Source organism: Melanostigma gelatinosum (genome assembly GCF_949748355.1).
Source record: "Melanostigma gelatinosum genome assembly, chromosome: 3".
Lineage (NCBI taxonomy): Eukaryota > Metazoa > Chordata > Actinopteri > Perciformes > Zoarcidae > Melanostigma > Melanostigma gelatinosum.
Window position 1 is genome coordinate 5,437,909 of NC_136636.1, and position 134,791 is coordinate 5,572,699.

At 44.7% G+C, this 134,791-nt stretch overlaps 1 protein-coding gene across 2 annotated transcripts; it reads right to left on the bottom strand.

Moving 5' to 3' along the window:
- Positions 1-10,849: 10,849 nt before the first annotated feature.
- Positions 10,850-71,469, bottom strand: chl1b (cell adhesion molecule L1-like b). 2 transcript variants are annotated; one of them, XM_079297172.1, is made up of 26 exons: positions 71,347-71,469; positions 38,429-38,618; positions 35,579-35,687; positions 35,189-35,379; positions 34,545-34,667; positions 33,828-33,998; positions 33,562-33,588; positions 33,300-33,411; positions 32,977-33,158; positions 32,038-32,169; positions 31,311-31,451; positions 30,337-30,448; positions 29,870-30,036; positions 29,603-29,768; positions 29,358-29,482; positions 28,888-28,989; positions 28,382-28,579; positions 28,092-28,162; positions 27,155-27,377; positions 26,217-26,332; positions 25,871-26,075; positions 25,620-25,742; positions 21,992-22,171; positions 15,714-15,845; positions 14,834-14,906; positions 10,850-12,793 (listed from the first exon to the last, which is right to left on the bottom strand). In XM_079297172.1, the coding sequence occupies exons 2-26, from the start codon at positions 38,520-38,522 to the stop codon at positions 12,589-12,591; spliced, it is 3,480 nt and encodes a 1,159-aa protein (XP_079153298.1). In that variant the 5' UTR covers positions 38,523-38,618; positions 71,347-71,469; the 3' UTR covers positions 10,850-12,588. The 2 variants fall into 2 exon arrangements, with proteins under 2 accessions (XP_079153298.1, XP_079153299.1); XM_079297173.1 differs by lacking the exons at positions 10,850-12,793; positions 14,834-14,906; positions 15,714-15,845 and adding an exon at positions 19,881-20,084.
- Positions 71,470-134,791: the final 63,322 nt, after the last annotated feature.

Consider the following 134,791-nt stretch of genomic DNA (forward strand, 5'->3'; position numbering starts at 1 on the left):
CACTTTTAAGGAATATAATACAACACATCTTTGTAGTGTCATGGTTCCACATTATAACGCTCATCAACACACTAAAGACGGTAGGACGGCGTCCCATCGATGGAAATGGGACCATCCCAGGAGCGCACTCTCCGTCTCGAGTACTCTTTCAAGACTATTCCTGCCCAATCATTGGTTGTCCCCAGTTCTATGGTCTGAGCGACTGTAGCAGGCAGCCAGAACACTAAAGAGTCTTAAAAAAAGATTTGTTTGTAAATTTTTGACCATCACTATTTGCATTGTTTTAATATGCTGGGAGGGTTCTAGCAGAGCTTGAGGGTGTAGTTGCCCTTTTTTAAGGCCTCTGATCAGGATCAGGGACAAAAAGCCTTGATCGGAACATCCCTCATACGGACCAATCACATGCTGTCAGTGACTGTCAGTCTGCATGTCACGTTAACAGAATCCACTTTAAAAAAGGGAATGTGAAAAATCATACAGGAGGTAATTGAGGGCTGGTCTTCATGTTCAACCCACCGTCCTTCAAACCATTGACTGACTCAGCCTTGTAAAGACTGCAGTGTACCAGCGATGGCTCGGTAATGATGAGCACTGGTCAAGAAGCCAGCAGAACATGAAGGCCTCCCTTTTTAAAACAGACTTTGATGAAAAGCATTTGTATTGGGTCGTAATGAAATACTCCTTTTCTTTTTATATTTCCTCCACGGCCATAAAATGCTCTTTGCTGGCTCAGCAAACGAGATGATAAAAGGACGGCGGATGCACATTTCATTGTGAAATCTCCGCCATAAAAGCGAGGATAAAGTGATTCTAAATCAACCATAAAATTGCAGATGGTAATCCAGTGCACGCCAGTAAATATGTTAAATGACTATCATCATTATCGCCTCTCCCTGCCTGACCCATGGCATACATCATTAACTCATCAATGAGATGGAACTTCATCTTTCTTGGAGGAAAGTGTTTTATTTGATTATCACAAAAACATAAGCAGTCAGTGTAATGTTGTTTGTTTGTGTTACAAATACAAAATCTAATATTCCATAAATTGTTGGGCCGAGAAAGCAAGAAAGTCTGTAGGCGGAATCCTCCCTCGGTTCGCTGCAGATTTATTACGGCCGTATGTGTCAGCAAAAGTAAAGACTTGTTTATTATTTCTTTGCTCTCTATTTCATCCACTCTCCCCCCCCCCCGAAGGTCAGAAGCAACAGAGACTAAATTGCTGTGACTGTGGCGCATCGAGGCTGATCCTCGGCTCAGAGCTTATCCCACGAGTAACCGGTGTGAAAAATGTGGACCTCTTCTTTTTGAAAGACCTCTTCTTGCCTCTGCGCTCCCGTGCAGGTGGTTGGCGGCACGAAGGAACTCACAGCAGAAGATAACACAAGCCCTCACCTGATTGGATCAAAGTGGAGGAGCCTTCCCCAGCGTCTTGCAGAACTGCAATACAACTTTCATTTTGAGGCAGAGTTGCTGACGCATGTATTAGAACCCCACATACTCTAATCCGGCTATCTGCATTACACTTCGCCAGATGGCCTTTAAATTATACAGCTAATGCCCTGAGCATCTCATGACAGCAGATACAAGGTACTAACATATGTATTGCCAAACACTTACATTAAGAAGTCCATTTGTCCTTTGCAGAGGACGTTGTCTCCAGTGTACTAATTGTCAAACCAACAACAGTGAACCGGGATTTCTTTAATCGTCCACTAATGCAGCTATTACATGTATTAAGGGATGTGCCTGTGTTTTTATGATTTTGTATGGATATATCGCATTTCCAGGGTTTTAAGCACAAAGACCATACTGACAAAACAAGTTGTGATTGACGTTTCACCTTTACCGCCAGCTTTGTGTCTCTGATGGTAGTTTGGTTGGGGTTTGTACTGCGGGTTTTGCCTTCTGCGACTGAAAATGACACTTTCAAGGCGTGAACCAGAGCTATACGATGAACTGAAACTCACTACAAAGCTCCATAAAGCTGAGAGGAGCCGTACATAATCCTCTGTAGGCGCATCACTACGACAACCCCTTTCACGTTGCTCAGACTGTACTCGTGTAATTCTCACATACAATATAATCTCATTGTAATCGTGAGGATGTGCAGGACTGCCGCTGAGGAAGTCGGGTGACGTGATGTATGGAACAGCATAATCTGCATTAGGAGGTTGGATTGATTTGGTCAAACTAACACAGGACTTTAACGCAGGAGACTGCTGTTCATGTCACATATGAAGCCAATACTGACGTATTTTACATTCCTTGCCAACGTGCTCACAGCTTATTGCTGTTGGAGTTGTGCAGAACGAGGCGCGACCACGTGACTGCATGGAGAAGTGAGGTCAGTCATGGAGCCACCTTAATCTGACGAGGCCGATGCCTCACTCCCTGACCCGACAGTGTTGGGCTGTGTCCAGGGAGGGGCTATCTGAGATGTCTAATATAGGCCCATCTGCCATCCTCCCCGGGGTCCCCCGCTACCTTTGCCCCACCATGTGTTCCCCCGTAGCCTACCGGTACATTCCCAAATCGGTGGCAGCCCACATTCAGCATCTGTCTGTGCTAGATACGTTTGTCTCCCCCCCCCCCCCCCGCTCGCAGCCCCTCCACAAACACTGGAAAGCTTATTCTCGCATATTCCCAAACCTCTCCAGTAAATGATCACCTCCCCAGAAAGAGAGCGCTGGGTTGAGTTTGGACTGCGCATCATCGAGTGCTGGGCCCAGGCGCTTGACATTGCTGTGCAATCATCATTACCCTCACAACTGCCTCTCAGAGTAGGGTCACAAGGGAGTCGGCGCTCGAGTATCATACGATAACAGCGATGTAAATGCTTGGATGTTCAAACTGCCCCTCGTCTGCAGAAGTGTATTTTAGTGGCTGTTTAGCTGAGCGAGCTCTAAAGAAGCTGTGGTCTGCGTATAACCGGTTTTATTTTTATGGCTTGTAATCTCTTAAGCAAACATACAGTGCTGTGTCTTTTGAAATGGTGTATACTTTCTGCCACAGGATGAAGATACTGAATATCTACATATGCTTTGTGTTTGCATAATTTGACTTTGCAATTAGAAATTGTGTCTCCTCATCAAGTCATTTACAACAATGTAAACAATTTCCTGGAATCAAATGTATTTTTTCTTATGTTTTGCCTGATTCTAGAGCCTTTCAAGAAACTGAATAGTTTCTATTCAATCCTTGAAACAAGATGGTTTGTAATGTAAATCATCGTACCTTTTCCCCTGGAGAAGATGAGGCTGATCCTTTCAGAAGACTTCATAGAGGCTCAATTCACGAGTGTTTTTCAGTGCAAGTTCTACAAGTGCCTGCATCGGAAATCATGTGGTTCAGCAAGCCAATCAGATTTGGCTCCCCTTCCTGTATCACCTGCAGGCTCCATTAGAATATACCTTTTGAATGTCTTTTTTTGGAACATTAAAGCATGTGAACATGGTCCAGTATAAAACCAAAGTAGAAGTATGAACCTAAAAAGGAGCATGTCTCCTTTAACTCATGTTCTGTCTCCTTTAACTCATCATGTTCTGTCTCCTTTAACTCATCATGTTCTGTCTCCATTAACTCATCATGTTCTGTCTCCATTAACTCATCATGTTCTGCCTCCTTTAACTCATCATGTTCTGTCTCCTTTAACTCATCATGTTCTGTCTCCTTTAACTCATCATGTTCTGTCTCCTTTAACTCATCATGTTCTGTCTCCATTAACTCATCATGTTCTGTCTCCATTAACTCATCATGTTCTGTCACCATTAACTCATCATGTTCTGCCTCCTTTAACTCATCATGTTCTGCCTCCTTTAACTCATCATGTTCTGTCTCCTTTAACTCATCATGTTCTGCCGCTGCCAAGAAGTTTCCAGACAAGAAACTTGGTTCTTTTTTAAATCACGAACACAAGATACTTTTTTTTTATTCCGTGCACAGCAGATCAGCTGACTATTCAGCATATATTGAGCTGAGAATTGACTATCCATTTTTATTGGAGACTTCATTCTCGATATAAACTGAATGAAGATGTACTTGGTTTTCAATGGTGCTTGTCCATCAGTGAAATTATTATTATATCCCTTTTTATAATTATTACTGAATGTTTCCAGGGAACTCCCTAGTAGATTAAGGAAATACATAAAGCCCAAATGCATCCTTCCTCTTCAACTAGACAGACTTCTAAACTGTCAAATGTTCCACAATGCCACATGGATGTTCAGCCACATTTCTTTCCTACTTTTCAAAAGTTGCTGCTCACAGGGCAAAAAAATGTTGTTGCTGAATGAAGCTCTCATACAAAGTGAGTTGCTGACAGTTCCGGAGGACCCGGGAGACCAATTCACGGTGCGATCGGCCCCTCAGATGTCCCAGACGCCTGAGCACTTTGAAAGAGTCACAGGACTGTGCTGGCACTGGGGATTCTGTGAATCTGTGCTTTGGAGCGCAGAGCCCCCCCGCTGCCACTGCTGGGCAGGATTTCTCATTACCCGACTGTATGAATCAAACGTCCACTGGTTTGATTTGCACTTATAATTTCCGACGCAGACTGCAATCGGCCGGTAAGTGGCTTGACGTGTGTGTCTGTTTAAGAAACGGATTGTAATATGTGCGGCTTCATCAAGGAATATGAAGTCATCTGGTACGAGGCAACAGCATGCAGGCGTTTCAATACCCCGACACTGCGAAATGATAATTGGATCCACTGTTTCCTTTTGCTTTTGTGATGTCGGCCTCGCGGCGTTTTTTTCTCTCTTTTTTTGGCAACATGGGAATAAATTTCTACGGCAGGGGAAAGGGTCCATTTTCCCTCTTTACTTAATGCAGCGATTCCTTTCCAGTCTAAGACCTTCGAGGCAATTGTGACGAGCCGCGTATTATTTATAACTCTGATTTCAGTGAACCGCTGTCGGAGCGCTCAGCCTGGCAAAGGAAAAACGGCTCTTGCACGTCATTGGAGCTCTTAAAAGTCCACCTTGTGCTTTAACTCATTGACCCTCACTCTCCTCTATTCATCACCAGACAAATGGCGATGCCCGTAGAGAGACGCTCGCCTCTATTACCCGCTGTGAATCCCATTAGCGGTACGGACACACAATACAGCATTTCTTTAAGCCTTTGACTTTGCCATTGTAATGGACTGGGGGTGACGGGCTGATATGTTGGGTACAGTGCATGAAAGTCTGGTTAAATATGATACTGTGGACTACTCTATGGCTTTCACGTTACAGGCTATTCCTCTCACCTCGATGCCAAGTGCTGCTCCGGGGTTGTTTACCTGAATACAAATTAATCATGTGACCCCCGCGGCCCGGACGCTCGCAAACACAATGCATGTGTTGGTTTGATAGTGGCAGTCATATAAGTCAGCAGACCCACGGTTCACCTGGGGGCTGTTTCGCGAAAACCTATATGGCGGATTAAGATTTCAGAGTGTTCCTGGCTGACTTTTAGTTTTATTAGCCCACCCAGCTCCCACCGGACAGTGCTGAAACAAACAGTCAATAACACGACACTGTAACCAAGCACATTTTTCACTTTGAAGCCATTGATGCCTGTGCTTTATCTTGTTTTATCTTGTATGTATTTATTTTATTGAATGTCTTGTTTTTAAATTGTCTTGTCTTAATGTTTTTATCCACTTTTTAACTGTTGCTGCTGTACTGATGAGTCGCCAACTCAATTTGGTTGTATGTTCGTACGATGACGATGAACATCCTTATCCTTTTATGAAAGCAGTGGCACATGAGTTGTGGTGATCTGTTCCGTGCAGCTAGGCTGCTCCACACCAGGCTCACAGCCAGCGTGGACTCATCTTGGTGCCTTTTCTGTTCAGTCAGCAGTCACTGCCATGTGTTTTTACAGTTATTCCATGTTATGCATGTATTTAGCCTGCATTTAACATACCACTGGTACATAATGCATTACAATGAAGTACTATTATTAGTGAGCGATATTATTTATTGATATTATATTTTTCCATCTAACAATTGTCATTAGCGATATAAATATATTGTTGGAGGTTTGATGAACATATTAGGCTATTGGTTTATAAATAGCCATTTTTTAAATTGGTAATATTGCCTTTTAAAGGCTGAGTTGCAAAGGAGTTTTCAATGAAGTAATAATAAGAGCATATATACTCCTTTACAAGAGTTTCTTCCTTTTGATGGCGTTCCCTTGTTTTACTGGACGTCCTAGACGATGAAGCGCTCACCTCAGAGGGGCTTTTGCGACGGGATATAGTGTCTCCAGTTGGCTTTTATTAACTCCCACCTGCAGGAGCGATACAGATTTTCTTGGGACGGCGTACCAGTGCAGACTGCTGGGCCCCGAGATTCAGCATTTACATTTCTGTGCTCTCGGGTGAATTTTCCGGCGTGTTCCTGGGAGACGAGGGGTTATGCCTGTCAGCCATTTCTACTCGCTCTACCTTTGCAGATCCCCAGCCAGCAGCGCAGCACACACACAATCTTGCCCAAGAATATTGGCCTGAATAGAAATGGCATTCGGCCTTTTCAAGTCACCCGAGAGTCACCCTGGACAAGGCCTGGACGTCATTGTTGACTGCATAACATTGAGTATCTCGGGAACCAAAAGTTTCCCACAGTAGCATGAAGATGCTGTGACGATATTAAATGCAATATCAAAATATGCTGATAACATCAATGGCAGACTGGTCAGAGACAATACGTTGTTTTTAGTTCATGTATTGCCCTTAAATGCATTATGTATTATAAATGATTATGTGTGTGTATATGTATGTTACTCTTCCATGTGTATTTATCCCAATTTGTGGTTATATTTGTGGTTCATAATTGTATCCATTCCGTATATTTATTTATGTTTTTGAGGAAATTGGAGTTGGAAGATAAATAAGTCTCTTTTTATCTCAATGTGTGAGTCCAAGTCCTGCCATTTTCAGTTGTAATAGTTTTAGATTTTCTCCTCTGACAGCTCTATTAGTTGTGTGTGTGTGTGTGTGTGCTGCACAGGCATCCGACAGTTTCTGCCTCAGATAGCAGCAGGAATGGTGCACGGTGTGGATGTCCTTCAGGCGATACTAACTGCGTTGTCAGACTGGCTCTCAGGCTCCGTCAGAAATATGATATTTTCCTTTGAGCGCCGCATCCCCGACATCTAATGCATTAAGGACTAAATGAGCATATCCACGAGACACGATACGTGCATCCTTCTGGAGTCCTCCCCCACCGTCTCCGCAGCGCGTGCAGAAGTGCCTTCACGCTGCCACATTCAATAGAACTCAGTGTTGACCTCGTGCTGACGGGTGCTTAAGCCTTTTTAATGAACAATACTCACTGGATCAAGGTCATTGTCTGGTGACGCCACAATAGAAAGTGTGTTGCCAGACACTGCAAGACAACATCAGACTGCCACTGCACACAATCATGGAACAATGTCGGCGGCCTTGAATGAAGAGGAGTTTGAGTCAAAGCGTGATTGGTAACCGTCAGATGGCTGAGAGTAGATTCTTATCGTCTATGTATTTCGTGCTTCCTTTATGTGTATTTTGTATGAAGTCATGTTTGCTACATGAAGAACAAAACTCTGTACAAAGGTTCAGAGAGGCAGAAAAAGACAACACTAAGAATACAGGAACTCTCCAGCATTGAAATGTGTGCAGATTAAAACAGGAAGAGGTTCCTGCTTCAGTGTCAAGTGCACAACAATGCAAATAATAAGCTGGAATATTAACAGGAATATTTTGAGCCAAAATGCGAGCAGAGCTGTGTTTTCAATAATGATCGAGAATCACTTCTGCTTTTCTGGACTGGAAACAGAATGGAAGAGTATTCGGGGGTTAAAAAAGTCGTCCAAACACTGTGGGCACATAGACTAAACTTAAGGTTTAATCACTGAATTATTGTTCCTTTGGGGCCAAAACTCATTCAAATGTAAAAACACATTTGGTGTCTGAATTATACTCACTTTGTCTGACTATAAAATTGTCATTATTGAAGGAAAGTGTGAATACTGGTTCTGTCCCAGGATCACAGACCGTAGCGTCCTCCTGACCCCGCCTCCATCGAATGCAAGAAAGTGGACGTAAAAAGAGGCACAGAAAATGTCACTTTAAAACTGATACAGCGATGGGACCCAGAGGAAGTATTTAAGACCTCACGCAAGGGAGACTGTCCCCGTTGTCCTCGTATCAATAATTGAAGCTTATTGTTGCAGGTAGTGCTGCACGGCGGTGTGGTGGCGAGCACTGTCGCCTCACAGCAAGATGGGGTTCGACGAAAGATGGATGGATGTTGCAAGTGGCTGAACTGTCAGATGGAGTGTTTGCTTTTCTCTATCGGCTGTTGAGTAAATGTTGGTGTCAAAGCTCAATGAGCAAAGCTAGCCAACATTGCTCATGTGAATCCCTGAGATCCATCAGTCACACCCAGTTACAGCAACACCAGCTGTTGCTGATGTGGTGTAGAAACCTGTCATACTGTAACAAACAATAACCGAGTAAATCAATAATCAGAGCTCACATCTATCGGAGTAGTTTAACATTTTGTGAAATACACTTTTGCTCTGAGAATGAGATGATTAGATTGATGTCGGTTTTCATTTCTGCATGTTAGAGTTGGCGCGTGCTTAGCTTAGCTTAGCATAGCTTAGCATAAAGACTGGGGGCGGAGGGAAACGGCTAGCCTTTCTACCAGTCTTTATGCTAAGCTAACCCAAACAAACTTGAGCTCAGTCGTTAAACTGCAGATATTGATATCGATCTTTGTTGTCGATAAAAAAAGCGAATTAACTGGTCACCGTATTTTGATTGGCAGAAGAAATCACGCTTAATCCTAACTTCTCCCAAAAAAGAGCCAGTTTAGCGTTAGTCGACTATTTTCCCATTAAAATTTCTTGTATCATCGATCTTCATTTATTCACTGTTCATTCTTATAAAACAGCAAACCCAGGAATACGTACAAACACATTTAGGAGCAGGAGGTGAATATTAAAAGAAGTGCGCTTGTGGCACCTTTCTTCATAACTTCATTGTGAATATTTTATTGTAAAAAACAAAAACAAAGTTGCAAAGTGTCAATTCTTTAGTCAATGAGTTAAAAGAAAAAATATGTAGATTTGAAAACTATTAGTAACATATGTAGCACCAGTACAGAGGCCTTTCCAATGTAAAGGGAGTGTGCGCACACACACACACACATTAAGCTAAATGCTATGATAAAGGCAGGGTAAGTTATGAGCGTCAAAGACACATTATTGCAAAGCAGATGGTACCGTGTCCCTTGAGAGGGTGTTTGTCTATACACGGATTATTAACTCCTAATGCTGAACCAAATTGTGAGAGGTAGAGGCTCCACTCTGTGCGGCTCCGAGCAGCTTTACGTCATGTATTTAGAAAAGTCTGTCCAGAAACGAGCAGCAAGGGAACATTACATGACATTATCTTCTAGCCGCCCGCTACTCCTCATTTATGGATATCTCATTTAGCACGGTGGATGTCTGCATCCACCGTGCTAAATGAGATATCCATTTTTTTTTGTTGTCATTTCGAAGGTTTCTGTTCGACGAGCAACACAGTGAAGGATCGGAACTCAATCGGAACATGGATGGATTACCACGGGCACAGACCCACGTGCACAAGGTAAGGGCTTCCATGAGACACAAATCAACCAGGTGGAGATTTAAAATGACCCCAAAGAAACATAAAATGACTAAAAAGAGGGACAAGAAAGGGACGACAAAGAGACCACAAACTACACAGAGACACACAATGAACACGAAGAGACGCAAAACTACAAAGATGCACGATGACCGTAAAGGGACTCGCAATGACCAGGAAACAAAGCAATGTTTTGTTTTTGCTCAAGTTGAAACAATACTCAACTCCTCGGACAACCGCAGGAATATAATCACGAATATGTACGCAATCGCACACTCTGGAATTCACTTTGCGTTCTGCCTGGACAATGTAAAACGCCACTGACGAGTCCGTACTGTTGAAGGCTTTTTGCTTGCTTCAGACAAAGTCCGCAATTCTTGATGATATTGTCGCGACTTCATTTCAGCCCGCTCATTTCCGTTCATCTTCAGAATCGATTTCCACACAGAGTAAGGCCTGTGGATTTCTCCCCACAGGAAGGAATTATCACTAAAACTATATTTTTTTTAAAAGTATTTTTCAAAGCGTTTCCTCTAAGAGGCTTTGTCCAAACTCTGTTTCTCAAGCTGTGATGTAACTCAGCATCTCCACGGAGAGCAGTAATTGTAATATTGCAGAATTAGCTGCTCCCCCGCAACGCGCGTCCAGCTGTTCACATTGTCGCCCAAAGAGCGGAGGACCTTCAGAATGGCAGTCAGAGAGGGTCCATTATCAACACCTCAAGGTTGCACATGTGAAAGCTGTCATCACTCAGCAACGGCTCGCATTAGCAGCAGCGGCTGCGGTTAGAGGCAGATGTGACCCACGCGGTGAGAGCCCTCACAGTGACACTCGACGCTCCCTACCATCAACCATCAGACATGATTACAGCCCTCGCTCCATGATGCAGTGCCGGTCTGAGCCCAGTCCTTTGCTTTCTCACGATTCTCTTTTGCCGCCGAAGCAATCAAACCGACACGTGACATCTGTAAAAGTCACACCACGAACGGGAAACGGTTTGTCCGACATCTTCTGTTTTATTCACAGGGAATGAGGACGTTTCACGAGCAACCGGTGTCATATTTGTTTTCCCGCTAACTGGAGGTGGAGGCAGAGATTTATTCACCCCGTGTATTCATACGAACAGACCTGCATGGAGAACATCAATAGTCTTCCATCAGTGACGGCTGGGACCAAACAGGCAGTCACACCATCACCAGGATGTAAGAAAGTAAAGCAACTTTAATGACATCAAAAAAAACAAAACACCAATCGACACTGTTAACATGCAATGGCTGAATTTTTACAAAACATTGCAATTGTTCTTTTTCTGATCATGGCGCTAATGTTAATGCTGAGCGACATGGTGACCGTGTTTTGCGTGGCAGTGTATTGGAAGCAACAGAGTGAGGCTTGTTAAGACTGATGTAACAGTGACGAGTCTATTTCATCTCAGCACGCAAACAGATGACAGTAATCTGATTACATTACAAAAACAGAAAGTGTATCCCATTACAGGTGCTGTGCGCTTTCTTCTTAAAGGGGCACTCCACCAATATTCACATGAAGGTCTGTACTCTATACTCTATACGATCTCATACGGTCGTATAATGTTCTGTGGCTCCGGAGACTGATGATGATGTCACAGTGATGTCACTGGCAAGTGACTTGCGTTACAAACTGGGGGTGTGGAATTGAAAGGATTTGGGTGTTTATAGAGCAAGATGAATGATGGGGAGTGTAGGATCTGGTATGTTTGGAGCTTGACACAAACTAGGGGCCGCTTCCACGTTAACCATTAAAAAAAAAAAAAAAACATATCTCAGCTCCATTATTGGAGTACAATATGAAATCACTGGAGAAGTGCTTTAGAGGAATAGTTTGATGTTTTATGATTTATTATCATGCTTTGTAGACAGATTTTGTTACCTTTTGGACGACCTTTTTTAGTCTTTCTGCTAAGATAAGCCGTGACTTCATATTTACCGTAAAAAAGCGAATACGCATATTTCCCAAAATGTCAAACTATTCCTCTGAACACCACAGTATGAGGCTACTGCTTCAACAACTTCATTTGAAATACCGGCTGTCGGCAACAGTGGCATTGTAAAACAGTCCGTCTATGAACTGGATTCAACTGTAATGCTGCTTTTAATACAAATTCGGGTATAAAAGTGATTGACTGGACTACACAACAATTTCTAATAATCAGATGAATAACAATGTATCATGTCATTGAATACCGTGTGTATCTGGTACGGCAGTGTACGGGTTGTTTATAGCGAGCACAGACTGAGGCCTGTCATTTATTCTGTCCAATTGATCTAAATGTGAAACAAGACACATTGCAGCTACATTTCGCTTCTCTTCTAACATCACAGGGAGATTGATGACTCGCTGTTGGTGATATGTAAATTTTCCTTGTTATTTTGTCAGGTACAAAACCACTGGATAGAATAAGTTAATAAGCTTCCTTCTATATACATCTTCCATCATCTTTAATGAATCCATTTCAAATATAAAAGGTCAGTAGCAGTCAGCTGCAATTGAAAAATATCAACTTGATATTCCCACTTATCTGAGAGGCAAAGCTGCATCTAATGATGTGCAGTGGAGAGTGAAACGTTCCGAACATTTGTACAAAATGCACAGCAGCTGACGTGATGGAGATAAAAAAGAGAAAAGACAATCCAAGCCCTCTACGTATTTTTTGTGGAATAATAATTATAAAAAAAAGACACTCGGCACATACAATATACACTATATATACACAGTATTTAGTAACGGTCACCCTGTTGCGACTTGACAAAAGAAACGCTGTATAGCATGAGGGTGGCAGTGTGCAGTCGGCAATGACGCATTACATTTGACACCAAACGTGTGTGCTCGATATGGACCGTGTCTGTTTCGCACTTTTCACGCGTTCCTCCCGGCGGGGGGGGGGGGTCGATGGATGGCGCTCCTCACGCCGGGGTCTGAATGGCAGCCTTGACCTCGGCGGACGCCCTCTTGGCCTTCCGCCCCGCGTACTCGCCGATGAAGGAGCCGTCCTCGTTGAACTGGACGTCCTCGTCGCCGTAGTCCACCAGGCTGTCCCCGCTGTCCCCGGCTTTGATCTCTCTGCTCAGTGAGTGCTGGCTGCCCTTCAGAGGCTTCTCATCGTTGTCACTGCGAGAGAGGGCGCAGTGGATTTAGAATGGCCTCGTGTCACCCATGGCTTCACTCTATGGTATATTGGGGGGGGGGGGGGGGGCACAGGCTGCAGCTCTACGATGAGCTTCTGTGACTGACATTGACCTATCTCGAGCTGACCGATGGGGAAATCATCACACGGACCCACATGTTGTGACGCTGTTAATCCTCACACTATACGTGCATCAATGCATTTGACGAAGTGATGGTGAAGAGGAGGGGAGATTCAACGAACATTATAGCCTTTGACATGAATTTAGCGCCGCTCGCTCCAGCTTTTAGTCAAATCACAAGTATCTGCCGAGTGGAAATGTCGGCGCATATTAGCGCTCATGTATTCCCCTTCATATATTTATTAAGAGCACCACTGATGAAGTTTCAGATGCTCAGTAATATCCTGTGCTCTCGTGTTTCACCCAGATTTAGGCTCTCCAAACATGGAACAGAGGCCAGACAGCTGAAGTGAAGCTAACCGGTTACTAACATGTTTGGTAGGTGTCGACACGCTGACGGATTCACTGTTTGTATGTGTTTGATGTGGAGGCAGCGCTGCGCCAGACTGTGTTTGAAATGAACAGCTTTTTAAATGCTGCATTGCTCGTCAGCAACCGGTCACAACCGGTAATTGAATGAACAGTTTGGCCTTTGTCTTTTCTGATTCCTTCAGCATGCAGTTAATAGGCGACACCAGTCGTGATTTTACTTTGAATGAAAACTGGTGACACATTCTTCTTTTAAATAGGTTCTGTGGTGGATCTGAATTATGACGATGTGAAGAGGGTTTCATGTGGATTTGGAAAGTAACTGATCGATATTCAAAGTAACTTCAGTGTTAAATTTGTGAACAGAACTGGGTGTGGTCGTGGACGTGCACATGCAGCCTGTATATCCTGTTTGCTACCAAATTGTGAAAGCAGGTTGTCGTTTCACTGAGGGACCGAATGACGCGACTAAGCACACACGTTGCTCTACATATGCAGACAGTATATAAATGAAACAAAACCATTATTTGTTTCCCTTAAAGCAAAATATTTTGGAAATACACTTTAATTTGCGCTCTTGCTCAGAGTTAGACGAGAAGGTCGATGCCGCTGATGTCTGTACGGTCGTTATGAAGCTACCGTCCCTCCTGTTCTGCCTCTAGAACCTTCTCTGCAAAGGCCTTGGTTTGGACTGTGGCGCCTCCGGCTTGTTTCATAAATATTATTCTTTTACAAGTCTTGTTCTTGATTTTCCGCCCTGTAATTTTGGATTATATATGAAAGTATTCATGACAAACACTTCGAAGAAATATATCGACGTGCAAATGAATCAAAAACCCCAAACCCGGCCCCGCTGCCTTTAGGCGGGAAGTATAAAGGCAGCGGGGCCTCCTTGCCCAAACAATGTACAGACATTAGATTGATGGATTTTCTCATCTAACTCTCGCAAGACAGCCGATAAGCACATATTCCAAAATGTTGAACTGTTCCTTTTGAGTTTAAAGGACCACTACCACAGTACACCGCTAGTCTGAAACTAGCTCGTAGTTAAGAGAGAGCTTAGGGACTTTACACACACAAAACCGACAGGAGTCGACATGACGGAGTATGAATCCCGTCACACTGAGCCGCGTTTGACTTCACCGCGACACTGATTGGTTCTAGCCTCCTGTTGTTGCGTTGCCGCGGCTCCGATCACGACCCAACGTGCATCACTAGCAACAACACAACGCCGTACCTAAGAGCACCTACAAAGGGATGCTACCACTCGGACAACACCGATGTGTAAACAGCTCAGGGACGCTACCTGCTGTTTATCACATACTTTCCGGGTACTCTGGGGGGGGGGGGGCCATCAAATGTCTCGAGCAGCGGAAGCGAAAGGCTCCGCCTGCACCTCGTGCATGCTGGGTAGTCATATCCGCGAGAGGAGAGAGAATACCGGAGAGAAGAGGACAGCAGAGGAGGATTTCATACACTGTTGCACGTGAATTGCAGCGAGGTGGTGAAATGGCGCTGCGGGGGCTCCGCTTACCTGTATTCACAGAATGTGTCGTCATTCATGCCCTGGGACTCCACGTCTGGGTGAAGGTCCTCTTTTTCTTTCACTGCTCACAAAATGAAAAGAAGATATCAGCGATTTCCCCCGAGAGACGGCTGCCGATGAAGTTTCAGCCTCGGTCCCCGAGTCCCTGCACTTATTCACTGGATGGAAGAGCACTGCAAGCCTTGGGAAACGATTGCGACATTTCAATCAACTCAAAAACACCTTTTACATCTAATTTCTGTAATTATAAAGTTTTTAAATATAAATTCAAAAATTCAGAAAGTATACTTCTGTGTGTGATGTAACAGGGAAAAGCTTGCCGGAGCTGCGGATGATAATGAGAAGTTAATGAGAAAACAAAGGACAGGGCTGCGTCTCGCGCTTTCTTAGTTTTTTCTGCTGACGAGCGGAGCGATCGCTGCCCGGGCGACAACCTGATGGCCATTAGTCGTGAACAATAAAGCCCATAAGGACCCTCATGTCCCCAACAGGATGAATAACATTGAGGTAGCGCGGAGCTTATGTCATCATTGCTCGGCCCGTGTGCAGCATTTGCATGTTGTCTCGCTGTGGGCTTTGTTTAGATTGCTGCTCGGAAAACAACAACACCAACAACAAGCTGCGTGTCTTAATAATGCCAAATTCAAATGATGGACAGACAGTAGAAAGGCTTATTTTCATATCTGTACACAAGCCTATTTCATGTGTGAATGTGCATGAAAGAATCATTTTGTGGCTGGAAGTTTGATTGATCATTTCGCTCTTGGCAACAAACAGCTGAATAGAAATATAATGATGCTCCCAGCAGCATTTACTATTCAAGCAAGGTGATGTGTGTGTGTGTGTGTGTGTGATAGCGAGCACCTACCGGAATACTTCCCTCCTTTATTTCTGTTGACAAAGCATGCGATCAGCACAACGAGAGTGAGGAGAGCGATGGCGCACATCAGGCCGATAAACCAGCCCCGGGTGGATATTCCTCCGTGGACGCTGGCCAGACCTGAGGAGGACAAAAGCCGGTGACTTTGACACGCCGTGGCGTTTTCATCGTGGACACTTGATTGAATGTTTACATCGACAGAGCCGATCTGATGCAAAAGGCAGAGGGTGGCAGGGCCCGCCGCTGACGAACGGTCCAACATTAATATTAAACGGCTAATCCCGCTTGTCTAATTAATCAAGGAAGGGACGCTGTACAAATGTAATTCCTCTCGGCGGGCCCGCGCGGCTGAATTAAGATCCGAGTGACAACGCCGAGGACCACATGCCGAGGCTCGAGTCACTGCTCAAGGACGCGGAGGGGTGCGCCACGAGAGGTCATTTAGTTTTGCCCGCTTTTCCTTTATTGTCTTCCTTTGCTGTTTGGAATCGCCCTCCTCACCTGTTGACCCGGTCGTGATAACGTCTTCAAATATGCTAGAATTATCAAGCCGGCTGTTAGGAACAAGGCGCACAGTGTACTCTGTCCCGGGGTCGAGCCCGTCGATGACGTGGAAGGTCTTAGAGGTGTTTAAGGCCTCTGATATCTTCCAGACACCCTCACCTGTGCAGAGGGCGAACGGTCAGGACGGGTTAGTACCGGTGACGACAACACACAACCATTGAATGCAACAGGGTATGAATGGAGAGACGATTACAGGCACAACACTGTCACTAAAACTCACTCGTCACAAACTACCAGAGACGAATAAAAAGAGAAGAGTAATATGAGCTTACGGTTGTTCATATGCGCAATATAAAACTCTGTGTGCTCTCCTCCAGATATCCAGCTGATATTTGCAAAGCTGTCGCCAACTGCTGAGCTAAAGCTCAACAGGGCCGGGGCTGGAGGTGAGACGAGAGAAGACGAGAGAAGAGAAATGGTTAAAGAGTGGCGAGTGAAGGACGCAGCAGATCGACGCCGTCGTGGAGCGGTTGTTATGAGATGATGAGGAAGTTGCTCTTCACCTTCTATTAAAGAACGGCAGAGAGCTCTTTTGTTTCCTAACACTATTGTCAGGAGGTATCATTACGTCTGAGAGGGGCACATTGGGCGAGTCCCTCGGGACAAGAGATACTGAAGGAGATGCACAAACATCTCCTGGGAGATTTGCCATCCAAACTCTTATTATTAAATGGTCAATATAGTTTGAAAGAATTGTTTTTTTTTACAAAAGGCTTCACAGTTCAAGTTATAATATTTCAGATTATAAATGTATAACAGTTAACAGATTACGTTCTTATCTTTCATATCTGCAGATATGTGTGATGCACGTCGAATATCTTTCTATTTCATTCTATCCTGTCGTTCTATAGACGTGCAAAAAAGTAATGTGTCAATTTATTTCAAGACACATGCAGATTACGACAATTTGTTTTACTTGCCAAAAAACATAAAATGTACTTTTATATTTAATATTTAATATTTAATATTTATATTTCATGGAATGTCTGGTAGTGAAATATGTGTATTATATTCCTTTGGGTTTATTTATTGTATAAAAACAGTCAAATTTATTTTCATGACCTATTAATCGACTGATCATTTCCCCACTGACTGATGAATCATTTAGTCAGTGAATATGGTGAAGAATGCCCAGCAGCTGTTCCCAGGCCCCGAGGTCACGCCTGCACATCTCAATGCGTCCAACTCAGCCCCAAACACAAATACACTTTCACCCATGTGTGATATCAAATCGATGGGAGCAACAAATCTTCACATTTGAAAAGCTGGAGAAGAGAAAAGAACAACTTAACAATGAATCTGCGATCAATGTTGTTTCTGTCGATTGACGAATCGAATAACAAGTTTCAGCTCCGAATCTCAGCTTAAAAATATATAAATCTGAATCCGCCTTTGAAGCCAACCATGTGTAATTTAATACCCATTCAGAACAGTGAGGACATGAGCCTGACAGCCCTGGTATTCTCCTTTTCTTTGAAGATCCAATTACAAGCAGGCTTTAATAATTACATTTGATGTTATTTGCTTTGAAAGCAAGATCAAACTCCCTCTGCTTTAAGCTTTGTCTGCCTCGCACATATCATGTGATGTAGCCTTTTGATACCCAACTGCGAAGACAAACAATCTAATAATGGAGTGAATGATGTGCATCATTAGTATGGGGGAAGTGTGCTTTGACAGCAGCTGCCAGAGCCAGTCAACAAAGCACAGTCCACTTCATTTCCCCACGGCAAACATGCAAAATCCTCCGCCGTGTCTCCAGCTCAGGTGCGTTATTTGCTCAGGTGATAATTCTCCACCTGCGCCGCCCGTCCCAACCGCCGCAGATGACACTCTGGAGCTGATGTTGATGGATTAGTCTGCGATCTGTGGTAATTCCAATCAGCGGAACTACCCCGATGACTTGGACTGACAAAGGCCGTGTTTTGTCACTGCGCCCCTCGGCTTGCTATTAAATGCTGCAGGAAGCAGCTGCTCGCCCAGCAGGGAGCTGGTGCTTCAAAGTCAGACGGCTTTTTTATTTATTTAAGTTTTTATAGGAGAGGCCAGAAAATAGGAGCTTCCAACAGCTCCCACTTATCCACTTATCTCAGTGTCCCGTAAATATCACCCTCCCAGTTTGAGCCCCCCCGGCCCAGGAGGACGTTCATCCTCGCTGTTCTTTCCTCTCGGCTCGGTTGGTGCCCCGGACGACTTCTTGTCCCCGAGCGATGTTGCTGTTTACCCAGTTGAAGATTACATGGAAATGTCAGGTGGCTGTTGGGTCAATACTCTGCAGGGGGGGGGGGGGGGGGGCCGAGGCCCAACAAATCAATCACTGATAATTAGACATATCTGTCCCCTTCAAGTGACTGCAATCTAGCGCTTCACTGTCGGGCTGGCCAATATAGATCTTGTATCTTTTCAGGAAAACAGCCAGGAAATTAAAACCAGCTTTTTCATCAGCATGCGACCTACGGAAGCCCTGTGAGGTCACAAAAAAAGATCTGGTGACCAATTGTTTGAGTCTGATCGCATTAGTTTTGCCAGTGTGATCATTCTAAGTTTTTCTTCTCAGGATCATTTTACTAAAGGCTTAAACGCACTGAAAGCATCTGACCTGCGGCTGTTGAAGTGACCGAACGTGCACCCGGTATTATGAGTATTAAGCATTATGAGGTCAAACCGCCTCTACTCCGGCCTTGCTAAAATTTGAGGACCCAGCCACCAAAGCTGTTATTTCTGCAGCCGCTGTTACTGTTTGGAGAAAGCTAAATGCTCTGAAAAGATGAGGATATTCCCCCGGAGGACCATGTGTTATTACAGAAATCAATTATTGATTGATAATGCTGCTGTTGCTTTTACTGGTTAAAATGACTGACGACGCTGGCGTTAGGTCACATTTCACTGAACGTAAACTCCGTTTGTAGCTCGATGGTCTGTTTCCGTGCTCCTCTCTGACTGTACTTATGAGGAAAGAGAAGCTTCATTCAGTAACACCGCTGTGCAAACAAGTGCAGTGTTTTCATCGTCCTAAGACTCTCGACAGTGATACATCTTCAGTTTAGCGAATCGCATGATTTCCCATGATCTAGTGCACTTATTTATATCATATCGATAATTTAAAATATTAAGAGTTTCGGGTTATTTCAATAATACACACATTTTGCCAAAATACTAATTCTGTGGCCTCAAATCAGATGCCTGCAGTGCGCCATAGGAGCATCAGTTGACACGTGTCAAATTGAGGCATGTCATTCATCCCTCAGTGAGTTTGGGCCTGAGGTGTTTGTCATAACACACAGAATATATGCACCTGGTGTTAAGAGTGCATGGAGACACCTTACAAAAATGACCCCAGCACAACTTTTTAAAATACAAAAGAATAAGAAGGAACTTGAAAAGATTATCCTGGCACCACATCACCTGTTCCTAAGTCATGCACACAGGTGGGAAAAAGATCACCAGAATGTTTTCTCCTTCTTTTCTCTTCGGGCTTCCGTACGATGCACTTGTCTTTTTTACAAACAATAAAATGGAGCTGTGTCTTTACAATCCTTATTTCCACTGGAGATAACACCGACTTAAAAAAAAAAAGAAGAAGAGAGAATCTGAAATAGCTAATCAGCCTTTATTCGTTTATTTTATTTTCTTTAGTTTCCTGCTGTTCTATCTTTTACTCCACAGTTTAGGTTTGTCTCGGCGGAGGGATGCTCGTTGTGTCGGAATGTGCTGGCGCTCTACCTATGGTGGAGCGAGTGGGCTCGGTCACTGGGGACTTTGGAGTGCTTGGAGGTGAGGGGGAAGCTGACTTGCCTGAAAAGAAAGACAGACCTCGTGGTTATCAATCGGGACAGAGCTCGGGCCGCTACGTTCTACTGTTAGCGCGCATGCTGTTTTCAGCTACACTCTAAAATTAGTAACTGGTCACGTCTACTGTGAAACAAAAAAACATTTTACAGATTTTACACACAAGGTGAGATGTTTTTATTTGACTGGATCTATCCTTCTTAAAGTCGACACATTTTCTTTGTGCACATCACTGAGAGGGAGAAGAATGGATGTCAGACGCTCTTCCTCTTAAAGCATCATTTATTTGCTCAGCTTGAGCTCGACGCGTCGCACTGAATCTGCTGTTGTTAGGATACAAGTCAATATTCGTTTATAGTCACTAATGAGCCCAGATTAATATGAATTTATAATTGGGTTACTCATTACCATTGCTATTAGAGAGGAAGCCACAAACTTCATTGAAGAAGTTGACGATGTTCTAATGAAAGGAGGCATCGGAGTGCTCGCCGCTGATGGCAAGGGCAAACAGCCGACAACGTCAATTATCTGCGGAGGAGCCGAGTGTTCGGCGCTTTTTAATTCGGCACAGGAGGAGAAATAAAGCGCGTCGACCTGTTCGAGAGTCAAAACCTGATGATTTATTCGGGCCCTATAGCATCCACACCTGTCCACATTTCTACATCTAAAAAGCATGCAGCCGCTAGCTTCCACGATAAACATGTCAGACCAACATACAGCGAATTTAGAAATTCCCAAATGAGGTGTTCCCGTTGTATGTGCAAGGTGTGACATGCCGCAGTGTCTACGTGAACACGAGAGCTACATACGGAGGCCGACAGTGGGAGCCAATGTGGGAGCTGCGGGGGAGGGGGGGGAGAAAAAACCCAGAAAAAAGACAAGCAATGCTAAGCAGATGTTGACACACACTCAAGACATTTACAGTGCGCACTGCGTGACCAAAGGTACCGTTCAAAGCAGGTTTTAGAGGCGGGAGCGAAAGACAACTCACAGAAACGACGCCGACATCAACACGCGTAGCGACGGCTCCACAGAACTCAATGCAGGAAAGATGTTCCTCTTCCCTGTTATCATTTCTTCCTCTTTTTTTTTGGGCTGGCTTTTCAGCATGCAAATAAAGGACCCCTAAGAGCCAATTAAGTTCCCCTCTGTGATTGTGAGGATTCTTTCAGTCAACACGAAGTAATCGCTCGCAAAACACCTGCAGCGCGTTTCAACATTAAGTTGAGGCGTTTTGTTGTTTTTGTTGTTTTCGCACAACACGACCTGAATGACGCACTGAAAGCCTTCGGGCTGCGTTTGTATTAAGAAGTGCCCCGGCCAATTATTTCTGCTGACAGTATCTGTTCCTGCTGTTTCCTGTTTCCTGTTTCCTGTTTCATTTCCCGTCCGGCCGGTCATCACACCCGCCGGCCCGCAATCTCACTGAGGCTCGACTTTTGAGTTCTCGCCAGCCAGAAGTGCGGCGGCGCGCGGTCCCCAACAAATGATATGTACTTGAAAAGAAAAAGATTACACGCTGCTAGCCGGCTCATTATGATTACTTACCCGGCAACTCTTTTCGTGATTACGCAATTCAGTATCAGAAGCTCAAAGCAATTTTCTTCCTTTGCTGATTGTTTCACAGCTCACGCTCTCCGTCCAATCAATAAGCACTTGCTCTCTTGTGACAGTGACAAATGAAAACCTCCACTGCGTCCGTATGAAATTGTTTATCCACAAAAATGACTTACATGGAGATATGAAAAGCTTTGCTGCCCGGGGGCGCGGATCATACGATGCTAGTTCAATGCCCTTCTTTGAACTGGTGAAATGGCTCCGTCACCTACTTCTCTCGGCCTGAATGTGTTTTCATTGTCTCCCACACACACACCACCCGGTCACTTGCTTTGCGGGACCCTCCCATCACTCACTTGTTTCTAGGGTGGTGGTGCACTCCTCGCTGACGACGGGCCCGCAGCCCGCCGTGGTGCAGGAGCGCAGGTAGAGCTTGTATTTGCTCACAGGCTCCAGGTCGCGCAGGATCCACTTGGTGGTGTCGGGGTTGCTGATGTTCACCGTCTGCAGGGGCCCCACTTCCTCCGTGTCGTTGACTAGATGGAGAAAAAAAAAAAAAAAACATATACATATGGTGTGGATATACTTAAAAACCGTTGCAGGCCCCCTCTCAACCAGTCAAGTTGCAGTTTACGTCACTTTATAATGTGACCCTGTTGGACATTCGTGTGAAATCGTCAGAACTAGCATTTCAATTGTTGAGTTGTGAAAAAAAAGATCTTTTCCTGCTTTTAAAGGCTGCATCACAGGAAGTGATGTCGTTATTCTCTCATTTACCGTCACCAACTTAGTCATTATATCCACATTACTGATGACTATTCATCAAAAATGTCTTAAGGATGTAGATTGAGGTATGGAAACTTAGTTTACCACTTTTTTATAAATACACCATAACCAACCTCAAGGTTGTAAATATGTTTTTGTACTGGTGACAGTGGGATTCCTGTACTTTTTGCCAAACACTGAGACGTTTCATTTCCAGCTTGAAGCACAAAACGTCCAACTGACAATCACAAGACATTTCAGCGATTGCAAAGAAAGCAAAGAAAGCAAAGATCTCCCTTTAATTTTAGCTCTAGCAAAGGTAAAACGTGCTTGTTTGGCTTAATACCCCGTTTAAAATGTGCTTTGCGTTTAACAAACAAACAGCTCGTGGGCTGCACCTTCACAACTGGGATTCATCAGTGTTGTGTGTGTCTACGTTACGATGGGGTCTCATTCTTCACTCCCTAAAGCGCCGCAGTAGGCAGGGAGGTGGCATTTATGTTCTTTGTGACAAAAACAAACGCAGCAGGTGTTCAGGCGACCTTTGCTGTGAAAGAGGTGCAACGGAAACCAGAATGTATCGTTCTGCCCAGACACCCCCCGCTGTTATCAGAAATCAGGATTTTTTTTATCTTGTTGTTTCTAGGGAAGGGAGAAAAAGAACCCCGGTTTATTTTTGGTAAATGATGCAGTCCGAGCTGTCGCAGAGAAGAGGCCACGGGCGTCACGCTCCCACCCTTGTGGACGGATACTTTCTCACTCATCCGGAAGCACTCGGGCCTGACCGCCGGCACACGCGGTCGTATCGAGTGAACAGGCTGAAGGCTGCAGACTTTGGTTCTTCCACTGACTCCAGACAAACAACAGTTCCAAATATTCCTCAGCCCCCCCCACACCCCCCCACCACCACCCCCCCTTGGGCCAAATATCGTTGGCCGTGTGTATTGTGAGACGGATCCGAGACTGGAATCTGACAATGACCCCACGGTTAAGAGTTTCGCTCAACGGGAAAGAAAAACGGAATGAATTGAATTTAACTCCCACTCGGCCCACTCTCTAATGTGGAACAGTGTGGCAAAAGAAACCGACACACAATTCACTTTTTCACAGATGTATAAAGTGCTTGTTTTGATTTGATCCCATCTCATCTTACATTTCTTTTACTCGTGCTCTTATTACGACTGTTACTACTCTGCCAAACAATCCCGCAGTGAAGCGCTCCGAGCCAACGAAGCCACAGAATGGATGGAGTGCGAGCGCTCGTCTTCACCTCCGTGACACACTTGTGTTTGTCAAGTGGTGTGTCTGTAGCTTCCAGAGAGGCTGCTGCTGCTGCTGCTGGTTGAGTCTGTACTGGCCCGGCTCTGCTTCAGGCTTCACAGTGGATTATTAAGGCACTGTGACCGAACCACCCACTCCATCTGTGAGATATATCCAGCCAGAATGTATTTAGCGATGTAAAAAAAGAAACTTTCTGTACGAGTTCAGTGAACAGCTATTGTCGTTGATATAAAGTGTACTGGTAGAGGGGAACACCTGTATCATGCCCACCTCTACCGGAGGTATGCCTCCACATCTGTGAGCAGTAGGGCTGCACGATCTGCGAGGATGCTTTTGAATACCAAGATTACTTGTGATAAATAAACATGTTAAAGTGCACTCAGCAGTCACACAGCTGCTATTATGCCATTTACACCTGACCCAGTTGAACATGCTACTTAACTCAGCAATGGTTTGCTCGCCGAGAGATTTTACGATTCATGAACAGTAGTAATAGGCTGGTAGTAGTAAGAGAGACACGGTCTGTTGAAGGTGGTGGGAGTCCTGTTAGAAGCTTATTTCTGTTCTTTTATTTTCAGTTTGAACTTTAACACAAAAGGCACCAATAAGAAAAACAGAATGAAAGTTATGTTTTTAAAGTGCAGTTTTCTACCGATACTTTCTTTCAACTTCTGCAGCCTTTGTGTTCACAATGACCATAAAAACAACAACAATATGTTGTGTAGCCCTAATTAGCACTTGATTCTAACTTAAAGTAAAAATCCTCAAAGACTTGAATTCCAACAAATCTCTGTTGAGTCACTGTCACCGAAGGAGGAAACACAACTCTGAGCCCTGATGCACGTGTATCAACAAAAAGACTCCAGAGTGCTGAACTCTGAGTGAAAACAATGGAGTTCTGCTCAAACAGACACGTTTAACCAACCAGGACTATAATCTTAAAGATTGCCACTTTGACCAACTTAATTCTAACTCTTAACTTGACACCGTGATCAAAAGGGTTCAGGACGGAAAATGTGCCGCTTCAAAGCAGGTTTAACGGCTCAAACGCCCGGTTGTCCCGGCGTGTTAAACGGTGTTACAACAGGCCTTCCTGTGAAAACCTGTGAGACGTGAAGCTGTTACGGGGCTGCCCCCCCCCCACACACACACACACAAGCATCTCCAGATTCCATTTGTGTTGCCGACGATGCGCCGACAGCTGGCTGCATTATCCTTTACAATTTTTCGCACATGACTTCCCTCAAGGGGACTTAAAAAAAAAAAGAGAAAAGTCACACTTCAGAGAGCCCATCAGCTTTACTGCTGTGGTACGATGAAAACGTCCTCTCCTGAAAATACCGCGTGACACTTGGGCCCGTCTTGTGCGGCCGATCAAACTCAATTAGCCGGGGAGACGCGGCGCTAAAGATGACGTTGGAAGTTCGTCACTGGCTTCGTGGTGACTTTTGTTTGAGGGGCGTGAATGCGCTCAGTGACGGTATCCAGCCCGACGGTGACCGCAGACGGGATGAGGTCATTAAAGCCGGAGCCTTGACGGACTGCGACACGGTGGCCTTGGTCAGCACTGGCTGAGCCCTGACAGTGACGCGCAGGCCAGCAGGCATCACCCTGACATGTCTCCTACACACACACACACACACACACAGCCTGATCCCACCGTGACCCCGGCCCTATTAGAGCGGTAAGGGGTTTTCCTCGCCTTGTTGAAGATCATGGGTTAGACAATCAGTGATCCTGTCCTGCAGCAACACACTCCTGTACTGTAAATACTCGCCTGTATCAATACAACACAGAGGTAGAGGCATTTCAAACATACGAGCAGAAGAGGAACACGGGGATGTGAGCGCTGTTAAACACGAGTGGAGAAGCAATACATTCCGAGGGGGCACGGCCATTCTATAGAGTTAGTTCAGCGTGAGGCGGAGGGATACGTACTGAGCTGATACTCGAGGAGGTACCCGGTGAGAATTCCATTCGGCTCCGATGGCGGGGCCCAGAGCAGTGAGACGGTGTGCTTCTGTACATCCGTGACCCTGAAAACAGGATTTTTCTCCGGGACTGCGGGGGGGTCAAAGAAGGCAATAGACACAGTCAGCAGTGGAAATTCTGCTACCCGCTATTATTAGACTTTCCCCCCCCAGTAGTTGTGAATCAATACACTCCATGCTGTTCTTCCACCATCCTACCTCCCTCTGGGGTTGTGAAGTTGACGGGGCGGCTGCCGGGGCCGTTGCCCCGCCCGTTGAAGGTCATGACGGTGAGCCTGTACTCGGAGAAGGGCGTCAGTCCCGGCACCGTGCCGTGGCTGCGGTCCCCGGGGAACGCCAGCGCGTGCTTGTCTCCGTGGCTTTTCTTGGAGTCCGCCAGACTGCGCAGACGCCACCAGTTTACCTGAAGGAAGACGCGCAGAGTCATCGGACCACGTATATGTGTGTGAGAGGGAGAATGCTGAATGAGTTCAGGAGCGGGGTGAGACGAGCAGACGTTTAGAGCAAGGCCAGGTGCAGCACAGGTCTGCTTTTGAGGTATTACCCGGTAGCCTCCCAGATGTCCGTGTAACTTGTCCTTGTGTACACGCGTCCAGTTAACCCTGACCACTGAGCTGTTCATCACCTCCACGGTTACGTTGTCGGGTGCAGCAGAGGGAACTGCAGAGACAAACACACATTAGAATCTGGAGAAAGCTGGCCAGCTATGATTTCATTACTATCACCGTACAACGACCTAGATTTAGTGAGCACCTATGAGGGTTTCCTAACGGTGGGCTCTACCTACAGTCACACAAGCTAACGGAACCTTTAAGCTGAAGGGTTTAAACGCTGCATTCAACAGCAGCACATTTAGAGAGCGGACACAACGAAGAGAAGAGTCACGACCTGAGGTTAGATCCTGGGGGCAAGTCCAGAAGAAAGCTGAACAACAGGAAACACAGTCAACTTCTGCACGTGCTGCTTCTCTCTTGAGAAACTCTTACGGTTAACGGCCGCGAGACCGAAAGCCGGAATCTAAAACATTTCAAAACTTATCAGTAAATCGTGTCTGAAAGTCCACCCGAGTTCAGCAGAAAGGGAGAGACATGTTTTCTCCATAAGATCATAAAGCTACACAGGCTGGAAATGGTAGCAATGGGGGGGGGGGGTGGAACTTCAATACCCAGAAACCAACTGCAGACACATTCATCACCTGGTTTTATCCACCACCATCTGAAAATAGTTTCCACTGAAAATAGCCACAAGGAAGCTGTAAGTCTGATCTAAATTGTGTGTGGAAACAGTTGTGTGTGTTTTTGTTGTTGTCAGGATCATTTCTCAAGTGTTTGTTGTAATACTCAAAAAACACTTTTCACCTCTTCGGAAGTAATAATCAGAGACGAAGAAGAACAATTTAGGTGAGACTTTCTCTTTTTTTTCTCCCTTGCCTCTCAGGGCGTCCGTAACAATCAGATAAGGTCGACAGAGACCACGACTCACAGTCCTCCCCCGAGTATCCTGTCACTATCCTGGGCTCGGGGCCCCAGCCCTGGTGGTTCCTGGCTTGGATCTTGATCTCGTAGGGCACAAAGGTTGGAGTGTTCTTCACCACAAACGAGTGTCTCTTCACCATGTGCTCCATCCAGTCCTCCTCCGCGGCCTGTCTCCTGTAACTCACCTTGTACTCCAAACCGGGGCCGTTGTGCTCAATGGGGAGCAAGGGCTGAATAATGGGAGGAAAAGAAAGCACAAAATGAAAAAGGTGTGAAAGGCATCCATAGAGACATTCGCAGTTGCTTTTCAGCGCACAATGTCACTGCCTGGAACACTGGCAGTGTTTTATCCCGCCAATCTAATCACGGAACAACTGACCTGGTCTGGCAGCAGCATGGCTTTTCTTTGATTACGGGGCTTGCTAAGGCGTCGCAGATGAAAAGATTCATCTGCTCGCAGAAGTCAGACCGTGAGAAATAGAATGAGAGACCATTATCCGCAAAAGCAAATCATTAACAGTGGGAGAGCTCACGAATCCAGGATCCGCGGGACTGTACGCCGCGATGACAGGGCAACCAGATAATGTGTGAGGGAGAGATTCATCTTTTTACAATAAAAGCTGAAGATATTATCGTACGTGTCATTTTCACAGCTCTCCTTTCTCTTTTCTGATCAAAGAAAAGGAGCAGCTTTCACTGTGAACGCACTCCTGGAATATGACTTTTCTGAAGATCTGAACCCACAGAATGAAATATCAGAAGTGGGCCGTTTCGATGAAATTAGGTTCCTATTGCGAATTGCCTATGAAGCATTGATAAAACTTCCTCTCTGTTCTTTGACTTGCCAACGGTGTAGCAGATGTGAATAACCCACCGTACAAAGGTAGCTGGCATTCGAGAGTGTGCGGTAAGAGGATAATAAAAGACCAAACTCTACTTCTTACCTCCCAGTTGATATCCATTTCATGTGGCAAATGACCTTCGATTTTGATATTTTCCGGGTTCTTGTCAGGGGCTGCAGAAAAGAAGGAATATAGATTTTGTCGCTTTTGTTCGTGGACGAAATCTCCGATGTAGTGGGCACACAAGAGAGCGTGTTTTTTTTCCACAAGAGCGGAATCAATTATATGGTGGGTCTGAGTATTTCAGAGTCCGCGGAGCGGCAGCTCAAGTGGCCTGGAGGACCCGATCAAGAAGTACGACAAACGATGAAAAAGGGACCAACGGCTCTCACCTGCCGGCGGCGGTTTGTATCTCTCCGTGGGCTCGCTGGGAGAGCCCCTCCCCACAGCGTTGAGGGCGGACAAGCGGAAGCGGTAGTCCACGTGGCCGTGGAGTTTGGGCACGGCCTGGTTGCGGTTGCCCGGTATGCGGAGCAGCTCCTTCCAGTTCCCCGGCTCCCACTGGCTCTCCTCGTACTCGATGATAAACTCTGTTGACAGGCAGAAAGACAATCAGCGCGGCCCCTCGCTGCCGCGGATCTTGCCGAAAGGATTGCTTATCTAACCACCAGCTGTGCAGAACCCCCCCCCCCCGCAAAAAAAATCCTCAAACCCTGCTCTGGGCTTGTGTATCCCTAAGGGAGGCTTATCATAATCCATGCTCGGATGAATCAATAATAGACTCATATTGTACAAGATGGTATCAAAGAAATCGATTAACCCCAAAACGTCACACATTCAGTGAAGCACTGCTGTATGTACTGACACCTGCACACACAGATGCTCCATTTTCATTTACCTGTGGTGGAGCTGTTGTGATCGTCCCCAGGGATCCATTTCAGTTTCACACTTTTGCTCTTGTGTTCAGACAGTACCAAGTACTCGGGTGCATCGGGGACGTCTGAAAAAGCATCACAACAACATGACTTTTTGAAAATCACAGACTCATCAATCTCTGCGGCAAAAACAATCGGCCAACGGGAACGAATGTTCAATCAAATCAACCCCGAGAGCCAGAAGATGTGGAACGAGCTGCATCGCTGCATACTTCTTTAAAACTCGAACACGTTGCATATGTCTCTTCAAAAAGAGCCGATTGTCAGACACAGCAGTGAGCCAATGAAGCCGCGTGCCTGCGTGTCCATGCTCTGCTCCGGCTCCCTGACATATTGATCCCTTTATGAACGCCTCATACATAAATGTAGCGCCAGGGGTCCCTGATCCTATTGGCCCCGGAGCAGAAGCATTGTTGGTTATTTGTCGGCTCACCTAGCACCATGAGCAGCGTCGAGGCCGCGTCTCGGTCCACCGGGGTTCTCGCCACGCACGTGTACACGCCCTGGTCCCTGTGGCTCACGTTGATGATCTGGAGGACGCCGTCCTCCACAACGTATCTGTGGACAGAAAGGATGGAGGACGCAAGATTGATTGACAAAGCTGGAGAGAAAAAATCCAGCTGGGATTAAGTCTGAAATGCTGTAGAAAGATAAAAAAAGTAAAATGCAGCATCCTACCTTGAATTCTCAGTGTGGTTGAGGCCTATCGCCAGATCGTCTTTCTCCCACAGGAGCTCAAAGTCGTTGCTGAAGGACTTGTCGTACTCTGCGAGGCATGAGAGCTGTGCCGCGGTACCTATTAAGATCTGCAGGTCCTCCTGGGCCGCCACTATTCTGGTGGGATCTTCCAAAGGCGCAACCGCATTAGTCACATTTCAAGGACTGTGAGCCACTGCGAAGACTTTTTACAGGAATAATAAGAAAAAACAAAGAAGAGCTGTTTACCTTTCACGTAGAGCATGGCGTTGAGGGCGGCCGGTCCCTGTGTGTTTGTGGCTAAACACGTGTACTGTCCCGCGTCGTCTTTCTCGGCGCCGTAGATCTCCAGCGACCCGTTGTCGTGGACGGCAAACCTCGGCCCCTCCACGGATTCAGGGGAGTCGTCTCTGCTCCTGGGGGACGTTCAGGAGAAAGTCCAATTAAAGTGCTTTTGATTCCAAATGAAATAAGAACACAGTGGGAGTCTGACTGGAGAGACACACACACACACACACACACACACTGTGAAAGTTGCAGAACAGAACAAGTGTGAAGTGACAGGGTTCCTTAGAAACAGCAGGTCACCAATAGAGAAACACGCTGTGTGTGTGTGTGTGTGTGTGTGTGTGTACAGAGGGACTGTGTGCATCCAGCGGTTGAGATCTACTGCTCTCTGCTGGTGTATGGGAGGCAGGAGCAAACTGCACACTTACCAAGTGATGGTAGAAGGAGGAGAGCTGAAGACCGAGCAGTGCATCATCACTCGCTTCCCCTCCACCGCAGAGTAGTCCTCCTCATCCTTGGTCAGAATCATGGGGGCCAGATCTGCGAGAGGCAGAATCTGATCATCAATCTGAGGTTGTTGGAAAAGCAGAGGATGCCCTGATGTGGATAATCCACCGTGGAAGAACCGAGTCGTGGCCCTTAACTACTGTGCTACTTTCAGAAAAACAATCGGTGGAGCAGTCTGAATACCGGACGACAACAGGAAGGAAAGGAGGCCGATCCTCGCGGGTTAAATGAGGTGACAGCTCTGTTAATTGTCGGCTCCCTTGTGTCAAAAAAACGAGTCAGCTGTCATGTTGTCTGCAATGTGTGAATGCAAAAAAATCAAAGATGAAAACAATGGAATAATAAGTAAGCCGGGCTCGTGCGCCTTATCAGTTGTAGCCAAAGCCTCCTATTAAAATGCTCTCTCTCCTAATTGTTTACAAAGGCAGCCGCTGGGACTTAGCATTCGGCGGCTGTCCGGCTTTATGAACTCCTGTGTCACCGAGAACAAACTCCGCAACTTTCTTTCTTTCTTTTCTTTTTTAGCTGCACTTGTAAAGCAGCACATGTTTGTCTTATGGCCCTGAAGTCAGTATGCAATTGAGGAGGGAGGGGGACTTGTTAGCATATAAATGGCAGGGAGCCGAGGCTTGTTGCTCCACAGGGAGATCCGCTCGGGCCCCGAATGACGGAGTTACAGCTCGTAGACGGCCCTCCCTTTTTCTGGGCTCCTCGCTGCTTTATGGGTACATGCCAGCATCAGCGCCGGCTCTCCAGCTTGACACATCAGTCAGCAGCGTCTCTCCCGGTGACTCACTGCGAAGTCTGACACGTGCTCGCAAACGGAACCTTTGGATCCTGTTTTTGACGGTGAAACTGAAAGTGGCGACGGCTCGCGGAACCAAGAAGCACTCACTCATAATCATGATGTTTGCGTTCGCCAGAAGGGTCCCGTGCTTGTTGGAGGCCTCGCACTGATAGACGGCGCTGTCAGACGCTTTGGCGTTGTGCAAAGCTACGGTGTCACCGAACGCCTTCCTGTTGGCTGCAGGGGCCCCTGTTACAGAAACAAAACAGAGCGTTTGAGATCATCACCGTTCATGCCGCAACTCTGTATGAAGACGCTGTGTCCATGAAGAACTTTGTGCTTCTGTAAAGAGAAATCACAAACGCATTGGTTGTCGAGATATGAACGGTGATGACATGGCAAAGTCACACCCACAAAGCCCGATAAAAAGACGGGGTCCCTGTTTCAGTATTCATGTATAAATGGGCGTTAAGGATTTATAGAACCAGACAAAACCAGAGCATGGTTGCGAAATAGAATGCGGCACAATCATCGTTTTGTCTCGATTATCGTCTCTTCATAATCAATCAACAGCCACAACAAACACAGATGAATCACCCAGCCCAAGTATCTACATGAACGTCTGGACAATTCTCCAACAACCTCGAAAGTCAGAACCATATTTAAGTCCAACCAGCCAGGTCTACCAAGCACTTTTAAACTCTCTCTCTCGTGTTATAAGTCGTGTGATAAGTTGTATTTGAAAAAAATGAAAGCAACAAAACAAATTTTAAATCCCAGAGTCATCGGGACTGAAAGGTTTGAAATAGCGAGGAGGTTCTGTGGTGGGACTCACCCTGCAGAGGTTCGCCGTTCACCCTCCACCTTATCGTCGGCTGAGGGGTCCCACTGGCGGAGCACTTGATGAGCACGTCGGAGCCGATCATACTGAGCTGACTCTCGGGCTCAGCCACCCACTCCGGGGGCTCTGGGAACACACAATCGGCGTGGCATTAGCAAACCCATCGGCGCCATCGCGAGAGACACACTTGGCGCTCACAGAGAGCGGACACAATCACGGGTTGGGCGATATGAGAGTCCCGCTGCTGTAAATGCTGCATTCGGGGGTCTGGCCCCCCGGCAGACACGAGAGGCCCTTCAGCTGCCTACTGTCTCACCGGAGTCCTTCAACCGATTCTGTTCATAAGAGTGCATTTGCACACACACCTGTCAGCAGAGAGAACATTTACTCAAGTACAAGTACCTCAAAATCGTTCATCAGTACAGCGCTTGAGTATTTTGCATATTCTACATACATTTCAAAAGGACATTGTTCTTTCTGCTTCATTTATTTGACATCAATAGACAGCAAAGCTCTGGATAAAGCTTATGACACAACACATTGTTAAAGATGAACCCACCTTGTGAGCTCTTATATAAACCAGTGTCCCCTTAGATTTCAGCTGTTATCTGTTCCACCAAAGACACCTCTCCACTCTAAACTTCTCACATAGCTTCATCTAAACAACTGTTTGAGGCCCAAAGAGGGAACATTGTTTCATATTTCATGAAGCAAAGATAAGAGGAAAGTCCAAAATATGAATACAAATGGTTGTATCAGAACTTTGCCTTTTCGTCTTCTTTCCTGCTTTATTATTCATCACATGACCCGTCAGACTCATCATGTGACCCTTTGGTGGGGCCTGATCCTTAGGTTGGGAAACATTGGACCATTGCATCAGTATAAAAATGTAATTTAATAATATATTGACACCGCTGTGACGTCCGGCGTTACCTTCCACCATCAGCGTGAAGTAATGGCTGGTTTCTCCCAGCTCGTTCTTCGCCTTGCACATGTACTTCCCGCCGTCTTCCTGGTCGACTCTCGGCACAATCAGCAGTTTCCCGTGATTCTCCAGTTTGGCTTTGACTGGGAGCGGATGACCCATCTTCACCCACTCAACCTGTGGAGTTGGACTAAGAGAAAGAGGGCAAAGAGGGGTCGAGGTGTTGACTATACGTGACACAGAAAATGACAGATACGTGTGGCGAAAGAGCAAAAATGTTGGACAAATAATACTAAAATGCGTCGGATGTTAAGAAGGAAGCGCTCCTTACAATCCCTGAGCAATACAGTCCCATTTCAGGTCCTCTCCTTTGACCAGCCGTGTCTCTGATCTGACACCAGAGGGCGTCAGAAATTCGGGTCTTCTCTCATGGATTGCATTAGCTGAGGAAGCACAGCAGAGAATCAGACGGTAAAACAGAAAGCAGACGGCTACACTTTTAAATTCCATACATTTGAACGCACACATCTGCCTCGTGCATGCAGCTGTTTACAGATGAGCGGTGTGTTTTACTCTAAGGACTTGAAACTTACCAGTTTCAGGACTCATGCCACTGTTTTCTGAAATGGAGGTGGATGACACATAAAAAGACAATGAACATGAGGACAGCGTGGATCAATGAGACACATCACCGAGATCAAAACCACAACATCAAACCAAGGAGATGCACGTAAACAAGGCGGCGTGACACTTTGATGGCTTTTGAAGTGCAGCTATGAACATGGACGCATCGCTGAGGCCGTTGGAAGCGATCGGCACTGGGAGCGTAGAGACGGAGACGCCGAAGTGTGACACCTACTCGTCTTCACTACGACGGACATGGCGGTCTTCTGAACGATGGTGCGTATTCTCGGGAAGGCGGCGAAGCAGCAGTAGTCCCTCCTGCTGTCCTTCTCCACGGCGTGAGAGAAGTAGAGGTCTCCGTTGAGGCCCATGGACACCCGCTCGTCCTGCTCGATGTGCTGGAGGTCTGGAGCACAGAAGGAGGAGCGTTTGTCAGCCAGAAGACACAACAGGACTCTATTTTTCTACTCAAGCACTGTACTGTACTGTGGCACAATATTTACATTTAGGTACTTGTTCTTTGCTTGAGTGTTTTGCAACGTCCACCAGTTGATTTTTAGATTAAGATGCCACATAAAAACTAGTTATACTCAAGAGATATCAACAGGTTATTCATCCTTAGAAAAGGTAAGGAGTAAAATTGTAATCACATTTCATTCATTATTTCAAGTGTATTTGTTGTGTGTGTGTGTTGGCAACTGATTGGTGAGTTATTCCTGCTCATTTTGTGTGCTTCTTGTTGAATTTCTTTAAATTACTTTCATTTTTTTGGGTCTTTCCTCCACATTTCTTATTCTTTCATGATCTGGATTTCATGCAGTCTCATGTGGGTGCAAATGAAAATACAAGTTGAGGATGTGAGGAGCACTAGAGCATGTCCTGGGTGGGAATGAAAGGGCGTGCTATTATGAACTAAATTGCCCTGTTGATTTGACTCATAAACATGACTTACTGATCGTCATCCAGTAGATCTGGAGCGGAGGTATTCCTTGAGGTGGATCACACTGTAAAACAAAAGCCTGGCCTTCCTCCACCACCAGAGGGTCAAGTGTTTCTTTGGGAAACTTCGGAACATCTAGAAGAAGACAAAAAAGAACAGACATGAATGAATCAAATGTAGGATGCAGTTCTCCTCTACTCCAGGAGATGGCAGTGATATCATTCTGGGATTTAGTGGGAGGCTTTGCATCATTCAGTTGTTCACTCTGGGATTTCTTTTTTTCACTTGTTGGCCTGCAGAAACAAAACAGACATCACTGCTACGACTATTGTGTGTGTCTCGTCACCGCTGCTGAGCGACTGAAGCCCGGCCAAACGCAGACCCCCACCGAGCAGAGTGTATGTACTGAAAAAAAAAAAAGGTGTAGCAAAAGTAAATGATGGAGAGACTGAATCACACTTCCTGCTTTTCTTCTTTAAATCCAATGCAGGGCTATAGATGAGACGCTGCGGTGGGTGGAGAGCTCGGGGAGCCTCAATGACACAATGGAGAGGTGCAGTCATTACACACGACTGCTGGCCCTGAATCAATTTGAAAGCACTGTAACAGAGCACCGCACACACACACACACACACACACACATGTATGTTACTCACGGGGCACAATGAACTCAATCTCCTTCGATATGGCGGTCCCCAGTTTGTTTGAGGCGTAACAGCGATAGGTTCCCTGGTACTCTGTAAGGTTCCCATTATTGGGAATCACAAAGGTCCCAGAATTCTCCTCTTTCATCAGCCGGGGGTCCAGAGAGGGGTCGAATTCCTGGCCATTCTTCGTCCATCTGAATCTGCATGAAGAAAGCCGGTCTTGAAAGGTCAAGTCCTTCAGCTAAGCCGGGCTCATTTTCCAAACGATGTAAACCAAATGCGACATGTTGGTGGCAAACTGTTGTTGTTTGTTTGTTTGTTTGTTTGTGACGGGTGTGTGTCTGGCTCTCCGTGCTCTCCCTCCTCCCATCCGGAGAGACGCGAGGCTTCGGTACTCACTCTGGCTCGGGGTTCCCTTTGGCGTCACACGTCATGGGGAAGCTCTCGTCGAAGGGGAAGGCGATGAGAGAGCTGGGCGACTGCTCCGTGATGGTCGGCAGCTGCTCAACTGGACGACAAACACAAACGAGCACGGGAATGTGAGAGACACAACACGGGCCTGGGATGCAGAGCTCTTTTCAGAAGTATCATGTTCAGTGTGACACTACGGGCAGTGGTTCCCATCCGCTTTGGCTTGTGACCCCCAACCGCAGGTTATTTAGCCTTAATGGGGACACATTTGTGAAATCAATCTGAAAGTAACTTTTACTTTTAAGAAGCTTGATATTGTAAAAGTGTCCAGAATCTCATAAGAAATAAACAATAATGAAAGAAAAGTACAGAATGTTGTCAGATCTTTCTTTTTAAGCCCTTTAATCATCTGGTGACCACTTGGCTTCTTCTTGGGGCCCCTTGGGTGGTCTTGTTCAGGGCCTTTCCCTGGCTCAGAATGGGCCTTTTGGGGGGTGACTACGCAGCACGGTAAGCATGATCGACCCCCGTACAATGAAGGCAATGGGTCCGTGGTACCTTATTTGACAGAAGTCGATGCATTTTGCTGTTATCTCTGACTATGCCTGAGTCAATGAAACCCAAACCTACGGACTACAAACCAACGTGAAAGGTGCATGCCGCTAACTTCTGTTCCACCAGCTCCGTGGAGATGCCAGTCGGGGAGCCGGCTAGCGCTGCTAAACAGCCCGACACTGGTCGGTAGCGCTCTGAACCCATTAGCACTATAGCTCCACAGCTTCAGGCCCAGTCGAAACAATGCAGGTTAGCTGGCTTATCCAGCCAACGCCGCTTGTGGATGAGAGGGGAGTACACTGCAAGAAGTCAAAAGATGTCGTATTTAAATTGATGTTGTGCTGGTTCAACAGTTGTTTGATGTGGTGATTTTCCTTTGGTGCTGGCTAAAAGCCCTTTTGGAAGGAGTGCCAAAATAATTCCTCCATTCAGGAAAAACCATGAGTTTGGGAACCACTGTGATGATGTTAATGATTGTATCTCTGTCTCTACATACAGAGTTGACGGTTTACCTTTTCAACAAATCGGCCGTTTTGTTAGATTTGTTCTACTTTGGCATAGAACTCATTTGTTCTTGAGTTGTGACATGAGCGAAGCGTGGAACAGACACAACACGATGAGTATGAATAGTACCGTGTGACCACGTGTCAAGGTAAGACGAGGACATGCCATGAGTCACACAAGCTATAATGCCAACTAGTATGGAGTCACGACGGATGACACAGGAGGATTAGATCCAACACATAAGGCTGTGAACAGAACCGCCGCTGTGCTCGACGGCGAGCCGAGGAGATTAACAGACGAGAGCAGAGGATGTCACGAATACCAGCTACGGTGCGGCAGAGCGAACTTACTGTTTATATGAGCTAAAACTACAAAATCCATGGCAGCAGCAGCAGGGGGGGGGGGGGTAAACAAAACAAAAACAGTCAGCGGTTTGCAAATAATCTCTTCATGTCACAGGCATTCTCTACATAAACCCTTTTAAACACACACGTGACACGAGTCGTGCAAAAAAAACAGAGGGCTGAATTAAAACGCTACTCTGACATCAAGAAAATACTTTTACCTTTTGTGAAAACCTGTTTGAACTGTTCTTTATCAGCCCCTTAGGAGATATTTCTGAATAATTCAGAGGGAGAGGTTTGATATGCGTTTCCAAGGAAACTGTGGCTCCAACACAAAAGACACACACACACACACAAAATAAAAGTGACTCAAAGCAGAGAGTAGCTGTAAATATATTCCATTCACAGAACGCTAAATGATTGTAACCGTCCTCTGTGGTGCGATTCATCTGCCTCTAAATTATTCGACACCTCTTTTCCCGTTAAAAGCACTTGAAGATAAATGCGAGGACAAGTCCTCTCTAGATGAACATTAGGAGTTCTAAGGCTCCCTTTGTGACACTCCTGTCCTTTACATACTCCGCTGCGGCATCTTGAAGGAGCTTTCAACGTGTGTTTGAAAAGTAAGTGTCACAATTCAGTCGATTCATGCTGAACTGTTTCACTGTTTCACTGTAAAACTTCAAACAGCAACTGAATGGAAAACAACTCATCTTTTATTATTGACCTCATATCAATGGACTTTTTCAGTCATTTCAGAACTAAGATGTATTCATCAAAATTTGAGATGATGATTTGAATGAATGTGCTGCTGAGTGTTCATTAAACGCATCAAATTAAGTTTCTAAACAAATGTCATCAGCATATTAGCAGACTTCCCAGCATGCATTGCATGAGGGTTGAAACCTTTGACTGTATATAAGAAGTGGTTGTCGTGTAGATGTCACCCACTGGTTGGTAGACTGCCGTTTTGAAGCCTAAGTTCGGCATTTTGGACGCACACTGTGAAAGGGACCAGACAAACGCCATGGTAGCGACCTGTCAATCACAAGGCAGCCACGCCCTAAAGCATACTCTGCTTTATCTATTTTATTCTAAATGAGACCATAATCTACTACATGATCATCATGCTGTATTGAAGAAGACTTGAAACTAGAGATTGAGACCTTAAACTCATGTTTCCAATGTTTACTGAGGTAATAAATCAAGAGAGAAGTTTCTCATAGACTTCTGTACAATCTGAATGGAAATTTTCTTTGTGGTGTCAACAAAAACTCTACAGCAAAGCTGTCTTTGCAGGAACAATGTCCACTATTTCTTTGACAGAAAGCAGTCGCTGTAAAAACTTCAAAACACTTTTTTTGTAATTTGAGTGAACTTCCCTGTTAGCAGACATTGAAACAAACCCTCCTTCATAACCCACGATGGCACTCACCCTCCAGTGGGATGTCGACGGCTGCAGTCGTATAAAAGGCACAAACGCAGGCGATCAAGCCCAGCGCGGCCACCGATCCGGGGTTCCTCTGCATGGTTTCTCCTTGAATCTCGGACGTCCTCAAGAAACGAGTGCTCTCTCTCCTACTCGGTCCTCAGTGCATTTCCCTGGCGCGCCGAAGATGATGTACCTGTGAGGGAAGCACAGACGGAGGAGGCCCCATGAATCCACCCACGCGCTGGCAGACGGGGAAAAAAAGGCAAACCCCAAACACAACAAATCCCCCGTGACCGGGGAGCCCGACTGCTCTCTGCCCAGCCTGGCATAACCAGGCGCGCCGGTTCAAATTTTGCTGCGACAAAGAAATATTCACATAAAGGCCTCGCACCTTCCCCTTCCCCTTGAGACTTGTTTTGTAGTTTGATGTCGGTGGAAATGTGTAGCAGAGGGTGTATTTATTACTCGTGCGACAATGGAAATATATAAACAAACGAAGGGGCCTGTGGATTTATTAATGCATGGCAGATGTTCAGCATTAGTGTGGGGGGGGAACCAAGCCAAGATTCAAATCACAATCACCATCAAAAGTTAGGATGCTACTCAGCCGCTGTTTTCCTCCGTGCCTGCATGTTTCCGATAACAATGACTCAAAGAGATTAACAATGCGGCTACACATTTGCCTTTTATTGCAGCAAATGTTGCTGCCTGAGGGGTGCGAGGCATAAATGGCTGACGTATTTAACAGTCAGTGAGAGTAAGCAGTCTGCACTCACACACTGACAGGCTGCGGAGGAACAGAGCACTGGACCGTTCTCCAGCTCACAGACCGGAGTCTGGACCACGATTAGCACGTGATCGGTCCGGAGTGCAGAGCGATGTATGGGAGCTTCAGTGTGTGCAGCAGGGCTCTGACGCTCTGGGGTGTCAGTTCATTAGTCTGACTCGTGTTGGCTGGGGGATCCGGCTCGATGGGTCACGCTGGAGTAATTAGCTGAACAGCTAGCAAACACCATAATAACACAAAGAAGTAAAGGCAAAAACATTAGATCTTTAGAGAAATCATAAAACTGCTGGTCTGTAGGAAGTGTTCATGTAAAACAAGGGGTTTAACATGCAAGTCCAGCAGCTGCAATTACTGTATGAGTGTTGATCGGGCTTCGAGGCGTGTGTGCATTTAAGCAGCAGTAACCAAGACATGTACAATAGCTAATGTGCGCTCAACCAGCTCTGCAATGTCTAGAGAAGAGCTGTTCACAATGAGGCTTGAATCCATCTCTGGCTTCTTTACTTGCTGCCTTAAAGTCCCCTTGAAACACAGGTTAGAGCGTCTTTAGCTGCCTTACTGTCACCTATACCCCGTTGACACGGAATATTTTAGCCCTTTGCGGTTACAGATTATGACCGATTCACCAAAGTAAATATTGGACCCATTTTTCACAAGCCACATATCTTCCTCACACTCCAACACAAAAATGTCATTTTTTTCGGACACGCAAATCAAGCGAAAATTCACTTTGTTCGAAAAAGAAGAATATAAATACATTGTTTTTATCCATCTACACAACTTTCACAACACTTCCGAATAAGTTGTAAATCCTTTGTGCGTAAATTGTTCAATCGGTGAACCGGGGATGTGATCTCAAAGGGGTTCATGTCATCTCTCCTTTAACAAATTCAATAGGAAACACTGGAGCCAAACTCCGGTTCAAGGGATGTAATTAAATAATTGACCATCGGACAAGAGAGTCGATTCCATTCATTCCGTGCAGATCTGTTTCCAGATGAACGTGCACTCTGAACTTTCCAACCATGCCTCATGTTAATGGTATTAACTCTATCTGTGACTCAATGCCGGCCCTCTGAACCATTGTGACCCCTGCCCCACCCACCGACAAGGCCAGAGACTCTTGAGTGTGCTGTACATTATAGAAACGCACTCCGCTCAATCACAATTCAGGCCTATTGACTTTGTTTCCAACTGAAGATTGGTGTCTCAGAGTCATTATGAAACGATAGAAGATGCGTTAGGCTTTCCTTTTGTTTGGTTTTTTCCCAGACATGGTGATTTATGTTGCTGAACAACAGATTAAAATCAAAAGGTAAGGGCTTTGTGTTAATTGGCTTGTGGAGAGGGAGTGAGGGGGGTTACAATCCCCACAAGACGTTGTCTTCTCATTGTCCTATTGTGCCGGCCAAAATCCTTTAGGAACCGAACGGCACCTTAGATGGATTACATTGTTCAAACTGTGCTCGGGTATTTGCCTCCTGATTTAATTTGTTCTCCCGTCGTTAAACATTTATTGAGAACCAGCCCGGCCATCTGGTTGAGGGAGGTCCGCTCTCGGGGTTTAACTGCTGCAAGTGATGATGTCTACATTCATGGGGTATGGTCGGTGCCTACCGGACCCATGTGTTGCACGCGAGAGGGCCCCCCCCCCTTCAAGCTCGCCTGATTTACAGACGGCAGGCTGTTCCTAATCCCCGCCCCTTTCAGCAGCGATCACGGCAGCCTGAGATTGATGAAGCTGGCAGGAGGTTAAAAGCTGCTCACGGTGGGAAGGCCAATATGAACCCCCAACCTTACTTAGCCAAGGCTCAGAGGGGACAGAAGCTCTGGAGGGGAGGGGGCACGGAGAGGGAACTGAAGTCATGTGGGCCAAGTGAAATGTGCCACTTTAAAGCTTTCTCTGGATGACAGATGTAGAGCAACTCTTCCTTGTCAACAACAACACCAAAACACTTTCGAATGTAGTTTGGTACAAAGGCATTGTAGCCTAATTTTTCCCATCATCATTAAAGTGCAACTTGGACCCGATTTCCCCATGTTTTTGTGTCAAAGTGACGAATGGGGAAAACAATCCTTCAAATGCCAGTATTGAAGGAGAATGCTGCAGCCGCAAAACGGGCTGCAATGTAATCCTATGGGGCAAAGCACTAAAAGTGCTTGTTTTTGACACTGACGGGCTCAGATTGTTATTTAAGTGTCTGAGAAACATTAATGCAACCAGAGAGAGAAAAAGTGTGTGTGTGTGTAACCAAGTCTCATTCAATTAGAAGTCTCGTTCTGAAATCTCACATCGCACCCAATTTGTCGAAGTCAGTTAAATATTCAGCAATGACTTTGAAACTCTTCTCTAAGCTACTGTTTCTGTACTGTGACAACATCGACTCTCTGCAACTCTCGCTCAGATTTCCACCTTCCAGCAACAAGTCAGGGATCAGAAAGAGACTTCCACTTTAGGGAAACTTGATTAGACACTTTCACAAACGAACCAGATCAAGCAGAATGTAAAGAAAAAATGTTGAATTTCTCTGAAGGGTCCTTTTCATAGTGTTGTCAGACACTTCTGATAACAATCTTCATCTTGTATATCTAAATCCTTAAATCCCACAGTGTGATGTGTTTATATCCTGGAAGCTTGTAGCACGGGTCAGTCATGTATCGGTTAAAATCCCTCATGTCCAAAAACATCTGATGTTCCATTTGCCATTAAAATAGCAACAACTTCTGTTAATGAAGTGACGGCACGTTGTAACGTTGCAGCTGGTCGTCGTTCCCCGGGATGCGTCTAATTGCTGGCTTGCCTTTGCTCTATCGGATGGTGATGCGTGTAGTTTGTGGTATTTCCTGTCTTAGTGAACAGTATACATCGCCTGTCTGCTTCTGTTTCATGTCGGCCTATTGCAGCTGATAGGAACTGTCTCGGAGTGTGCAAAACTGGCTTTTAAGTAGTCGCAGTATCGTCACACCACTTGTGTCTTCCTGTCTTCCACAGTTCTTTACACCGAGGAGCAGTTTGTGTCTGTGACTAGAAAGAGTTTCCTCAGAGGAAGCACTCATCTTGCCAACTTTCGAAACCGAAACAACATCATGCGGTGTGTTTAGCTGACTAAACCAACCGTTATTTAGGGAAGTGGTCTTTCAGTTCATTAAGAAAATGGCATGCAATTGGTTAGAAATAGCTTTGAATGATAGGATTTAAGTACACTGTTAACAATGTAACATTTCTTATTTTCTTATCAAGAAAACACTCTGTTTACATTACTCTGCCCTACTTCACCTCAATTCTCTTGTTCGAGTCTTTCAGCGTTCCCCAAACTATTGGAAACTGTGTCCTCTTATCGCCGTGCCGCTTCCACAAACTTTGGCACACTTCTGCGGTACAATTGGCAAGCTCTTCTCTGTTTCGTGACTCGTATGGTTCGGCCATCTGGCACCGCGTTACACCTTAACTTTGACCCCTAAACACGTTCACAAACATATAAAATGGAACCCACGCCTGTAAGGATCACATGGGTACGATTCCGAAGGAAATGAATAGCACAACAACAAGCTGTTTCCTCCAGCATTCCACACACTTGTGGATGTGTTGTCTAGTAACGGGGTGGGGGTCCAAGCGCAGTTCACTACAGTAGGCTCTTGAGCTGGCACCATCTGCTTCTCTCTCACACAAAGACAACAGGCAGAGACGGGTGGGCCTACTGTAGTTTAATGTGCGAGCCTGTAATAGGATTAAGCAGATCCTCGTCTTGTCAGCATGGATTAAAAATATTCTCTACGTTAAAGACCTGAGACGGGGGAAGACGGCAGCCCCGCACTCCCCCTCTCGCCATCCCGATAATGCCTCCGCACTGATTCCCATTTGATCACTCCAGAACAATTCAGACAAAAGGCCGAGCTGATTAACACTAAGCGCCGATTGACTCGCGTTGCCTCTGATGTGCGTAATGAGCGCAGTTTCTTTGCTCCTCGTTTTGCTATTTTTTTCTCCAATCAATCGCTCATTTAGCTTGCAAGGCTCTCGGTTCAAACACAAAGCTCGTGTAAGATTCTTTCTTTATGAATTCATTTTCCGTCTGTGTTCAGACTCGATTTAGTTTCCCCCACTTCAGTATTTGAAATAGATTATATTCTGACCTTTGGCAACAATTCAAACAATCCATGTTCTACTTGCTTGGCCATGCAATTCATCTATTATTGAAATATCAGTCGTGGGAGAAGAAAAAAGCAACAGAAACAAGTCGCTGAATGAGATTCGGAAGTGGGAGCGATATTAGATAATATGCTCGCCTAATTGAGATTTGTCTCGTTCTCTTGCTGCACTTCGGAAAGCGTGGCAGTTCAATTCTCCCAGCATTAATATTTCAGGGGTCTGTGGCTTTGGCGGGATGAGGGGACTGGAGGGTGGAGGGTTAGGGGAAAGCTCCCAGGTGTGGAGGAATGAGAACGATATCGAGCAGCTGCACTGATGAGCCGTGGGGTTCGTGACCCCCCGTGTTCTATATGAAATAATAAGAACGACCCGAGGTGAACTCTCCTCCGCAGGGGATACGCCACGTCTAACCTGCAGCGACCCCGCACAGCCTTGCGTTGCCGCATACAGTACCACAGCAGGATGATCATGAACAAGTGAACGTGTGATGCAGTTCACTTGAAATCAAGTGCACCGACGACTGAAGAGGTTTTCCAACCACTAGGGGTTTCCGTCTTGTCAGTAATGGGCAATTCTCTAAAAGCTTTTCCTTTTTTTTCATGAACAAAGAGCAATGAGTCTCTCCGGCGCCTAATTAGCTGCTCCTTTGTCTGTGTGAAAGCTGTGTTTGTCTGTGTAAACTATAAAGTTGTGCACAGAGTAATCAGGCCATACAGCAGTGAAAACTCCACTGAACGGTACAGTACGGTGATGTCTCTACATTACGGCCGGGCGTTAAAATGGGCTTGAAAAAGAATTCACGATACAATCTTCCATGATAAGGATGACGCATTCATGACATTTATTATCGCTTGTGTTATTTTTTAATCTGTTTTTCTCTACTTACATTAGCGTAACATGAACAGCCAATACGTTGTAGCCGCCGCCATCACTACTGTTGTGGCTGTAAATGATATAATGCGTCACAACCCCCGCGGAATGACTCGTTACAGCATCGGCATCTGATCAATTCGGTCCGATAACATTTGAAAAGTCTGGAAAAGCCTCACGATTGAATTATTTAATCACCATTTAAGGTAGCGCAGGGCTAACTGGAAGTTAGCCGGCTTGGCTAGCGGGCAGCAGCCTCGTTCTGCTCATAATAAATAATTGTAAATTATAAACCATAATTAACCTTCTTTCTTTAGTGTCCTCAGGGCTCGGTCCTGAAGAGAATACTCTTAAAACTGCAAACCACACCAAATATTTTTGTATTTCGTTTCATGTCAGTATGTCAATATAAATATAAATGTATGCACATCCATAATGAAGATGTGGTGGCCTTAGTTCATCGATGAAGAGGTGTTGTGCAATGTCAACACACACTTAATTCCCACATGTAATGTCTCCTTAATTAATGCAAAGGGAGGAAAAAGGTAAACCAATAAAAATTTGACGGTAAATTGAGCTTCATTATTATAATATGCCTTTTCAGTTCTAGTCTTATGTCTGCTGATTGAAAGCACTTAAACGAGTAACATGATAATAAATCATGCAGAATGTTTGAGCTGCTGTACTGTATGTAGAACAGCATACCAGGTGCTGTCAGAGTCCTCACTTTGAACCTGTTAATACATTTAAAGCAAAAAGAGAGTTTCCGAAAGTGCACTGCACCTGTGCGCATCACAGCTTACGGCTTTTTTCTCGTTTTCCCTCTGATCTGCTCTCTTTGAAGTCCCGCAGGAGTGGGCCTTCGCCCAGGACCGTAATCACATTAGTGTGTGATCCTCGCAGAGTAGCCGGCAGAGAGATGAATTCACAAGCCGGACTGCAGGGACTGCAATAATATTTTGTGAGAGCTAACACAGCGTGCTCCGCTCCGCATGCATCCACCTCGTCTGACTGACGCTGGCAATTTCCCCAGACGAAACTGTGCCACAGCAAGACATGATCGATGGCTCTTATATATATATATCCCAAATCCTCACCTCCATCAGGCCCTCGAAGGAATTTATTTCCCGCTAAACAACCAAGAAATCCTGATGTTCCCAGCGCGCACTGAGCAGCAGCAAAACCACATTTTTACAGAAATCCCATCATCCATTTAAAAAAAACAAATCCCTTCAGGTGTCTGATATACATGCAGTCAAAATCATAATTTCAGTTTGCGGGATTGGAGTTTCTCTGCTCACTGTAATTCCTGTTCCGTGCTGGAGCCGAGCATCTGGACAGCGTTACTCTGGGTAAGCTGTTTGACACAGCTGTCGGATGTGTGGCCCACTTCCTGTGCCTCTCCATCACTGCGTAGGGTCGGGCCAAGGTTGTGTTGAGACAAATCCAAGACAGACACTCGTGATTCACGACTTTAAAATCGGACAAGGCGGAGTCTCGCTATTCTCATTGGACGCCCTACAGAGACAACAATAGACCCATCACGCTACAGTCAAGGAATCCTAACGAGCTCGTTAGGTACGCCGGGCCAACGCTAATGCCATCTGAGCCAACAGTCCTGCAATAAAGCTGTTATTGATATATAATGTTCATTTTGGAGGCTGCAGTTTGTGCTGCTGTGGGATTGTACTGTGTTTATTATTCATGTCCAACACCTTTATACTAACAGTTCAACAGCAGCGCAAATTACATCCTCCACAATGACCACGCAGTTCAATCAACACGTCTACAAACAAAACGTAACAGTCCGACCTTCATTTTGCAGGATTTAGTTCGTAAACTACGGGTGTATGTCACTGACTGTTTGTTCATAATGCACACAATGTTTCCAAGCAACAGCGCGGACCAGACGGTAAGGGGCATCATTCTTCCAGCCAGCTGGCGTAATTATGTATTTATTTTCTATGTCTAATCTCACTTGTTTGTTTGTTGAGTCAATCTACAGAATAATGTGATTAGTCACCACAACTTAACTCAACTAAAGGAAGCATTATCTTAACGAGCTTTGCATACTTACAATAAACAGCACGATTCCAGATTCACGGCTGCAGATGGTACTCACGTGTCCCATGAAGCACTTGTGAATGTTCCACAATTCAAGTATCAGCCTCCTCGGATATTTGTCAGACGTCTTGGTAAATAAGACAAGAACGTCTCATGAAGTAAACATTTACATAAACTGTTGATTTTTTTTCCTGCGACAGTTATTTGGAGTTTTGAAGGCTTTGTTTAGTCATAGAGCTCATTTGGCTCTCAGGAGCGACCCGGGTGGGTGTGTGCTGATAGAAAAGAAAGAATTATTAACAAAAAAAAACTGAAATGGCAGGTTTATCTACAATATGCCACAAAGCTCATTCTTCACACTTAAGTATTTTGCATTCACAAAAAGCAAGAAAACAAGCAATGTGAATCAGCTTTTGTAGAAAATAAATAAAAGTATATCTCTACTGGCTGTCTCCCGGAGTGTCTCCTGCTGCACACAGAAAGACCAAAACAAGCTCAGCCCGATTCTGCTGCAGCAGCTTTTACAGACGTCCCTCGATACTACGAGATACTTACTCCACCTCATTCTCAGCTCCCCATGAGAGGAGCAACCGTTCTCTTCCAGGTAATACCATCCGCAAGAAAAAGGGGGGAAATAACCGTGAGCTGGGTCAAGATCAGATTTGCAGAAACGCGGAGAGTGCCGGGCCCGTTCTGCGTCGGGCCGTACCCGCTGGAACTGAGGCACTGTAGCTACATGTGTTGCCAAAGCTCCTAGCTTGGCTTAGAGGCTCATTAAGCTACTGACAATCATTCCCACAAAGCCCCATCCAAAGGCTATTCACAGTGGGCGTACAAAGGGGAGTGGAGGAATGCAAGTTCCATCTCGCTCCCCACAAAGACGTTTGCCGCACCTGAAAGTCGCGCTGAAAACTCTTTCATTTACAGTGATCCACTGTAGACTGAACATGGAGAGTATACAGTGTGTGGGGGGGGGGGGGGGGGGGGGGGTGGTCGCCTGCTGTGTGAAATTCTGTTTGCCTGCAATCTTCTTCTGTCAGCCGGTGACAATCTCCTTAATTGCTAATGCTGCTGAGAGATTGTCGCTCAGCGTTGGTCCGCTTTTGTTGCAGTGACGCTCCTCTCTTCCTACCCCGAAAAGGGGATTTTTGGATCGAAAAAAATCTATGATTTGTAGCATGCGAGCTGGATTGGAGGGGACTCTTGATTGTTCCACGCTGGTGAACAGAGACTGCCAGACTACACACAGGGAGTAGAGTGGAGGCTGGTTGACATGTCAGGGGAAAGCTCAGTGCACAGGGAGTGCTGAGACTGTCGATAAGAACCCAACAACACGCACACGCACGTATAAAAAAGAAAAACGCAGTCTCTCTCCCACGACACATGAGGGGGGGGGGGGGGGAAGCTCCCCCAGTCTGGATGATGTATGGGTGTGGACCCTCGTCTGAGACTTGGGGTTTTAACAGGGAGAAGGGCAGAAAATGAAAGGGGGGGGGGGGGTCATGCTTGAATTATGCTGATGCAGGTCGTAACCGCGGTAGGAACACCAGCAAGGCCGCTTCCACCAAACCTGCAGCCGCAAAGAACAAGGTTATTATCACTCACAAACGCTGACTGCTGGGGAACGGTGGAGGTGAGATTTGAGTACCTTTTTATAACACTGGACACATATGAAGTCGTTTAGCAGCTTGTTATGGGAAATTTCAATTTAAATGTATTTCAACCAGCTAATTACATTTAATAGTAGATTGCGTGCCTTTTCTGCTGGCTGAGATTCGGAGCTGTCGTGGTGGTGGTGGGGGGGGGAGAGACACTGGTCTTTTCATAATGAGAGCCAAAGTCAGTAACTGAGAACACTCACACGGCTCTGCCGCGCCAGCGCTAGGCCCTCGGAGCCCATAAGCACTCTTTGAGCTACAACAGGATGGAGCTGCCATTACGGCCACACAAACAAGAGGGAAGCCTTATGAACTTTGCACAAACGCTTAGTGCTCCGGGGCCGGACAGCTCTGGACGCCAGGGGAGATGGGTAGGTACCGGGGGCGGGCTGCCAGTTCCGAAAAGCTTAGTGTTCATGCACTCGGGCCAGACAGACCTGACATTGTCCTGGGCACTGCCCCGGGGGAAAGCCTCTTCCTCTTTCTCTGCGATTCCCTGGCTCATTCGCAACTTCAAGCCCAGTTGATTCACTCATTTTGCACGCATGAAGGCAAACATTTATTCACACTCTGAACCGATTGTTAAAATGCCATAAAAGGACGTCAGGGAGAAAGTTTAAGCAGGTCGCGTAACTCAATACACTCTCGTAAATACCGCTTCTTTTTCTGCCCGTCTGTCACCGGCACTTGATTTGTGGACAAATTCAATAAAAAAACGAGATAAGCCCACTCACTGCGCTCTCACAGACACATTTTCTTTCTTTTACAACACCTTTAATTCATGACACATCTATTATCTCCCTCAAGCAGCAATCACTGAAGGTTATCAGACCACGACAAGATGCAGCCGTATTCTGTCACTGGAATCAAAATAATGCTCTCTTGACCTGCTGCCCCCCCTCCCCACCCCCCACACCCACCCCCTCCTTGGGCGAGACCGGGCTGAATGAGAGGAAAGTGCCGAGCGTTCAAAAGCCATGTTGCTCCCCCCCCCCCCCCCCCCCCCCCACACACACACACACACACACACACACACACACACACACACACACACACACACACACACACACACACACACACACACACGTTCTGCTTTGAGAGCACAGAATGAAGCATGCAGGTGGTAACAGTTCATGGCCCTGCACAAACCTGAAAATGTAGCTCACGTGATGCTCACGAATCTCCTTCAACCCGTCCGGTGAAGACAAACGTTACAGTGTCAGAGGGGATTTGTTTAATTCAATGAGTTACTCTGAAGCCATCGACTTCCCTGAAGGACAACCAAATCGCTGAGGTAGCACGGAGACCGACTTACACGTTTCCCACCGTTTGGCGAATATGCTTACACACAGTGTGGCGCTTTTAATTGAACTTTGGGCACGCGGCCCGTTTTTCTGCTGCTCAGTCTGTCAAAAAACGGTCAATAAGCCTCGAGCCTGGCAGACAGAAGCAGGCCAGCCTGCCTTTGGCTGATACCATGTGCTTTATTCTCTGAGCTCCGAATCAATATGAGAAAACCCAATGCATGTCTGTGTATGGTTTTTATAAGTTGCCATGGTAACAGGTACCCCCTATCTTTCACACCGATCGCTGAGGCATCTGATGAAAAGTTGTCCTGGTGTTGATGCATCGTGGAGTCGAGCATGTTTGTTTCAGGTCGCGGGGGGGGGGGGGGAGTTCCGCCTCGAACAATTTGAACTCAGCGAGAACCAGATATGCGACCGGGTACCGTTTACGCCCTGTGACGTCAAAATGAAAAAGAGGCGGAATTCCGGGGACGAAATTGCCCACATGCGTGCACAGTTCTCCGTTGTCCGTGGCCGTTTAACAGCCTTCTCAATTATTTCCAGATCCGCGTTGACAGTTGATTTATTTAAGCGCGGCGCACTGAAGCTGATCAAACAACATGTGTCTTAACACAGATAAATCAAAAAAGAGAAGAAAAAAAAACATCCGCGAGGGGGCCGCATGCGTCATGTGGGTTAGCTGAAATGTTTACTGTTGTAATGGCGGCGTGGCTTAAGACGTGTCGGAGAGGCAAGTGTTGAGTGGTTCCAGGTTTTTATTTTCTGCAGCCCTGTGAAGATGGGGAGAGACTGCGGCAGACTGTTCTCCGGCTCTCTCAGCCAGACTGCCGGTCATCGGAGCACCACAGATGGTGCGCTCAGTGATCATGGCAGCGATCAGAGGATCCCGACTCCTGATTAGCACACCTACTGAACACAATGTGCACAACAACGTCTGTTCCGTCTCTGGCTGCACGGCACCTGTGCAGAAAGCCAAGCGAATGTCTCGAACATAATCCAACACACGATTCAAGTTCAAGATGTAAAGAGCAGGTGAGTGATTTTCATCTTCAGGACTAATAAACCAGTATTCTCCGTGACAGTAGTTTCAAGACTATATGGTTAACAAAACTTGTGAAGCCCCATTTTCTTTTTAATTAAAATTGGAAGTACAATGCGACAATCTATTTCTAACACAAAAAAAGAATAGAAGGCAATTAATTTATCCACATCAAAGAGGAAATAGAAGTGGACCAGAACCCGGACAAAAGCAGACCGGCTCCTCTACTTTCCTATTCTCTCAGATGAAGTGTCCACTTAGACCTCAATTTAATCATGCCCCCCCCCCACACACACACACAAGAATCAATAAGCTATTTCACCCAAGTGACTTTTAGCAATGGCGAAGGCCTCTGCTCCATGGCTGTTTAGAGTGTGTACACAGCTGACGGAGAGCACGGAGGCAAACATAAGCTTGAAAATGAACTCGTTAAGATAAACGCACTGTCTCTTGGCCCAAAAAAGAAAAAAAACTGTGTAGGCATGGTAACCGGGCTCCGCTCTGCTTCCAGACGTGCCCTGGACACGCAGGCCTTGTGCGCACACACACACTGCACAGACACACTGCACGCACACACTGCACGCACACACTGCACGCACTACAGTCTGAATCCAATCCCCTTCTCCAGAGAGGGTGACTCTGTTGTCATGCAATCGGAAGGTCCTGCAGGCAGGAAGCTAAACTAGAGGATGATCTCCATCACTGGCGGCCCACCTGTCAGAGACGACGGCTCGTGAGGACACACTCCAGGTGCCTAGCAACGTGTTCTCCTCAATATTATTATCATGCCAACAAGTAGGATTAATTATTCCCGGGAAACAAGCTTTTTTCCGCCTATAGTCCTGACAAGGGGAGATGATTTAGTTGCACGCCCACTCGTGATAAGCAGTAAGGATCTATTAGCCTTTTAAGGAGCGTCCTGCTGGCCACCTCTTTACGCACGCACACACACACAGACACACACACACGGAGACACCTCGGGGTCAGCCCCTTTAGGTGCACTGAGGCAGAGCAGCCCGGCGCGCTACACAGTTAATCCTGCGGTGGAAAATGTCGGTGGGATTGGTCACGCATGGACGCACAGCGAGAGATGAGGAGGCAGACCAATATTTGAGACGAATTAAAGAGTGTGTGTGTGTGTGTGATGGGGGTGTTGAGGGCGAGGCTTCCTCTGTGTGTGTGTGTGTGTGCGCTTTTGCACAGACATGCCCATCAATAGGCTGGCTGCACAACTTTTCATCCTCATGGCCATTCACTGAGCACATAAAGAACACTGGCAGGTCTACATCAGTGTGTGTGTGTGTGTGTGTGTGTGGGCTGGCAATATCGTCTAGATACTTTGCCTCAGCAACAATGGGGAATCCTTGATTCTCCAATATTTGCTTTAAAAGGTGTCCAGTTAGGAGAAACTGCCATGCAACAGTACCACACGCTCCTTAATTGTCTTTCATTTTGGGCGATGGGAAGCGTGAACGCAGTTGTGGGAAGCGTGAAGCTCTATTGTTCTCAGAGCCTCTCTTGATAGCCAATTAGCACACGTCAGGTGTGCTAGCCCACAGGCACAATTCTATAAAGTCCATCAGGAAGTGAGCTCCCATGCAAATATCCCTTCTGGCAACGCTTGATGGATTGTGCTTATCGGTGTCTAGTTATATTTTTATGCCGCATATGTTCCAGGAAAAAAAATCCAAGGCATAGCATGGGCTGCATGGGGCTCAGGGAAGTGGTGGCTGATATAAAAAAAACCTGAAGTCAATATAAATTATTCACTTCATCTTTATAAATTACAGAGTACCTGAGACATTTATGGATGAGCAAGAGGCAGCACCTGGTGACTTGGGGCAAAACAGACACAGTTCTCTCTGGGTGTACTATTGAATGGCCAGTCGTAAACACAATAAAGAGCTATGTTCCATCGTCATTTCACTGTTTCTGCGCTGAACTGTGGAACAAATGACAACGTAGGAAGTGTAACCACATGGATAATGTAGGTATTATGACGGATGTGAGGCCAGATCACGAGCTTAAAGCTCTCGATGTTTCGGAGAGCCGTCGCCACTTGAAAGGATGCTCGAACAAGTGAAACAAATGCCTGCTTCAGACTGAAACAAGGGGCACACCCACAAACGTATCTTTTCACCACTTGAAAGGACGCATGGGGGCATTTGGAAAAGCCAGTGAAAGGCTCTTTTGGAGTTGCTGCCTTTGTCGGGGCTAACATCAAACGCTCTGCCTGAAGACAGAATATAGCTTTGTGTTTCCTGTGTGGGTGGAGGTCTGCTGTTTGTTGTGCTAAAAGCCACATAGAGGAGAAGTAACCGCCCCTTTTATATTCAACACACATATACACTCCCAGATAGTTTTTTTAAATAAAACTGGATGAAGCCCAGAACATTTTAGAAAATGGTTTCCTCAATGTAAAAAAACAAAGACTTTAGCACACATACACATCTCAATAAGTAGCAGCACAGTGCGTTGAGCTCTGGAGGACATGATTACACCACCCATCTGTAGACCAATCAATGTGTCCGGATTATGAGTCACGAGCGACCTCGGCTGCAGTTCTCCCGTTTCCAGTTCTCATTATTTTACGTTAATTTTGTTCATGCCGGTTTTCAAACACCGAACGAGCTGCAGAGCTCTTCTGGAGCCGAGCAAAACACGCATTGACAACCTCCAATGTTGCGCGCTGCATACAGGGTTAAGCCGTGGGAGGTCGAGAGGTAACAACGCTCCACATTTCAAATGAGCAAAGAGCGAGTTCAGGTCTCAAGAGGTGTCGAGTGGTTGGGGCAAAAGGAGGCCGCCGTCCTCAGGTTCTGAGTATATATGTTCAAGTGCTGCGGCCGCCATGCTGCGGCTTGGCATCTGCGCTGAGTGGGATGAAATCTAATTTGCTTAACGGTAAAATCGAACCTTCAACAGGACAGGGTGAGGCGAGGAAATGGAGATGAAGATCATTAGTGTTGGCGTGCTATCTGATCTATAGCCTTGGAAAAGAAAGGTGTATTGCAGTCGTGCATGCTACTTCTATAAGTGGTGTGATATAGATTTGCTTTGTGGTCTGGACCGCATCCCAGGGAACAGGTTGACCGATTGACGAGCAGGGGGGGCCACCAGCTGACCTCCCGGTGGCTCCATGCGGTGGCTGAATAATCAGGTTAACTGACGATTGAACACACAGCATTGTGAGCTCCGCGACGGGCCATCCTAAGGCAAACTCAATCTAATTATGTCTTTTGATGCACATGTCAACCCATTAAAAGCAGTGTCAATGATGTCACGGTGAAGATGCAGTGTACTCTCTGTATTATATAAGAGAGGAGCTGTGGGACAATGACAACAAAGGTGGGTCATCAGAAAGCAAGCAGCAGTGAGGGATTTTTGTCACGGCACAATGAGAGACTATTTGTTTAATATTTGATCAAACTGTTGCACGGGATTGCTTTGAACAGGAAGCCTTTAGACATGGTGGGAAACATGCACTGATGACTCACAGTACTTATAACATTATTGTATAATACTGACTTTTGAATATTAAAAAACATGTTACAAATATTGAATACAATACTAGGGATTTTTCCCACTCCAGTATCTCAACTCATGGTAGATGCCGGCGCTGTTTTACGCACATTTTAATCTGTACACCAGTACGCTCTGCAAACAGATATCTGCATATGACTGCAGAATCTGTAGGCAACAAGATTTCGGTATCGGAAGCTTTCTGGTTTACATTTTTTGTAGTCCGTTTGTAATCCGAGTAGTATCGACCAATCATGTTTGAGCAGGCTTTGGTTGCATGCCAGTAAACAGTCCGTGTGTAGAGCAAAAGAGGTAGAACGTATTGGTTGAAATACAATCTCAGTGCCTATCGTCTGACAGCGATTTAGCTTTTTGTATTTGCTTTATTTTTTATTGATCTGCATTCATATATCTGTTTAATTCCATTCTCACATCTCAAGTTGCTAATCGGACTGTAAACAATGAGCGGCGCACTGAGGAGGAAGAAGCCTGGACCAGAACATCCGCCGACTACACCGGAACCCCCAAAATATGTTCCAACAGTCATAATGCTCAGTGTAAAGACATGGAAAAAGTCATTCACTCGTGTTAAAAAGTAGCATTGATGGCAGCTTGTCACTCTGTTGTCCAAGCATTTCCCAGTCCATTTACACGAATGTTTATAAAGTACTTTCCATCAATAGGACTGTTGAGAGTGTGGTCTTGAGAGATCCCATCTCACCCTCTGAATAGTTCAATAATGTCGATCCGACGTTTGTCCCGTCGACACTTGTCCGTTTGAAACAGCGGCATGCTGCGTATCATGAAGTGACCTATTGAAAACAGGAATTAAGAGTTGGGAGGAAAAGTTTGACGTACTCCGTTGTCCAATCACTCAAACTGGCCGATACAACCTCGAACCTGTTCCACAGGTTGACCAGAATTTCACTGAAGAAATATCCTTTGAGCAGCTGACACAATATCAATCCAAAGGGGCCCAGAGGCCGAAGCCCGGCCCTGCAGACCGCCTCCCTCCCAGCACCCATACAGATAAGGAGTAATTACTTTCCCAAGCAATCACTAAGCCCTGCCTGCCCTTCATCTATTTGCTTGCAGAAAGTTTCTCCAATACAGAGCCTTGGGTTGCCATCATTTACATATGGGAGCACATAGTTACTGGAATTCAATATTACCCACTGGAATGGCCCACCGTTCCAATGACGGGCCACTTTATTGCCTCTTTTTTACCCCCAAGTCCACACAATCTATGACAACACTGATGTGTGGGGCTGTTGCAGTAACAAAACCACACAATGTCTGATACTTCTGAAGATATTTGAAATGTCAGGGTCCATGTTCGGCTCCAAACAGAGGATGCAGTGACCATCGTGAAGAAAAGAAGAAATGTTCAGTGTGACATAACATGCTTTCGTGCATCTTCCAGAAGGAAAAAAGGGGATTCAGAAGCCCCGTTACCCAGGAAACCAAGGCAAGGCAAGTTTATTTGTATAGCACATTTCAACAACAAGGTAATTCAAAGTGCTTCACATAAAACCATTAAAAGCATCAAAACATAAGGCAAAACAAAAGGAGATTTAAAAACAATTAAAGAAACAGTGTAAGAAATAAAATTCAGTAGTAAAATGCAGAAATGCAGGAAATTGATTAATATATTAATTGAATGTGGTTCAATTAAAGGCAGCAGCAAACAGAAAGGTCTTCAATCTTGATTTAAATGAGCTGAGGGTCTCAGCAGACCTGCAGCTTTCTGGGACTTTGTTCCAGATATGTGGAGCAGAAAAACTGAACGCTGCTTCTCCATGTTTCGTTCCAGCAGTCTTGTTGTCATATTTGTCATGTTCTGTTATGTGTCTGGCTTTTTCATGCGGCCCCCCCCCCTCCAGCCACAGCCCCCATTAGGGTGGACCATGCCATGTCGTGACATGGGAACCCTTATAAACGTGTTAAGAGCCGAAGGCATTTGCATTTTGGACGCTACTGAATGGAGCCATTTGTTCCTCTTCCTGTGCCTCCCTGAAAGACTCTATTAAAAGGGAGGTTTAGGAATTGCTCTGTTTTGGACATATTGAAGTTGGGGCAGCGTGGAGGGAACATTCAACAGCAGATTTTCCGAGGAAACATTTTGAGTTTATTTGCCTGTCGACATGTGAATGAATAAAAATAATTGATCCCCAAAAAAGTCAACCTTTCTTTAAGTTTTAAACATCTTTGCATAGTTTCAAGAAACATTGATGCGTTTTTGCTGCCTGTCAAGGTTTAAAACATGGACTACAGATACAAATAGTCCGTGTTTAATATTGTTCATTTGTGACCTTTTCTAGTCGTGACAGAGGACAAAATCAACCACAGACCCAAATGAAATGTTTCCCGATACCGTCAGATGTAACGTGTCATGAAGACAGAAGTGCTTCGTGGATTACACCTTGTTGCTTTTCCCAGGGAGCTTGAAGCTAGCGGACTGTCGGCTTCATTAACGAAGGCTTCGATTGATCTCTGATTCGATCTCACGCTGCGGTCGCAGCGGGATCTGTGGTCAGTCCGAGGCCGGCTCTTCACCGTCTGGCATCCATTCTGGCTTTCATCTCGAACCCTCTAACAGTTTATGTGTTGCATCTAGAATGACCACATCATCCATCATGCATATTCCTCGGTCCTGCCTAATGATGAACAATGGTCGGTATACTGCATCTTAGCAACACGCGCACACAATAGGCGGCTTTGATTCTCTATCACCAGCATTCTGCTGCTCAGCTGCTGATCTAAAATGAGGTTATTAAAGAACACAATTGATCGAATGTTTTACAAAAAAATATAAAATTTACAAATTACTTCTTATCATCACTGATATTTAAGATAAAGTCTGGTTACTTGAAAGCAAGAGGGTGAGGAGGGTTTTAATCAAGTGTCAAAAAGGGATTAAAGACTGTGTTCTCTGTGGAACAACCTCCTATGTTTATTTCAATACCCTTATAAAAATTCAGAGCATGTCCAAAAAACACATCTAATCTGTATCTTGGCAACCGTTTTTGAGGCTGCATTCGTAAACAGCAGCACTATGAAAAGGACACGTTGGTCCGAGGACATTTAGAGAGATTAAACCACAATTTAACTACCTTTTGGAAAAAGTGACTGTAGCCGATGATGTGATTTTGTTTTTTTCCATTTCCATAAGACTAATGAGATTAGCCTTATTGGTCAGGAATGAAAGGTAATGAGATCAAAAACAAGAATTAGAGCCAGGCTGATATCATTGGCGGATATTGGCTTAACGAAGACAGATTGGTATCACGATACATGTGGGCAGCATATTACAGATGAGAACAAAAAGAGTGAGTTCATTCTTTAGCTTATCCCTCTTATCACCTCTCTTTGATAATTAAAAGTAAAGAAATATCAGCTGATTTAATGCCATTCGGGTATATTTTTCATCTGCACAAAGGCAGCACCGGGGATCCCAGCCTCGGCTCCTTATGGGGGATCGATCTCCTGCACTATGAGTATTGATCGCCATCAGGTAGGACAGAGCGCAGCCATTGGGCCAATCATCATCAATGATGATGACGCCCTATTTGCCAGAATCCCGTTGGATTCAGCAGTCAAATATACAGCAGGCACAGAAATCCTGATAGAGCCAGACAAACCACAAGTACTAAATGTCTCCATTTCCTATTTGGTAACCATTGCAAAGGATAATAAAGATGAGGGCCATTATGAAACATAAAGATTCTGCCATGACATCAACTAACCGGCCTGTTCAGTGGTAAGGACGACACGGAAACCACACTGATCTAATTCTACCCTCGGTATGATACACAGTGAATTCACAGCCAGCTCTCAGGGGCATGCAGAGTTAAATTACTGTGAAAGGCTATTGATTTATAAAGTGTACATTTGGAGGAGGTAATGATTGTGACCAAAACCAGAGGAGAGGCTACCCACAATGACTGTAGGCCCTTCAGGAAAGAGTTAATTTGGGTGGCTGAAAAGCTATACTGCACACTACAGTCCCAACAGAAAGGGGGTCGGACTATGTCCGCCTTTGCATGTAATTGGAAAAAGATGGCCATGTAAAGCTCTTCAGCGTGACAGAAGAAATAAACAAACTTGATGAATGTGCCTTGTCGTGACCCTGTATTGTTACATTTAACACTTTCTTGAGAAATGGAGGCGATAAATCTTCATTCTTCTGAAATTACGCATGCAGATATTTACCGCCCCCGTCTTTAATGCCGGGATATTTCCCCGTTTTAAAAGGTGCTCATATGGCTGTTTGATATAACTTCAAACGCAATTAGGAGACCAGGGATAGCACATCTACAGCACATCGATTTTACCAGTCCCATCCCCCAGTTTAACACTGCCGCCACTGTTTGCCCCCCCCCCCCACACTCCTCAATATTGAAACGAGTAAACAAACGCCATCTTTTCCAGGCCTTTAAATGAAGATAAATGAGGACAAACTCCCCAATTAGCCTCCTTTCATCATTCGAGGGCGGTTGAAAAAGGGAACGTCACCGCGAAAGGCACTCGCGGTGGTTCTTCTCGACAAAAGCTTCTCCACGTCCGGCATCCTGCTATAAAGCGGGAACAGGAAACCGTGAAAATTCCTCTCTGTCGAATTAATTCATGTGTTCACACACCACCACCCACCCGAGTCTCAGATGAGCCTTCTGAATGTGCCGAGGCAGCAGGAACTGGGACAGCCATTAGTGTCCACAGCAGCACAGCTCTAATGATGATGGCTGTGGACTTGCTGCGCTCTGCATTCTGGAGCACCGGAGCGCCTCGGCTCTGGTCAGACGGGGAAGGATTCTCCAACGCGCTCTACTGAAGATAGCCGCCTCGCTTACTGGGTCGAGAAAGGAACCGAAATGGCGCCGAACAATATTCCTTTGATGCAATGAAGCACATACAGCTTTGGTCAAACCTGTCTTTTCTCTCTTTCCTGTGAATGTTTTACACCGTTTACATCCTCACCTCATATCCCTTGTACTACAAATAGGCAGTGCGAAGGAAAAGCACTTCTGACAGTAAAAGAATCAAAGCAGCAGACTGCAGTGGCCGACCCCGGGCTTCTAACTGTACCTGTACCTTCTAACCGTACTGTTTACTGACAGTGACAGAGAAGCAAATCTATGCCATCAGTCTAATGGCCCCATCTCCTGCAGCAGGAAACTGGAGACATGCAGACTTATAAATCAGCCACTGTGTGGGGGGAAAGAAAAGCCATTTTGATACCATTTTCACCGCTTATTGAGCAAAACAAATCCCCCTCTGGTTCCTATTGGAGCCGGCGTGGGGTCTTTATCGTGGCCTCCCCCACCTGGAGCTATGCTTATGGTCGGCTTCGCCCAGTATTGGCGCCCATTTCACAGTTTACAGAAAAGGAGACAGACGGACGTGACTGCACTGGCAATACGCACACGCCCAGCAACGGTATGCTCCTCCAGACGCATACAATGTGAATGACGGTCTCTATACAGTAGATGACTATCCATCACTCTATAGCAACACATATGCAGTGTTTTCCCCCCCGTCTCTAAGTAAGCATGCACGTGATGTAGAGCGATCCAGACCTAGTCGATTATTCTGTCATTTTGTCACTAATTCTTTCAATCACAGCTGTTCTGCCATCTGCATTTGAAAACCATGAAGATAATTTCGATCACAGCTCAACACCAGACAGTGCAGGTTGCACTGGGGCCCGTGGGTTGGGTGGACCTCAGAGCGAGCTATTCTCAATAGCGTAGCCTAAGTATATGTATCTGTGTTTCATAACATCCGTACGGATCGCTGAACGGTTCGGCACGCATGGGAACCGTGGATTAATTACACAGTTTAACGTTAACCATCACAGTGTGAAATAAAGTTTTTGGTCGGTTCCGTCACGGCAGCTTGAGCTGTGCATGCAGAGAGGAGGACCCCGGTCTTCTGCAGAGCTTAGAGCGGGTCCGAGGATCGGCAGAGTTTTAATTTGGCATTAGATGACCGGGCATCATCAGTCCACTCGATGGGGGCGTATTCCTCAGGCTCTTCCCTCTGGGCATTCCGTTTTTCTAAACTTCTAAACACACAGGTAAAGTTTAACCTCTGCAGTTAACCCATCCTAAGCATTTAGGCTGCTGTGACGCGCCCGGCTTCGATGTCTCGCTCAACAACACGATGGCAGGAGGGGGGAATCCAACTGCCAACCTTGTGGTTGAAGGACAACCCCCTCTACCACCTGAGCAACAGCGTTATTGATGAAGCTTTACTGGGAGACATGACTTCAATGTGCACCCATCACCAGCCTCAGGTAGCCAGCCAGAAAAGTATAAAACGAAACAAAACATGTAATTAACTTTAGCTGAAAGGACTACGAACTATTCAAAGCCTTTTGATCCATATAAGCGGTCCATTGCTGTAACCGAGATTAATATAAGCTGTTTCCTTACACCACTGGCCAGTATCAGTGTGTACCAATGACAGATTAATATAGCGTTACATTTTCAAGCAACATCTTTGAATAATATCTGATTTGTACAGATGTTTGTTATCTCTATCGCGGTGTGTAAAAAACCAAGGACTACAAACAGCGTCCCTGAATTCCTTTGCAACTCCCCGAAGCAGCAGATCAGAACTCCACCGCTGTGATTGCTGTAAAAACACTCCTCTCTTCACTGTGATGCTAACATGCCTCTGTGAACTTCCAAACGGAGCATCAGTCTCTCTTTGTGAAGTAAAGACACACCCACACACACACACAGGAGAACACGCCATGTTTTTCTGAATAGTTCTTTACACTCTGGTTGTGTAGCGAATGAGAGGGAAGGCTGTCGCTTACTTCACGACTGAGGCGGCTGAAACCAACACAAAAGAGGAGCGGCTTTGGTGTAAACAGGGTTGAGAAATGAGGGTTGCGTAAATGGGAAGAAAAGAGCGTCCCACCGTTGCCAAAATAAATGTGCATGAAGCTTCTTTGAGAGCCAGCAAAGTATGTCCGTGCTCACTGGAAGGAATGCGGTCTGTTCTTTTATGAAGAGGGGAAGTGTCTGCCAGAGGACCGGCCTTCAGAGAAAGGCACAATGCACAGGGTTAATAGCAGTGCTTCTGGCACACTTTCTACCCCGGCTACAACCCATCGCACTGCAGGTGGTGGATCAAATAAAATAAAAGGGAGTCTCAAGTATTAACCGGACCTCTGTGTGTTAGTAAAGACGATTCGACGCGGAACAACGGAGGAAGACCTGCCCGTAACCTTCAAACTCTCCTCACCTCTTCTGCTGAGCCACAGGAGGAAGCGAAGCCATCTGTAGCTTTTGGTTTCGGTTTGCGAATGGGGAACCGGGGACTGCTCTCGCCGCTCGGGGACATGATCCAAATGTTTCGACAGCTGGTGAGTTAAACCACACAGCAGAGCCGAGGGGCCTATGCAGCACCAGTTCGACAAGAACACAAGAACACGCACCCTGGGGGGGGGGGAATCGCTCTCGTGGACAGACCTCCGCGACGTTGGCCGGTGCTTCACCCCACTTCACACTCTGAAAAAGGATAATCACAAATCCACGACACAGGGCGCAAACTGTGCCTCAGCTGGGGCAAGTGGTTGTTAGAAAAGGGGATTACTGAGGTGTAAAACGGTTTAAAAAGCAGGGGGTATGAATTTATTATCGGCGGCGGAGGGGTAGGCACGCGTGAATTCATCAGCTGTCAGGTAACTGACAGACCTCAAGGCTAATGGTGTCAATTATACGGGCTTTCTGGTGTGATCTCTGCAAACATCCTGCGTCAAACTGTCATCCCATAAGCCCCCCCCCCTCCCCGGTATTATCATGACCCTTGCGGAGCTGGCAGTCTCTTGTTTGACTACTCTGTGCGAGGTGGATAAATCACAGGACTGACATCAACATGACTTGAAAGTTCGAGATTAATATGTGTATTTCTCAAGTGGAAACATATGGAAAACAGGTGCTATTCCTTTTTTAGTGACACCGGAGCCACGGGGGATATTGAGCCCCATTTTAGGACTGCACATAAAAATCAGTTTGCATTACAATTCAATCTGTAGCATAGAGTCAAAAGAGGCCCATGCTGTACAGTGGCAGAGCTCTGATGTAGTGTGAACTCTCCCTTGGTCTTTCATTGTTTGTGTTAAAAGTTCAGAGGAACACCACTCTGCACTTTCTCTCCAATGTGAAGAAACACTTTTTTTTCTTTAACTCTATTTAATTAATTCACGAGAAAAGCCACCACACATGAATGACTACAATTTAATCCTCAGTTTTTGAGGGCCGGTGTGCGGCTGCGGCGCACTCCGAAACAAAGTTAGACGACAATTTCGCCGAGTAATAAACCCCCCGCTCCTGTTATCATACGTTTGGCAGATGCAAGAGAATTAGAGGCAAAGCCTCCGACAGAGCTCTCTCTCGCTCTCTCGAGGAAATAAATCACGGCGGCCTGAAGTCAATTTAAATGCAAATGTCAACGTTTAAGACAAGGCGCCGCCTACAGAGTTACAGAGTTCAAGGAGTTGCGGCGATGAAGTTGAATCATACGGCAGAACACTTCCCTTGCCCGGGAAGATGACACACGAGGCCTCCGGACATCGTGACACACCGGCGGAAACCGGAAGGGTCAGCAGAAAGCCCCGGAGCAGTGAGAATCCATCCAAAAAGCCTGTGTTGCATGTCACAGGAAGACTGATGGGGGCATTTCCAGGCTGAAGCCCGGGATATCAAAGCAGGATTTCTCTTGGAACACCTCTATTGATCTGTTTTTGTTTCTCAAAGCCGTCGCTTCAAGCCTCTAAGCCATTTCAAATTGGCAAAGCTCTCACACTGAAGTGGTGTAGGGTTTGTTCATGCACACACTTGAAGACAAAAATTCTGGCTCGGACCGATGTGGATTCTTGCCAGGTGCTGAACTACTGGAGAATGTAGTGAACCCAAAGCAGATTTAAAACAGATTCTAACACATGTCAGCTGTTGATCAAGAACCGGAGGACTGTTTTATCATCTCTGCTGTGGAAAAATCTGTCAAACTATTTGTAAGGAAGAGTAACACAACCCCAGATGAAGGGATTCTACATTGATGAATGTATTACTGAGCTGCTATGAAGTGCTTGCTCCTCTTAATATCAACAGGTTTAATCTGAAACAAACATGTGTTTCTTTCCCGAAACACATCTGTAATTCTCCAACATTGGGCAGTTAATCACATGTTGTCTCTGCCATGGAACAATGTCATCATCATTTTTCCTGCACCCCTCCCGTTATGAGATTTTCTCCTTACGTCGTGCATTTTGTTAAGTTTACTGTACTAGTTTATTTACAGACATTCTTTATTTGTCTTGCCAGCTCTGGATAAATAGTTCTTACAACGCACACAAATATACAAAGTTTTCTCCCTCTCTGGATCACGGCGGATAGAAAAGACCCTGCAGCTGTTTCTCTTTAAGGAACAAGGCATGGATGCTATTTCAAGAAGAACCTGAAAAGGCTCTGGGTCAGTGAACCAATTTCACTATTGCTATCTATTTTCTACTACACTACAAAAGAGAAGTGAGGTTTAAACAAACAAAGCCATGTAAGTAATCTACCAGTGCACTATCCCAGCGTTGAAAGAGGAGTTCAACGCTGCTACGTTAGTGTTTGCTTGCTATTTACTAAAAGGAAAATAATTCCAATTATAGCGGGTGGCATTTCATAATGAGCACTAGACTCCGAATTAGCCTTACTCTAGTAGTTGTGTTCAGGAACGCCTGCATTACACTGATTAGCTAATGCAATTACAGCAGTATTTACCCCTTCCACTTCCATCTTGAGCGTTCCAATGACCAAATTTGTGACTAAAATGCTCAATAATTCAGTACCCAGCTATTTTCTGTAAGCCTCGACATCATAACATCTCTACCCAACCAGCATGAGAGCCCGTGACTGGTCTCATTTTGCCGGCAAAACCATCCCCCGACGTTCATTAGAAGTCCACTAACCGCGGAACAGTGTTACAAGGTGATCGTTTGCGAACCGATACGAGGCCATAAAAACGTGCTCTGCAAGAAGTCTTGGTTTCTACCCCCCCCCAAAAAAAATCTGGAGCTGTAAAAATAATGAGGTCAAGGAGGTCTGTGGTTGATAGCTGGTGGTCTTCGGGTCACACTTGTAAAAAGAAAAAAAGAAATGCAGAGTGGGGCTCCCCCCAAGCTGATGAATTAATTTGGATTCATACCAGCTTGGCAAGATTCTTTCACTCAACATTTGCTGGATCTGGAGGGGAGTGAATCTAAGAAATAGACATGCTGAGTTCTGGCTCTTTGTAGAGGGCCCTAAAGGACCACTGAACAGACTTTCACAACATTACAAATTGCTGAAAATTGTCGTTATGAGGGAAATGAATCAAGTTCGGAGACATGAAAGGGCCGCTATGTCCTTGTAGCAAAATACTACAATGGTGTACCGAATGGCCAAAACCAGAACACTGCTTGAGGACCACTCTATCTCTTATCAGGGTTTTTATATCGTGAATAAAGATCTATAAAATCTTGTATCCCCATAAGGATTAGGAGAATTTGTTTGTCTGCACCAGCTACGATCAAACCTAAATGACAATTTGGCGTAAGTGAATCTGCGACGGAAAACCAAAACAGCATTATAGTCCTTGCTCGTGAGTTAGCCCACTTAGCAAATTGACCACTCAGCAGCGCGTCCTCTTTGTGTCAGGATTCTAATCAAGCTTGATCTGCTCCCTAATCTTCCATTTGGAGGACAGTGTTGTGCTTGACTCCCGGGCCTCGCTGGGCCAGTAAACGGGCTCTCACCATGCACAGCAGACACCCGGGCTCGCATGTTCGCACCAAATCAACGCCGGTGGAGCTGCACCGGCTCGGGGCCCCCAGCGGTCCACTTACAGCACCCACCGGAGCCCGGCGCGGTGTAATGAGGTCCCCCGGGGAAGCCTCTGGACATAGAGCACTGCAGACCCCGTCACACTGACACATAGCGCTCGCCTACTTCCAGACAGATTGCCACATTATCCCGTAAAAATGATCAAGTACACATTTGCGAGGCACCATATCACATTCTTGACATTTTTTGGGGGGGATATATGCAAAGCTAATTTATGGTGTCGTGCGAATAGCGGCGGGAGCTTCCTGACTTGTATGGACCAGCAGACATTTTGGCATGTCATAGCAGGGAAATAATTAGTCAAATTCATTGTCCCCAGATGACGAATTTTCCTCCAACAGCACTTTGAGGTCGATATTTGTGGGATGAAAAGTCTCCACGACTGTTGGATGGATTGCCCGGAAATCTGATGCAGGCGTTGATGCCTCCCCTTAGGATGCCTTGTATTAACTTTGAGGATCCTCTTTCATCAAGTGGCACCATCAGGAGAACAGTTCCACTTGTCCAATACTTTGGTTTATGACCAGACACATGCATAACTTATGGCACTCCCTTCAGTCTCAGCTGTACTCTGTGTTCAGTATGTGTTCAGTAGAAATGAGCAAGTACACCATTATCTGTTCAACCAACTGAACTATCCATGTCTGTATCCTATTCGCAATGGGCGGAGTTTAAACGGGAAGCGGGGTGTGGCTTGACCAGGAGTCGATATTTAAAGCATGAAACTGATACGGGCTGATCAGAAGTTGCTATTGTCATAAATTATTACAGAACTATTTACAGAATGGCTCCCATATTGAGTTACAGAGCAATGGTTTGGATCGCAAGTGTTTAGAGCTGGCGTTGAACATGGTAAGCATCATACCTGCATCAGCATATTAGCACCGTCATACTTGGCTGTAGCTTGTTTCCTACAGAATCCTTTTTTTATTTTATTTTTTATTTCTCAAATACATACAGAAGACAAATCAGCGATAAAACACAGTGTAAAAAAACAGCAAAAATAAGTAAAGTAAATATCTTACTGAATATGTCAGAGTTTTTGCGCGGAAGTCAATTAAATGATTTTGAGAATCAGTTGCTGCTCTGTTTTATACGATTCATTTTGGTTTCGTACTGCTTTTTGGACAGAACAGGCAATTTGTGGCAAACCGTGATGGACAATTCCATCAAACGAGCTGCCGAACAGCACAGCATCGTAGTACGAAGCGTGTTTGACTTTCCGTCCCGGTACGTCCTCGGTGTCCCCTGCCTGTCACATGTGTCCCCCCTTCGTCCTCGGTGCCCTTCACTTCCATGTCCCAGGGGTCCCCTTGCAACCTTATCCGAGTGGCCACGCACAATACCCTTCATGGGACACAAAGCCAATGATACCGCGCTCCTCTGTTCCATTCTCTACATTTGTCACTTTTATTCCAGCGGCCTTTGTTCGCCTTACCTCCGTATGCATGACTTATCCCAAATTGAGCCCCGCAATTGAAATGGAAATCATCCCTGTTTCCCAGTGACTTAAGGGCAATAACATCTTACTCTTTGAGGCATAGATGTCATGTTTGTTGTTCCTTGGAGAATCTTATGATTGTGTTGCCCTTTTCACCAAGGTATTTTTATTTATTTTTATATTTCTAGACGACGTGTACGCTGTGATTCAACAGCAGCTTTATAAATCTGAGCGGGCATGCAAGAATGGGGACAACACGATTGTAAAATGGGTTTTGAAGCTGACAGCAATGCACAGCGGGATTAGAATTCTCCTCGTAAAACACCGTCGTGTTGGTTCTCTTTAATGGTTATGGTTGTCATGTGAGCATAATCTGAGTTGATTAATTAAACATGAAAAAAATTACAATACTAGCGCCATGTGAGGCAGAAGAACAGCACTGGCTTTGCACTAAATCCAGTAGAGGAAGGAATACTCTCGTAAAAAAAAAGAAGCACATTCACAAACAGGATAATAACAAGTGGAGAACGTGTATCACTTGGGCACAACTATAACGCAACATTCTTATTTATTTCCTTTTCTGAATGAAGACATTACGAAGGACATGAAAAGCCTGAAGCTGGAGGCAAACACCAATAAATCAGGGTTTAAAAATGCCTCGGCGCCACGGAGAGGCCGAGCTATACCTTCAGTGCGTAACACGTCGGCGGTGTGGGCCGCTGACCTCTCACCCCCTGCTGCTCGGAAAAAAAGAAGCGCTGACCATATGAGATAACGGTGACCTCACTGCAGGTTTGTCCTTCAGTGTTAACTGCACCGATTAATAGTCTGTGCAGCGCGAGAAGCCATTGATCACGTTAACCCAGTGGCCCCAATGATGCAGTGGGCTGTTAAAAAAGAAATAAACCGTGATTCCGATGATAAGCGCCTCTTGTCTTTGCATCTCCTCCCCCATCAGAGGCTCCGCGTGCAGGGAATCATCTCCAACACTCCCCTATCTCTCCTCTGAACCGGTCGCATGTATCATAAAAATAAATACAGAAATCTGGCAGATAAATATGCACGCTGCCGGAGAGCATGCGAAGGATATGAATATTTCATGGAGCCAAACGCATTTCCAGAACACACTGGCTCGAGTGTGCCTTCCCTGGCTGTCACCGGTGACAAACATGAAAGAGGAGGGCTCAGGTACGGCACTCTCAACTCACAGTTGGCGACCCCCCCCCCGGGTACTTGCTAGGCTCCGCAACTTCCAGCCAACACGCTTCTCGACATCTCAACACAGCCTTGTATCAGGGCAATGGTTGTCATAATCACAGTTTAGGGTTGAGACTTTATAGCCACTGATCGGCGTACCTCACGCAGCTGCGAGGAGAAATCTTCCCCAAATTTTTCCCCAAACACCTTTCAGACGCTGAAATGGACGATCAGCCTGACGCAGCGATTGGCTCCCGCTCGCTGTCGTTCAGACTGCTCTTTTCTAATCTCGAACAGCCATCTGATGCTGCAGATTCCATCTGACAGACTCAATCACGGTCTGAAATTGCATTGCCGACGCTCATGAAGAGATGCATTTACAGTCGGTGCACAGATAAGACACAGTCGAACATTTGGGAGTGGTTTGAATGCACACATTCACAGACGGGATCTATCAGAAACCCTCTACATCAAACGCTGAAAGATTTCGGTTTCAGCCTCCACCTGGCTTCACTTGCACCTGTATCGTATCACCAGGGTTGGGGGCGGGGGGGCCTCAGCCACGGTGAATCTCGATACAGTCTGCACTGTTAAAGCCCAGGTGTACACAGTTGCAGCACAATGAAAGGCCTCTCTGTGTCGCTCCCTTTTCTCCGTTTCACTCTCGACCCCGAACATAGCGAGCGTGCAAACATTGTCGTTGCGAGACAAACACAGAACAGGTGAGGAAAGATCTTTCACATCTTCAATACGCTTCACTCTGAACATATGGCCAGTTGGAGAAGCTTGTGTCGAGGGTGGAAAAACAACACAGCAAGTTGTGAGGTGTTTTCATCACTCGACTTTTAGGCAAACTAACTGAAAACACACTGTGAACGGGTTAACAGGTCACAAGGTAGCCCCGCCCTAAAGCATCCCCTGCTTTATGGTCTCTTTGACTCTAAATGGACCATAATCTACTAAATGAACATCATGCTGTGTTGAAGAAGACTTGGAACTAGAGATTGAGACCATAAACTGCTGTTTACAATGTTTACTGAGGTAATAAATCAAGTGAGAAGTAGAGTCATTTTCTCATAGACTTCCATACAATCTGACCGGAGGAGTCGCCCCCTGCTGACCACAAAGAAGAAATGCAGCTTTAATGCACTTCCACATTGGCTTCGTTTTCAGAGACGGAGGTTGCCGCCTGATCAGGAAGTTCATTTTGATCTCAACTACACACCTGTAGAGACTGACAGCTTCTTACACGGTGGCGACGCCATCATGAAGACAAAACCTGTCCCACGGACAGACATGTAAACACAGACTCACAACGTGACACGACAACACCAGCCACACACAGCCGCATGGCATTTCCTATCGCGCCCACTTCCTCTGGAATAATCTCTGATATTAGACAATGTGACTGCATCAACATTTTTTTTCGCCCTAACTCTCTGTTAGTTGCTTATTCTTTTGATTGCGTCCGTCCTGTTGCCATTAACTGTCTGGCGAGCCGGTCAGAAAGCCTTAACAATGATTATCAAGCCGAGTGCCTCATGTTTGTCCTGCCGATGAGAATACTGCAAACTGCCTCTCTCTAACCCTCTGTTTGTTTGTGTCCCACAAGAGCATGACTCTCCCTCTTCCTCCCCCTAGTATCTTCTCTTCCTTGCTTTCTCTTTTCACTCAGGCTTCTCCATGCCTCTCTCTCTCTCTCTCTCTCTCTCTCTCTCTCTCTCTCTCTCTCTCTCTCTCTCTCTCTCTCTCTCTCTCTCTCTCTCTCGATCTGGCACTGGTTTTCTTTCTCCTACCTGTGTGAATGCTGTGCTTGAGCTTTGCCTCTTGTGTGGATTGTTTGATATCCACAGTTGCTGTCATCGGGTGTGTCTCCACATATGAGCCGACATTTGTTGGCGACGGAGTATATGGCACAGAACGAGTCGGGCTGCAGCTACAAAGGATGTTCTGTTTCCCGTATTTTGTAATCTAAATGATTTAAAAAGGCTGAAAACGGTCCATGAAATGCGTCGGGTCGGAGCTGCATATTAAGTGGTCGAGAGGGGGCCGGCTGACACCGACTGGCTGGGAGATGGTCGACACTTTGCTTGTCCAATTACTGGCTCTCGCTCAAATTGTTTGGTAAGAAGCATTCGACCTACTTCTGGACAGAGAGGCCGGCCACCACGCGTGATGACAAGTGCCATTAGAGGCTCTTGTCTTTGGCCTAGAAATGGAATCCGGCCAACTCGCCTGATGTGGGGATAATTTCGGCTGGGAACACAGGACAAGGTGTCGGCCTGACGGGATGACCGCGACACGACTCAAACACTACTTAAGAGCATGCTTGAGATGATTGCATTCACCAATGGCATTCTGACCTTCAGAAGGTGTTTGTGTTTAACAAGCACTGCTGGTTCTACTAGGTGTTTGTTTTTTTGTTGTTGAAAATGTACCACAAACTGTGCTACACACAATATAGGCCAAGCTGATTTTGTTGTGAGCAATAACAGAAAAAGCATCAAAAGGAAGGCAACTATTAGAATATGGGTAAACTATGAAACACGTCTCTGTTTCCTGGGATTTCCTCAAAGGCATAATCTATAATGAGACACTAGACAACAGCGCTGAGGAAACATTTGAGTTTGCGGCACAAATTTGCATACATTGCAAATATTCATACTGAGGGAAATCACTGTGTTACCCACGCGAGAAACGCCTGGTGTAATGCAACACGCCAGGCACAGGAGCCCGATGCACAACGGTTCCACCCGCATCCCCGTCGATTACCAAAGCTCTGTAGGAAGCCAAGCCTTCTGATTTGAATATCACTATAATGCGATTTTAATCGCACACTCATCTGCGCCTCATCACTCATTCTAATCACGAGTCCGGCATGCTTTTACACTTGTGCAACAGTGTAGTGAAGCGCATTGTGATGTTGGTGTGGAGAAGGGTTGTAGTCTGCGTTTTCTTTTTTCTCAAATATGCATTGTTGGCGCTTTGTCGAATGAGATGGAAAAACAAAATTATTTTTTATTCTCCAGAGTAAAAAGAAACAAACTTTCACAGGCTTTCAGTGCTGTTTCGAGTGCCACACGACACCACTTACCTGTTCACGGTAAAAAAAAATGAATCTGCTGAAGTGGCACATGCAGTTTTTACATTAAAAAGCTGCACACCAAATATCCCTGAAGCTCAGCCATCAGCAGGGCTCCTAGATGCATTTTCCCTACTGAACAGAACTACCTGCCACATGCAGGATGACATGTATGCATTTAGATAATGCAATTCACCACACTGGATGACAAGGTTATGATTCAGTTCTTCGGCTCAGCGTTCAGCACCAGAGCCGGTGATAAGCAGGCTGAGCTCACTACTGTGTAATGTAATGGGCAGTGTGCTGGTAAATAAGAGGGATGGCAGAGGCTGATCTCCAGACAGTGATTATTATCATCAGGCATCACAGGCAGTCACAATGAATAAGGGAGAGAGAACAAAATGTCAGAGTGACATTAATTCACGCTTATCATCTCAAGTACAGCATCAAGTAGTTTGAATTTTTATTTAAAATGGTCTGAAAGCTCCATGATATTTTTTTTTCCTTGTGGAGAAAGAGGGATAATTCTGCACCTGCAAGGTGTGTGAACCTGGTTAAGGATAGCCCTCCACCGGCTCATCTCCCACACTGCGAGTCCAGTTATTTATTCCACTCGTGAAGCTATTACAACAGCAGTCGTGACTACATCCCCCCCCCCCCCCCCCCACACACACTTTACATGCATTATTTTATTCCAGTTTTCAACCCCCCACCATGAAGAGTAACACCGACACGGTCCGCACAGGTGCACGCTCTAATCCCGGCACCCGCTCACGAGCTCAGCGCTCAAAAGCTGGAACAATTTGTAACAAGTGCCACAAACTAACAACACTCAAGGGGGAGATACAAATGTCAAAATACACTGCTTTTTTTTTTCTCCGGTGATGTAAAAAGCAAACACAGAAATGGCATAAAACTCACCTTTAGGTGCAACTCATGTCGTGGCACAGCCGTTGAGAAAGTTGAATTTCCTCCTCCACCGCTGGAAGAGAGGAGCAGAGAGGGAGGATTTCACCGTGCGCGTATCGCCGCTTTGCCTCGCAGTTGGTCTGAACCGGAGTACCTCCCTCCTCCCTTGGATGCTACTATCGCTTCACCACCACCAGCACCCTCCACCCCCCTCGCCTCTGTAAGAAAAAAAAAAGTAATAGCGGTTTCTTCCTCCTCCTCCTCCTCCTCCACCACAATGACAGACCCAAAGAAAAGAAGGGACCCTATCGCAGTCAATAGGTTTTACAAAACCCCATGGCAACGCTGAAAACCCGCGAGCAACTTCCCCACGTTGTGACCGGGTTAAAGTGCCCCCCCCCCCACCCCCCAAAACACAGTGACAGCGACGTTATTCCCACCGAGAAGCAGGTCTTGTTTTATAGCGCGAGGAGGCGAGAGAATTGAGCACTAAAGCTGCTCACATATGGAGGGGACGAAATAACACTTAAAGTCCGTGTAGCGCCGGTGGGTGAAAGGCGCGACAGACGCCAAGTGGTTTACATCTCAGTAGTGAATTTGTGTTACCTGCTCATGGTCATATATATAAATATATTACATTTCTAATAGTTCTATTACATATCTAGATTTTTATTAAAATGTGTGTGTTTATTTTACCAGTAAAAGTTTACCAAAGCATGTCCTGTCCATGGCGTGCATACTATATTCTGCCATTGGCCCAAGATGAGAGGGTTGCTATACCTTGTTGCATAACTCCATCTGACACATTTTTCAAATAAAAAGAAGGAAAAAAATGGTGTGTTTTCCATTTGTGTTTGAAGTCCAGTTTTTGCTCGAGATTTTCATCAGGGTCAGATCAGGGTCGCCAAGTAAATTGGGAGAATTTCTTCCATTGTCTTTCATTCAACATCCATATCTGCAGTACACCGCTGAGCCACACGAGGAAGCCTGCATCTTCGTATCGTTCTGATAATTGTAGCCATACTTTTACCACTGAATATAATATGACAGGCTTGCATAGATTCTGTCTAAGTTATGAGAGGAAAGAGCGAGAGCCTGTTAACGCTTAAACGCATTTATTTGCTATCAATTATTAAGTATTTAAACACGGCTGTTTCAGCTAGCTGTTCAAGGTAATAGAAAGTGATGGCTGTAATTCACTCTTCTCATGATTTACTCATGAGGCCTATTGTGAATCGGGTCACGGCGGTTTCTCATTTTTAAAAAGTGGAAACAAGTTTGAGAAACACTGCTGTAGCCTCCCAGCCTCCGACTGTAATGCAAAATCATGTTGTTCACACCTCTGTCTTCAGGACAAACTGGGCTGTCCGATTATTTATGCTGCAGTGATATCACCATGAATACTAAAGAAAAACAAATCTCAGATATTTATTCAAATCACACATAATACAATGGTGAACGAGGCTTTTGGCTTTTAAAATGTGTTCTTCTGCTTTGATCCGAGGGGAAAAACAAACAAACATTGTAGCCGACACAGAACTAGAAATATGTACATTACTGGAGCCCAATAACGTGTATAAAAATCAAAGATATAAAGTTAATTTCTCGAGGGTCAATGTGCTCACAAAACCACCTGTTGGCGAGTGTAAAACAGGCAGAACTATTGCAGATGATCTCAACCATGTAGTATGTGACATGGGCTGCTGTAGTTTGTGATTGTGTTGTGAGTCAATTTATGAAAAGTGTGCAAATGAATCCTTTGCTCAATAATTGTATCATCATATAATAATGTCAGGAGAGGCAATATTAGTGTTCTACAGCTACCGACGTTGTGTTCTACAGCTACCAAAGCTGAGAGCAGCACTGTGTTGCTCTGTGTTTGATATTCCCACCTGTTATTTATTGGGATGTTTCATTTCGTTCTCGCTACATGCCTTTTGCTGTTAACATGTTGTTTTATCTGATTTAATTGTACAGTACTTTGGTCAATCTGGTTGTTGGGTCTGAGGAGTCTCAAAGCGAGCATTTCAAGCGTGGCAAATTGTGTTCACTGCGTGGCCGTTGGATCGGATTGCATCGCGTTAACAGGCGTTCGCGGCTGCATATCAGCACTGTTCACTCCTTCCATCATAATGCCAGCCCGTGCGTTGTGGACTAATAGTGTCTGTGGGGATGTGTGATTTTGACACCTCTTGACACCGCAGGATCATTAACAGCTCTTTGCGTCAGGGAGAGGGCAGCAAAGGTCGGCTACAAATCAATTTATCCAATGACCTCAGACCCACGGACAGGAATGCAGAGGATTTCCAACCTGGAAATGGCAAAGGTGGGATCTTAGGGCCCGTTCACCGTTGGCAGTCGTGCTTGTCGAAGAAAAATGAATTCGGTGAATTTGTAAACTATCTTCAGCGTGAATCTCTCTCTCTGTGCCAGCTGTGTTTTCATTCCCGAAAAGCATGGTCTTTCTTATCTTAGGTAAACTAAACATTGACAACACGCTGTCTCCTTCTTTGACGGGGCGAAGTATACGTGTCAGGATCGCTGTCTGACCCGTTGTGTGTTACCTCTGTTTCCTCTGATCTCCTCATGTGTTCTGTCATTCCCCTGTTTGTTAATGTGTGCCACGTGCTCTGTGTTTCTCCTCTGCCTCCCGCAGGCTGACACACCAGACTCCCACTCATCATTCCCCTGACACGATATCAACCCTGGTCCTGCAGTCTGGGGTTGTCAGTTCTTACAGTCTTTCACCTGCTTCAACCCTGTACCGTCTACGGTCATTCCTTCCTGTCATTCTGTGTCGGACCAAGGGATCCACACGGGTGATCCTGCCTGCACTCCGGTGTCGGTCCACGGGTAACCACACCATCGACCCTGCCTTCTGTACGGTGTAAAATAAAGTCTGTTCTGTACCTGAATCCGGTCTTGTGGTCTGCTATTGGGTCCTGTCCTGAACTCCCTTGACAGTACTCTGAGGTGTATTTATGCTCCTGTTCAAGACTGAGAGAGTCGTCAGACTTCCTGAATCCTATGTGGATGAAGGAACGCTGTCCCTCTTCAGCTGAAAAGAATCCTGTGAGTCTGTTAGTGCTCATGTTTGAAGACTTGTACACCCTTAATTTTTCTATATCTTATTCTGTAATAAATTCTTAAAGACGGAGAGCTTCAGATACTTTTGATTTCCACCACAGTGCTCAGAGGCTCGCTCACTGTCATTTCTGGCTCTGTGGGTCCTTTTGAATATCTCTCTTATCAGACAACTGCGCTACCTAGTGACTGGTTACAGGGTCAACAACTAAAATATTTTGTATTTAATAAAATAACCAATTGTAGACATGGCGTCTTGTCTTGATATAATGTCAAAGTCAGGAGATAGCTGTCACCTGTGCCGAGGTCTGGGTTCAGGTTCAGTGTGGACCTGACACCTGTCTAATTTTAGCTACACTACTACTACTTGTTATAATCTTCCTTCCCAACATGCTGTAAACACCTCTGGATTTTATTTTACTCCAAATATTATTTGTTCAGTTAACCGTTCCCAGGATGAGATGTACTGTAAATGCTGTTTCACAGCGATCGCTGGTCCTGAATATGTGCTTTAACATTGCTTCATTCGAAACATTGAACCTTTTTTTTTTTCCCCCTCGCAAATATCTCCAAAAACAAGAACGAGGACTTTCCCACTGCATACTGGTTCACACTGGGAGGACACCTGAACAGGGAGGGGTCAAAACAGGGCTCAAAGGGAACCAAGTCACAAACAGAGTTCTGAGCCGGGTCGTCTTCCCGTTCTGTCCACAGCGGATTTGTCTTCGCCCGACTGGCACCACAAAGGGAAGACTCCGCCCCTCTCTGTTACACAAAGAGGGGAAATGAACAGATTGACTTGAATCCAAATAACCTGATTTGGGGTATCACAATCACACTGAATGGATTACACAATGGGTTTGACTGAGCAATAAATGTAACACGATACCTTTTGTGAGGTGCTCCGTGTTTCGGTGAGTGCTCTTAACAAATCAAATTGGATTTGGTGGAACATCTGCTTCCTTTTTCTTTTTTCTTCTTCTGTAAGCGGTAAATGCGATACAGTAGCTCAAGGCCCAGTCCTCGGCTGACCCGGCAGAGGCCCAGGTTAAAAAGTGGAATTCTATGAAAGTTGATTCAATATGTTCTTATTTTACAGATGGTGCCAGAAATAGGTTACAAGCGCTGAAAACCCATTTTGGGACGTTTATCATACAAAAACACGTAATTTGGGGAATTTCACATGAAATATTTCTGGTTTTTCATCGCAGTCTGCGCTCACATGGCTTTGTTGGTAAAAGGTGATGTCACGGCCCGGCCCCTGTCAACCAAATCACAAACACCCACACAATGTTGGTTGAGCGAGTGCACTGAGTGCTTGGAGTGTTGACATCTAAATAAATTAAACCTCATTAAAACACATTTCTGATTTCAGTAAGCATATGTCAATACGGCTAGAACCGGACAAAATGAAAGATTTCACAGTTCTTCTCTAAGCTTTTCACCAATTTATTAAATTGCTGGTTTTACACAATATGGTTGGTTGTAACGCTTGTTATAAAATATCCTGTCATACATTTTTTTCTCTCCAACATTTTCCTCCCTTTCGTGGTGACATGTTGCTGGCCATATAGACCACAATTACTGGAGGGAAGCACACCCAAGACATGAAACCGTGGCACCTCCCCAGCTCGACGGGGCCGGGCCTCATTACGTGACAGAGAGATGTGAACTTTCCAACGGAGGCCGAGCGAGGGGGGGAAAGCATGAGCTGGTGCCGTCGACGTAACGGCTCTGAAAACAGTCCCTACGTTGTCAAAGGTGTCAAAGTTCACGGGCAGTGCATGAATGAATGCAGCCCCTCCCCCCCCCCATCGCCCCGCTTCCGTCTTGTTTTTCCTGATGTGCCCCCCCCCCCCACATCTCCCTTCTGTATCATGGAACATCACTGTGGGGCAGAAATCCCCCTCATTGACGTCTGCGGTGCTGCATAATGAGAATAAATGAGCTGGAAGTAAATATGCAGGCTGTGTGCTGTTTGCCGCTCTATACCAGTCAGCCCATAGGCTTTCACCAAAAATGAAGATGGATTGTGTTGCCAAAAGCCCGTAACAATGCCGCACGGTGTTTTATTTATCTAAAGTGGAATTCAAAGGCCTTTTTTTCAAAGGATTTAACATATATACATGTATTCCCATTTGGACAATTCTGTTTGTACACTTTCATCCTTGTCGCTGCTTTTTATTTTCGAGTGAGTAAGATGGTGATGATCCAATGTGTTGAACTGCATTTGCAGCGTCATTTCACACTTAACACGTTTCAAATGTTTTTTTCATCGCAATGGAGGGAGTGGTGTTGAACCATGTGTAGCTGTGGTGCTCTACTGATGAATCCCCCCCCCCCCCCCCCCCCAGCCTCTTGGAGCACAGTTGGTGGCTTCATTATTATGATATGGGATACAGGCAGCCGCAAATGCACTTTTTCTTTATTAATCAGTTCAAGCAGTTTCTCCGAAGGATTGGTTTGTTCATACCAAATTTAATGGCGATACTGAAGAACTATTCAACTTTATTTCCTCTAATTGAATTGATTCCCACATCGCTGTTCTGTCGACCAAATAGAGGTCTTCCAGACGAGCACTTATGAAGAACATCCTTTTGTTAATATTAATAGAATAAGGGGGTGCCTGCCCCTTAAATGAGTGGCCTCTGGTAGCTGCTGCCCTCAGGTATTCACGGGCCAAATTCCTCATAAAACGTAACTTTTGAAACTGCGGCAAATCGAATCTTTTTTTGCCGTCGCTATTGCCGATGTCCCAGGACGCAGGTGTACATCATCAAATTTATGATGGCTGAATTCCATTTAGATGCTTCAGTTTGTGAATGGTCTCTAAAGCGCAAAGTCTCCCTAATTATAATAAAAAAACATAGAAATACATGAATCACCTTTAGAGGTTTCTTGTGGGCGTATCCTCTTAGATTTGGGGAGCTAGCTGTTTTTACCTGCTTCCATAGTTCATGCTAATGCAGGAATTGATAATGGGAGTCGACACAGAAGAGTCTTTGGCGGAGCACGTGCTGCACGGCGGTCGAGGGGCAGCTGTGATTTATTGCTTGGAGGCTTTCTGCTCGGGCTTCCAGCGGCTCGGCTCTTACCAATCCACCTGCAGCAAAAGGGATCCCAATAAAGCCAGAGGCCTCTCTCGCTCTCCACTATAAGAATGTGTGAGCAACATCTGCAGCGACCCCGTGCCCCCCCGAGCATCACACAGGAAGCGCTGGAGGCACAGCAGTGGCTTTCGATTCGTAATTAATATCAGCAGCGGGTAGGGCGAGGGCGTTTTTTCTTTCCTTTCTGTGGCAGATTGCTCTGTGCGTAGGCGCTCCACCCCTCCCCGGGGACAACGCATCGCTCTGCTCGGAGAGCTCCATCACATGCCTTCGTGGAATCATTTAGTCTTTATGAGAGCGACAAGGAGCATCTTCTCACCCAATAAAGGCTGGGAGATACCGTGGCGTCTGGATAAAGGCAGGAGGGGCGGGGGAGGGGGGTAGTTTCACAGTACGAAAGCTGTTTCCATAGCAATCCAAATATTGCAGCTGTGAAATTTGAGCTGAGACGGGAGACCGGTGCCAAGCGGCCGTCAATCATTTAACAAAGGAGGAAATGGGGAATAAGCGTCCCCTCTCTTCCTACTGTAATATAACTGCTGGACCACTTGATACAGATGGAGCGCGCTCAGTAGATGCGAGCATGTGTAGCAGTTGCGTACTCTCCGTTGCGTCGTGTTTAATTCAGGACACGATATCTTTTGATGGCTCCAACCAGACGTTTATTCATCGGACAGAATACAGCTGGTAAAAGACAGAACAGCTTCAGTGACTCTCAGCGACAACGTTGTGGTCACAAGCTCCGGAACACTGTTAAATCAAAAGGGACAAATACTTAAGCTAACTGTTGTTAGCATGTTACTCATGCTAAATGCTAAATCAGTTAAAACCATTTGCTCTAGAAATGATAAATTAAAACAATTATACGAACAAAAAGGGACTTCTAGATATCTCTCTATATATATATATATATATATATATATATATATATATATATATATGTACATCAGACATCGAATGAGATGTTTCACAACGGAGCTTGTCACAGGTCAATCTACCATGAAAACAGCTTGCTTCAGACTCGTTCATGAAAGCTGGGCGCACCACTAGAGTCTGCCAGCAGAGGGCGCTGTTACACACAACCCACTTGTCTCCATGGGGAACTAATGATACGTTGTAAATGATATTTAAACAAGGAAATAACGTGAAAATGATAAGGATTAGCAATAACTTAGATAACATAGTAATACGAGCAACCAATGGCCAGGATGGCAAGTGGAATCATTAACTCTGTTACACGTGCACGAGCTTAGGTTGTCTGTCGCAGCTTCGCGTTTCGTGAACCACTGAGGGGAGAAAATTGATTTGACTGTAGCGCTGGATCCAGATCTATTGTAAGACTTAGTCTTAAATTGTTGAGCGGCAAATCAGCACATGAAGCTGTGCACCTAACAACTGCGCAAAACGTTGAAGGCGGAGTCAGCGATCCTGGAGAAAGATTGTTGATATTTGAACTCCCCCCCCAGCCCCTTCAGATTTACCTGCCTTCCTCTTCATACTCCATGGCCTTTCCCCCGTCTTGACCCCGAGCACTGATTGGCTGAAATAGTGTGTTGCGTGGCCCGTCCCGAGCCTCTTTGTTCGTTTCCCACTCACAGAGCCTGAGTGGCTGTGAATACTTTTTCTGCTGTTGTTTTCAGCGCACACACAGAACGGACAGCTGGGAAATATCCCGCTGTATTTGACGGAAAAGTGTGTTGGATTAGAATCGCTGACTGCACCTTTAAGCACAATTCAACCACCAAGCCGAGAGCTGCGTTTCCAGCCTGAATTTTCACATGTGGAGCAGTTTATCTTCATGCACTGTGTGGCAAAATAAATGAAGCACTAAGAGGGGCCAGAGTTACCGCGCTTCTCTTGTGAAAGAATTCCCCATTAGATCATGAAATTTCTCTGTGGTTGGATGCAACACAATGACTGTGTGATCATGCAAATAATTGCCTTTCCGCTTGTACTCGAGCAGATAGGCCGAGGCGGCGTGGTTGTATCGGATGTACGGGAAACGCAGGCTCAAGTACACACACGGCCTTGTTTGTATATTAATTCATTGTTGTTTACACGGAGGCTGAGGACAAACGACATCATCGGGGTTGATGATGAGGAAGATGTCACACGGCAGCTGTGTTACATCGGGGAACGTGTCTCCCGCTCCGACCGGCCCTGCAGGCCGTATGAGCGTCCTGAGATGAGATTTGAAGGTGCGAGCGATGCACCGGTGGTACATTTGGTTTGCGGCTCTCAGGGGGGAGGTGCATAAGGAGGTAATAGAATTGGGCCCACGGGATAACAGGGGTGTTATTTTGTCTGTTTCAATTAAATGTCTTGGGGAACCCTCTGAGGGGACGATTACATGTTTGGAAAGAGGACAAACGCTGCCCACAGGGGGGGGACTGGTAACCAGCAAAGTGGCTGCAAAGGAGTCTCCCAATAGATCAATAACTTCAGATCCAGAACCCCATCAAATCAACCCCTGAGGCTAATTAAAAAGAAACAATTGAAATCAAAAGAGAATAATCCTTCACACCTTTCCTTTCATATCAGGAGTCAGAGTGAGAAGTCACACCCCTCTCCTATAATCTGCTCAGATAATGAAAAAGGAAAGAAAAGCTGCCTTTGCGGTACATGTGCATACATCTGCATAAGATATTGCATATTATGATGGAGTGACATTTCCAGGAAGTGGCTGACAAATATAATTTAGGCAATTAGAAGATATTGCATCAGGGTTTCTTTGCCTTTTCTTGACCTCGACCCCGTCTTTAGGTCACAGAGTTCCCCAAAACCCCATCAGTGAGAGGAGATGTATGAATTTAGGATTGACCTTTTTCGTATGCCATTTAAATAAGCATGGAGGGAGCTGCATATTTATTGACTGTATATATTAATGTGGTGTTGTGTGATACACCTTTAAGAGTCAGTTAACTAGACATGGGGAGCACGAGGCTTTCTCAGCTGGTAAAAAAACTAAAAAACTTCCATTTGGATTTCGTTTTGGTCTCTTATTAGTTTTATACACATTTTCCTCAATTGATTTCTGTTAGTTTTAGTCACCAAAAACTAAAAACATGTTAGCTTGGCTTTTATCAGCAAACTATTGCGTTGCATTTTCATTTGAGTGGGTTCAACTTCAGCTGTCACCATTGTTTATGTAAGGAAATCAGACAACACAAAATGAAAGTTCCTCCTCGTAGCTTTAATGCAGCGATGCACCTCGAACCAACATCAAGGAGAATATCTATGTCGAATAACAAGATGCTATCATTCTGAATCCATCATTTTGGGAGTTTGACTCATACAAAGCAACTAAAAGTCAAGATATCTTGAACTTTCCTGCTTGAATTCAGATGATTATTCTTTTATCTTTTTCAGCTTGCCAGTCAGCTTGCCTCCAACCACATGGAAGTGCAATGTCAGGTTGTTGGAGTACCCCTTTGAAATGAAAACAAATTGAAAAGAATGTACAAAGCCGGCTGTATCTTTTGACCCTACGCGAGGTCCGGACCCCAGGGTTGAATAACTCTGCATGAAATGCGAGATCTATTTTTATTTTTTTAAACGCAGGATCACGCTGATGTAAACGCGGCAGCCATGTGTAACAAACTCAAAACAAATCAAGAGTTTGTTTAGAGGACCCAAAAGAAAGATGTTCCAGCGAAGCCCGCTTCCTGTGCAGCACGAGACATCCTGGATCTTGTTACCCGTCTGATGTGGACACATGATCTGATCTATGGGGGGGGGGGGGGGGGGGGGTCAGTGGGATTCACAGAGGCCCGGCAGCAGTGATTCAGGACTGGTTGATGTCACTTTGACGGAGAACAGAGAGGGCCATGTTGGTGTCAGTGGGGAGCCAGACACGACAGAACCCCCGCTCCTCCTCCTCCTCTCCCACTCCCTCCTCCACTGCACTCTCTCTCTCGCTCTTAATGGCCTCACCTCGCAGTCTCTTGCTCTCACAATCCTGCCCCGTCCATCCGAGTCATTGATAACCATGCTCCTAACAGATAGAATCTCCGTAACCATGTGTTGCATTGATGAAAGCCCTCATTATTCCTCTCATAACATTAGCAGCTAATAGGTTGAAGTGAGCGCAGAGTTGAAATGTAATCATCGATGTGTTATTCGGAGAAGGAAAGAGAACACAGTGAATGGAGGTTTTAAAAAAAAACCTAAAAACTTTTCCCTCCCTGTCCTGCAGCGTATAGGCTTTGAAAAGAGATGGCTGGTTTAGTTGCCATGGAGATAGAGGCTACGTGGAATTTAGTAAAGTCAATTAGCAATCTGCCTGCATCTCCTTAAATGTTATCTGGCAGCGGTCAGTGGTTGCGTTTGGGATTTGTTTATTTGTTATCACGGAGAAGGGCCCTCATAAGCATTCGCCGATGTCTCAGCCTGCGGTTTGCTTGGGCGAGCAGCGGCAGTTGACCTTTGGTGCATCTGTGGCCTGTCATCTGTGGCGAGGGTTGGCGACCCCGGGGCTCCATTTAGATGCTCTAACGTGGCTATTGTGGATCCCAAATGAGGTATAATCTGGACGGGCCGCATGTTTGTCTCCGCTCGCTTTGCTGGGGACGGTCACAAAAGGGCCCGCTGATAAATCTGTCTGTGCAACAAAGTCCTCAAAAGACACACACACACACACACGATTAGCCTGCCGAGATTTGCATGAACCTCCAAAAACACTCCCAAGAAGTTGCTTGCAGCTCCATTGTGCCTCTGGAGGATCAAGGGTGGAGCATGAGCCCCCCCCCCCCCCCCCCCTCAGACACACCAACAAGCGGCTTCTTATATTGCAATGTGAATTCTGAACAGCACCCCACCAGCGCTGATGAAAAGCAATATGGAGTCACCAAAGGCGGTGCGCAGAGCTTATTGTCACCAGCACAGGATGTATCACGGCACATAGCGGGTCACGAGTGTGCGGGGTAAAAATGCTAATGCCGTCTCCGTCCGTTATCAGCGCCTTGGCCGCTTTTCATCGCAGGACCTGATGAATCCACCGGCGGAGGCCGTTGATTGGCTTACGCGCGGCTTCCTGCCATCGTCTCTGACAGGCAGATGACATCAGCGTGGCCTCGGGCAGCACTGGGGATGACGCATCTCGTCCTCCTCAAGCAAATATAAAGGAGGGCTTTGATGGTATCATCTCCGAGTCGTAGCCCCCCCCCCCCCCACACACACACACACTGTCGCTGTCAGGAGACTTCCATTTCCCAGTAATTGAGTTTCTGTCTCGCCTCTTTGTGTTCAGATGAAGATCTGATGAAGTCCCCCCCCCCCCAACCACCACCACCAAACCTCTTTCCCCCTACTCCGTATAGAAGAGCCTCGCCTCCCGACGTGTTTGTGTCTACTTATTTCCCCCTTCAACACACAGCATGAATATTTATTATGAAACTTAGCAATGAGAACGTATTGGGTTGGAGTTGTTTATTTCAATAAAAGCATGCCAATTTTGCACAATTAAAGGAGCTTATCTATCCCTCAGAGTAAGCACACCCCAACAGAATGGAATTGACAGAGACCACACGTGGTTAGAGATGAACTTAAGGTTGGACGGTACATTTGACTACATATACCCATGAAAAAAAGCTCTCTCTTTCACTCTCTCCGTCACGTCGCAATCTAGAACAAAAGTGTATGCTAATTCTTGTTAAACCTAAGGAGGCGTTGTTGTTCTACATCAGAGGAGGAAGCGGGCTACATCTGACAGGTGACAACAATCAGTGTCATGAAAAATGCCATGAAATAAAAAAACAAGTGACATGAATTAAAAGTGTCACTGGGAGAGGTACCATTAAACACCAATACAACTCAACGCCAATGAACCAGTTCATAAAAATGAGGAAAGTTATTCAATCATTTATAGAAATGTAGAGAATTTATTTCTGTCATCGAGACTTTGGGACTTCGCAGGTGTGGGCTTCAAGTCATTTTCAAAACAGGAAAAAGAAAAAAGCATCCTTTCCCTTCCTCTTGCTAAATCTTCGTGGCGCTTTCTCACTTTGACATGTGCTCCGGCGTGTTGAATAGCTGATTGGCTGCCCTTACAAGTGACAGGCTTTGATAAGTAGATTTGCATTCGCCCCGCGCTGATAATTTGTGTCACAGTGTGACCTCGCGTCAGTGGCAAGATCAGGGATTAATGTTCGGCAGTCTGCTTTGTCGAACATCGTCTGAATCCTTGGGAGGCAATGGGGATTTAAGGGTGACGTGTTGAGGAAAGATAACCTCAGATGTCTCCTCTGTGGGCAGTGACTGACACAAATTGATTCACGGACTAAGAGCCACTGAAACAATCTAAATATTTCAACATGCAGGCCCTTCTTTCAAACGCAGGAGCCTGCTGGTTTAAAAAGCTGTGCTCTGCTTCTCTCTGTTGGTACAATCAAGAATTACATCTGTCAAGCGAGACCTATTCCCCTTTTGTCACTCAGCGCCCTCCTCCGGTTGTATTTGTTCCCGCACAGTTGAAACCAGTCCTCAAACGCCCCATGGGATTCAATTTCACATTACTTAGTGTTGAAATGGCAGTTATTTTTCACATTCAGACATCACGTTGCACAATTTTGTGCAACGTGTGTCAATCTGGTGAAATTTCAGAAAATGATCAAGCATCATAATTTATTAACACTTGTTAATATTAACACTTTTATTAACACTTGACTTTGAGCTTGCCTTGCCACTAGGGTATCCCGTGATTTAACACCGGGGAGATGAATCCAAAGAGCCAATCCTATTCATGCCCTTGAGCAAGGTTCCTCGTCCTTAATTGCCCCAGTGAAAAAGATACAGTTGTTCCAATGTACTGTATGTATAAAACATATCGTATTTCTTAAAGAGTTATGAGCCGGGCTTGTTATTAATGGACTCCAGCAGCAGTATCATTCTGCTTTATGGTAGCAATAACATAAAGCAGTCTATTTTTCCCGGCGCTGCCGTATGCAAAATAGGGCCGGTCAGTGATTACTTAGTAATTCATCCTGTTATATATAAACTTCTGGCGCACAGTTCAGTCTAGGGGGAGAAGTGGAGCATAGAAAAAGCATACAGTGCTCTGTGCTGACTGTTTGGATTCTCCTTAAAAGAGAAAAAGAGACAGAGATGAAAAAAAATGTTGCACTTAACGTTGTTCCCCCGAGGTGCCGGAGAAACACTGACTGAAGCCGAGCCGGCGATGCAGACACGTATATAAATCGACTCCTCCTCAACGCTCTGCTGCTACTTCCCATGGAGAAGATCTCTTTAACTCCCCTCTCACCCACAGCAACTTCACACCAGCGCAGCCCCCTGCCATGTGGCCATGCCAGTCTAATCTCGCACCCCGCGCCATCTGCCGTCGCCGTGCAGCCCCACCGCGTGGCACCCGTCGCTCTGCAGAGAGAGAACCAACCGGTTCAGGCCTCTGCACAATATCGACCGATATCACCGACGCCGACTGGAGCACGCAGGTTAGCCGACCAAGACACCAGGGGACTACAATAAAACCAAACTATACAGCAGTTAAAGCTCTGACGGCTGCTGAATGAATGAGTTAAGCGGTCCTAACATAAACCACAGCAATATCACGCTTTTTTGGTGCGCCCCGATTCTGTGCCCATTCGGACTGCATATGATAGGAACTCTTTTGTTTGTAACGGGTGCCTTATGTTCAGCAGCTGATCCGTTGCTCTTTTTTCTCTGTTTGTAGTCGCGTCTCATTAAGAAACACACACGGGCCCCACGATCAGCCCTAGAGACTGTGATGCTCTTTACACCCCGTGTTGCCAAAGTGCTTTTCGAACAGGCCGTCAGTGGCGTCCTCACCCTCACACTGTGTTTGCGAGCCATCAACCGCACGTTTGACAAGTGCTCATTTAATTATCACAGTTATTATTGTGTTATTGTGTTATTAACCAATATGCGAAATTAATGAAATATGGTTGGAGTCAAAGGTTTTGTAAAAGCTTGAGAAAAAAAGGAAAAAATAATTCGTTTTTCTCATATGTGGCATAAAACGAACATACTCATTAATATCTACTTCAATTCATTCGGAAGATTTAAAATGGCAACATGAAGCCTTGAGTTCAGCATTTTGGTCGTCGCCATTTTGGATTACGGCCATCGGCATCTTGCTTTTTGCAACCAGTGAATGGAAGTTACCATATTTGGACTGAGGAGGGACAGAGAGACGGCGTATGTAGCGGTAGCGACCTGTCAATCACAAGGTAGCCCTGCGTTTCAAAAACCGGTCCGTTTCGTGTCACTGCGTCTGAACGTGAACGTTCGCTAGCTAGCACTGGCAAAACACGTTTGAAAAGGTTGAAAAAAAGAGGTTGAGAATGTCGAAGATGATGTGTCTTTCAAAAAAAGGTTAAAAAAATGTGCTACCTTGCCCCTCATGAAAACTTAATGCGTTGTATTCCGTGTAGAAATGTCTATGCTGCTCTCTGCTGCTCAACACTGAGATGCAATACAGCTCTCCACTTGGCTTTCTGTATTGTGATTTCATTTTCATGTGGCATGGATAAATGATGTCACAATGGAAAACAATACATGACTTAAAGCTAAACAATTGTCCTTTTTAACATATGTTTTTGTTTTCAACTTTTCATTGAGGCATTTTAAATCTTCCATATGGACCTCTGACCAATAAGTAATAAGTTAAATGTCTCCACTCAAAGGGGGACACTATAAGACCCCCCCACCTATTGTGTAGCTTCCTGTTTTATTATTATACAGTGAGCTGCTGTATTTTGCATTGCACAGACCTATTGTCGGCCCGGTCATGTCTTTCTCCTCGGATATTCTGTTGGTGCAGCGTTGGATGGTGCTTATTGCAAATAGACCACTGTTTCTGCTGCAGGAAACATGAAACAAAGATCATGTTCAGGTCCCTGGAACGACACCAGGTGAAAAAAAAATTAAGCAAATATAAAACTTTTCTTGAACAGGGTGGAATCCTGCTTGAGGTAAATCTGTTACACAATTGTGAACGCAGAGCCATGTAGTGACTGTACTCTGGCTTGGTGAAAATGAGAGCATCTGTTCATTTGGACTCATTGAAAACAGCTTGTTTGGCTGGAAGGTACTTTTGTAAAATCTGTACAGTCAGTAATGACTGACAGCTAAAATAATTGTACTGTAACCTCATACTTCAAATTATTTCCAAAATTGAACTAGTTGTAACTCAATTAGGGCTATAAGGCTGAGACATTGTGCTTTTACATGGTGGATATCCTTACATAACAGTACTTATCCATACATTTAGCATCCAGTAAGAACTAGTTGATCCTCTCGTCATCCTGAAACCTGATTGGAATTAAATAAAAATGCTCACACAGCAGTCTGGCTCTGAGTGTTACGCATACTGGAAGGTTGGAGGATGTGGTCTGTAATGAAGACGCTCCAGTTGGCCTTGTAAAAATCAAAAAAATGGGACTTGAGTCAACATATGTCCATAATCTGCACATGCACAAACACTGCTGCTGCAAATAATCAATTACGGCATCGGAGCAGATTCACCACCCTCCTCTAGCCTTGCTAACAAGGCCTGCAGAGTTCCCAATTAATACAACCGTCAAGACCACTTCTCAAGGGCTGCAATCTTTTCAAAAAAAAAAAAAAAAGATATGGTGACAAGCAGAAGGCCTTATTTGATTAATCAGTGCAGCCAGTGTAAAGTGTGTGTCAGGCCCAGAGGGAGCAGGGCCAGTGAGTACGCAGCGAGCACCCCGGCTGGCTGGAGATGCTCATGGGAAGGCTGTTGACAGTCCCCAACCTCATTAGGAGGGCTAGTCAGAGGCGGCTTGTTGCAGTGCAGTCTGCTGGAATGTGTCTCCACCGAAACACTGGAAGGGCTGTGAAGCCTGCCGGTGTGTTGTAGCCATGTCAGGCCGGGAGCTGAGCTAAAGTCTGTGTTTACCACTGCACTGTTTTGACATTAATTATCCTCCCGCAGCCCGCAGGCGGGAGCTCATACAGCCAGCGCTCGAGGACTTGCTCTACGGTGGCTTGTTTTATATCCGATGATAGTTTCAAACCGTTCCTTGGAACAATTTTTTTTTGTGAAAATAAGCTACGTTAGCAATTTTGTCCATCTCGGGGAAATTTTTGTTCTCCTATTTCCAGAACTGGGTTGAGACTCTGCACCGCCGGACATCCTGCAGCTCGGGTAATGTGAGATAAAACTGACATTTCTACCTTTCTCTAAACGGCTGCGATGGGAGCGAGGTGTATCCAGAGGAGCAGACGTGGTGGTGAAAGCGGCACTTGGGTACTTATTTATCGCAGACTTCAATAAAATGGGTTTGAGCCAGCCGTGCCTATACCTCGTATCCCCTGTTTAACTGCAGCACAACAAATTAATGCAGCTTCACCTGAGAGAAGACATCACCAGTGAATAACCTGTTGCAGGATGAAAATACTGTAAAAACGAAGAGAGCCAGGCGTTCATTCCTTTTTTGTTGTTGTAGAGAAATAGTGTTGTGATGCTCCCAGATTGCAAGAGTGAATACAACAATGCTTCATCGCTCCATGGAGAGAGAAACATTACACTATTTACAGCCCTGCTCTGTCTCAAGAAGCAGCTTGAAAAACAACCCGTGTCACCTCGCCGTTGGGATCTTGAGCCAAAGTGATTGCAATGAGAGGCGCAATTATCAGAGCAGGGCGAAAACATGCAAAGGCAGCCTCCTCACTGCTGCATGAAGAGCACAGCATCACACCAGTGATGGAAAGGCGTATTAAAAGCACTCCTGTTGGTGTAATAACATGAACAAGTATATCATATGCAAAAATACGCAACGTAAAGCGGTGAGAATGTTCTTATTTTAGGGGACATTTAATTGGATATTGATTTTTTTTTAGGTGAGGCTTTTTTTGGATGGCAGAAATAGGTTTTGCCGCTGCCCCCCCCCCCCCCCCCCCCATCCACAGTAGTACATTGCTTTACTTCCGTGCTGGTACTCATCTCGGTTTTCTTTTCAAACTGGCGGCTTGCCGTACGCGATCTACTGCAGTAATACACTGAACCTCATACAACGCCACTTCAAAAAAATTCAATAATATCGCTTTAAAATCCCCATGGCAACCTTTGAACAAAGAATGCATACTGAAAACAATTATCACACAGTATCAACAAATTCATTTATTCATGAAAAAGTTGCAAAGAAAATAAAAATGCACTGCAGGTTTATACAGCGAACGGTCGGCGAGGAGCCTCCAAGACATCAGAGCGATGATGTTCCATCGGGTGTTAAATGAAAGGACAATACTGGCGCAACATATTGGCGAACTGACCTCATTGTGGATTTCTCTCCACAAGCTGTAGCTCCCTTCCCAACACCATGTTCGTCACATATTCTGTTCTCGCACACATCTCACGTTTCCTTGAAGACAATCAACACTTCCCCTCTCTTTACCCCCTGCTCCTCCTTCGTGGTTACAGTGAAGGGACACGCTTCGTAGGCTGATGATCACATAATCACAGCTCTGAGTATTTTGGAATCACCTCTAGAGATATGGGCAAAAGTCCCACTTGACTGTTAGCGCGTGTGTCCGTGCCGCAAATTCTGATGGCCGATATCAGATTCAGTGCAACACAGTTGGACATGATTTATCTTACACATTTCCAGTGGATGTTGGTTTAAAGCCTCTCGTGCTGTCCAGGAGCCTCGTCCACGCTGCTGTGTTTCGCCAGTCCAGGAAACAAAGAGAATAGACAAAGACAGGAGGGGGATGGGGGAGTTAGGAGCGCTCCTGGAGACTTTATGCTGTACACATCTATGTCCACAGCCAGGTTTTCCAGCTGTGGCTGTCAAAAGCCCGGAGCGTGAAAGTGCACCTACATCATCGCACTGCTCTACGGTGAACAAAGAGACTGAGGTATGAGGGATGTTGCTCTGGAGCAGCATCCCACGATGCCCTTGGCGTAGGTCTCAGGATTTACTATTGATGCAAACACCATTACCAGCATAATTATCATCTATTATTACTAACCCCAGGACGGAAGAAGCTCCATAATGTACTCGAGTGAACATACTGTGCAGCAGGGGCCACATTGAAATGCAAAAAACAACAACATGCACCTCAAGGTTCATTGTCAGTATCACTAGACAGCAGTTCCCTCTCACATCAGCACTCAGCGCTCCGCAGACGCTGGCTCGCACAGTAACCGATCATGCGCGCACATATCAGCGTGTCAAGCTCTTTGTCCTTGAGTTGCACCCTGAAACTAATTTGCAGCTGGTGAGGGGTGTGCAAACGGGAGCCGCAAACACATCAATTAAACTGACACCAGGCTCTCTGCTCACTTGTCTCTCAAAAGCACACAGGGGCTGGTGCTCCAAAGGCTGATGAGAGGAAGTCCACGAGTGAAATCCCTCGATCCCTGTGAGACAGAGCAGAGGCAATAATTACTGGGCAGCACATTTGATTTATTGTAGCTAGCTAGAGTCTCCCCGGCATGGTTGCAAAATACTCCCAAGACCAGCCTGAGTGTGATGCAAAGGAGCATCCCACACACATACCTCGGTGGTGAAATGTATTTCTGCCTTCATAATACGGCATGAATATTTAAGACTTGTAGGTTGAAAAAAACATTTCAATAAATTCAAGGGATCCCCCCAAATTCAACTCTCAATTCACATGAACACCGAAAAGCAAGGGGACATCTTGAGACAGACGGATTGACGACATTATTGGTGCATAGAGAAGGAAAATAGATTGAAAAGGAGCCTGATATGCCTCTGAGATACGTGACTGAGTCCCCTCTTGGCATATGCCGATGGCTGAGCCGCTCGCAAAGCTTCAAATATCCAGCCAGTCAATACGGCGTCGAAATAATGTAATAAAACAGGCAGCAGAATATGAACGTGGAGGAGTACGGCAATGTCATTTGAAAATATGATACAGAGTGTGCCGCGGCCTGACCGAGTCAAATTTGAGATCACTATAAAAATCCTTTCAACGCAGATCAATCCTGAGCCACGGGGTCAGATCACATCCCTTTAAGAGCCGGACTGAAAACCTCACGGAGGCTCGGTGTGTCCCTAACTGAGCTTAAAAACTGCAACACAGTATTTCCATTTGTACCTCGCACGGAGCTCACCTCGTCCCGAAATGGCATTCATAACAGGACATGTGTAGTTTACGAGGGTTAACTGGCTCTAATGGGTAATGCATACGTTAATCATGTATAGGTTACAACAGTCATTATCTAGCATGCATTCTCACTGTTCTAGCGCTACAGCAGCCACATAGCTGCTTACCCTTTTAGTTCATGATTTAGAGTAATTTGGATATTAACGTAAATTGCTCAAGAAGTAGCCTAGTGCGCTTTCGAATGTAGGAATGTGACCGCTAACATAGCATACTTTAAAAGTGAGAGCGCTTAAAGGTGCTAAATTCCAAATTCAGGCCATTAACATGGCATCGAACTACCATGTAAAGGTTTAATGGAGTAATGTCAGGCAGACTATGTGTGTGTGTAATTAGAGTTTCTCGGTGCTTTGTTGACATAGCCGTCTGGTGCGTCCCAGTGTATGCGCCGCACTGGCTAGCTAATCGCCGCCTCTCTGCTCATACGGCGTTTGCCGCCGATACCGCTTGTCCCGTCGGACGGCGTCGTTGCGAAAGACATAGCACACACCAACCAGTTCCCCCTCAAGGTAAACACTGTTAGCTCTGTCAGCATTGTTGTGTTGCTTGCACTGTTCATGCTGTTGGCACCGTTAGCTGCTAGCCACTGGCTTAACCTCCACCATGTTGAGAGCCTTGTGGAGGCAATCCCTCAATTGTACATATATTCTATGAATTAGGAAGGTAGCACCTTTGAAAGGAAGTGTGTCACATAATATATCAGGTAGTTTACGTTTAATGAAAACAGAGAATCCCTCGTACCTATATTAGCTTTATTATTTGTACCATTGTGATTCTGGCCAAGCGGCAACCTCCGATGCTGAGAAATGCCATTCTGTGAATGGCCACTTGAGACATGTTAAAAATTGGAACTACACAAGAGTTGACCCGGTCACTAGTACTGTTTACACCTACATTTAATAAGTCTTTACCTTCACAAAACCTTTTAATAAATGACAGTTTTATTCTTGAATTACAAGACATTCTAAATCCTAAATAGGATTTGACTGTCAATTTCTCTGATGTACATCGGGTACAAACCTTTGCATGTTGAAGCTGCACATAAAACTTTATTGCCATGACAGCGAGCAGACTCTTGCATGTCTTTTTAATGAGAAAAGTTTCTTTTTATGATGAAATACTACAGTTTTTCTCAATAATGAGAAAAATGTCATTATAACATGAAAGTACTGTATCTTGTTATGATGGGGGGGGCGGTATCTTGACATTACATGACTTTTTTCTGTCGTTGAGGTTAAGTCTTCTGTGACAATATCTGCTTGAGGAAATGTCAAGGAATCAAAGGGAGTGTGATCGATGCGCTCTTTGCTTCCTTACGGTATAACACGCGAATAACAAACAGCCCAAGTTAGAGAAGAGAGAAGAAAATGCATATTCTGTGTATGCTTTATGGGTTTTAAACATTTCATTATGTGTGGCGTTTTTAGGCGGAGGCTCTTACGGATTCGTGTTCACCTCGAGGGCTTGAGCCATTCCTCGCTAACAAGGAAGCGATCGCCACAGTGCAGCAATAAGTGCTTGTTGTCGGACAAAAGGCCTGATTTCAATTAATTTAGCTCCACATTACAATTCAGCTTTCATGGAGATTTGAGGCATTGAAGTGTGTACATTTCAGACGGAGCTCATGTGAGGTTTAATATTTTTTTTTTCTGTTTTGTCTTGGAGTTTGAAAGCAGACTGTTCTCTCTATCTCCCTTTTCTTTTTTTTAATCTGGGCTTCATGTTACAGAGATGACAAATTCCCTGACACCTGTTTCTTTTTGTACTATCTCAGTTCTACAGAGAATAATAACAGCTGTCATCCTTTTCAGCGGAGCAACTTCACATCTCGGGGCAGCCAGGGTTGACTGAGTGTGACTGGAGAGATGCGTTGATGCAATAGCTTCGACGGTAGAAAAATGAATGGGCGACACGCTCTTTTGTATTGCACAGTGGATACAATCAAGCCTTCGTCATCGTATCATTTTTATTGCAATCGCCGAATGGAAGGCGTCCTCACTGCAGCCTCGATCCTCGCCATCCTTCAAAAGACGCGGCCATTATGCAATTTCTCACCCGGCTCGCCTACTGATGGCCCCTCTACCATCCAACTCAATCTTTTCAATGTGCCTGCCTGTAGTGCTCTCCATCCTGATAAAGTCTAGATGACACCTTAATAAAGGCAAGATGACCTTTCCCTCGCAGCCTGGAATCTATCATCTGCACACCTGCCCGTCTGGTGGAAGACCACACAATGCTCGGGTCTGTATTATTGTGGAGAGGCTCTGTGTGCAGCTGATTTGGAAAAGGATCCATGCAAACAAATTGGCCCGTTTCAACACAAGCCTGTTTATAAAGCTTAAGTGCAAGCTATGAAAATAGCATTACTGTGTACCTTTCAGAAGCACTTCTAGGACTGAATGTGCCGGTATTGTAGTACTGTCTACTTTGCTGAGAAAGTGTCAAATCTAATGCATGAAGTCCAGTGTGGAGGACCACAGGGAGGGGAATAAAAAACAAAGAATACTTTACATTTATAATTCGGAACCCCTCTGACATATCATACCATAAAATGTGTGAGCTGCCAAACAGTATAGAAATGCAGGAACATGTTGTCAATATTAGTGATTTACATCAACATAATGAAAACATGAAGCTAGGTTTAATAATGAGCACTTCATTCCCGCATCCTACTCCAAGCAGGCTTTTATATGATATTTATGAGACAACTACACACCAGTTTTAATATAATTATGTTTAAAACACGCAAAAATTGTCGGCACTCAAAAGCATGATGAAAGCTGTGGCAAAGTACGACACAATATACAAGTATGTCTTCTTATTATTTGTATGTCATGGCTTAAATACTTTTCAATAAAATAAAAGAGTGTTACCGTTGCATTTGGGACACGTCAACAATCTGACGTTTACACCCGTAATGTGCACTGTGCTACGTGATGGCACATTGCTTCCGTGGCACCGATCATTAGACATGAACGGTATCCTTCAGACGGGCCTAACTAAAGCCTGGGCCGACTCCGTCTAAATCACTTACAACTCCTTCAATCAACTGCAACAATTTCCACTTTAAAACTTTCCCACTATTGTTTCCTGTTGCTGCTTTTCAAGCTTCTTTTACCAGCCTAACAAAGGACTAAGCGGTTGTTGAAATGTTTCATTTCCCTCCGATATACAATTCTTTGTTCAATTCTTCTAAATCTTGTGTTGCCTGTAAAAGGCTGCAGACCGAGTAGCGCTACGTCGGTGTTGCCATGGTTGCTTTCTTTTTAACCGGGGTTGACACATTGTGATGACAAAGCGCCGCCTATTCAGTGCTGAAAATCTGCCCGGTTGCTTACAAATCAGCCCAAATACAAAAAAAACTTTCAGCCGCCATATACACTCCATGCATCATGAACACCCTCAGCGCCAGACACAGTGAGGTGCCTTAGCTGTAGAGATGATGCATTCCCCACCAGTCATACATTTACCAAACAGACGCACCAAGCTGAAATTGCATTTGTGCTGGTGATTGCACAGTGTGTATGTCTCCTTATTGCATCCTGGTTCAGCCATGTTTTAGCAAAGGAGGAGGACAGCGAGGCTAGAAATCCTCGTGCAATCTCTTCTCTCTTAATCGACATCATCTGTATCTTAAGGTAAGTGTAAATGAAGGACTTTTGCTCTTCAAGCGCTTAAGTCTTCTCATTTGACATTAAAGGGACAATTTATCCCAAAATCCATATTTTTGCTGTTACCTGTAGCGCTATTTATCAATCTAGATTGTTTTTGTGTGAGTTGCCGACTGTTGGAGATATCAGCCATAGAAATTATCTTGAATATATTGGTGCTAAAAAATAAAAAAAAAGTGAATTTGAAAAACTCATCAGCATCGTTTCATTCCAGAAATCATGACCCGGTTCCTGAAGATAATCCACTGGCCTTGTTTTCTTTCTACCGAACTGAACCCGCGTGCCGTATCAACGTGCACAAGGACCTGTACTTCTAAACTCTATGCTGCTAGCTCACCTAGCACCACTTAGCTCACTAACGCAGAATGTTAAAGTCTGGCGCTGTCACAAGCCTCCCACCCACGAGTAGATGCACGCTTCACTCTGCGCAGTGATACCATTGCCGGTATATAAAGTATATAAAGTATATAGTTCCTGCAAAACTCCTCAGAAACTGCGTCATGGTTTCTGGGAAGAGACATTTCTGTTGACTTTTTTTCGATATATTTTTTGCCGCTTTGAGAACCACATGACAAACAGTAATTTGCCATCTAGTTCCATTATATTTGAGAGGAGGCAGACATCTTTACGAACTAACACTGCAACTCGCACCGAAGCCAGCTAGATTGAGGAATAGCACCACAGGTAAGAATACAGAACAATGAATACAAAAAGGATAAGACATCAGACTTTTCAGTAACATTGAGGACATTTTTCTCTACAGCAACTGCTGTGGCTGTGCAGTCAAGGGCTGTGGCTTTGAAGGCCTCAACACAAGGACATGAACACAACACCAATCCAGGAAAGCAGCACAGAACAGAGGAGCTGTTCTATATCCAACTTCCTGTTTGTCTGCTTTCCAGACACACAGGTTACCTCAGTAGGGCGGCTGCTGTTTCAAGGCAGACAGCTCATCAAGATGAATGAAGTATTGGGGCAGGAACTTGTCTTCTGGCGGGCGGAGAGAGTGCTAACGGCACACTTCCTGTCTCACAAGGGCTTAAGGGAATAGCATCAGACAATGTAATATATACAGAACATGTTCAGACTTGCGGGGCTTTTAATGCATTTTACATGATCACACTCCACAAAATGATTAGTTTTATTGCGTCCAATAATTGACACTGGACAAATTAAGGTCGTGTGGCCTTTTGTGCAGGTTTGTCAAGTATGGAATTGTCTTTTTGAAAACAGCCGCCACGAATACAAAGATAAAAACATAATCATGAAATGTAATAATGACAGTCACGCCCTTTGTGCTGTAGTCGGCTGCACCATCAGGACACACCAGCGAGTTTTTCTCTTTAGATATTCCCTGTGTGTTTTCCGTCTGGTACCATCCGTGTGAGCTGCTTGATTACCTTTAGCACTGAAAGCGGGGGAATGTGAAGTCTGGGCAGGGCTCTAATCAGGGTACCAAAAAAGCCTGATGAGTTCCTGATGATGCAGGAGAGGCCTGGCAGTCTGCCTCTCGGGATAAGTGGAGCAGGAGGAGCAACAGCTGCAGCCCACAGACTGGGGTCAGGCTGATCTGTCTCAAAAGTCTGGCTGCTGCGGTTCTAGACGCACAGTCCTGAGGTCCTGACCGTGAACCTCAGATCTGACGTCACTTGGGTGTCGCCAGTCACCTAGGCCTCAGAAGATAATGGCTCTACAGTGATATACGTCTTAGTTAAGACCACCAGCATCTAAGTGTCCTACTGGAGCTCCACAGCTATGGCATCGAATAATGGCATTACTGAAGTTGTCAGTCAGTTGTGGGTCATTCTGAAACAGATCTCAAAATTAGGAGAAGTGCCTATGCAGCACAAGCACTGCTGGCAAGAGGCCGTGATGAATTGGCGAGCTATTTTCAGCAGCTATCCCAGCAGTGCAGCTGGCGCCGTGCCACGGTGGGGTCGCCCTGACAACTTCAGATGAGGCCCCCCAGGGGACGGGTGGGACGGGTCGGCCAGGGCGCCGGCCTTGCACTGGGCCTCGGCCAGCTCCTCTGAAGTGGTTCCTTCAGGACGGCAGATGGTGGACTATGCGAGAGGCGCGAGCTGTGTTCCCACCGCTCAGTCGGCCACTCCAGAGGAATCAACCAGCTGGGCTCTTGAATCATCCCGAATCATCTGGCTTCTGTCTCTGACGGCCCCACCAGTGGAATCAAAACTTGCTCTTCCAGACGGACAGACAGAATGCACAATATGTCCTGGTGCACTGAAGCAGCGGGAGGAGACTGCAGACACAAAGCGCTAGCGAGCGCACTTTTTTTTTTTTACGTTCTTGGCATCTAACGCGGTGTAATTACTTTACTGTCACGCGTCAGCGCAGTCAGCATGATTTATTTGACAGTGTTTCCTCAAATATCTCACTACGCTCACACCGGCCCCCTTAAAGGGTGCAGTTAGCGAACAGCAATAATTAATGTCCATAAATTAATCCTGCGCTTCACATTTTAATAGTTAGAGTGCAGTGACAGGCCTGATGTTATGAGGTTATGAATTCCACTGAGTCCTCCCTCAGTACTTTTTAGCAGCTATTCAAGGGCAGCACGCACTTCACACCATATCTGACATGCTGTGTATCTGTGTGTGTGTGTGTTTTGGCTACGGTGGACTCAGATTTAATGAGGCACACCTGGCCCTCATTCATACTGGAAGGCAGATTTCATATTAATTAGGTGGCGGTCTCAGTTTCCAGGGTGATGCCAAACAGCTGTAGGGATTCCGTTCACGCTGCATGTCTCACATTTATTTAAAACCATGGGGGGTGAAGTGTTCAAGCAGTAAACACAAAGTCAACTTGTTCACGAAATGCAGAATTAAAGTCAAAATGAAACAAGCAAAAAAAAAGAAAGAAAGAGCCTGTGAGGAAATATCTTTGAAAAATGCAAGTTCTCGCAAAGCTTTCCCCTCCCACTGAAGTATGTGGTGGGTGGCTGGGTGAGTGTCGGCGTAGGTGTAAGTGCAGACTGCAGGTATCATGTGTCCCTTGTGTGAGCATGTGGAGAGATCATGTTTGTTGCTCGGTGCTGCAAGAAGTAGTCTGGCACATAACTCTTTGTGAAATCACAACTTCATGTTTCCACACTTTGGTCTTTGTACGGATTAAACACCAGATGCAACGTGATGATTAATGCATTTTAGAGGCGCTGTGGGCGGATTTTGTTATTGGACAAACCCAGGCAAGCTCCTCCCCCTTGTTTCAAGTCTTGGTGTTCAAATATTCACATACAGATGTAGGGAGTAGCTTTGCAGTATGCTCTGAGTGACATGTTCCTTTCATTACCATGCAAAAGGCCACTGTATGTTGAGTAAGTTCCCACACCCTGTCCTGCTGCTTTAAGTACTCACTGAAGCATGAAATGTGTATTCATCCAAGTATTTAGAGGTGTACAGACCATATCCACACGAGTCCAGTTTTGCTACGTTTACACTGAGCAGCCACACCACGGCGGAGTTTTGGAGCACCCTAAACGGAGGAACCTGAAAACTCCGCCGAGATTGGAGGTATTTGAGAACTCCGGGGTTTTGGTTGAGTGTAGACGTCGGATACGGATGTCTGTTAGAAAAAATGAGCCCACACCCGTGCTCGCTCCGTCCCTGATTCGTCACACTCACTATCACGCGAGCAGCAGCGATTCATTTCAACATGGATAACGAATGGCAAGCCTTGCTTGCTGTGTTGTCTGTACTAGCAGCTATTGTGGAGTTAAATGCATCATTTTACAATGCTGCTATTGCCTACAGGCAGAGGAGGCGAGCTATTCTTCGAGCGATGAGCGACCATTCCCGAGTCCAGAGACGCTATCAGCCGTACATGGAGCGCCGGTTTTGTGCACGCTGTATTACCTGTTGCGTACTAGCAGCTGTTGTGCAGTAAAAAGGCTGCATTTATGTGGAGGAAGCAGCTGTTATTCTAGCGATTAGCGAGCTGCTTGACCATCGGCGATCAGCCCCCACGGAGCGGCTGTCTGAAGCTACAGTTAGCAATAAATGCTATTCAGAGCTACAGCTACAAACAGACAACACAGAGGAAACGAGTGAGAGACGAGTGAGAGACGCTGATTCGTTTTACTTCAGTTTGGTAGCCTTGAGAGACCTTAGTCTGCAAGTATTTCTTTATGGAGCATGAAAAGATGTACGAAGATATATTATATTCGCCAATGCTAATCGCGGTTAGCATTTCCCCATTGGCGGTAATGTTCAAATTTGCTTAGAAGCTAGCGAGTCGGACCTGTGCATGATGTTGTGCCCTAAAAGATGGAGCAAATGCCCTAAAGAATTGATAGAGGGCGAAGATGATGCCCCTGTTTTTTCTGCTGGGTGACCCAGCTTATCCCCTGAAGGAACACCCCAATGGCGGAGCGAACGTTACATTCATCAGCCACGACAACAACACATAGAAGCGAGTGATCGACGTGTGTTGACCACATTTATGGACCATAATCGAGTAAACGTTTCCGTGTAAGTGTTGATTTTAAAGTAAAGTTGATGTGAGGGAGCGAGAGATATAGCCAGACAGACCCGCAGCGCTGTAACTACGTCTGACAAATAAAACTTCTAAAACTTTCCACGAACTGTCTGTTTGACTTTATAGAGGAGGATCTTAAGTATCAAATACAACCTTTCATTATTGAAGACTACTTTATTACTCTGTCATATTTCTTTTTAACTAAGCAAGCAATCCACTTCCTGTTTACACCGTCAGGCGCATGCCCAGTGTACGTTAATGGTCACGTGCTGTCCGCCTTCGAAGGCTGCCGTGTGGATGCAGATCAACTTGAGAATAATGCTGAAACTCCCGTGTGGACGGAGATCGTTTCTATTTGACAACTCTGCATCCAACTAGACACGGACTAGTGTGGATATGGCCTAACACACTGTTGACTTGCTCGCTTCATGGGATTCAATGACGTTAATTATAAGGAAATAATACCGGCCTTATCCTTAAACTAATACCACTTCTTCAGTTGTGTTCGCCTTGCAAAAAGCGGGATTAATAAGAGATCCACGGGACGTCTTTATTAGAAGTGTGTTATTTACCCACAGTGTAGTGTATTGAGAGGGGACCCCTATTAACTGTTGCACAGCCGAACGGCATGCTGGGTACAGCTCGCTTTCCGTCGCTCGTGACCCGACTCGGGTTCACGCATCGCGAGCAGTTCTCGAGAAAGCTGCGAGCAGCTGTACCGCAGGCCGAGCCATCGGCCCCGTTCCAAATAGGAAAGTTCTGAATGGGCACTGCACTAGTTCATGCAAGTCCACAGCGTTTTCATATTCAAGCATTGTACAGACAGAGGCCTTGAAAGTGATGAAAAAATATCTATCCAAAAATTTGACGAACTAAATGGAATTTGTTAAAAGGAGATGAAAAAAGGCAGACAGTTGTCGTTTTCATCTTGCGTTTGAGGGCGTAATTAATAACAGGCGAGAAATAATTATACATCAACCTATTGAACTGAATAGCACCGGAGAGTCCGTCCTTGATCATCGAGAAATAGAATTTCATAAACTTGAGATAACATATGCACAATGAAGGTTGTACTATTAACACGTTTTAGTGGTCTAATATGCTTAATAGGCAACACTCAGTGCATTAGTCATCTGAGGACACCATTAAAAAGTGATTAAAGGTGTCTATTTGGAAAGCACCCCTGACCCCAATGGAATTCGTATGTGCCGCAAACCATCTGGGCACCTGGGTGTGACTGCGTTAGTTTGGTCCCACACTCACTGCAGCGGGAGTGTGCGATCTTCACAAGTTTGATAGGATTTGAAAGGCTGCAGTGTGATTTGAGAAGGTGCGATTGTGGAGTTTCTGTGTGGCAGAAAATCTACATCCCTTACAGCTCCTCAAACAATGTTCTCTGTGGCCTCAAACGTTTGCTGTAATTACATGTGTGAATCATTTCCTTTGAGCCCAGATATTTTTCTCACAGATACAAAATCCCTTCGCACCGGTAGACGCTGATTCTGGATGATTCATCCTCACGCAGCTTCATACCGGCTGTGATGTGAATCTAAGCAGCAGTCACAACACGTCACAACACGCTGATTACAGAGCACGGATCTTACCTCAATTAAAGACAACCCACCACTGGAGATTGTGATATATGACAAAATAGAAGAGAGAATAAAATATATTTATATTTTAAAAATAAGACTAAAATGCCATGCTGCTTGAGATTAAAGGTCTTGGACACCAACACGGGTGTCTTTTGTTCTTTTTCAAATTTGGCTGTGATTTCCAGGGGGTGTCTAAATACTGTGTCCTACTGACGAATGTGTTTGGTTCCCGGTGAGATAAAAGGCCAAAAAAATATGGCGGCCTTTATAGCACAATGCGCTTCAGCTAAAGAAAACACATGCAGATGCAGGTGTTGATGAAACACAATCAGGGAAGAAAACATCTCCACAAATTTGACTTCTTTGTCCAGCATTACAGAACATGCTTCAAAAAGCCAGAAGCCAGGAGACATCAATTGAGTCAGGTCTGTTCATAATGTATCAAAGGAACAGCTGTGATGCCAAAACAGGCCAGGGGCATAAATTGAGGGGGAAGCAATGTGCGAACCACATCCACCTTCGAACTTGGCTTTTCATTTTAATTTCAATCTAAAGTTCGGTAATGGCAAAAAAAGACCAGGTGTGTGAAGCGGAGGAGCGCCAATGTCCCTTCCGCACTTCCTCGTGCCCTAATTCCGACGCCCTTGCTTGGAACATACCCGTCTTTGAAGTCACACTTGTAAAGTTTTGTGACTGCCAAAATCTGTCCAATCCCACAGACCGACAAATAAACACGGGACCGTTCACCCAGGAGATCGCTGTACCTGATAATCCACAGCAGCAAAGCCACCGGTGGAACTAATAACATCAATAACAACTGCACTCTGTGTTTAGGTGAGACAATTAAACTGACTTCTTCACTACTGTAAGCTGCAACTTCCAGCAGCAAAGCCATGGAACTCATTGTTAACGAGATACATTAGCTTGTCGGGTTGAGTTATGGAAAAATGTGTATTTTTTACTATTGTTTTGTCTTGCCGGACAACCAATTGAAACCCACGTACATACATGAACATCCATATGCACACATACTTACCTGTTTGTCATATTTTCATTTTTTTGGTTTGTTTTTTTAATTATTATTTTTATATTTTTTTCCCTCCATCTCAAAAGGCTCAAGGACATTCTCACACACACACACACAATATGATATTTGCTGGCTTTTATCCCACTGTTCTTGTTGTCCTCTTGTTGTTATGTCTATGTATTGTCTAAATATTGTCTCGTGTCTTTCAGACTGCAAGTGAGACGCAAGGCTGATATACAACTTATTATGAAACATATTTTTGCTACAGAAATGCTGACATTCAACTTATTGTTTGCGGAAAAGCACGACAACATTGTTTTCTGGCAGAAAAAAACAGACAGGTAAGTCTCATTCCATACCTGTGGACCTCTGCAAAGCACACCAAAGCTTTTATATATCATGGCCAGTGGGGACATTCACCTTTGACAACGATAACGTATAACTTTCTTTAATACAAATAAAATCTGCGCGCAACAGATGGGAAACTGCACAGTTGCCAGCGAGAAAGGAGGAGCCTGCTTTTGTTTGCCTATGTCTGACACCAAGGACCCATTGTTTCAAAAAGGACAGTGGTAAATCTGCCCCCATTCATTGCACATTTCACATGTGCTGTTCGAGAACGGAAGCTCAGCAGCAGTAACTAGGACAAGAGTTAGCAAATGGTCAGTTCCAAGGTCCTTATGTCGCACATCCTGGCTCGCCGAGGATTAATGGGACACTTGATGGAACTGAACAACCGTCTGCTGTGAGAAAGCTCTATTATCTTCATCAATTAGCGTTGCACACGCAGAGAGGTTAATGTTCCGGGCAAGCCCAAGTTGTTGCGCTCGGAGATTTGGCTCGCTCCCCATCAGCTCACGTGGCCACTGACTGCAATACCGGAAGAGGAATATCATTGCCCAGCAGTCCCAGACACCTTCCACTTCCCCCACCTTGTGGCCGCTCACTAATAATCCTCTCCTGACTGATCATCCTTTGAACATACGGGAGAATTTGATTCATTGCATACTGTCACATAACAGGTAAAGTATTTATTTAGTTGGTTTTGCTCTCGTTTTCCGCTGCCAGGGAAGGTTGATCCACAGATTATCCACAGAAGCAATGCATGGCAGTGTACAACAAAACGCTTCATGTCTCAAAGTGAAATATGATATTGATTGATACTGTGGTGTGTTGACCTGACAGTGTGCCATAGGGCTGAATATGAGAGTGCTTCTTCTGTCAAAAGAATGGAAACCCGGAGAGACTTGCAGTCAACAAACACAAACTTGCAAACACATTTCCATATGGGAACTCTAAAATAGTTTGTTTTTGCAAAACGGAGCTCAAATATCCTGTAAAATGTCTGATTGGCGAGTGTGTGTGACCACTTATATAAATGCATCGGATGCAGTTATTGACGTGTCATTTGATGCTTCCACTGTGATGCCTCATGAGTGGTGCTACTGTATCATATTTTCTTGCCAATAGCGTCCTCAGCAGGTCGATTCACGTGCTTAGAGATGAGCTATTGGACTGTATTGTGTTGTTTCATCAATTTATCAGACTTGCTGTTAACGATGTAAAGCACCAATATGCATAATGTATATACAGCTGTTACCAGAGGACAATCCTCTTCTGGATTATATGTGGCTGGAGTCTCTCCCAGCATGCCTTGGGTGAAAATCAGGAGAATACCAGAGGAAATGTAAGTAACACACACACACACACACACACACACACACACACACACACACACAGAGGAAGAGCCGCTAGGCTGGGAGTTGAGCCCATGCAGGTACTTTATGCTGGGAGGCAACAGTGCAAACCACTGAGCCACGCTGTGGCACCTCTGGACATTTTTTGATTTTGTTAATTAGCTTTTCCTCATCCATGTCTTGGCACGCTGTGGCCTCCTTACCATAATTCTTAAGATGCACAGTGGCATGACATACAGTAGTACCAAACACAACATCCTCCCGGAAAAGCAGTTGTTTTGGCGCCCCATTAATGCTCCAAAATTGAATTAAACTCATGTTAGAGGCGACAGTCAAGACTTTCTTTTGAAACAATTACATTACTGCTGCTCCACTGCACAAACTGACCGGGAGATACGCAGTAAGTGTTTCAAAGTTGACTCTGCAGGCCTGCTGATCATTCCGAGTGACGAAATGATTTCTCTGTCGGGTGCTGAGGCTTCCTCCTTCAGATTGGCATTTCTTCAATGATTGAGGCACGATACTGTGGCACTGCAAACAGCAAGGCTAAAGTGCCTTCTTGCTGTTTTCAAGTCAACATAACATGAACCATACAGTAACCTAGTTTGTCACCTTTTAAGTTCATGAAGAAACAGTTGCTTCTTTATACATATAGCTGTGGTATGCTCCACGGGTCATATACATCAGGTCCCATTGCTTTTTCACTGGCTGGAAACGACTCTGATCTGAGCAGGAAGAGTGACAGAAACGTTGAAGACGAAATGCTGAAGGGAACTGCAGATTTGGATGATAATTATCTGCATACATTTGATTTATTATAGCAGTTTTAACCATCCTGTAGATGTCATGCCCAGATATTATAGAAATGTATCTTAGATATAAGGAGTTTGACATTGTGTTGGACAGTGTTGGATTGAACTAGCAAGCTTTTACCTTGCCTCCTACAATACGTGTATGGTATACAATGGACAATGGGTTTTGAGGACTTAAGCGCCACACAAAAATAAAGATTTCACAGTCAGGTTGCGAGAGGAGATCATGAGAGTAATGTGCGTCGACAAAATCCCACTCTAGCTTCTAGAAGGAGTCTAAATTCTAGGACAGTTGCCTTTGTGCTGAGGGGCTCAGAGCTGGACCCAGGACATCCTGGTGCCGTCTGACAGATTCGACGGTGCTTATTCAGCACCCAGAGACCAGTAAATCAATGATCCTTCAACTGTTAATCAATCACAACTCACTGCTATTCTCATAAGACCACTGTAGCTTCATTACTGTTCAACAATTAACACTGCCGGGAGAGTGATTGGTACGCTGACTTCCATGATTAATGTGACCATAAAATAGGAGGGGGGTCCAATGAATTTAAATTTCGATGTTAATTAATTACAGCAGAGTTATTAATTCATTACAGGATGAGGTTAAAGTGTTTGGTTGCTTCCATATATCAACATGACTTAGACTGACAGCAGCAGGGTAATACAAGCTTCATTCAGGATTATTCAAAATCCACTCTTTTGTCGTATATAACTTTTACTGTGTATTGACAGGTGACGCTGTCGGTCTTTTTTATGTTACTTGGTCTCAGCAAAAGAATGGAAAATCACAATAGTGCTGCATCTGTCCTTTTCTCGCTCTAAATCTTGTTAAAGTCTGTCACAAATCAGTGAGTTCGGTAATTGCTATTTGTACTCTCTCGTGCCGGGTTACCAAACTGTTTTCAAGCCGCACATCTTTTTGAGGCCTTGGACTGTTGCAATTGATTTTTTTTCAATCATCAGTTGTTTGTAACCAAACACGTGTCTGGCTCCGAATGAGATACTAATTGGACATTATCATTGTAATGATTGAAGACTACAGCAGGTAGCTGGCAAATGCTGAATTGTGTCCCAAAAGATGGGATGAGTCAAGACGAGATCACAGCACCTCCTACACGCTGTTCCCAGATGGCACATTTACACACATAATCCCTGCATTATTCCTTGTGCTTGTTTTCAGCATTTGTTGTGAGCTAAGAATGTTGTCTTATTTTCATTATTGATGTATTTATTTGCAGCACGTGTCTTGGATATTATTATGTGTCATGTCTTACCGTAATAAGTAGGGCTGGGTGGTTAAAATAATTACTGTACTTCCTAAGGAAACTGAATAAGTATTACGTCAATAAACACCTATTGGTCCACCTTCATAACGCCACCATAAAGAGCATCCCGATATGAATTCTAACTCTATTGTATGCAAGCTAAGACAGTCTCTCCGTTCGCTTTTTTCTTCTGGTATTTGCATTCATGATAAAAGGGGTGTTCCTTTGTGACAAAACGTCTAAGTAGCATAAACCTGTGTTTGCCACAGAGTTTAGATTCTGGAATAATCCAAAAGAAAAAAAATCCCATTGGCTTTTTGTGGAGGGAACCGGTGCTAGGCTAACTTCCTGTGCTGTGGCCTCCTGTTCCCCGTGAGGTTAACACTTTTAGCTCTATCAGCACCATTGCTTTTGCTCCTAGCCACCAGCTCAGCCTCCTCTGTGCCGAGAGCCGTGTGCAGACAATTCCGGCAGTATTGTGCTGCGTCACATTAACATAAAGAGCTCTTGTAGTGATTGGCTGCGAGCAAAACCAAACATCATTTTTTTCTCTAGATCTGGACCCAAAAAGGATCGAATGCAGGCATCGTTTGACTGGAGACTTTTTGATACTACTAACTGGGCTATTTCAGTCGATAGTTTAAAGGTATCGAGTACCACCCAGCCCTAGTAATGAGTGAGACGTTATCTGTTTTTTGGACAGCAGGCTGTGGAGGACAAAACTGTGAAGTTAATAAGTTTGGCTCTTGGTTCATGTGTTCCCTTAGCATCCAGTCTCAGTTCATTGGCACATGGAGAACTCAATTTTGTACATTTGCATCGGTTCTCTGCCAAAGTGCCAATCAAATGGGAACCTGTACCCACATTTCCCAGCAATTAAATATCAATACAACAACGTGCACTAACGCATGTCAAGGCAAATGTCAAAACACCATCCATTTTCAAACAATGCTGCTACATGCCTCGTTTCAAATGAGAGCAGGGTTATTTCTCCGATAGCAGATTTGTTCGAAGCATTTGTATCATGGCATGACTTACATATAGGGCTGACTGAAAATGTTCTTGTTCAAGTTTTTGTTGAACCTCTTGTCTTTACTCTGCAAACTTACAGGAATCGGCAATAGACAGTGAGGACTCTTTGAAGTCTGGAGTTGGAGTTTTTTGAAGAAAAGAAAAAATACAGTAACTGAGGGAAAGGATGCCAGCGCAACTACCACAGATGAATTTGATATCCCACGGACCCATCAGTATAGGCAGAGATACCGTACAGCACCTGAGAACTTGCTTTCAAAACTTTAGTATTTCTCTAAAATATTAAATATTGATGACTAAATACACAACAATCAGTTTAAGTTTGAAAAGAGAACATCCTTGGTATTAGTTGTTGAGAGTTGAACCCCAAATAAATTGCTTTATCAGGGCAACATGAGCAAACAACCCCATAGCTGTCAACAGACTTTGATTTGCAAAATCCTGATTGGTGCATAGAGATACACAACATCACCATCCTATCGCTCACAGCAAGGAATCCATTGTTTGTTTGCAGGCACTTTAAACTTCCATAAGGTGCGGGTTATTGGGAGACAGATAGAAACAAAAAATAAATGGTTGCAGAAGAGGCTGAGATGTTGTGACTTTTAATCGGTCATGCTCCAAAACCACTGGACTACATTTCCCATCATGCAACTTAATACATCATTTATTTGACCTTTCTTGATTATTAAACTTACTGCGTCTTTAAATCTCCACACCCTGGATTTGTGACACAGAGAATTTGCTCTAAATTGTGAGTCTCCAAGTCGAAGCCGAGATATCCTGCTGACTTATTTAGACTTTAGAAAGCTTCTCCAAAGTTTACACAGGCAGGGTAGTACTCCTCGCAATCTCGGAACCCATCGGCTATCAGCCTGTAAATAATTTGACCTCCGGGGGACAACTGACATTATTTCAGGGATTCCAGTGAAGCCAGCAGATAACGAAGAGCGGATATCCAGGCGCAGACTTCCTCCTCTTTGAACCACTCATGATCAGCAGCTTGAGAGTCGAGGACGGAGTTGGTACTGAGAGACGTCTATGACCAGATTGTATATCTGCAGTCACATGCAGATACATGCCTCTACAAACTAATATAAAGCTAAATCGAAAAGTTAAATGTATTCTGCCTCTTTTGCTCTCCACACAGACTGTTTACCATTATGCAACCAAAGCCTGCTCAAACGTAATTGGTCAATACCACTCGGACTACAAACGGCCTAAAATAACAGGAACCAGAATTCTTCCAATCGGCTCTTTTCATAGCAGCCATTTTGACATGTCTTTGCGGGGTAAACACAGGCGTAATTGATAGTTAATTATGGTCCCAATCTATTTAGTTGTCCCATTAATTTTTTCAACCACACCTGTGTTAACCTTGCAATAACATGTCAACAGGGCCGATGTGAAAAGGTCCTACATCCAAAGTCTAAATGTAGCTTCTATCTGGCCCAGTTTAGAGAAACTGCTGAGAATAAGTAAGTGTCATAAGCGCCAGTCCTAAATCGAGAACCCCTACATTTTGTGGTCTCAGAGTAATTCACAAAGCACTTTAGGAGTAAAAGCAGCTCTTCGTCTGAGAGAACTTGGAGGCAGTCCAGACTAATTCTCTCTCCAACAAAATTACAATCCCAGAACAACTAAACTGCACCCTCAATTACGTTTTGAGGGAAACCTATTTCCTCCTGGATTAAACAGTTTGAAACGCGTGGTTGTAAATTGAGATAAAAGGAATCAAACAACACAAACTACTTTCAATCAGGAGGGACTTGTTTTATAATTTAACAATGATTTATTATACATGCATCAAATATCAAAAGTGCAAAGTCTTTGGCGATTGGACTCCATCCTGAAGTACTATCACCGAGGGTAGGGACACCAGGCCTACAGGCCTAATCCCCCCTGGAGTCCAGACACTGGTGGTGGTGGTGAAAGGAGTTGCTGCAATCTGATGATAAATCAGGAGCACGACTGTGATGCTGACTACAGCTATAAATTTCTTTCAAAAACACATTTTGATGGAGGCATTTGGACAAGGGCTCAGTTGACGCACCAACATATCGAGCCGATCCAATGACACTGGAGATGTTTTTGCTTTGCTCAACTCTATGCTACTTGAACAACAACAAATGATATCAATTTGCAGCCCTGATGATCGTCACCTGTGAGACGTATTCATCACAACAACAGCCAAAGTTTGAGAGCTCATCAAGTGCACATTTAATGATTACCGACTGCAATAGCTGGATGAATGAAGGTGATTTAATGGTCATCGCTGGATTTGCCAGTAAAATTGGTGCTAGTATTATCACATCAAAGTCTGAAGAAGTGTTTTGTTAGCTGGGAAAAAATACCACATTCTGATGGTGTTCGATGCCAGATAAGTCAATATAAAATACTTTTATTCTCATCTTATACCTACCCAAACAGCCATACGTCTGTCCCTTCACTGGTCACCTGTCTCACCATTTGTCACTGTGGCCATAATGACGAAGTTCACTCACGAAACAGGATGTCGTGACGTCCATAACAACGGGGTTAACCCTGCCTCTTATGTTGGCTGTTGAGTTATTTTTGTTCCTGACGAAAAGTTGCTCTCAGCAGCTCTTTGAAAAGCTTCAAGAGGAAATTCTTCGCGAGGATTTTTTATAGGCCTTACAGCCGAAGAATGCAGCCGCTGACCTTCATTTGAATGCGACTTTAAATGTTCTTTGATGGAAAAATAATTTGAAAGTCTTCCAACAATACTGACATTGAAAGGGTGAAAAGAGTTTCTCTTCCTGTAGAGAACAGAACCGTTGGCTGTGTACTTTGAGAAAGGATTTGGAGCCTTTCCTATTGGCCTCCCTATAGCCAAAGTCTCTTTAGAGCCAGCATCCAGCAGCTGTTTATAACAAATTACCGGCCAGTTTCACGGTGTTAGCCGGTTCCATTCTGCAACAATATGACCGGTTTGCATTGTGCAGGTTTTGCTGCTGGTATTTCTTTGCAACAGGCCTCTGTGGAGCCTGGACACCCTTTTTATCTGTTCGCCTCAAGTCGCAATCAGATAATTGTTTCTCAGAGCAACCATTTGAGACTGCGAGACCATGTAATCCCAAGAGCCGCTCCGATGGCGCTACAATAGCACGAGGCTGCGAAGGAACTCTAAGGGTCTCATTGTGAGCTCCTCTCTGAGAAAGAGAGCGCTTCTCAGAATTGCTTAGGTTGAAGGCAGGGACCACAAATACTTGATTCATAGCGAACTAGCACAAAGGCAAAGGTCGCACTTATATTTCTGTGGAAGGACGGGATTGTATCTGTCAGCTTTTGTTGTTGCTATGGTAGCTTGAAATGGATGAAAAGCCGAGTTTTTTTATTCAGGACCCCAAAATCTGCTTACTAATTTCTTTTCAGCATTCATCATTACTATATTACCTGTCAGCTCTCTGCCTCTGTCGTTCCCCCCTCTATGCCTTATGGGAATGTCTGTATCCGTGTCCTACTCAACCCAGACAGTGTTGCCGCTCGTGGGGCTGCATTGAAGATTCGACGGCGATACCGCTGCAGATAGAGCGCCAGGATCCCCGGCAACATGGCGGCACGTCTACGGGAGGAGTGTGTGTTGCTTGAAATTGTGAACATATGGGAAAAGAAAGGAAGAGAGAAGAGAAGAACTTCAGGTTGACCTTTACAGACAAGACACTGTGAAGTCAAAGCCCTGGCATTTCAACGAAGCCACATTATATTTAGAATTAAAATGACTAATTGCAACAGAGAGCTCCAATTCCCATCTCTCATTATTTGTTTCGGGCGAAACCATTCATCAGAGTAAAGAATTGATTGAAATGTATCAGGGATTTATGTTCCCTGATAGGGCTATTTATAAGCCGCACGAACATGGCTACTTTTTTAGCTTTTTCTCTGTTTAAAGTGTTGTTGTTATTGCATGGGCAAGTGTACATGAGAGCTTTTGGTTTTAGCTCTTAATGCCTTTGAAAGCACAGAGGGACAAAAAGCTCTCCCGCAGATTGCCTTTATTTTTTCTTGTTTATAATTCAATTTTAAAGCAGAAAATGTGCTGACTACTTGCAGAACAAATACTTAAAATGGTGAGAGGTGTAGGAGGAGGACTAATTATAAACACCATACTAATTGTTTTTGAGGCGCTTCTTTGCAAATCACTATCTATGTCAACGTACAAAGCCAAAGTTCTATTGCGTGCCTCCTCAAAGCGACCCAATCCTTTTGTAATTTGCGTACATCTCTTTCAGTTTGTGATGCCAGTTAGTCGTTTTCTTTTCCGATGTTTTTGCTAAGTACATCCTTTTTTCTACAAAAAAAATAAATAAAAGTTATTTCAAAACCACTATACCTTTCTGTAGATATCAGCCAAAGCGACCGCCTGCAGCTGTTGGTTTGTCTAACAGCGATGATGAGCAGCGCGGCGATGGGTTGAGCAGTGCCGTGCGCGTGTCTCCGAGCTGTCAGTCAAGTTAGAGAAGAACCACTGTCGAGGTAAGTCCCATTCCATGCCTGGAAGCCTCGGGCCCTGCGCCTGCAAGGTTGAGAGGCAGGTGCTCTGCACATGAGCCAACTCGCAAGAATCCTTCTGAACTAGACAAAAGATAGGAGTTCTTCTTAGGGAGATAAAATGGCCTCTAAATTTCCCATAAACTAAAATTCAGTCTGGATGATTCCAATGGGGTTTGCAGTGCATTGAGCTCTCACGACCACATCATTGTACGGTATTTAAAGGTAATTTCTATCAGACAGGTTTGAACTAAAAGGAGTGATGATACCTTTTCTTTGGAAAAGCGTCTGACAGTCTTTTTTTCTTGAAGGGAAGAGGTCTCTGAACTTTAGTTCCCTTTTGTTAAAAGTTACGCAGTGAATACGTCTCGGACTTTTAATTGTTAAAAGTTACAACGGAAGAAGAGGTTCTGGTCTGCGCTGCCTTTGTCTTGGTTGAAAGTTGTAATAAAGCGCAACTCAGAATTTTGAATATGTCCGTTCCGCACAAGGTGATTGATTGGTTGGTTGATGTCTTTACTCGCAGTGCGAAAGCTCAGCAACAAAAATCAACCTTTTCCCCCCCAAAAAAGACTTGATTTCGACGCATGATATTCACCTTCTGTTGGAAAGTATTTATGGAGAAAAACAGATTGAAAATATATGTTGACGTGCAAATGAATCACATGAAAAAATGAAACGGGCCTTTATAGGTGCAGAATTTAAGTATCTTCTTTGTCTCCTCACCAGCACACCATGCACCCAGGCAAAAATGCTAATACCATTATTTTCTTTTTAGGAAAACTTTTTGTAGTCTGTGTGGTGGCAATTCATCATATGGTTCTTTTAGTTGTAACTTGTCTCACTTAAACCTGCATAAATCAGCTTAACCCTGTTCCCACGAAAAGGCTGGGAACCTGGCCTTGGTGGGTGAAGCGGCCGTCAGGGGGAGGGTGGAGGGAGAGGAGACAACGCGCATAACAGGACCTTTTATTTTTTCCTCACTAATTACATGACAAACACTTACTGACAGTAAATGCACTTAAGAACATTAACTACAACTACAAACGGAACAGTTACGCCACATAGGTTCAGAGTTACAGTTCTATGACTTACATCGTCAATGACTCGATCTGATTCGACCGCAACCGGAAAAACAGTTCGCAACGTCAAATACAATTTCAGAATAAAAGCACCGTAACTTCTAGATTATAGTATCTCATAATTTTGACTTACTATCTCATAATTTCGACTTACTAAGTCGAAATTTCGAGATAACGGGACCTTTTAGTTTTTCCTCACAGTGGCGGAAACGGGCTTCCATAGGAAAGAGCTCTATCCATTCAGCTGAATTTTGATTGAAGTGTTCATTAAATATGTTTTTAATACTTTAAGGAGCTCCATCGTGATTATTTCTCACAGAGAGGTTAAAAAGATTTTCTTTCCACCACAGTCTGCACAAACACTCTCTCTCTCGCTCTCTTGATGCGGTGACTATAACAAAAGGAAAGACTCACTAGGACCTCCGACTGCACAGTCTGCTGTGAGGAACCCCCCCGCCCCCTTAATGTGGTCTGAAAGCATTTTTTGTGTATTCCTGAAACCACCTGCTGTTTGTCTCAATAGCTATGAAAGTTTCTCTTTAACCGACTGGTTCCATGACTTGTTGCGTAATGCTGGATCTTTATTCTCGAATTTATACCGTGACCCACTTTTACAGGCTGTGATTTGTATCACTTAAATATGGCAACAGCACCATGGCAGCCTGTGATTTATACCACATGAACATGTGACCACGCTCCCTCGTGAGATACTAACATCTGATCAGAAGTGTGGAGGCTAACAGATGTTTATTTGAGTTGCGCGTGGGTGTGCTATTTGAAAATCCCACAGCAAAAATTACTTTTGTCGTGCTTGTGAATCATTTAAGGCATTTATTTTTTTTAAATATCCCAAATGAGGCATATACAAATGCCAAGATAAATCTTCCTTGACAACACAACACAGCGTGTAACCGTCAAGAACATGCCTGTGAAAGATTCGGCCGTGGGAAAAGAAAGATTCACAGGGGTTTCATTTTTCAGGAATCATGTCAGGCTTGGAGTATGTATCTTGCACGGGGCTGTGCCCGATAATACAATTCATATCTGAAGGAACACATTGTCAAATGATTAATACAGCAGAGTCACTTGTGATTTGTGCACATTATGAAAGATGGCGAGCGGATGGCACCACGCTAATCTTTCAAAAAGGGACATGAATAATGTGGAAGTAGATAGGGGACAAAAGATTCACATTTAAGGGAGCACAACGCCGACCCAGCCTGCAAGTCAATCTTTGAGAGTGCACGGGCTCGTGAGCGCAGAATCAGATCTCGATTCACACAGGCGCTCCTTGGCGACCGTGGCTTACTGGGTAGAGCGGGTTGTCCGCCAACCGAAAAGTCAGCGGTTCGATCCTCGGCTGCACCGTGTCCTGTGTCGAAGTGTCCCTGAGCAAGACACAAGACACGTTGTGTTTGACAAGTTGAGATTGAGAACAGGTTGCTGAGTCTGCTCTCTCTACTTTCTCCAGCTGCTTCAGCCTCTGAGCACAAGAAGTCGGTGCATTTAAGGAGGATTTCAGGTATTGCGGGTGTGTGGATCTGCACTATAGATTGAAGTTTAGACGGATTTAGTCGATGTGACTGACCCCCTTACCCCCTTATCGCTTATATCACCCTCATTAGAATGCAGCATTCAGCTCAGAAGTGGCAATACCACTTTCATAAATGTTGGTCTTATAATGGTTCTAACATCCTCGCTATTAATTAGACTCTCACAATTAATCGGCCTTCATTTGAAGATAACAGACACCAAGTGCTGCTCCTCGTCTCCAAGGTCCAAGAAGACAGATTGTGAAGTGTGTCAGATTGCTACTTTATATGATAAGTTGATTGAATGAGTCTCAAATTCTAAATACCTGGGGTTTGTTTCCTAGAAGACAATCTGACTATCAAACATCTTATCAAGTGTCTCACACAAAAAAAGCTCAGGGTAAGGTTAGGTATCAGAAGGTTGGTTGGTGCTGGGGAGGGAGGTAAAGACTCCTCGTCTAGGACCACAGAATGGAACATTGTTACATTTTTCTGTGAAAGGTCAAATTTAACAAACTCCCTCCTGTGTTCTCTTAGAGTGGCTGCAATGTCCTGGTTGGTTTTAAGTCTATTATATGTTTTTTATGTTTATTTAAGCAAATGTTTTTATGTGACAATTCTGTAAAACCTCTACATTGCCATCTTAGCCATGACACCCATGACAACATTCACAACTTCAATGGGATTATCCTGGTTAAATACATATTCAATTAAAAAAAAAAAAAAAAAAAATATATATATATATATATATATATATATATATAATTTGGGGGCTAACACATCGGCACCCTCCACAACTTCTATCTCAGAAGTAGAAGGGTTCAACAGGATGAAAGTCAACTTCCAGGTCAAATTGAAAAGGGCGGCGCTCTCTCAGTTTGAGAATACGTTCAGAGGATTCAGATGAAGTGAGCGCCAAGCAGCTTTGATCATTACAAGCGTGAGAATTCTTGTCGCTGCATGGCTCAAATGCAGTCTCACAATTCCACTTTCGAATCATCCGTTACGCTCGCGAGTCCGTCCCACCTCGCGCACAAAATCGAATTCTACTCGTATTAATCTGTGCCCGTGTGCTTTCAAAGGTTGACTTGCAGAGAAACCGACTTGTCTGTTGTCCCTCAGTTTACTTCAATAGGAAAATGACAAAGCATGTGATGCTTTCAAGTGCATTCATATAGATGTATCATTCCATTGTCTCCATTGTCTCTTCCCTCCTTCTCTCCATTTGCCGTGAAAAGGTTTTCCTGCCATCCAGATAAAATTGCTCCTTTTAATAAAATTAAAAGAGGTTGTGGATACAAGGGTACATGATGATATAGGGTTTGAGACATGTTTTAAAACAGCTAAGGCTATAAGAGGCATGTTGCTGAACTCTGAGATTCTCTTGTGACTATAAAACATACGGAGGAGTTTAGAGTATTATTAGAGTCCCATCAGCTCTCCCTAAAAGTACGTCTTCCTGGGATTCACCTTTATAAACGTACATGCTCCAGGAATGATCTATTTTTTAGCCCAACCCATAAATTAGCATGGTACTGGTTACCTCGACCAAAAACCCAATTCGATTTTTTTCGTTGGACTTTAGCGAAGAGAAAGTAATCTCCGTGGCAAATACAAGTTTTTGATACAGACATGTTTTGTTCAGCAAGAAAACCTTCATAAATGAACACTGGTTTCATGATTCTTTTAAACCGTAGTTGCCAGAAGCAGAAAGCTAACGCTAAGCTGTAAACTATTTTACACCACAGTCAAATGACTGCAACATCACCACCAACTAACCTGCCAACTTGTAATTTGATTTTGCGAAATCAATTTACAAGTCGCAAAAAGTTTGAGTTGAAATGGTTTGCAGGAGCACGAGTACAAACACAACGAGGCTGTGGTGAGAAGATGAGTTTGGCGCGATGACATTTATTGTCCCCTAGAACCTCTCCAGTCTCATTTAGCCACTTGTCAGCAGCCACATACCTTAAGATACATAAAACCTTCAAAATGACGTATTCTATATCGTATAAACATTATGTTAAGCGCAGACCTTATTTCAGGCATTTAACCAGAAACCCATTGACTTTGAGAGGGGGGGGGGGGGGGGACCAGAAGTGCAAAAATGCTGACTCATTTCTCAGTTTTATGTCTCATTCCTGCAGCACTGTATTACAGTACCCCTAAATCCACAAATTGGCATTACAGTCAACACAAATGCCAAACATAAGACATGCATAGGAGTAACTTCCAGTGTATGTATTAGCCTTTGAAAGCTGAAGCTAATACCGATATATTTTATTGCATTTTCTTTACTGAGAAAACCTTCTTAATCCAGTGTTTTCCTCAATCCTGTTCTGAAATGTGGAGCATCATGGACCATTAAGGCTCACGTGAGAGCCATATTGATTGACTTGGTTTAACAGCGCTCTTTAAAAAAGGTACAGTACCCTGTGGATGTGTTGCTCACTCATGACAAGTCTGAAGCAATGGGGTGATGATAACCCCCCCTCTCATCTGTTATACATGTGCACCAGGGCACCGTATCAATATTTCATCAAACCTCAACTTTGATTGTTTCTTATAGAAAAACAAACAAGCTTTGAATCCATGTTTTCAGTATTTCTTCTTTAAGCGACGTCACGATGACAGACCTCAGTAGAGTAGGCCCAACTCGTTTTAAAAATCCTTTAATGGACGTTCAAATGAATAGAAAATTAAAAACAGAATCGACTCCCTGTCGCACAAAATGTAATTACATAACAGCTTGCTCTTGAATAACCCCCAGACAGATAGACACTGCAGATGGATATTAACATGGAAAGATTGCCGGCCTGTTTGCACCCGCACACATACGATAAAAACCAGCCGCTCTCACAGAGCTGCAATCATGCGAACGTGGAAATATGTTTTGAATGCACTGGTGGTGAGCCCGAGGTTGGATTTGACGTGCGGTGGATGTGATTGATTGTGTTGTTATTGCTAAGGACTCTCTTCCGGCTGCCTCCGGGACCTTTTTTTGATCCATCCACTGTCTGTTTGTACTGCTGCTCATAAATTGTACAGCCCGTGCTGCAACCTACTGGGAGCTTAAACAATTGTTTTATTGATGAATTTCCCTCACACAAGGAAGAGCACTGCACCAGGCTGGCATGGGACCTTTTAACACACTCAAATTAATACTGCTGGTCTTTTTCTTTTTAAATTCAAATCTGATGAGGTTTTGTATTGTAGGAGAGGATTGCCCTTTAAAATGCCTTCTTTATTTCCCGCCTTTTTCTTCTGCTCTCGAAAAACCAAAAGTGTCTTTAGATGGAGAGGTGAAATCGTGGTTTATGTTGTTTGGCGAGGTCTAAGTTGTTTCATTACCTTCCCTGTGGAGAAATAAATGTAAAATTGTAACATTAAACAAAGAGCGCCTTTGGAGTTAGCATTAGATTCTTCATTATAAAAGTAACATTAGACTTTTACATTGCGCTGTAGCAAACCTAAATTAATTACAGGCAGCGGTGCTACTGCCATGCAGGTGCTGTTTGTGAGAGAGAGAGGCTATTTATAGGTGCAGAGAGGCAGTGGGGCGATATTTTGTTCGTGGGAGGATTATTGGTACTGTTAGTCTTGGTAACTTGTATTGGAGAGAGCTTGGAAGATAGCTTATGTCATTAAAGGGAGCATCTTTAAATGGACACCAGTCCAAGCCTTGTCACAGTAACCTGCATGGCATCAGCAAATCAGCAAGGGAATGGCTTTTTTTTTTTTTTTTTTTGAATAAATATTGCAAGGGAAACATGTTTAATTCTCGCCAGGATCGGCTCCAGGTTCCCGGCAAGTCAACTGGGGGTTTGGTTGAAAATGGAGTGCTGAAATATTTATCGGAGCGTTGCATATTCAGCTGAGGGTCCTTTGTGCTTGCTCGTGTGATCTTTCCCAACACGTTCGCAAATTAAATATTTATCGCATTCAAATAAAAAGGTCTTGCCGAGAGATGTAGTGTGTGTGTGCGTGTGTGTGTGCACGCAAGGGGAGAGGCGAGTCGTATGCCAGCAGGGATGATTGGTGTGGAGCCCCGGGAGGTGGGGGGGGGGGGGGGGGGGGGGAAGTGTTGAGCCTGTCAACATGGAGATATGAGACTCCCCTCCCTATCTACTCATTCACAGAGACTGGAATCAGCCTCAGCTTAGCCAGTGCGCCGTGGCTACTGACGGGGCTGCAGCAGACAGAAAAGAGCACCGTGGCTGACCTGATGCTGCATGTGCGCCAAACATACCAGCTATATGTGGCTTCCCCGCGGCAAACTACAGGCATGTAATTGCATCTCCCTCAGCATTGGTATTTCTACTGGATTCTCTCAGTTTATGTACCGCTTTAAAATGTTGTTGTTTTTTACAGATGACTATTTTTGTAACTGTCCGAAACAGTTTCTGAGCAACGAGATGAAAAAAAAAAAAAGAATAGCTGGAAAACGTTCAGTAGTTTAAACGTATACCGCTGGCATATGGAAGCAAAGTGCATTCGTTAAAAAAAGTTTTGGTGGCTACACACCCGCTGTGACCGCCGGCTTGGGGGTCTGCGTTGGCTGGATTTGAGTTGCTACAGCAATTATTAGTTTTTCTTCTTCGTGGCACAAAAAAAGGATCTAATTCGACTCATATTTGCTTTTGTATGAAGCAACAAGCCAAGAAAATGTTACCAAGAATTCTGAGATAATAAAATGAATTCAGAAAAAATGCATGACGCATTCGTGGGTTTGGTTATTTTGACAACAGGATTTTATAGATGCTAAAGTTACATACATAAAAATTGTTTTTTATATCAACATTACATGTGTGAGGGGACACTAAGCTGACTTAGTGTTGTCTGTGTGAGACTTACCACTGCTGCTAGCTGCCATTTCTCACTGGAATAGTAGTCAACTCAGCGTGTGCCAACTTTCAACTACCAGCTGGAGTGAGATTCTGCCTTTTTTATTTTGGTGGGGTGGTTGAGATGCAAATTTCGTACAGTGTCATGCAAACTGATTCTCTCAAAATATTCCCATGAACACTGTCGACGGTTTATTCTGTGGATTATCTTCAGCTCCATTGTTTTGGGTCTTGATTCTGAAAAAAATGTGGAATTTTAAAATTGAAAGCAAATACAATAAATCCAAACTATCTTTTCACGAGTTAAATTCATGATTTCCTAAATCCTGTCCATGCGGATGAGTGTTTCATATTTACCTCTAAACGGTGATTTTACGGGTTTTCAGCAAGTTGCTTTATTTCTAAATAGCTGATGTCAGCACATTTTTGACAAATATTGCTGTGCTGAGCCCGGATGTGACCGTTGCATCCTGACACACGCGTATCAGAGCTTTCCGTAAACTCCGGCTGTCGGCCAGACAGCCGACACTTTTGATTAACAAGTTGCGATTCGCTGCGTGTACATTTTCCAAACACTAACCTCAGCTTCAAAACGCTGCGAGCATGATGAGCACGCGGTTGCACTTGTCTCTTTCATGCAGCTTTTGTGATCGGGCGCGCCAGATTGGAGCTCAGCTCTGTCCCCATCTTGACGCATAGTGATCAGATATATCTCGTGGTTCAAGTAGCGGCTGTAAAACCACGGATATATTTCAATCCTCATAAATTCTTCACAATAAAAGTCCCCCTTTTATCTTGTGTAAAATAATTTATTTTGAAGCAGCAAAATCAAGAAATGTTGGGTACGACTCAAGACAGCCGGTCTCAGCTGTGCTCCAGCCCCGGTTTGCCTCCTCTCTTTGAAGATGGAGACCTACGTTTGATCAATTTCATGGATCGTGTCCACAAGCTGTCATCGACTCACTGAAATCTGAACTCAGCGCGAGCCAGGCCACCTCGGTAGATGATCTGGTTTATCGGATCCAAATGCGAGCGTCCAGACAGACTTGGACCGTGATCGGATGACAAAAGTCACATTGTGTAACCACGGCCTTTTGTGTCCTGCTGAGCAGATAGTTGAGAGTCATCTTCAGTGTTTGACACATATCAGTTATTTTGTTCATGACTAAACACAGTAATACCTGTGTTGATTGTCCAGACAGGGCACATCCTCAGTGAAGGTGTAAGGTCTGATGATATTTCTTAATTACAAAAGCTCTGATCAGTAGCGATTTACAGACTGCATGGGCTGAAATGCACAAGAAGCCCTAATTCTCTTTTACAATAATTCACAATATGTTTACCATCAAAATATGTAGTGTAGTGGCCATTTGTCGGCTAAATCAAACTTCAACAAATAATAATCAAACGCCACTGATGCACCGTGGTCGGTATCTTTACGCAGCCAGAAGAGAGTCAAATGTCCAAGCAGGAGTCCATTTTGGTGTATTTATTAAATAAATCAAATAAAACAAGCAAACAAACTAATTAACAAAACTCCTGTCGTGCTGTCTCTCCTGTCCTGTGTAGCTGGTAAAAACTATACGCCCACCCCGGTGCATGCTGGTCCTACCTTTCTACTTGTTTAAATAGCAACAGGTGCCCACAGTAATTACCCAAAAAATAATAGAAACAAACAAATTACTATTAAAGAGAAAAATAATCTTAACATATGAAACATCTACAATAATTAAACAATACTACTTATAAATGAAATAACAAAATACAATATCAAATAAATAGCTCCAACATGTAGTAATTAAGATATACAATGAAATACCAATGTGCCAGATGCCACCAAATGTGGGCTTTTACTGCCAAAATGTTTTGCCCTGGCTCGCTATCCTCCCTGCTCACTTTAAATCCCACAGACTCACCAAATTATGCATTTCTGGCTCCGTGGTTGCACCGACTTACGACTCTTCTCTACTTGTTCCACTGTGCATTGTGCACTGTGCGTTCCACTTTAGCATTTCGCAGACGCACATCTTGACGGAGACCGAGACTCTTGACGTACCACTGCGATGTACAAGACAAGAGTCTGGGCCGGGGCCAGCCGAGCTGACGCTACTCGTCCTTCTTCATAAATGACCTTGTTACAGTAATGGTGGCCTATTAGCGAGGCTATCAACAAGAAGCCTACGTATGCCTCTGGATGCCTCCATCTGTAACACAACCCTCAGCAACTGAGTCAAAAAGAATCTTGAGACATTAAGGGAAATTCAGTGTGCCGTAATTGCCACAGTTAGTGGGCAGAAGCCATAAAAATAATGAGTGACAAAAACTCCTGTTAAGAGCCGATGAGAATCCACAATACTGGAGGTAAATAAGGTTCGTGCACACTGAGCTGGTCGTCGCCAGCTTGCTGCTAATTTTTGCAAAGGCTAAATGTCAGCGTGCTACCTCGCTAATGACACAACCAACGGTTATCGCTTTAAAACACATTCAAAAGTCCAACAGCAGCGGGGACGTGTTTTATCACAGCATGCTCCGATCACACTCCCTCTGCTGTGGCAGAAATGTTATTTCCTTTTCAAACACATGCAAGTCAGGTCCCCGAGTTACCGTCCCGAGCATCGCGAGCGTGAATGTGTGCTGTTCACCGTTTCCTGGGGGTGAACTTGAAGTGTGGGTCAGCGCGTGCTGAGAAGGAGAGCAGTCGGAGAGAAAAGGGGCGCCGGCACGGCGGAGCGCAGCCGACCCACTGTGACAGAGACATACGAAATGAGCCAAACATAATTAGCATTGAAGTAGTCAGCGTGTGGGGGTGTTTTATATGCAAACTATTACCTCATCAACATCAACAACGGCTATTACAACATGACAGAGTGCCTCTATTGATGAGCGCGACCCAGCACGGAGCGTGCCGTAAATCACCGTACGATCCCTCTGAGGCCAAAATTGGCATCTCTCTTTTTTCAGGGAGTACCACACGGCTGTGAATACAACGTAACTTAACAGAGTGAACTCGGATACATTTTGCTTCCATATCCGAAAGGGGCTCTTGAGCTCCATTGCTGATGGCGTCAGACAAAATTCTTGTTGACAGGGACAGCGCAGCGAGAGGAAATTGACCTCCTGGGGAGGGGAGTTTCAAAGCAGCTTTGTCTTGGAAATGTAGCACCAGTTCATTAAAGGTTAATGGTGCATTGGTGATACGTTTTATCCTCCCCCTCTCTTCTGGACTAATGGCGTCTTGACTTCTTTCAGATAGGATGGCTGTCCGAGTGCTTGGTGCGAAGGGTTCGCTGGTGGCCGATGCCGCGATACAGTTCTTTGCAGGGGAAACGGCAAAAGTATCGAGAGACGGGATTTACAGCTCAAGACCCCAGTACTCTCGTCTCACCAGACATGGCCGGTAAATCTTCTCGCAATGAAAGGATAAATCTAAGACACTGTGATATGTTTATAACCCCGTGTATCAGCTCGCTCTAGGCACCAGCGCTGGGTGCTAGTCAGATAGTAAACCTAAAAGTAAGCTCTTCCAATGTGGTGGGAGGACATACCCGTCATATTCTGCTTGGCAATGATTGCAAAGAAAAATTGGAAGAACTTAGTAGAGCTTTGTATTGTATTACTCATGGAAGCATGATGGTATCTGGATATAGTCAGGGGGCCAAAGCACCATTTATTTTCAGGCGTTCTAAAATGGAAAGTGGTGAGAGATAGGAGTTTATAGTGCTTGTATATTAGCTCCAGAGGGAAGTGACTGCAGTTAACATGTCTGGCCACCGGCCAGTGTGATCCAACTTCTTCATAAAGGGATTAGTTTGGATTTTTTTTTATATAGGGTAGAAATATCTATGCACAGATATCAACTCCAGCCGTAGATACGTTTAGCAAGAGATGTTCTTATAAAATGTGGGAGCCAACTAAGGTATACCACACACAAGTAGTTTAACCTACTTCCTGCTCAATGGCATTGTTGTTTTTGATTTATTGTTTTTGTATCAATGGATGAGAGATTAGTTTTTGTGAATTTGTTTTCCCATAAGGAACCATTTGATCCAGTTACACACTGCGTCAACGCATTTTAAAAGGCTGCATTTCTGCTCTGAAAATCAGAACAGAGCGTATTCTAAATTTAAGAACACAGCAAAATCATTTGATGAAACAAAAAAAAAGAGCAGGAATTAGTGTTCAGTATAAATGTGAACACACGTTTGTGAAAACAGGCCTCTTGCTGCCTTGTTGGCTGACATTGTTGTTAAAAGCAGGTACTCACCTGTGGTCCTTTTTATATGGCTGACATCCTGATTGTTGAGTCGGCAATCAGGCAATCAGGTGTATTGGCCACATGCGCCATGGGTGTCGCATTTCGAATGGCGGTGCTTTGAAATGGCAGACGAGTGACTTTGTGTCAGATTCCCGTGTCTTATGTAGAGAACAGTGTGCAGTGTGTTACAAAAAGTGCCATGTTGAATTGCAAATTGGGTGCAAAGTGAGACTTAAGCTGTGGTTGAGCTCTTTGAGTCTCAGGCTCAATAATTATTATTAAGATTTTATTTGTACAGGGACAGTTCACATTAATCGACAGCACACATTAATAAAAACATGACTGTAAATGTGACAGTGTTAGCTAAAAAAGCTAATTTTCAACCGTTGTCCCTGGGCACGGTGTTAAAAGTGCTTTGTGCTTTGTGTGTCATTTTAGCGTGTTAGCAAATGAAAACACTGCAAAATAACAGCAAAATCAAATACAATATGAGTCAATTATAACCGCAAGTTTGAGGAAAGTCAGCTTAAGGTGATTGTTATTTATCTACGCTCGTTGCGTTGGTACGGCCCTTAGTTACATCATTATTTTAACACAAGCCATGTTGCTTCAACCTAACCAATCGTTTCACAACATTAACCACGTGTCAGTGCGTTTCTGCGCATACGTGTCACGTGATTTGCAGATACGTTGGCGTTATTCAAGTCTGTGTTACGATTTGAGACGGACTGAGGAATGACTTCAACTCTCCTGAGCTCCACTGGGAGGCTTTGGGCTTTCTCATTTGGCTTTAACCTGCGCTTGAGAGTGTTGAGCATCATGTAGCAACATCGAGCCTTATTTAGGAGCGTCTCATCCAGATCGTGGGACACAACCTTGGACGGTTCCATAGTGAAGCTCAAGGAAGCCGTTTGCGGCTCTTAATTGGAGGTGGAGAAGTTAACGTGTCATGCATTTAGTGGTTGAAGCCTCGCCGCTCGTCTCAAAAAGCCCGACTGCTCCCCGCCCAACCTGCCCACGACCCGCCTCGCAATGTGGCCGCTGCTAATTTCACTTCTTCAGTGTGTGTTGGTGGCTTACTTTTCATAGTAATGCTGTTAAAATGATAAAGATGAAATGATATCCAAATGATATGTTAGTTATTGATGGAGAAAACCGGTTGTGGATGTTTTGCTGCAGCGGTGCCTCATTTATGATTTTGTAAAATACAGCAGGCTTTATTCTGTATTAGATGGCTGTGGCCTGCCCATGCAGTCTGCCGCAGTACACCCCCACATTTCAGAAGCTCCCTCAGTGAGTTTATTATGTACCTGCCTGCTGACAGTCAGGTGCTTTAAATGGAAACATACTGTACATGATCCCCTGCAGCTAAAGGAATTCAATCTGCGGCAGATTACGGTCCACCTTGTCCATTCAAGTCTGGTTCAACTCAGCCACCATAAACCTGTCAGCGGAGGACTGTTGGCTGCAACCTGCTGTTCATCTTCAAGCTTGTATTTCTGTGGCCATGAGGCAAAATCATCTTGACTCGTCGTGACATCACCGTGACCATTAGCTCCTCCGGGTCCTTCAGCGCCCCCGGGGTAGAAATACAACATTTAGGCACCGTTACGACTTCTACCCCCTTGCATCTGCATTCCAGAACAGTTTATCTACAAACCGTCAATGGACTTCGGGAGAAATCTGTATGGCAGCACAGAGGAAAGGAAAGATGTGGGGGTAACGTGTTCCTCTTTGCTGCCAGGATACAGAGTTTGCCTCCCGCCTCAGAGCTCCAATCCAATTAGCTAAACCACAACTACCTCCATCTGTGCTAGGTTGCTTTCGCACTAGTTTCACTCCCCCACCTACTAAGTGCAATAACTAACTGTGTAGTCCTGATTGCAGGCATCATCACGTAGTGCTGTGTTTGATTTTATTTACTTATGGCACACGTTAATTTGTCTGACTCTAAAGCTGCTCACACTTGGATTTATTCTCCACTTTTTTTTCACACATCCTTGCAGCCAGTTTTATTTTTGTGCGTGTGTATTTTTGGCAAGATGCACAGTTTGCTGTGCCGAAAGTTCAAATGTTGTAAACTTAAAACCCCCACCATGGGCCGATGAGCACAGCCAATGACGGAAGACGACTGCTGCCAACAACCATGTGCAGAAAGAGAAATAAGTACTGTAAAATAGTAGGTAAACTGCAGCAAATCGATTTTTGCATTTTACCCACGCTCTCTGTGCAATCTGTAGGGAGGCTGTCAGGGCGGATGGTGGAGATGTAGTCTGGGCGGCCTTACGTTTCACGGAAAACGTATCTCATGTTGCATGTTAGTCGGATACAAACATATTTTGTAAGAGTTGTGCTACATTGTGCTGCGTCACGGGAACCGTTGTCATCCATGATAATGTGTGGAAATCCAAGCTGAAATATTTGTTTATGTTTTAATATGTTTACAGTTGCAATGGCTAAAACACAATTTCTGAAACTAGGGCCCTCTCTGTCGAAACTCCACATACAAAAAACTAAAATATATTCGGAAATTAAAAATATACCTTACATCTCCTGCAAATGCAAACACAAAAAATTGTATTTTCACAACTTTAGGCATAAAACACTGGAGTCCATTGGCATTGGAAATTGACATTTCCATCTGTAGCATGCTAAACTATGAACACAAATGCAATGTTCATTCTCAAAACAACAGTAACTTTCTTTCGTTTAACTCTCGCTCCAAAATTGGCCTCCATTGTTGTTTTTCACGCCAAACAGCAAACCTGATTTCTTTTGGGGCTCAAGCTGTGATTTCTAAGTGATCTAATTGGTCACATGTGTTTTCACAGGTGCACTCTGTAGCGCAAGTGATTGGTAATTGATTGTGGTATTTCAATGAAGTGTTCAGCTAACAACACACACAGGCTGTTCGTTTTGAATGATGTGTCTAATGCAGAAAACAATGAGCAACAATGTTGGGTTTTGGAGCATATATAGTGTATCGCTAGCACACATCATCAGATTTGGTTCTTATTTAGGTGATGTCATTTTCCTTTGACAGGCCATGCTACAGGAAACACTAGTGAGTACTTTTGAGTGTGCAGAAGCTAACTATTTTTGGAGATATGATTTTATTTTGTCACAGCTAATGACACTTGCGCTAAGAACTAGTCGATTACACTAATTGTGTTATGTATGACAGTCTGACTCTGGCTCGGCCGCGACTCCGTCACAGTTTCATTATCCTCCGGAAACATGTCACAAGCGGAGCATCTGTTCCTCAGCAGCCACATATTAGTGCGGTTTTGCCAACTTTTTAAAATCTTTTTTTCCGTATTTCACAAGCATAAAATAAACATTTTCAGGTCACTTCAATGGCGGTGACATTTAGTAACAGATGCTTCCGTTGCTTCTAACCTTGTCTGTCATCATCTCACAGCTGCTGTCAGTTACCTGTATTTGTGTTCATTTTGTCTGACAATGTTGTGGTAATAACCAAGTGGTTAAGTAGAAGCATGCGAAATAAATTAGTGCAGAAGTAGTGGCACAAGGTAAGGCAAAAACAAGGACAGAGGAGTAAAAAGAAACAAACATGCTGCCTCGCGAGAAGAGCGAACAATGAGAACATGTTGATATTGTTGCAAACGCCTCGACTTTGTTCCGCGAAAACATTACGAAACCAACAAGGCAGACAAGTTGTTTGGCAGCTAATTGAGGCGATCGGAGCTCGTGCCAGAGTTGCGTTGAGGAGCTCGTTCTGATTTTTAATTAACACCACTGGACCTCCGAAGGCCTAAGAGGGAAAAACCACCGAAGCGAGGCGCTCGCTCAACCATGAAGGTCCAGAGGTCTGCACACACCAGATAATTGTATTGACGTTTTGGTGGACTACACAGTACTGTATTTATGTTGCTTGTGGAGTTTTTTTCCGACGCGCTGCCCTCTGTCAAACACTCGTTCGTTATCTTCTGATAAATTGCATAAAGCAACACTCTTATTTCAGTAATTACTGCTGAGCCCAAACCGTTTAGCGGCAGAACTCAGCCTTTTGGTCCTTGTTGGATCCATGCGGTTTCTTAGTTGAAAAAAACGTGCTGTCCCCAGCACGTTGCAGTAGCCCACTGTGACTGAGATTAATGTCGCTGTGATTGTTGTTACCTGTGTGGGGCGGTCGGGACAGCAATGGTGGAATTTACTGCGGGGAGGCGTCGTGAGACCGGGACTGTCCACTTGTTCACCCCCGATCGTTGACCAGGACCATCTGTCTTTCGACAATCAAGCCAGGGTTCCTGCATTTCTACGTCGCGGGAAAACCCAGTGGCAGAATGAATCATTAGTTTGATTGCTCCTTTGTGTCCAGCTGTGCAATATCGTCTTGGCTGACTTCAGTCGGCTTTGCTGCAGGGAAATGTTGGAGAGTCGGTGTAATGACTGATCGGTCTTTTTCCTTTTCTCTCCCTCTACAGTCGAACACCCATTTCGGACTTCTAATTAGAATTTTTTTTCAGTAACTGATTAGAAACAAGATAATTTAATTGCCACTATGTTGGAAAGATGCCTTCTGCTGCTCTATACAAGGAGAGCGATGTATTCGATTCTTGCAAGTTACTCATCAAATTTCCTGTTTTTCAAACTTTCTTGCTGAAACCACATATACCCGAGCCGAGCAGAGATCGCGGATAGATCGCTATTCTCAGTTTACAGAGAGCTGTGAGGCCCGCAGGGGGGGGGAGCCTTAATAGATGGTTAGTGATTTACATCATATTTCGGTTTTGACAGCAAATCTGTTCTTAAGTTGCCGTGACAGCCACTCAAATTCATGCCAGAGAGCTTATGAAGTGGAATGGATTATTCCCCCACGTTGCCTGTCTACAAACCAAACTGAGCGGGCCATGACACAGTTCCTCTGGCAGAGGCTTGTGTGGTGGCATGCTGCCAAGGAACAAAGGCCCCAGCTTGGCAGGGCCGCGCGACGGAACAACGAGGACCATAGTCATCGCCCCTACAAAAAAACTGAAAAAACCAGCTGCGCACAGTCGCAGCCGATCGAAGGATGTCGTCTCACTCCGATGTGGAAACACAGCTGCTTATTGTGCACGGCGCCGGGGGTGAATCACACCAATTAATGCCCCTCATCTTCCTTCCTATTTGGATGAATGCTTCTCTCTCTCTCTCTCTCAGAGTCACTTGCAATGCATCTCCGATTATCATCGTATCAACATCCGCAGCAAAAGGCCGCGTGTGATCACTAAGAGGCTCTTAGCTTCATGCACTATTTAGATGTCCCCCTAAGAGCCCTCTGCTCTTCCTTACCACTCATTGAGATAAACATCCAATTCATACTGTTGCGCTTTTCTGTGCTCATCGCCTGCACAAGACGGTTTCATAAACATATGGCTCAGACTTCTATTCAATACGGTTCTTTTTAAAAGGCAATTTGCTTGCAGAGAAAAATCTAGTTTGCAGACATTTACAGCACACATGAGCAGAAATAACACGGCATAAAAACCCAACTTGAATAATATAAAGAATGAACCAAATGTGATTCGGCAACATTCAACAAAAATACTTGTTCATCACTCATTGATGTGAAATGCCACATACACAGGAAACCACATCCCTGCATGTTAAAATGAGGCGGTCTGCAAGATTCTTTCCGACCCTCGTTAACGCCGAAATTGGCATCCAGAGGCTGTCGAGGAAGGAGAGAACAGCATTAGCTTTCCTCACCACCGCTGCGCTCCTCCAAGACTCACTCACGCCAGCAAACATAACATGTCTGTTTTCACCCAAGTTTCCTGATCTGTTTATTAGCGCCTCCAAGAGAAAAAGCAGCCACTACAGAAGACTCCGCTGCTTGGCAAATACAGATAACACTTGGATACCACCGTTTCTCTCCTGCAAAAGGGTGTCGAAATGGCAACATTAGCCCCAAATGCGATAAAATGTCTTATCTGAATATTAATATATGCAAGCATGTGGAAAGAGCATAACCCAGGGGAGAGGCAGTAGATAAAACGAGCCACTGCGAGAGGACTGCACTGACCCAGATACGGTGAAATGTGGCAGCACAGAACCCCAATATCCTGTCCGTAATGACCATATCTAACTTGACACGTAGCTCATCAGATTTGTAAAGATGCACGCCGTCTGGTTCCAGCTGATTGGCCGATGGCGCTCACATCACATTTGATTATTTTGCACTCGCATTTACGCACAGGTACCGAATGGTAGCTTTCACGTCGGCACACACTTCACAGCCACACACACTTCCACAACATGTTGTCGGTGTGGAAGTTCTTCAGCGTGAGTGAAGAAGATATAGCGCTCGCAAAAAAGGCCTTTTTCACAGCAGACATTTTGAAGCATCACTGCAGGGTAAACACAGATGTAATTGATAACATTAATATTGGAGGCCTGTTCCATTTAGGCCCCGATACTGTGCATGCTGGCTCACTGGAATGTGACACTAAGTATGAAGGGACCATAATTAATGTGATTAATTTCACCTGCGTTTGCCCTGCAATGGACAGGGCCAACTTCTCAAGGGCCAAAGAAGATGTGGAGGAACACCCTTAAAACAACAGAAACAACTTACTTAATCACTTATTACATTGTCATTCATTCCCATGCTGCTCAGAGTAATGGCAGTGGCCGGCTCGTCTGCCGACAGCAAGCTCTTTCCCTGTAGCACAGTCCTGCTTGTAGCGAAGCTAACAGCTACGACCTTAACGGAGGTTGCATTAAGTTGCATTATGAAGGCGTTCAAGCTCTGTTTAGGGTTAGGGAGTATTGGGCAACGGTATTATAACGCTATCATGATGTGTTCAAATGTAATCTTGTGGAATTTTTAGTTTTTGGCAAGAACCTTAAATGAATACAGTTGGTGAAGGAGATTTTTTTCAGAGCAAAAAATTATGACCGTTTACCTTTCTAACACTAGCTCTAAGCATCTTATGATACATAATTAAAACTACTGATGCCAAGATGTTGTTTTAATCAAAGTAAGTATATGAATTTAACACAATCACTTATTTCTTAATCATTTGAATTGTGTGATTTTATGCAAATAAACACTATAGATGACAATAAATAGCAAAGCGAAAGCATAACATTTAGAATTTCTAATGGATTACACTGACTTCTGGATGGTTTTTTCGGGGCGATGGTGAAAAAAGTAAGTCTTGAGCCTTGCTGTCAATTACAGTTTTTAGAAAAACAATTGGAGTTTGCTTAAACAATTGCAATCCGTGCAATTTGTTATTTCAAATAACGTGGCCAACATCTGATGTCATAGGCTACTGTAACTTTAAACTTCTCTCAGCTCTGCATAAACTCTTGTAAATCCCCCAACACCAAGTAAAAAGTTTGTTTTCCAACTGTTTTCTCTTTGCATTCCATCTTCACAATCTCCCTTACTCTTTCCAGTGTCTGCCTGCAGTGAATTCGTTTGTCGAGGGCTGCTTGGAGATGTATAATGGTTCATGTTTTCCAGACAGTCTAATTTGTTCGCATTTTATCTCCATCTTTATGCCTCCCTAACCTCCCTCTGCAACCTCCCAGCTCCTTCCTTTTTGCTCTTTTTGCACTTAATAAGGATGCGGCGTTTGATCGGCATGACTCTGCAGCACTTCATTCGTTCAGTGGTCGTACAATGTCACTGAAGTTCATGTTCAGGTCAGTGAAAGCAGCAATATTACTGAATCAGAGTTGGACATATTTTAGCCTGGAGCTACCAGCTTATTGTCTCTGTAGTAGCGGCTAAGTAGTTGGAACAGCTTTTGGCAGAAATGTGAATAACATGAGTGTGAGTCGCTTCTGCTTCCCTACGAAGGAAAAGTACAGAAACATATTTGATCAAATTAAAATAACCCGAGAATCTTAACTTTTTGATTTCTGGAATGAAAACAAGGGACACTGCCAGTTCGGCGGTCAATATATCATCATTATTATTATTATCGATGATAGGGAGACATTTCTGGTTTCACTTATGTTGAACATGGTAACTATAATAACTATGGTGCACGTCGACAGAATTTCTAAACCATATCATAAAATCAAAGTGACCAAGAGGAGTGAAGCAATGGTAAACTATGGAACTCACAGGAAAGAAAAAGGCCAAACGACATCGGTTCATCACATTTTATTTTACAAGACAGGCAGACAAGCAACACGACTGAAACACTAACAAAGAGACAAATCAGACAAACTAACAGTCACTCTATGCCAGACAACACGGCGCACCATTCACTTCAATGCAGTTCACGATCCGTCGTTCACCGCGGAGGCATGCAGGTTTTCTTGTTCTCCATCTCCATCAGCATATATATATATATATAAATATATATATGTTCCCTCGTTAGAAATTGTGTGATTCTGCCACGTCGATTTTTTTATGGAGATGCCCAGAATTTCAAAAGCTCATGCAACTACATTAAATTTGCATGACTTGGACATATACCAGCATCTATTGTGGGCAATTGTTGGCTTGGTGTTGAATAATTAATCACAATTAAGCTGTTTGTACAGCATAGTGTCATCTTTCACTTTGGTACAGCCTGTTATTTTTTTTTCAAAATGATGACGATGAGGTTTCTTATGCTGCTTTGACTTGGTCATATTTTTAACAGAGGTCATAATGAGTACGTATATAAATGTATAAAAAAAAACTGGCAATAATCTGGTAATCAGCTCGAGGGACTGTGGTGTCCCAGATACCCCAGTTGTTTCTATTTTAAAAGGCTGGTAGGTCAGTTGCCTCTATTGAGGAATTTTTTAAGTCATGCAACAAAGAAAATGAAAGTTGGTTTTATGGCAGGTATTTAAGTCTTTGTTGGTTTCCTGTCAACCGCAAGGTGTCAACAAGACACACACACACACAAGTCGCTCCGCCAAGAGAGAAATCGCTGAACTCGTAAGTCCGCCTAAAAACCTCAAAATAGTTTTCACACTTTTTTAATATATTTTTATTGTGCGGATCAGGCAAACAGTGTGTGGATTAGTGAGCTGTTGCTGTGGGACTTCCTCAGGCTAATCTGTAGGCTAATTGTCTGCTGGTTGTCGTTTCATATTTAGCATATGGAAATACGTGTAGTATCGTTCCCATTAAAAATCTCAGGTAGAAAGTAAATAAATACATTTCTCAAAATGTTGCCTCCCAAGCTTTAGTGAATGTGATCTTCTATACCTGCTTGCTTTTGAAATTATATATCTAATCAGGCCTCGACCAAAATAGTCCTCTGGTGCATCCGGCCACCACTTTCCACTTACACGCTTAATAAATAATGTAACAATTTGCAGGGAAGCGGAGGCGACTCACAGCGTTGCCTCCAGAAATAAAAAGCCGTATGCTCGAAGCACAAATAAATATGCAATCGTTCACGGAGAGCTAACGATGTTTAACAGAAAGTGGCACCAAACGGTATCTCAAGCACCAACTGCCACTGATTGTGTCATACAAAACACATTCATACATTCACAGGTCCACAGAAGTGGTTCGTGAATATATTGTGTTTCCACATTCAGGCTATTGCAACACTAAATACTGGATTTTTTTTGACTGAAGGCAAAACCCAATAAGAGGAATTGTGAAATGTGACCAAAACAGCTGCACTCAAGAGACTCCACGTCACTACAATATATTCTACTTCAGTACATTTTTTGCTGCTTTACGGTATATTGCATACGACTAAGAGTACATGTAGAGCAGACATCCCAACCTAAAGACACAGATAACGCAGATTCATTATGAAACAAAGCATTTCCGAGTATTATGTTGGCAGTGACTGGTGTTATTGACGAGGATCGGGACAAATTCTGGTGGGTTTCAGGCTAAGGTTGGACTAACTCGGGCTGGGTGTTGTTACGAAATCACCATGTCAGTATAAGGTGACCATATTTTCAAATTTAAGTTTCAAGTGAACTTCACATCCATGCACGCACCATAAGGATTGTAATGAATATCTTGTAAACAAGCTTCGTACGAGTGTTTGATTTCAGATTTCTTTGCAGTTCAGAGGTGATGATTTAAATTTCAACAACAGGGTTGCACAACGAAATGCAGACTGCATTCCCATTTTGCTCCACGACAAACTCAAAAACACACCCAAAACCCTATCACGTGGAGAGCTGAGGATGAATAGGGGAATCTCACTGAAGTCTGGTGGTGCGGCAGCTGATACTTCTGTGTATCTTGCCAGAAAGCAGCAGAGTGAACATGTTGTGGCTGGGGTGGGTATTGTCTTTTCATATCCTTTGAGCTCTTAACAGGCACCTATTCTCACCAATATGACGCATGAGCAGTAGATGTGTGTTAATTGTAAAAACTGTTATCTTCTTTCATTTTACCGAGCGCACCTTTCAATACCGTGGAAAGCGCCTCAGCAGACAAATAATCATGTTTTGTCTCCCAAAATCCAACAAAACATTGTTTATTTGAAAAGTATATTTACACACAAAATGCATCAATTGCATTTGCATTATATAATCGATTGTCAGATACCTTTTGAAACAAAGTGCAAAGTATTGCGTCAGTGTGCACCGGCTGCCGGCTGAATGGTCGACTGTGACATTATCTGGCGGCCTTAATATGATCTTTTATATCAGCATTTCCACCCGTGCGTGACCTACAATGTGCTCTTGCAGTGTGTGCAGAACGAAGCATTTTCATTGCAGGGTACTTGAAAGACCGACTTTCTCTTTGGCATGACAGCTAACTATTGTCCCAGTGTACTGACAGAAAGAGCCGCAAGCATCATCGCAACAGTCTTGACAACGATGCATTGATTGATTGTCACACAGACAGATAAGATCCTGTTTTATATTGGGTCAGTTAATAATAAGCAGGACAGAACACAATAAACATCTAAGCTGAAAACAAGTATAAAGCCCAATTTCCCTTTTTTTTTTTTAATCAAGCAGTAACTAGCTACTAGTGTTAGCCAATGCAACCGTGAGCTTGTTATTAGCAGCCCTGAAAGTCCCGTGAAGTGCTCCGTCACCCATATCGGGATCACGTCACGCCATCATAGTTTCACCGTGGGTCCCGCACAGCTGAAGCGAGGACGGAAGCTGCCCAGAGCGTGCGCGGCAGGACACGCCAGTCCTGGCGCAGCCTTGGGCCCCGCGGTCAGCTGTCCGAGATGGACCGAACGTATGAGCGAAGGGCTGCTGGACGAGCAGCCGTTTACTGACAGGCTTCTAGTGACACACACACACACACACACACACACACACACACACACACACACACGGTTAACTCCCAGCCAGAGCCTGTAGTAATTGTTCTTTGAGACATTTTGTTGGCAATTGTTGTATTGCTTAATTGTATGTTGAACATAAGCGAGCAGATTCAAGTCCAACTAGTGTAATAATAGTTATTGTATTGATGTAGCATTTTTCAAGCTTTCCAGATTCAAAGATTTCCAGATTTCTTTTATTTTTTAAAATCTAATTCCCACGTTACCCAGCCGTTGGACTGACTAACAATATGAAGTCTGGCTGCAGCCTAAGGCGATCGAGCCATGCACTTCTGTCTCTGTCTTCACATACAAACGCATACATTGGGAAATAAACGAGTGCTCTTTCCCTAACATGGGCGTTGCAGAAGTCTGCATCTTTTTCAGTTTGGCAGCATTCTACGGAAAGCCGAACAACAGGATGGAAAAGTGCTCGATAATAACAGATTCCAATGCAGGTTGTCAGCACATTGACAAATGTTTATGTTAAGATGCCAAGACGCTGTCTTCGGTCTGAACAATGCCTGTCCACACAAAGAAAGAACAGATCAGGCATGCACACACTCAATCATTCCAAACCCACAGATGTCCAATCAACACAAGTGAATAATCAAAACAGTGCCAAAATGTTACACATCTTTCATACATTTTAGATATAATTCAACGTTCAAATCCCATTCAGCTTTTAAAAAGAATCAACCTTTATTGACGCTTAGTAAAAAGACCCTTCTCAGAGTTTACATTAGTGTGTTTTGGCCGGAATGTCACAGCTCGAGTGGAGAAAAGTACAAAAATCTTTGAACAAAAGTGTCTTAAACTTGCTCCCATTCCCACAATTTGTACTCTTCTCAAATATTCTCAGGTAAAGACGTCGTAGAATGTGTGCTCATTCACACATGGTGGCTTTAGAAGCAAAGGAACTCAACTGAAATAAAATCAACATTAAATAATGATTTTTTATTTGTTAAATTCATTTGCGTTATTTTCTTTACCTCAGAGGTTTAAGTTGCTTCATGCTGCAGTGTGCTGGTCAGTCGGTCTGGTTCACTGCTTCGGTGACTCAAGTGACCGTAAAATCTGGCT

Excerpts from the sequence above, each read along its gene's own strand:
- chl1b (XM_079297172.1), bottom strand. The coding sequence starts at position 38,522 with ATGCAGAGGAACCCCGGATCGGTGGCCGCGCTGGGCTTGATCGCCTGC. Across the intron at positions 28,580-28,887 it reads TCACAACAGCTCCACCACAG|AGTTTATCATCGAGTACGAG; the intron begins GTAAATGAAAAT and ends GCCTGTCAACAG. Across the intron at positions 22,172-25,619 it reads CCTCCTCGAGTATCAGCTCA|TCAACGACACGGAGGAAGTG; the intron begins GTACGTATCCCT and ends TTCTCCATCTAG.